The 141,488-nt window shown below is 38.1% G+C and overlaps 14 protein-coding genes, 2 long non-coding RNA genes and 1 other non-coding gene across 23 annotated transcripts in view; 8 read left to right on the top strand and 9 right to left on the bottom strand.

The window, feature by feature from the left end:
- Positions 1-9,092: 9,092 nt before the first annotated feature.
- Positions 9,093-12,344, bottom strand: LOC133722119 (uncharacterized). Its single transcript, XM_062148938.1, has 3 exons — positions 11,585-12,344; positions 11,361-11,506; positions 9,093-9,609 (listed from the first exon to the last, which is right to left on the bottom strand). Exons 1-3 carry the CDS (start codon positions 11,835-11,837, stop codon positions 9,469-9,471), a joined length of 540 nt encoding a protein of 179 aa, XP_062004922.1. The 5' UTR covers positions 11,838-12,344; the 3' UTR covers positions 9,093-9,468.
- A 2,761-nt stretch (positions 12,345-15,105) lies between these two features.
- On the top strand, positions 15,106-18,700 carry LOC133722125 (heptahelical transmembrane protein 4-like). Of its 2 annotated transcripts, XM_062148949.1 has the most exons (4): positions 15,106-15,486; positions 15,977-16,239; positions 16,715-17,030; positions 17,729-18,700. In XM_062148949.1, the coding sequence occupies exons 2-4, from the start codon at positions 15,980-15,982 to the stop codon at positions 18,380-18,382; spliced, it is 1,230 nt and encodes a 409-aa protein (XP_062004933.1). In that variant the 5' UTR covers positions 15,106-15,486; positions 15,977-15,979; the 3' UTR covers positions 18,383-18,700. The 2 variants fall into 2 exon arrangements, with proteins under 2 accessions (XP_062004933.1, XP_062004940.1); XM_062148956.1 differs by lacking the exon at positions 15,106-15,486 and having other exon boundaries at positions 16,100-16,239; positions 16,770-17,030.
- Positions 18,701-19,025: 325 nt separating this feature from the next.
- Positions 19,026-19,099, bottom strand: TRNAT-AGU (transfer RNA threonine (anticodon AGU)). The gene has a single exon. It is a non-coding gene; the product is annotated as a tRNA-Thr (tRNA).
- A 2,799-nt stretch (positions 19,100-21,898) lies between these two features.
- Positions 21,899-23,471, top strand: LOC133722137 (galactomannan galactosyltransferase 1-like). The gene has a single exon (XM_062148963.1). It carries the CDS (start codon positions 22,063-22,065, stop codon positions 23,434-23,436), a length of 1,374 nt encoding a protein of 457 aa, XP_062004947.1. The 5' UTR covers positions 21,899-22,062; the 3' UTR covers positions 23,437-23,471.
- A 1,211-nt stretch (positions 23,472-24,682) lies between these two features.
- On the bottom strand, positions 24,683-25,650 carry LOC133722146 (uncharacterized). Of its 2 annotated transcripts, none has more exons than XM_062148972.1 (3): positions 25,319-25,650; positions 24,968-25,235; positions 24,683-24,885 (listed from the first exon to the last, which is right to left on the bottom strand). In XM_062148972.1, the coding sequence occupies exons 1-3, from the start codon at positions 25,400-25,402 to the stop codon at positions 24,773-24,775; spliced, it is 465 nt and encodes a 154-aa protein (XP_062004956.1). In that variant the 5' UTR covers positions 25,403-25,650; the 3' UTR covers positions 24,683-24,772. The 2 variants fall into 2 exon arrangements, with proteins under 2 accessions (XP_062004956.1, XP_062004961.1); XM_062148977.1 differs by having other exon boundaries at positions 24,683-24,870; positions 25,319-25,643.
- A 558-nt stretch (positions 25,651-26,208) lies between these two features.
- On the bottom strand, positions 26,209-27,231 carry LOC133727451 (NDR1/HIN1-like protein 3). Its single transcript, XM_062155031.1, has one exon. It carries the CDS (start codon positions 27,175-27,177, stop codon positions 26,458-26,460), a length of 720 nt encoding a protein of 239 aa, XP_062011015.1. The 5' UTR covers positions 27,178-27,231; the 3' UTR covers positions 26,209-26,457.
- Positions 27,232-29,537: 2,306 nt separating this feature from the next.
- LOC133717210 (uncharacterized) lies at positions 29,538-33,968 on the top strand. Its single transcript, XM_062143919.1, has 4 exons — positions 29,538-31,846; positions 32,785-33,060; positions 33,153-33,255; positions 33,342-33,968. The coding sequence occupies exons 1-4, from the start codon at positions 29,538-29,540 to the stop codon at positions 33,966-33,968; spliced, it is 3,315 nt and encodes a 1,104-aa protein (XP_061999903.1).
- Positions 33,969-35,780: 1,812 nt separating this feature from the next.
- Positions 35,781-39,561, top strand: LOC133722162 (uncharacterized). Of its 3 annotated transcripts, XM_062148986.1 has the most exons (8): positions 35,781-36,005; positions 36,144-36,513; positions 36,900-37,307; positions 37,394-37,624; positions 37,703-37,795; positions 38,443-38,547; positions 38,634-39,165; positions 39,299-39,561. In XM_062148986.1, exons 3-7 carry the CDS (start codon positions 36,900-36,902, stop codon positions 39,159-39,161), a joined length of 1,365 nt encoding a protein of 454 aa, XP_062004970.1. In that variant the 5' UTR covers positions 35,781-36,005; positions 36,144-36,513; the 3' UTR covers positions 39,162-39,165; positions 39,299-39,561. The 3 variants fall into 3 exon arrangements, with proteins under 3 accessions (XP_062004970.1, XP_062004982.1, XP_062004974.1); XM_062148998.1 differs by lacking the exons at positions 35,781-36,005; positions 36,144-36,513 and adding an exon at positions 36,576-36,821; XM_062148990.1 differs by lacking the exons at positions 35,781-36,005; positions 36,144-36,513 and adding an exon at positions 36,577-36,765.
- A 530-nt stretch (positions 39,562-40,091) lies between these two features.
- LOC133727452 (serine carboxypeptidase-like 1) lies at positions 40,092-43,421 on the bottom strand. Its single transcript, XM_062155032.1, has 14 exons — positions 43,247-43,421; positions 42,961-43,106; positions 42,561-42,637; positions 42,341-42,457; positions 42,078-42,180; positions 41,940-41,977; positions 41,742-41,843; positions 41,535-41,621; positions 41,254-41,442; positions 41,097-41,168; positions 40,827-40,939; positions 40,612-40,725; positions 40,492-40,537; positions 40,092-40,406 (listed from the first exon to the last, which is right to left on the bottom strand). Exons 1-14 carry the CDS (start codon positions 43,414-43,416, stop codon positions 40,296-40,298), a joined length of 1,485 nt encoding a protein of 494 aa, XP_062011016.1. The 5' UTR covers positions 43,417-43,421; the 3' UTR covers positions 40,092-40,295.
- Positions 43,422-52,836: 9,415 nt separating this feature from the next.
- Positions 52,837-53,911, bottom strand: LOC133727453 (uncharacterized). Its single transcript, XM_062155033.1, has one exon. It carries the CDS (start codon positions 53,559-53,561, stop codon positions 53,049-53,051), a length of 513 nt encoding a protein of 170 aa, XP_062011017.1. The 5' UTR covers positions 53,562-53,911; the 3' UTR covers positions 52,837-53,048.
- A 15,401-nt stretch (positions 53,912-69,312) lies between these two features.
- Positions 69,313-71,812, top strand: LOC133727454 (uncharacterized). 2 transcript variants are annotated; one of them, XR_009855189.1, is made up of 4 exons: positions 69,318-69,818; positions 70,353-70,478; positions 70,912-71,050; positions 71,378-71,812. It is a non-coding gene; the product is annotated as an uncharacterized LOC133727454 (long non-coding RNA). The 2 variants fall into 2 exon arrangements; XR_009855188.1 differs by having other exon boundaries at positions 69,313-69,818; positions 70,353-71,050.
- Positions 71,813-78,699: 6,887 nt separating this feature from the next.
- Positions 78,700-82,185, bottom strand: LOC133722182 (uncharacterized). 2 transcript variants are annotated; one of them, XR_009852532.1, is made up of 4 exons: positions 81,959-82,185; positions 81,693-81,852; positions 81,078-81,199; positions 78,700-79,611 (listed from the first exon to the last, which is right to left on the bottom strand). It is a non-coding gene; the product is annotated as an uncharacterized LOC133722182 (long non-coding RNA). The 2 variants fall into 2 exon arrangements; XR_009852530.1 differs by having other exon boundaries at positions 78,701-79,589.
- A 1,243-nt stretch (positions 82,186-83,428) lies between these two features.
- On the bottom strand, positions 83,429-84,463 carry LOC133717440 (CBL-interacting serine/threonine-protein kinase 1-like). Its single transcript, XM_062144188.1, has one exon. It carries the CDS (start codon positions 84,461-84,463, stop codon positions 83,429-83,431), a length of 1,035 nt encoding a protein of 344 aa, XP_062000172.1.
- Positions 84,464-90,285: 5,822 nt separating this feature from the next.
- Positions 90,286-94,673, top strand: LOC133717523 (heterogeneous nuclear ribonucleoprotein 1-like). Its single transcript, XM_062144269.1, has 5 exons — positions 90,286-90,411; positions 90,968-91,017; positions 91,110-91,212; positions 93,698-93,943; positions 94,026-94,673. The coding sequence occupies exons 1-5, from the start codon at positions 90,286-90,288 to the stop codon at positions 94,671-94,673; spliced, it is 1,173 nt and encodes a 390-aa protein (XP_062000253.1).
- Positions 94,674-117,379: 22,706 nt separating this feature from the next.
- Positions 117,380-119,952, top strand: LOC133722191 (U-box domain-containing protein 30-like). The gene has a single exon (XM_062149014.1). It carries the CDS (start codon positions 117,981-117,983, stop codon positions 119,340-119,342), a length of 1,362 nt encoding a protein of 453 aa, XP_062004998.1. The 5' UTR covers positions 117,380-117,980; the 3' UTR covers positions 119,343-119,952.
- Positions 119,953-128,600: 8,648 nt separating this feature from the next.
- Positions 128,601-129,449, top strand: LOC133727455 (uncharacterized). The gene has a single exon (XM_062155034.1). It carries the CDS (start codon positions 128,644-128,646, stop codon positions 129,256-129,258), a length of 615 nt encoding a protein of 204 aa, XP_062011018.1. The 5' UTR covers positions 128,601-128,643; the 3' UTR covers positions 129,259-129,449.
- A 9,301-nt stretch (positions 129,450-138,750) lies between these two features.
- Positions 138,751-141,488, bottom strand: part of LOC133727456 (GTP-binding protein At2g22870) — a 2,906-nt gene continuing 168 nt past the window's right edge. Inside the window, exons 1-4 of the mRNA XM_062155035.1 lie at positions 141,176-141,488; positions 141,002-141,071; positions 139,312-139,474; positions 138,751-139,222 (exon numbers count right to left, since the gene is read on the bottom strand). The exon at positions 141,176-141,488 is cut by the window's right edge and continues 168 nt beyond it. Of these exons, the coding sequence (XP_062011019.1) occupies positions 139,013-139,222; positions 139,312-139,474; positions 141,002-141,071; positions 141,176-141,488 (756 nt within the window). The 3' untranslated portion in view covers positions 138,751-139,012. The remainder of the gene's footprint in view (positions 139,223-139,311; positions 139,475-141,001; positions 141,072-141,175) is intronic.

A 141,488-nucleotide genomic window follows, 5' to 3' on the forward strand; every position in this document is an offset into this window, starting at 1 on the left:
CCTCCCACGCGACGTTGTCTTCGATCTTCCCGGCCACCAACTTAGAGGCCCGCCACCTCCCTGAAACATCTCCACTAGCCCTAGTGGTAGGAGACTAACGCCACCCATCCCCATAGCTATGAGCGACGCCAGCAGTCCCGAAATTGAAGCCAAGAACCGGCCGATCCAAAACAAACTCACCAGAAATCGAGGACGCCGCCGAAGACGCCCACGCTCAGGCCTTGGCCAGAAGTCACCCAGCCCAATCATCACCATCAACCACTGCAGCAGAAAGTCCCCACATAGGAGAACAAGTTGATTAAGGCTTAAAACGGCTTGAAACAGGTAGGCGAGGTAGCGGCCAAGCACGAGCGACCGCTGGTGGGAAGGCATTGAGGAATCCCATTGGTGACGCCTGGTGTCGGCGGCGCTTAGACGTCGAGAGTTTTTGCTCTCGTTAGGGTTTGTCATATGTTTCCGTAGTAGTATAGGGGTAGAGTTGTCTATAAAGGACCCTAATATTAATGAAGAAACACACAATTCTCTCTCAAATTCTCTTATTCTACAAAAAGTTATCAGCATGAGCCGTAACCGGAGCACCAAAAAGCCAAAAAAAATTCAAAGCCCAAAACCACCACCATGAGCACCCTCCTCCTTGCTCCCTAGCATTTTCTGGGTGAAACTCTGCGTCCCCGCACATCCTTTTGCTCTCCTTACTCGTGCTAGCTCCTTCACTCATCGTCTCATCAAGCTACAAGACTTCTCCAAATTACTTCACACAAGAAATTAAGAGTCAAGAAGAAAAAGCGAGTAAGTTTTATAAAAGTTCTTGCTTTTTTTTTTTTTTGGTACTCAGGGATTCTAATATCCCTTGTCTACACCCACCGTTCTCTGACTTCTCTCACGTGGGATTCAAGGCAAACTGTGGGGGTTCGCGGTGCTTTGAACTTCGGTTCGTTGAAGCCTTGAATGATTTTCATTCCCGACTATTAAAAACATTAATTTTACGGTCTAATCAAAGTTTTTGAAATTTATGTTTCTTTGTAGCACTTTTTTGCTCAGAAACGTATTTTATTAGTTATTATTGTCGAAGCCTCTTTAGCTCTGAAATACTAATAATGTTCTTGTTTACCCTTTTTAAGGATTTGTCAAACTTGAACCAACTTGACTTCTCCCCATTGAAAACTATTGGTCGTGGATACCACAAGTGGATCCGTGATGTTAAAAGTCACCTCACCTCTAAAGGGATTCTAAGAACAATCTAGCCTGCCAATGATGATTCGATTAAGCAGACCTCCAGTGCGAACAATACCAAGGCTCTCATCTTGATGACGCACCACATGGATGATTTGCTTCTACTCGAGTATATATATGGTTGAAAATAAGAGATCTACAGATTTCAATTGAAGAGCATTTTTGGAAATCTCCAAGAATCTCACCTCCTGAATTATGCGAGTGATGAAATAATCTCCGCTTCGCGGACTATAAGTCCGTAGTAGAGTACAATTCGGAGGCCCTCAGCATTAGGTCAATAATGCAATTCTGCAATTAAACTATTACAAATGAGGACCTGATTAAGAAAACTCTCTCTATCTTCTCTGTCTCTGCTATAATGCTAGCCAAGCAATATTGAATTGATATTCAAGCAAGACGAATCACAAGATTTCAGCGATGGTTGTTGCTGAAACGTACGACACTATACTTGTGAAAAATTACAATTCCCGACCTATCGAAACAAAAATCGTTCTAGAGTCGAATTATAGTAACGCCTCCAAATGAGGCCTCGCGAGCAAAACCCTAAACCTAGGGGAAAACAATCTAGATGATCTGGCTTGTACGATCGCTTTAGGCAGGAAGGAAACTATCGGAACAACCAACGTAAAACCCGCTGCGACCATAGAGGACGTCGTGGACAGAGAGAGATTGTCGTTGGCCAAAAGAACCAAAGCAGTCATGGGAATTCCACGCCTCAATCAAAGAAGGAAAACCAGAACCAATAAATAAGAATATGTGTTTTCGAGACTGATCATTCAATCATTACGTAAACATATGTAGAGCACCAAATGAAGTAGCTGAAGCATACAAGACTGTGAAAAACGAAAGAGAAACTTATCCCATCAAACATGATCATGATGTCAAGCTCAAGGTTGCAGACTTTACTTCTGCTAAAGTCGCGAACAAGGATACCACTGAATATGATGACTAGAAACCTCTATTATTTTCAATGTAATGGCATAAGCCGTATTATTTTTAAATGTCGTTGGTGATAACTCTTCTTTAACTGGGCTCATCCGGTTGGAAACGATATCTAGATAACATTTGAATGAGGCTGTGTACTTAAATGAGCCTTGCTCCACCTAAACCTCATTCTCCGATACTTGGTCGTTTTCGATTGAAGTTACCAAAAGAGTTTAGTGATAACCAATGACTATTGTTTGGATTAGATTTTTTCGAGACTTTTCGATGTAATAGTTGGCTTATATTATTAATGAATAAATTTTGGACCCAACGAATATGAAGCGAAAGCACATTGTGAGAATGGGAACGAATTCCTTTGCATCACCTCTAATGATTGCGGTCGTAAATGGATCTTAGAGAAGTTTATGTGTCTCTATACTATTCAAGCCATTGAATAAAATAATGTTATAAGAGGTACCTCTTGAATTCTGACACATACTGAATTTGGCACAACAGGTCAGGTCATCCTAGTAGTGATATGATGATCTGTATACTTAAGACTTCACACAGACATCCCTTCTTTCGAGCTATACAAAGCAAGAATCATATGACATTCCTAAAATCACAAAATGTACTCCCATGCTTCGGTTGACTACAACCAGCCACCAACCGGCTGCAGCCCTCCAGGTAGCCGCCGCTGGGCCCTTGTTGTTGCCACCACCGCTCCCTCTCCGCCAGCAGCTGTTGGACCACCCATGGTGCCCTGACAATTAGTTCTGCCTCTTCGGCCCAACCGGCTTCCTCATCAGTTATCGCTAAGGCCATTGTTCATTTTGCAAAGTTTGTTCCTTAGGAAAATTAGGATCGAGACCGTTCAACGCAAAGGATTCCAAAGACTTCATCCCATTCTTACAAAAGACCAAAGTTTCCCACAAACCTACTCTGAACATGCTGAAAATCTCATGGAAATGAGCTATCCACTACCGATTTTTATTTGTTTTAAACTCTCTTAATTACACACTCCAAATCCTAAATATATACAACCAAATAATAGAAATTGCAATTAATGAAGTTTTTCATTGATGGAGTTATAGATTCCATCATTTCTAACTTCCTACGAATTTCACAAGTACTTGCACCTTCTCAGGTTAGAGCCATGATCTAGTTAGTAAGCCGATGACCCTATACCACTTGTATTGGCACTTTGTCGGTTTCTGAGTCTCCATGGTTGGATTAACCTTTTTCTAACCTCATGGTGTGGTAGAGAGTATGTAGCTGTTTTTCGTCTCCTTGAACGATGGAAGTTAGGTTACGAGGTGGTTCATGTTCTGTAATATTCTTTCCACTTGTAACAATTTCTTCTATATGAATGAAATGTCTTCATTGGATCAAAATGTGAAAACAGAAAACTTGACCAACACACCGAAAGTTTTTTGTTTAAGCTCATCTTCCATCCACTGACTATTTTATCCCAAGTAGTACCTTCCATGTTCTAGTTATACAAGCCAGCCAGCACCAACTTTGGAGCTTAACTAAAGAAAAAGTCTTCTTCATCAGATCTCCAGACCATCCGGAAAACCAAGGAAACACAGACCAAAGTCCTGATCACCTTAAATCTCTTCTGCTTCTGCGTTTCTTTGCAACATCAACCATCTTCTGCTGGGTTGGAGAGTCTTTATGAAGCGAGGTATTGTTTTCTCACACAAACTATTTTTTTCTTGATCATTCTCTAGCAGAATTTTTTGCGGTTGATACCAAGGATCTAATCAACTAGTTTTAATATAAAGCTTTGCTTTTTTTTTTGAGAAGAAATAAAATCCATTAATAACCGAAAATATTACAACGCATTGGAATGACCGGTTATGGTACTACACCACGACACACATTCCTACAAAGATCCATAGTTATGGGTCCGTCGCTAATAGCAACATCCATGAGCCAAATGAGCCCAACCCCTAACCAAATTTTACGCCCGAAACCACGAGCTACTTCCCGAGAGTACCGATACAACCTTGCCACCAACATTAGACCGAGCCAATTTACCCTCTTCAACACCGTGTCCAAGTACCGCCAGACCACGTGCAAAGGCAATCCACCCTCACGTTGACAACCAGAAAGCACCGAAATTAAAACCCATAATTCCTCGGAGTAACGCCACAATAATGGCACGCCAAACAGAACACGACTCCCAAACCCTAGCTCGTGAGCATTGATAAGCTTGTAGGTGTGGGCCAATGATTACCAGCGGTCGTGCATCCCTAACCTTACCTCATATTTTGTCAAAAAACCAAATATTTTGTCCAAAAAGATCAATGTTCTTCTTCGGTCTCTAATTCTAATCAAATTTTTTCGTCATTTTCAGATTGGGAAAATTTGGTGACTTGGTGTGCAGGCCTTGCGTCAATTGGGATCTGCATTGATCCATATAAATGCCCAATGACATAACAAACCAAAACCCAGAGGTGGATACAATAAAAGGTCAAGTCACTGTCTAAGGCGTTGGAGTGAAAATAAAATTAAACAACAAAACTGTAATATATATAAGGCCCTTTCACTAAGGGATCCCTTTTTTTGGTCTTTTCTAAGGATAGGGTATTAAACCAACTTGTCGATCACATTTTGCAATCTCAACCGTTCATTTTTAAAGTCCTAATGTGTAGATCACCTCTGCAAATTTTCAGCCAAATCGGTGATCGTTAAGGTATCGAACTAAATTAAATCAATGGAGGAAACAAATCTGTCAAACTTGAACCGTTCATACTTATAATCTTAAATCGTCATTTTGAATGCCTTAACTATAATCAATTTGGCTGAAAATTTACAGAAATGATTTACACATTAGGACCTAAAAACTAAACTGTTGAGATATATATATATAGAGGCCCGTTCTGAAGCGAACGTCCGCACTTCGCTAAAGTGAGGACGGCGACGCAGCGGAGGCGTTCCAGGCGGTGGCGGCGGCGCGCGGCTTGCAGGAGGGAGGCCGGAGGCATCTAGGACTGTTCTGGGCAGCGTTCGAGGTCGGAGAAGGTCAGGGTTGCAGGTTCTGGGCAGCAACCCGACCTGCAACTGCAGGTTTTCTGGGCAGCCCTCCAACGACGTCGCCGGCGACTCCACCGACTGCAGACGGCTCCGCCCGACCCCTGGCGTCCTTCCGGCAACCCCCGCCGCTCCGTCGCGCCCCGAGCCGAGCAGCAGCAGCGCCGTCCGCACTTTAGCGAAAGTGCGGACGTCCTCTTTGGAACGCCTCCGTATATATATATATATATATATATATATATATATATATATATATATATACAGGGCCCTTCTAGTGAGGGATCCCTTTTTTATCTTTTCTAGGGACAGGGCATTTGACCAACTTTTCGATCACATTTCGTCATCTAAACCGTTTAGTTTTTAAGTCCTAATGTGTAGATCATTTCTGTAAATTTTCAGCAAAATCGGTGATCGTTAAGGTATCAAACTAGATTAAATCGATGGACGAACCAAATCTGTCAAACTTGAACTGTTCATACTTATAATCTTAAATCGCCATTTTGAATACCTTAACGATAATCAATTTGGCCGAAAATTTGTAGAAGTGATCTACACATTAGGACCTAAAAATTGAACGGTTGAGATGCTAAAATATGATCGAAAAGTTGGTCTAATGCCCTATCCGTATAAAAGACCAAAAAAATGATCACTCACTAGAAGGGCCCTATATATATATATAATCAAGAAAATGCACATGAACATGCATGCACCCTAATTTTAACTTTTGAAAGTAAGTGAGTGTATTGAGCACTTATAGCCATCGGTTAATCTATTTTAAAGTGCACTGTAAATAGTTTAAAACTTTTAATCCACTAATATTGTGACTACAACGTTACATGAGTTATTCTCATTTTTTTGTTTTTAATCGTTTTAGAAATTTTAATTGTATTTTCAGCCAAATCGGTGATCGTTAAGGTATCAAACTAGATTAAATCAATGGACGAACCAAATCTGTCAAACTTGAACTGTTCATACTTATAATCTTAAATCGCCATTTTGAATACCTTAACGATAATCAATTTGGCCGAAAATTTGCATAAGTGATCTACACATTAGAACCTAAAAATTGAACGGTTGAGATGCTAAAATATGATCGAAAAGTTGGTCTAATGCCCTATCCGTATAAAAGACCAAAAAATGATCACTCACTAGAAGGGCCCTATATATATATATATATATATATATATATATATATATGTTGTCAATTTTAATTTAGTACTCGCAAGTGCACGAATCAATTGTAGAATAAATGTGCAAGCACGAGGTCATTCCCTCAAGGACTGATTGAAACAATTTTGTTATGACAAATGTGCTATACTTAAGTGAAACAAACTTATTTTTATGATGATTGAGTTGTAAACAGAAAATTAAAGAAAGAAAAACTAAAATTAAAGACAAGAATGAGCAATGAGATTCTTTAGAGTTTAAGAACAGATTATAAAGATGCTAAAGCATTGAATCCACCACCTAATACTTCTATCCAATTCTCTAGTTGATAACAATTGAATTCTTAGATATCATGCTAAAGATTTCCGTACATAAACCTTATTGATCCCAGACATATGCCAAAGTTCTTCTAACCTATGAATTCCAACTTATTGATCCTGTATAGAACTCAAGTAGCCAAACTATAATTTACTCCACTTAATGATCAAGTTCAAGCAAACATGTTCAACTCCATTAAGCACAAAAGAACTAGAAAATCATGCAAACAAGAATATCGACTATGATCAAGCACTTGTATTCTTAATTCACAACTCTTTAATCACAAGATTGAATTATCTTTTGGCACCCTAGAAAACATCTACTCATTGATCAAGCATCATGTTCTCCAACCAAATAACCGATAAACAAAACCTAGGTCTTATTGATCCCGAGCAAAGATTTTGAATAAAAGTTCTATTGAAACAGTGATTAAGAGTTTAACATAGAAATCCAGAAATTCAATAGCAAACCAACTAAATAAATAGAATAGTCATACTAGGGGCTTCATCTCAGCCCTAGCTTAGAAGTTTAGCAATCCATAACTATGAAAAGCATGACTAGAATCAAAGAAATCATGAAACAGACAATGGAAGAATTGAGGAACTTGGAACCAGCGTTGGTGAGAGCTTCTCTTCTCCTTGTTCTCTGCGGAATCTGCTGCCTCTTGTGTCTCTAGACGTTCTAGGTTTTCTGCCTTGTATGTCTCCCCCAATTCCTACTTGAATTGGGCTTCTTAGGTCTTCTAGTCCAACTTGGAATAGCTTTTTTTTCTCTCCAAAGAAACGCAGGGTTATTAAAGTCAATGCAAGAAATTACTCCAAGTATACCAGATACGTTCAGTCTTATCCCATTCAAGTACTAAGAGCAATGGATTTGGGCTTCACAAACCAGATTCTCAAAAGATATGCAAAATCCGTCAGAATCTGCCTTCCCGAACTAGGTTCACTTAAATTATCATAACTTGCTCCACAAGAATGCGAATCCACTTCCGTAAAATTCCTCAGAAAGCTAACATCCGTATCTTTCCAATGGTATAAGGCTCGCCTGCTAATTCCTTGTGAGAAGGTACAGTTTAATCCGCGAAGTTGACGCACAGCAGAGACAATTCTGGACACTCAGGATAGCAAGCACCCTTTCAATCCTGCGTTTGACTTTAAGCTCCAAATCTTTCTTTTCTCCAATTTAACCTACAAAACACAAACACAAAGTAAATGACTCAAAAATGATAAGAACTAAGCCTAGAATCCTACATTTAAGGGTATAAAAATGTATGAAATTATGAACCTATCAATATATATATAATCAAGAAAACGCACATGAACATGCATGCACCCTAATTTTAACTTTTGAAAGTAAGTGAGTGTATTGAGCACTTATAGCCATCGGTTAATCTATTTTAAAGTGCACGGTAAATAGTTTAAAATTTTTAATCCACTACTATTGTCAGTATTGTGACTACAATGGTACATAAGTTATTCTCCTTTTCTTGTTTTTAATCGTTTTAGAAATTTTAATTGTTTTTAAGATCCAAAACATAAACCGTTCAATCCAATTTATATAATGCAATACATTTTGATCAACTTTTACGAATTTTTCATGTGAAATAAGATATTCAACATCAAAAAATAATGTGATAGGATTCAATATATAGCATATTCGTTTGACATATTATATCCAGTCCACTTCAAGTTGGTTCATGCACTTCATGGTAAAAACTGTATCCAAACTTCTTTGTTTTTTTTTTTTTTTTTTTTTTTTTATGCTGGTATAGGATTATGTGAAGGTGTGAAACAGTGCATGATCCCGATTTATTGGACCCAATGACCGGAGTTACCATAAGGCATGTAAACGGAGTTATTGAACCAGCTTTTACATTATGAATAAAAGTTAAAGCTGCTTCTCGCATTTGTTACATACAGGGGACATCTCCCTCACCTACGCTACTAGCTATAGCTAGTAAATGCCAGTGCAAGTTCATGAAGCCAAGACTTTAAAAGTACTTAATTGCTTAATAAACCAAGTGCAGATCGTAAGTACTGCAATCTCATCCCACCTAATTCAGATTGGTAACTTGTACGGTGAGGATTGACAGGTTCACTGCAGCGACAGACATAAATATAAAGCTGTTGAACTTCTTGGGTTCAATTCAAGATACAAATTACTATAAGCCCCAAGAGTCGGCCTTTAGAATTGTTGAAAGCGTTTAAGTACTTTGAAGTGTTTTTGATAGCGTTTGGCGAAAAGTCAAAAACAAACAATATTGTTGTTTTGTTCTTAGTTTGTAGAAGCGGATTCGGGTGCTTTCCTTGAAATTAAGTGCTTTCAAATCCAGTTACATGAAGCACTATCCGTTTAACAAAAATCTACATGCTTGTTTGAAAAATAATTTCCTTTTTATACAAGAACAGCCATAAAAGTTCAAATTAATTAGTTAAGTAAGAGAAGGCATCACTTGGGCAAGATAGATAGCTAGGTTGCAGCTGATCACAATTAAAAGAAGAGGGGTTAGAAGTATACATACGTGTCCAAGTTCAGTGACGTTCATACCTAGCTACGGAGGTCTATCTAATAACATGCACCAATCCAAGAAGGAAAGAAAGAAAGAAAGAAGAGATCGATTAAGAAACGCGCGTATGGAAAAGAGTGAAAGGAGCTGAAGCTGCATGCTAGCTGCTTGTTTTTATTCGCGGGAGAATGACAGAAAGCTAGGGATCTCTGAGACTCTGAGCTGTGGTGGGAATGGTGACTGGTGTGCCCGAGTACTAGTAGTGCACCATGTACATATGTTCAAGTCCCAAGTTCTGCAATGCTCTGCAAAGCTGGCCTCCACTGCCCCCCACCACCATGATTCCTCGCCATACCTCTGCTGCTGCCACCACCACAACCACCACTACTGCTGCTTCCGACACGGTGAGCCTCATGCTCCATCTGCAACCCAAGAAAAGATAACAAAATCTAAGATAAAGGAAATTCATGGTGGTAAGCATGCATGTATATCACACTTTACACGTACACACTCACCATGAGACAATGACAATTCATGCATGCTTAATTAATATTCAAAATGGAAAGCAATCAATAGGGTAAGTACTCTGTCTTTGTTAAAGACAGAGATCTTTCTATATCTCATTAATTTGTATATGGATTTAAGCAAGCTATAGCTTAATGAATTGAAGCACTAACCCAACCAAGCTGTTTATCGGACACGTCTAGCGCAAGTATTAAAGACATGTCTTTTAAGAAAAGCATACTCACTTACTCAGATCATAGTGTTTTTTTTTTTTTTTTTTTTTTTGAACAAAACTCTATGTTAGGAGTTCAAGATAATATTGGTAAAAGCAAAGTGAACTCTAATCCACCAGTAATATATCATAAGTAGACATCTTGGAAGGCTTCAATTCACTAATGTACCCTTACGATAAGGACGACATACTTATAACTCTAATGCTTGCGTAATTAAGAACATTTATCTCTAAAGCTGAGACTATGCAATCAGATTCTTCTTATTGACTAATCTACCAACAGTACATCGCCTACATGGTTAATTAGTCATCATCCATAGTGGCCACCATTGCTTTTTGGGTCAAATATGGCAACAATGGCAAATTTGGATAAGGAATAACTTTTCTCATCCATAAGAAAATTTACTTTTCATAACATGTGTTTGTAAGGCTCATATATAATAGTGCCTCATATTTTTCTTAAATAATTTTGGTTGCAGAAACTCACTTAAGCTTCCAAATTTAAAAGGCCTACAAGCCAATGCTGTGAAGCTACAAGCCAAATGCCGAAAGGCCGACAGTTTTTCATACTGGAAACTTCTGACTAGGGTGAAGATTCTTACATAAGAAAGCCAAATGCCCAAAGCCCTACAGTCTTTTAACCTAAGAAATTTGCTGACAAAACTAAACGTGTAAACTTTAAAAAACCCAGATGCCTCGAGATCTGTGGGTTAAAGTAAAGTTCTGATTCTTCGGAATCACAGGCAGATATGTTATTCAATTCACCATCACTCGGGGGAAAAATCATCCATCTCTGACCTCTGCACATACATATCTACCCCCTTTTACTTTATGAAACATTTCATCTACATTTGTCTTAAATTCTGAATAATCCAAATGAACTTTATGATTACGGAATATATTTGTCTTCAAGAGGCTTCAATCAGTTGAAGGGACAAATCAAAATAAGATACCCTGTCCCTTATCTCTATGGTCTATAGGCTCCTATGCTCTTAGGAAATGAAATGACACCAATATAGATTAATGTATGCATACCCCCACTACCAAAGAACAAAACCAAAGTCTTACAAAGTGCTTGGTATCCGAGCTCCATATTCAAGCAATCACATCCATTTGAAGGACAAAACTAACCCACAACTTATACAATGATTAATGGAAAGATGACCATCAAATTTACCATGATTAATGGAGAGATATGGTTTAAGTGATGATAATGATTATACAAGAATAGTGCTACACATTATGTGGGTCGAATGATATGAAAATTTTCATCCAAAGCTCTACTAGAATCCTCTGATCTACAAAAAGCTTCGAGGAATATAATGTTTTATTTTATTCACCTAGGTGACCAAATTATTAAACATATTTTTGTGACTATCAGTATAAATTTGTAAAAGTAGTATCATGATTGGGATAGGGTTGTGATCATCATATTACCTTGGTAGAATTGCGGTCGGCGGACTTCGAATTCGGATTCGGACCATCCAAGTCTTTTTTCTTCAGTTCCAGGCCAAGACCACCGCTATCCCTCAGCAACCTCCCCAGCTTCACAGACTTTTTAGCAGCAAACTCCTTCAACACATCTGCATATCCCACAAAATCCGTCGTTAAAAACCAAAACTCCAACGTAAAATGAGAAACCGACGATCCAATGAATTTACCTTCGAAACTGATGAGCCGGTAAACCTGTCCGATAAGCAAAGTGTCGTCCGGCCTGAGAAGCTTGAGCTGCTTAACCGGCGCGCCATTCTCGGTCTTCAACGTCGGCGACGTCACCACAAGCGCCACGTAGTTCCCCGGATTCGACGTCATGATCTCGTGAGCGCTCACCGACCAGTAAATCCTCTCGACCTTGTTGTTGGCCGGGTGGTGAATGATCACCGTCGCCGCCTCCGCCGCCTGACAGTTGCCCATTTCGCCACAAACACGACCCGTCCGAGATCCCAAGCTAGCTAGTGAAACGGATTTGGAACCGTTTTTCGTTGGGGGTTTATGGTTTTATTAATGAGAGATGGGGTTTGGGTTGATCTCAGAAGTGACGTGGTGAATAGGGTTTTGGGTGGGAGAGCGGTCCCTAGTTTTAGGGAAGGTCCTTTACTTGGCTCTCAATAAATAAGGAGCTCTGAGGGTTTTCACGTTCACCGACCGACGCACGTCAAGAATCGGAAGAGAGCAGTGGGATGTGACAAACTGAACCAGACCTCGCCCAATGGCGACTGACCCAGAAACCAAAGTGATCGAATAATACAAGGGTGTGAGAAGCTAGAGTGGAAAAAAATGAAGACGGAGATGGGGAAGGTTGGAGGGGGTTATATATAGTGTTGGAAGAGGGATTGCGTATAAGGTGGTGGTGTACGAACTGAACTGAGAGAGCGAATTATTATGGAGTGTGTCTATTTTTGCAGACGTGTGAGATCTGCAAGAGCAGGGTGGTTGCGTCTATAGAGGAGAGAAGATGCGGGGAGGGGGACCCAACGGGAATCAAAGTTCATATCTACAATTCTGCATCGTGTGATATTATGGAAAAAAATGTGCAAATTATACGACCACTTTAACAAACAGATTATTAGGTTACAAAAGTCTTCGGAGTTTGTCAAAGTGATGATGAGGAAATGTGAAGAATTATGTTAGAATTATGCTAGACCAAAGATTTAACGTTTTAGTCTACCGAAATGTAATTACATTACCGTTTATGAAGAGAATTTAATTTTATCCTTATCCTCTAATCTGGTATTATAAGGTTACAGTTATTAGTGATTGTCTCAATCATTAATGAGTATTAACTTAGGTGAAGGTCCAACCAACGATTTGAATTTTGCTCTATCACGTTTATATGCATCAAACAAAAACGTCAAATTTTCATTTTAATCCAAGCAATTTCATTTTCACCCAAATGAACGTTTTCCTCTTTTGGTCGTGAATGTAGACGGATTCCCAATTCATTAATTATTCAAGATTCATTTTGATATCCATTTCCCATAGAAGCATACCAACATGCTTATTATGTTTTCCATTGAATTCAACTTATACCATACCAGGGATTGGTTAGTGATATTGTAACTGATTTCTCTCTTCACTTTTTCTTCCCAAACATGTCAAAGCCCTTACCAAACAATTTGAGGAGTTAGGCTGACTCATAATAAAGGCTCGTGTTGTCAAACGTGTTTTGGATGGTGAAATAACACTTCCCTATTGAGGTTTCACCAACTTCTGTTATAGCAAACGTGTTTGGATGGTGAAATAACCTTTTCTATTAACAAAGGTAGACCAATGACCAGATAAAGATTATAGACATGAAATATAATATTTGGTCCAACATGGGTCTCATAGGGGGATCCAACCTACTCAGGGTCAACAATTGAATGACCAGATTCTATCAAAACGTGGGAATGTAAATAGATAAAGAGTTCAAGATACAGAGTACATGCTGTAATTCAATAGGGTCTGTTCATATATAAATCCCAAAAGAGCATGATACCAATTCCACAAAGTTTGGTACTGTTCTATACAACCGCATTTTGGGTAGTATAAGCTGCAGCTGCTACAGAATGATGCAGAGTGAGCATGTTAGACTGGCCCAAATTCAAAAGAAAAAGAAAAATGAAATTCTAACTTCCAAGAAACCCAAAGCTGAGAAACCCAATTCTTCTTGGGTAGCAGTTGTTTAGAATTTGGGCCTAGGTTTTAGGGCCACTTCAGATTTGTTTTCTTTCATATTTTAGATGTCATAATTACTTTTTTTCCCCAAGAAAAGAACGACACTCATGACAGTACCGGTAGGCGGTAGTTGTAGGAACTAAATCAAAATCAAAATTGAGGAGAATAATATTAGGAATAACAAGACACCGGAAAATAAATTTAGTAATTAAGAATTTAACTAGGTGTAAGAGCACATCGAGAAGAACATCATATGTAAGCTGAATATTAAAAAAAAAAAAATCGACAATATGACTAGATTATGGATATTCCACGCAAAATAGTGTGTTGAGCATAATGTAATCTTCCATCAATATAATCATTAATACCACTAATCATACATATTGAACGCAAAAGCATACTTTAAAAGAGAGGCAATCTTCCACCAAAACAAAAGAACCAAACAACCATGAGGCCATGTTAATCCCAAAATGACCAAAATTTAAACTCGAGCCCATATGCGGTCCAGATTTTCAGGTGCGCCGCTGTCTAAACGTCATATTTACTTAGTGAAGATAATTTGAGTTTTTTAAATGAGGTTCGCGGCTCAAACTTTGAACTTCGATCAACCTTTATATAGGATACTAGACTTTGCTCCAAATTTATTGAAATCATATTACGTGTGCGTGCATGTGTGTGTATATATAAATGCGAATTGAATGATGAAATATTCATCTTTAAACTTTGCAGAACTAAAATGATGTGGATAAGTATTGACTATTTTTATATGAGGAGAAATTAGCAATACCTTAATTGCATCGATACATTAGATTAACTAACTTTATGCAGTGATAAATGAATTTATCGTTATAGCAAAGTAGAGTAGGTAGGCAAGAATATTTTATTTTAACACACACACACACAAACATTATCAACTCATAACTCCACATAGTAGTAATGCATCGACTATAGTTGTAGTTCAACTCTATGTATGTAAAGTTAAGTTGTCATTGGATTGAGCTAATTTGTTCTTAGGAAGTTGAAAGTTGATTTGTCATTGTATGAGGCTAAGATGTTTGAGTTTTAACTCCATGCTTAAATCCTTCTTGTTGCTAGTGGAGAACAGCATATGAAACATCATTTGGTTGAGCAACCTGTTATCAATAAAACATCTTATTATTCTATTTACGTTGAAAGGAGTCTCACTATGTTCAATCCACGATTTTCACATAATTTTATCAAATTAGAATGAATTATAAAATGACAATACAATCAGTAACTTGAACAGATTAAGAGATCATGTTAATAAAAATGACGATGAAGTTTCAATAATTTAATGTCCGATCGATAAGTTCCGTTCGAGACTTCGAAATTACATCAGCCAAAAGAAAAAGACTTTAAACGATACAAGAATTTAAAGTGTTTAAACGTACCTACACGTATCCTTTATGTAAAACTCATTGGCGTGCTCTTTTCCTTGCACAATGTCGACATGACATTGTCACGTAGTTCACAGACCGCCACCGCTTGAAAAATATCTCCCCAAATCTTTTAGGCCACAAAACGTGCCAAACTTGCGAACCCCATCAACGTCCATTGGCATCTCCGCATCTCCCCTACGAATAATCTCACATTCTCACCACGTCAAAGCTCCAATCTTTCTTTCTTTCTTTCTCTCTCCGATTCACCAACTGTACCCCTGACTTTGTCGTCGTCTTGTCCGTTAAATTTTTCCCATTTGGCTTCTTTTTGTGTTCTTATAATCCAACATTTGGTTTCAGATTTACTCCTAAGGACAATTCTCTCGTTTCTGAACTCACCGCCGCATTATTGGTATAAAACGTGCTAAAAGCGATCTGGGGGGGGAAGAAGATTCTCCTTCTGGGGGCTTGGCTTTGTTCTCAGCTGTTGATTCTTCAGAATTGAGGTTGGTTTTCTCATCTGGGTTCTACTTGTTAAGCTTAAATTTCCCGTCATTATTGTTATTAGTTTCCGTTATAGTTTACATGAAAATGTAGCAGAGAATAAGGACAGAGAATATGTTCTTTTTGTTGTTGGGTTCTCTGCAATACTTGAAAGATCGAATCTTGATATTCTTAGGCTAATTTGGTTGGATTTTGGATTTTTTAAAGTTGCATACATTAAAAGATCAATGCTTTAAGATCTGGTTTGCTTTCTTGGTTTCTTAGTTCAATATGGCAACTGAAGATTGCATTTTGATTTGTATAGTATCGCATGGTGTGAGATTTGGTTTGAACAGAAAATGGGGCAATTTAAGATTTTCTTAAGTTGCTTGCAATGAAAGATCAGTGATTTTTAAAGATGGATTCGATTCTTGGTCTATTAATTAGTTTATTAATTAGTTGAGTTTCATTTGTTTGATTTGAGCTGAACATTGTGTGATTTGGGTTGAACAGAGAATGGGCAGTGAAGAACAAAGCTTTGAGGATGCGAAACTGGTTGCTGATGCAATGGATAATACTCAGGCATGTGCATCAAAGGAAGGTAAAGGAAAGCGTCTGTGGAAGAAGGTGAAGTATCAGCTGGTTGAGTACCACTCTTTGCCCCACTATTTAAGGGACAATGAGTATATCGTGGGTCATTACCGCTGTGAGTGGCCATTGAAGCAGGTCTTGCTCAGTATGTTCACCATCCACAATGAGACGCTGAACGTTTGGACGTAAGGCTCAATCATGTATATGGTTATTAATTTCAATATATAGTAGTAGGAAATGTTTGGCATACATGAGTTTACGTGATTTTTTAAACTGGTTAGTCTGTTGATATCAGATGAAGTTATAGCTTTGGTGCTTATTTGAAACTGTTTCTAAACTTTTTCCAATTCTGGTAAAGAAAGTTTTGTGACTGTTTTGAAAGAGAAATAATTTCTGCAAATCAGAAATGGACACTGTTTACAGTATTTTCATCACTTCTGAATTTTCTTCAAGAACCTTGAACTAAGAAGTATATTATTTTGGGTTAATAGAGTTTAGCTGAAGCTATGTGATGCGGAAGCTTGTCTCTTATCTGAAGTTAGGTTCAGTTCATCTTTATTTTTGTATGTGTTTCGCTGCTGTATGAAATTCAGGACTCAAAGGACATGAACTTCAATTTTTGGAAAATCTTTTCTTTATAACAGACTATTATATCTCCAGGCATTTGATCGGGTTCTTCCTTTTTCTTGCCCTGACCATATACACTGCAATGAAGGTTCCAGAGGTCGTTGATCTTCATGTCCTACCAGATGTGCTGAAAAATGCTGATCTTCACAAGTTGCGTGAAGAACTCATGACATGCCTCCCGTCATTACCCAACATGCCTGATCTGAACAAACTCAGGGAGGAGTTAAGGACTTCATTGCCTTCAATGGATCTTCTTCCCTCACTCTCTGGTTGGCATGTTATGGAACTTCTGAATAATTGTTTGCCTCAGAGGTTCTCCCACGGCAACCACACTGATGTTTGTGTTCTGGTAAATGCTCTGTCTCTAAAGCCTTAGAGAAAATGAAAATTTTGTATTATATGAATATTACCAGTGTGGCTTGGTAGTGTCATTGGAATTACTCTAAAGTCGAAGTAATGGAATCACTTGAAGTTGAAATACTTGTTTAGGGGAGAAAATTGAATTTTATGAAGAAAAGAGTTAGACCATTTATTGTCATTCAATATCCTTTTGTTAGAAATGGGATGATTTTGTTTTGAGTAGCTTATCATAAATAGTGTCTTGCATCCTTCATGAACATTTTACTATTACATTTTCTTCTGCAAGTCAATATGAGTATTTCAATTCTTATTTTGTACTCTTATGGTATTTATATATTTACCCCCTTGATGTCCATATATACACATATCCTGGTGTGCTCTTCATGAAGGCTCATATGTGCTTGAAAAGCCACAATATGCTTAGAGTTGTTATTTTTATCTCTCCAGTGGTTCTTAATAAGGGTAGCGAAAAATGATTTTTCTTAACAGTTTGGCTATTTAAGTTTATATTTTAGTTTTCCTTTTAAGAGGGTGGGCTCGAACTTACAGCATATATCACTTTGTAGTTGAGACAAATGTCAGTTATATCTTGTTCTGGATGTGTTCCTATTATTTTCTTATTTGACTAAGGTACTTAATGCAATGAATTAATAGCCCTTGTTTATTATTGTTTTGTGCTTAATGCAGCATAGCATGAAGGAAGATTTAGCAAACATAATAGCACCATTGGTGTTGAGACCAATCACACGGTGGCCATTTTTTGCTTTCTTGGGAGGAGCAATGTTTTGCTTGCTGGCCAGTAGCGCTTGCCATCTTCTCTCTTGTCACTCTGAGCGAATGTCATATATCATGCTCAGGCTGGACTATGCTGGAATTGCAGCCCTCATATCCACCTCATTTTACCCTCTTGTCTACTACTCCTTCATGTGCAACCCTTTCTTCTGCACCCTTTACTTGGGGTTCATAACCATCTTGGGAATTGCCTCAGTCTTGGTTTCCCTCTTACCCGTCTTTCAAACTCCTCAGTACCGTAGTGTTCGTGCATCTCTTTTCTTCGGCATGGGCTTGTCAGGCATTCTACCTATCCTCCACAAGGTTATCTTGTTTTCGGACCAACCCGAGGCACTCCACACAACTGGCTATGAGATTCTCATGGGGCTCTTCTATGGGGTTGGGGCACTGGTTTATGCAACGAGGATTCCAGAACGATGGATGCCTGGGAAATTCGACATTGCAGGGCACAGCCACCAACTGTTTCACGTACTGGTAGTCGCAGGCGCATACACTCATTACCGTGCAGGGCTTGTTTACTTGAAGTGGCGCGATTTAGAAGGTTGCTGAACTAGTGAACTAGGAAGATAGCAATCTAGTGTTTGTGGTCTTTGTTTGTCATTTCATGGATAGGTGGTGGTGTAGATATGTTTTTCCTTTTCGCCATTGTGACTGTAAAATCAAGCCCAGCACTACTGGGCTTGGTTCAGGGGGGTAAAAAGAACAAAAAAGAAAAGTAAAAAGGTTAGTCAGAGACTCAAGTGTGAAAAATTGTCTTGCAATATTTAGCTGGAGTTTCTGGACATCGTAGAGAAGCTCATGCTGTTTGTGTAAATAAGGATTTTGTGTTGGTATCAAAATCCAGTGTTTCAATTCTTTCCAACAAAATGCAGTTTTTCACTTTGACAAACTTCTGGCCCAGTGAATAGAGGAATGGAAGGAAATATATCTAAGTAGACTCAAAAAAAAAAAAAAAAAAAAAAAAAAAAAAACAAGAGTAATGGAAGGAAATTTTGATTAGGCTCACATCTCTTCTGTCCAAGTGAATAGAGTAATGGAAGGAAATATATCAATTAGGCTATTTAAAAGGAGGAATGGAGGAAATGTATCCGATTAGGCTCAGAAAAAAACAGGAGGAACACTGATTAGGCTTAGAAGAATGTAAGAAAAATGTATCTCATTAGGTTTAGGACAAAAAAAGGGGGAAAAAAAATGCTTTCACTGAGAGTTGAACTCAGGACCTCCCGCTTACTAAACGGGTGCTCTAACCAACTGAGCTATGAAAGCTTGCTGTTCAATTATGCCGCATTTAATAATATATTAATGACAGACACTTCGAGATTTCCATTTCATTTAATAATTAGTATATAATTCTACTTTATTGACCCGACTCCATTTCATTTAATTTAATAATTATTATATAATTCTATTTTTTTTTTTAATTGATCGGATACTTTGAAATTTCAATTAATAATTATTTGTTCACTGATTCGGCCGGGTTTGTCAACAAAACCCAAAATCCAGATTGAAAACCCAATTCACTGTCCCCTTCTACCGTTTCTAAAGAGTAATAAACACCCCCAGATCATCAAAATCACTACAATAATTACACCACCATATTTATCTTCCCTGCTTTTAGAAACAAATCTCAGTTTTTCCTTAATATCTGCTTTCAATACCAATTTCAGACGACTTTCACTGCCTTAAAACACAGCTAATCTTATCGCATATCCCAAACTGAAACCACTCCTCCTCAGACACCTAATACCACTACTCCTCCAAGTCGTTGAAGCAAAGCCTGCCAACGCATTGTTGATGGGCTTGAAGAACTTTGTGCCCTACTATTCTTCGCTTTTATCATGATCGCTGGCACAATAGGCAACATATACAAACCCACCCGTCCCACCTTCTACGATAGGCCGAAACTCAGCTATTCAATCGGATTTGAACTCCTCAGATATTTCCGATTTGCCTAAATGGTGGGACTTCTAATTACGAGTAATTTCTTACATGTGTTCGTTGGATTGCTACTGATCTCTCACATCTAGTGCAACATGTGACTAGCATATGATCAAAATATTCGAGAGATTCGTATACTCGGTACATGTGAGTATTTCTTATTCGACTGAGACGTGATTTAGAGAACTAAGTACGTACAAGTTTGTGTAATGTTGTTTAGTTGCTACATTTCCCTTTTCACCCTCACTCAAAAATGTTAGCAATTGCATTCTCTTGATCTATATGAACTTATGAGTATGCATAAATATTCTAACTAAACGTCATCATTTTCAGTGAACATGTTTTTGATCATATGGTAAAAAACTAAAAATTGACAATGACACATTCATGAGTAAAAGGAAAAAAAAATAAAAGTAGAATATTATTGTGACTATTTTTTTCAGTCGTAAATTACATTGTTTCACAATCTGACGAAGAAAATCACATTATTGATGAAATTCAGCTTTAGGATCTGAACAGATGTTGTAGTGGATTGAGCAAAAGGATCTTATCTGTTTGGATTTTTGTAAAGCAAGGAATGCTTGGTAGCAGCTTTGTATCCCTAATCAAGCTATCATACAAGTTCAAAATCCTGAACTTGTATTAAAATGATGCTTAGATTCTTAAGAGTGGACCAACAGAGCCTACAATATATTATGAATTGGAAATGCTGCTAAATTAGAAAACTCCTGACAATAGGAAAACACACATGAATACTGTCTCAAGTTGAATATCTATGTCATTGTTGAAGTCTAGACTAGGGCTCATTGGTTCTTGATAAAAATATACCATAAAACTGGATTAATCTATGTATGGGTGCAATTTAAGAAACCATATGCGGCAAGTCATTATCTTCTGAATCTTCTGATGGTAGTGGTATCTCTGTGCTCTTCTGTTTTTATCTGCAACATTGTATACTTGTAATAAGAATATTGGTAACACCCATTATTGTTTAGTAGCGCCTTGCTGTTTTTCCTTACTAAAATACTAATGCATTTTAAAACATTACAGAAGGATGACAATGCTTTAGTACCATCTAACAAAATTACTATAAGAGTTACAGTAACCCTAGTAAGCAAATAGAACAACACTCCTACGACTGACTAACCATCATCGGTTTATGATGAAATCCTAATTGTTCGGAAAATTGTCTGTGTTCAATGCGGTTGGTTGACTAAACATTCCCAATTAGTAGTAATGTTTTAGAGAATTGAATTATATAAAACCGACTACGACAATACATGTAATGAAAAGATGATCGATATCAAATGATGTCGAAAATAGATTTTACATGCATCCGACAAAGGTATCATGGAACAAACCATACTCATACAACTGTGGCTGCATCCATGTGCATGGTCATTGATCTGTCCTTATATTTGAAGAAGATATGCAGTTTATTGTCATTTTTTGCACAAATAGTAAGGAAGAACAAATTTCTTACCGTTCAGGATAGCATAGCCATTTAACCCTTATTGCCCCTTTGAAATAACCGTAATGCCCTTACACCCATCTCCTACAGCTCTACTGTAGCTTTCCATTAAGGCCACGTTTGGTTCGCGGAAATGAAATTTGTTCTTTTCTTGCGTTTGGGATGCAAAATGAAAGGAAATCATTTTCTGAAGGAAAGAAAAATAAGGGGGAAAATGGTTCATTTGAAATCGCAAAGGAATCACTTCCCCCCTTATTTCCTTACACTTATTACTCACAACATATTATTTTATTACATTATTTACAAAATTTTTAACGACTTTCCTGATAACATTCCTTACGTTACCAAACATCGGAATGGAAAGTTGTTGGAAAATTTCATTTCCCTTCTCATAAGAAAGAAAAAAGAATCACTTTTATTTCCGTGAACCAAACGAAGTCTAAGGTAAAATAAATTTAATTTCCATGACTCGGAAAAATCCCATTACCCTAACTTAATGTCGGTTTTACTGTCGATTCATAATCTCACACCCACGTGTCTCTTCGGTAAGAAGCCAGACATCGTAGGACCCTTCCCTGCCGTCGATCACGCGCTTCGCACAGACACCGCAGTGCAACTCAGCATCCCCTACCCCTTTAATCGCACCAGTACTGTTGTCTCCTCGCTCCCTCTTCACTAGTCTCTAGTCTCTACTTAAATTCTCTGCTAAAATATCTACCAGACCAAAAACTGAGAACCTCCAAGAACATTTCCATCCATGACCGCCAAACATCGCTGTTAGCCTTATCTGTCACAGACCCTCCACCACTACTATTTAACCATGGTCTCCCCCGAGCCCTCCTCTCACCCCCAACCAATGTCGAAGCCCTCTTTACGAGCCAAAGCCTCCTCATGGCTCACCGACGGCCTTCTCTTCCTCGGCGGCGCATTTCTCGCTCTTTTACTCCTCATCACTATATGGTCCTTCATACACCCCAACTCCACTTCCGCCCCCAATTTCGGGCGTACCGTCACTCCGCCCCGGTCCAATTCGGTTCGTCATTACGACCCGGGTCCGAATCTACAGTCCGACCCGCCCGACCGGACCTTCTACGACGACCCGGAGCTGACCTACTCTATTGGCAACCCGGTTAAAAACTGGGACGAGAAGCGGAGCCAGTGGCTACTGCATCATCCTTCATTCGGCGCCGGAGCAGCCGAACGGATTCTCATGGTGACGGGATCGCAGCCGTCCCCGTGTAAGAATCCTATCGGCGATCATTTGCTGCTGAGATTCTTCAAGAACAAAGTGGACTACTGCAGAATACACGGCCACGACTTGTTCTACAACAACGCGTTCCTTCACCCGGAAATGAAGAGCTACTGGGCCAAGATTCCGGTCATCCGGGCCGCCATGGTGGCCCACCCGGAGGCCGAGTGGATCTGGTGGGTCGACTCGGACGCGTTGTTCACCGACATGGAGTTCAAGCTACCGTTAGAGAAGTACAGGAGCCACAACCTCATCGTTCACGGCTGGGCCCACTTGATTCTGGACACCCACAGCTGGACGGGGTTAAACGCCGGCGTGTTTCTGATCAGGAACTGCCAGTGGTCCATGGACTTCCTCGAGGCCTGGGCCGGAATGGGCCCGCAGACGCCGGACTACGAGAAGTGGGGGGAGACGCTCCGGGCGACGTTCAAGGACAAGGCGTTCCCGGAGTCGGACGATCAGACGGGCCTGGCGTACCTGATTTACAAAGAGAACGAGAAATGGGCGGACAGGATTTACTTAGAGAGCGATTACTATTTCGAAGGGTATTGGACCGAAATAGTCGGCACCCTGGATAACATCACCGAGAAGTACACGGAGATAGAGAAGCGGGAAGGGGACGAGGACGTGGCGCGGCTGAGGAGGCGACACGCGGAGAAGGTGAGCGAGCAATACGGTGCGTTTAGGGAGAAGTTTTTGAAGGACGCGGGGTCTGGGTACGGGGTGGGCAGCTGGAGGAGACCGTTCGTCACGCACTTCACCGGATGCCAGCCCTGCAGTGGGGACCACAATCAGATGTATTCCGGGGAGTCTTGCTGGGACGGCATGCAAAAGGCGTTGAACTTCGCCGATAATCAGGTGCTTCGTAAATATGGGTTCGTGCACCCGAGCGCAGTGGATTCGTCACTCCAGCCATTGCCGTTTAACTATCCGGTGGTGTCGTAAGAGTCGTTTGATTTTATCATGGTCACATAGAAAGGTACATTACATGAAAAAGTTTGGTTTGGCCTTTATGCTTTGGACATGTGCTTTTTTGCTTTTGCTTTAATTCCCTCTTTTGGGCTTTTGTAGTGCAAGTACTTGTTTAATTTAATATCTTGTAGCTTTCTTAGGGGCATAAATCTTAAATCTTGTTTATGATTGGAGGATGATATCCAACTTTATAATAAGCACTTGATGATGGGAGCATTATGTGCTTCACCATTATTTTGGAATAGTATCTAACAATTAGTCACTGTCCCCTCTTGACTGATATTTGACTAAATCATGGTCCTTGGTGCCTTTTGAAAGGGACTAAAATATGGGGACTTCTTAGGGGTTAGATAGCGGACTTTGTGAGTTGTGATAGATCTGGATGAACCATAATGTCATTTAAATCATTAAATACAATGACTAGAGATTTATACCATCTACTTGAACTGTTGAACACCATTTTTTAATTTCTGATCACGGCTTCATGAGAGTTGTTACTGTCACATGACTCTCAGAGCTACCTTACCTAACTTCTCTTTAATTTGCTTGGATTATCATAACCTTTTTTTTTGGTTACATTGGATTATCATAACTTCCTATATTGCTGTGACCATCTTCCTCACCTGTAAACTAGCCTGGAATAGATGTTAGGTTAACTTGATGGTTCATCTGAGACAATGCAATAATAAATGACTTGATTTTCAGGCTGATAGGTAATAGGCAGCTTTAATCTTCTGCTTTATTCTGAGATTTTTGTATGATAGAAAATATGCAGAGGATTTAACTTATTTTTCTTTCTGTATTCTTGATCTAGGAAAACCGGATCCTCAGGGTCCAAGTTACAATATGCACGAGGCTCCTGACGATTCTGAACCACTATTGCTTTGAGTAGCAGGAGGACGCTTATGGCAATATGCAGAGGGATATTGATTCTTTATTTAATATCAAGAAATTATCTTATCCATTTACCCTATCCATTTTATAGTGCACTGTTAAAACTTTCATGTAAGTAAAATGTATGATATTTACCCCGGTGTGCACTTAATTAGGCCGAGTAACATTGGCAGCTCCTACAAAACCAACTGAAGCAAGTATGTTCATACCATATACACAGTAGTAATGTGTTCATCTGTATATTTTCACCCCGCATTATTCATTGTAATGATGTGTTTTGGTGAGCAAAGATGGAAGCAATGCTAAAAAATTTGTGCTCAATATAGAAAATAAAATGGAACCCTCGATGTAAATTAACCCTAACCATTCAACAAGCCAAATCACAGCCTTTACCGGTTAGTCAAATCGAAATACATCAATGTTGCTCTCCTTCCTTGGCTAGCTTCTTCGCCTTCCTCCTTTGCTTCACCTTGTTCTTCTGATTACTGCAACCAGATTGAGGTGGCTGATCACCTACACAAATGCATTCTAAACTCTTAAATTTTTCAAACCCAGAAACCAAAATCTAATAAACACAGCTAACAGTGTAAAGACAAGATGATCATCTCACTTGGTTCCTCAGAGGCATTTCGTCGAACATCTGGAGTGCAATTTTCACCTTCACCGACTGTCGAAGGCAAAAGAGGCCCTATGATTTGCCTGCGTCGAGAAGCGTCTTCCTTAAGCTTCTTCTTCCGGAGTCTCTTCCGCTGAGCCCTCGTAAGCTTCTGAGTCTCACTTTCGCCATTACCATCCTCATCACCGCTAGTAGCTGAAGACCCACTTTCTAGTTCAAAGTCTTGACGTAAAATGTTCAAGTCTACGTCCTCATCTTTGGGCTGTAAGCAATTGTTTTCAGAATTAGAAGTTGAGAGAAGTTAGGAGTCGGAGAAACCGAGAGAGAGAGAGAGAGAGAGAGTACTGGTGGTGATGGAGGAGAAGGAGGAGGATAAAGCGTGTTGAGGACAGCCTCATTGAACTTGCGTCGCTTCTCTTCTCGGCGCATTGTTGATTGCAAAAGGGACCCAAATCACCCAATTCTGTACCTTTGTTGGTTTGGGATTAATGGGTTCCTCTCAAGCTCTCTAATTGCTTAGTTCTAGCTTTTGTAGAAGAAATGAGACCGAAAATAAACTTTATGCAGTGAAGTTTGCCTTGGTGTCATTTTCTTGCAGCAATATTGGCGGGTGATTTAGGCTGATGAGCTGATTTCAATACGCTCTAGAGGTTGGTTAGTAACTTGGTTCGGCTGTAATTGTGACTTGGTTCGGCTGTAATTGTGACTAGCTAACTTCGGGTTGGTTTTCACCGGCTCTAAAAGGGTCCGCTTTCTTGACGTTGGTAGGACAATTGTGGGATGAGTTGTAAACTCAGACATTAGCTCATCGAATCACCATCGGATTTGCGAGCCTTGTTTTACGTGTTGCACTCGTGTATACCGACTTCGGACTTATTTGAATGTGCAGAATTTGAAGGGAGAACCAAAAAAATAAAAAAAAACATAGGCAGGTGAAAAATATTAATTTGAAACTTTAAGCTTAGGGATAAATGCTTTTTGACATTAAAAAACATGATCCTTTTACTCATCTTCTTAGGTGCGGTCTTATACTTTGTGTTAGGACAATGTACACTTTTGAGGATCATGCATCTTCAGTTAATGGTTTTAGTATTTCATCATATGATAGAAGTCTAAAATGAAGTCATTTAAACACGACTATAACACTAACGCCAACAAGAAACTCTTTAAAATAGAAAGTCATTGTTAATATAAGCTTGCTCATATATAGTTAACACCAATGTGTCCATGCTTTGCTCAGTCATAAGACTTTGTATATATGTTGTTAAACTAAACAATGTATATTTTTCATCATGCATCATGAGAAACAGCTGGAAAAATTCAAGGTAGAAGCTGAAATAGAAGAAACTCAAAAAAGACATACTTAATGACCCAAATCCACAGTAAATAAAAAGAAATTAAATTACCGGTGCCATACAAGAATCTAAAACCTAAAAAGAAATTAAACATCCGTTGATGCATTGGTGGTCAGAACCGACCTCAAGCTATATAGCATTTGCCAACTCATCCTTACTGATAGTACTACCCAAGGGAAGTATTGGGTAGTAGTCAATATCGCACTGCCCAGACCGACTCGTCATTTCGCCGGTCCCATTCTTCCCGGAAAAATCAAAATCAACCCTATCGCAGGAGACCAGCAGCCAACCTCGTTCCGCCGGCAATATCCTAGAGTACTCAAACCACACCTTAGCCAGGAGTTTGACTCCGAAACTCACCAACTCACTCTTCCTCTCGCCGGAGATTCCCTGCGCCACTTGCCTCCCCGGTTGCCTCCACACTCCGAGTCTCAAACCGACACGTGTCTGGTTCCTCCGGCTCAGAACAAACGAAGGGAACGGCTTTTTCACGAGGGTGTAAACATCGCGGTACCCATCCTGGTAGCGGACCCCGGCCTGGACACGGCTGTAGTAGGGTTCGAGTTTGCGGCTAGGGTTGGTGGCAAGGAGAGTGAAGTCCCACGTGGCGGTTAACTTGGAGCCTTCTATGTTGAGTTGGGTCACGGTGGCCGATTCGACCTTGAACTTGGGGAGTGTGGGATCCCTGGTGATCATAAAATAGATGACCAAAACCAGGAAGCTGACGAAGCCGATGAGGAAGACGAGGCTGCAGAGAGGGACGAGGATGGTGGGGCGCTTTGTGGGCCTAATGATGTGGGGGTTGTCGCCTGGAGTTAGGCCGGCTCCGAGTGGAGTCACTTGAGCCATGGAGACGTTATCAGAGTGCTAAATGTGGTATGTACATAGTTCATTTATGCATGGGATTTATATACACGCCGGGTGACCTTTTATTAGTAGAATCCTATAACGAGGAGGTTTGGTATAGGCTTTTTCCAATTTATATACTGAATCGGAAAACATACAACGGTGAGGCATGGGGTCTAACCCCAACACGATTACAGACACCATGGGCCTTAAGGATCCAAACTCTAACCATACATATCGCCTCTTTCCATAGGCCAACTCTTGTACCCAACTAGAACTAGTAAATTGACCTGTTTGAGTGGGAAAAATATTTTAAAGAATTATGCTCCAACCTTTTCTTTTAAGAACATGACATAGTTACAACTTGTAGTATTTGTAAATCTCTCACGCACACTACTAGAAAAATCTCTAGTAGCCACCCCCTTTGGATACACTTTTCTAACCATATCATTTGAGTAGAGCAAATGGCACTCTTTTATATTTTTAGTGTTATTTGTTTTATGGGTACTGATAACAGTGACAAAATAAAAAATATAATCAACAAAATAAGTTAATACATTTATTAAAGACAAAAATCCGTATTCATTGCTAAATAAAATACTAAATTAATATATTATATTAAATATTCGGATAAGTATCTGATATAGGTTCGGTTAAGAGTGTGAAGTAATAATATCTAATTATTTATTTGTATTTAATTTATTCAAATTTACAAATTAATCATCTTTCCTTGCAATCCGTATTTCAAAAAGTATCTGTGTCATTATTTTCTAGTGTTTTTATATTTAAAATGTTATTAGAGTTTTTGTATAATTAGTTAATGGGCATAATTGCAAAATAAACTATGCATATCTGTATCCATTAAATTGTCATACGTTTCATAAAAATTGATGGTTGTTTAAATATAATTATTAACCAGATTTACTTTGCCAGCATAATTATGAGTTTTAGTTTGCCGTATATCTATTATTTCTAATATATTAGGTGTAGATTGAGAATAAGTTTTCAAAAAAAAAAAAAAAAGTTTTAATTGAAGTGGGTAAAAGTCAAAATACAAATAAGATCCCAAATTCTTCTCTAACATACAGATAATCGTATTTAATTTTTATTAGCCACGTTCCTTGTTTTCGTATCCAATATGGTAACTAATAGCTACAATTTCAGTTTCCATATCCAATGCTAATTGTGCACCTTTTCCCGTATCCAATGTTAGTTACGCATTGACTTTCCAAATCCAATTCTAATTGTGCATTGGTGCACTTCCATATTCAATCGTATTGCAAAAAATATATGTTTCATTATTTTCTTATGTTTTTAGATTTAATATGTTATTAGAGTTTTAGTATTATAAGTTAATGGGCATAATTGCAAAATAAATTATGTAATCTGTATCCATTAAATTGTCATACGTTTCGCAAAAATTGGTGGTATTTCAAGTATAATTATTAACCAGGTTTAATTCGCCGACATAATTATCCGTTTTAATTTGCCGCATATCTATTATCTATACTATTATTAAGAGAAGAGGCTTTGTTAGCCAAAATCTAAAATTTTGACAGAATTAACCCTAGAAGATTAATAAACTTTGAAAATTAATTAAATCACAAGGATAATTAAGACATTTACAAAATATATTTTTATTAAAAAAATTTGAAAAAAAAATATCCACAACCCACTTTTCTCTCTCCCATTTTCTTTTCTCTGCAATAACCAACTTTTTTCTTTTTTATTTTCTGAAAAAAAAAATTTAATAACTTGCACATGCAGAGCATGTGTGGAAAAATGCTAGTTTCTAATATATTAGGTGCAGATTGAGAATGAGTTTCAAAAAAAAAAAAGAGTTTTAATTGAATTTACTTACAAATAAGATTCCAAATTTTTCTCTAACATACGGATAATCATATTTAGTTTTTATTAGCCACGTTCCTTGTTTTTGTATCCAATATGGTAACCAATAGCTACAATTTCAGTTTCCATATCCAATGCAAATTGTGCACCCTTTTCCATATCCAATGTTAATTATGCATTCACTTTCCAAATCCAATTCTAATTGTGCACTGTGCACTTCCATATTCAACAACTATGCACGTTGTGCACATCCAATGCAAACCACTCAATGATATTGATGTTGAGGAGCTATAAATTGCGGTTCAGGAAACAAAATTTAATCAAACAAACTTTCAGTTGAAAAAGAGATAGCATCGATCATCAAAAGGTATTAATTTTTATTCCAATTATTATTAATATTTGTTTATAGATCCTTTTTTAGTATCAGTTTTTTTATTTTCACCAAAAACTAAATACTCTTTCCTTTTTTTTTTTTTTTTTCTATGCAGCTTGATAACAAATCTTTGATCAACGATATGGACAAGGAATGGATATTTTTAGATAAGCACACTGATGAATATAATGCTGGATTGGATGCATTCCTCAATTATGCCTTAGAGCATGCTTTTTTTGAAGGTACAATCAAGTGTCCGTGTAAAAGGTGTCATAATGGCTACAATAGACTGCCTGCTGTTGTTGAGCAGCATCTTAGGGTGGATGGCATGGATCCTAAATATGTTAACATCCCCTGGACCGAGCATGGTGAGCATTTACCAGCTGCAGTTGATCATAATATGGTAGGGCCTTCATCATATCAACCAGATTTTAATTTGCCGGGACCGTCGTCACATCAACCAGATTCTGATGTGCAAGATATGTTGCACGATGCATTTGGCATGTATGAAGGTGAAGATGATTTACAAGAACCATCAGAGCCTACTGAAGGTCCATCCTTGCCTAACGGCCCTACCCCTGATGCACAAAGATTTTACCAGCTTTTAGAAAAAGCTGACACTGAATTATACCCTGGTGCAGGAAAAAAGATGTTCGATTTTTTGATAAAGCTATATCAAATAAAAGCATTGAACAGTTGGAGTGATGTATCGTTCACACAGTTGCTTGAATTGTTAAAGGCTTATTTGCCCCCAGGGGAAACTCTTCCTGCTTCCTTCTATTTAACAAAAAAGTTCATCAAAAGTCTTGGGTTGACATACCAGAAAATCGATGCGTGTCCTAATGATTGCATGTTATATTGGAAGGAATATGCTTCAAACACAGTTTGTCATGTATATGGTACTAGTCGGTACAAAGAGAACACCTCCCCCATGAAGAAGGTACCAGCCAAAGTTTTGCGTTACTTTCCATTAGGGCCAAGACTTCAAAGGTTGTACATGTCTCGCCACACCTCTGAATTTATGGTTTGGCATTCTGAAAAGAGACCACGAGATGGGGTTCTACGTCATCCAGCCGATTCTCTTGCTTGGAAAGAATTAGACAAAATTGACAATAATTTTGGCTCTGATGGTCGAAATGTTCGTTTGGGTCTAGCCAGTGACGGATTCAACCCTTTCGGTATGATGAGCTTGTCCCACAGTACTTGGCCTGTTATCGTTACTGTCTACAATCTCCCTCCTTGGTTATGCATGAAAAAGTCATACATGATGCTATCGTTGCTCATCCCAGGCCCTAAAAGTCCCGGAAATGACATAGATGTGTATCTACAGCCTTTGATAGATGAATTGAAAATGCTATGGGCAGAAGGGGTTCCTACATATGACGCGTTTAAAAAAGAGGTTTTTCAGATGAGAGCTGCATTATTGTGGACTATAAATGACTTCCCTGCATATGCCATGTTGTCTGGGTATAGCACAAAGGGATCTAAGGCTTGCCCAACTTGTGGTGAAGAGACTGATTCTTTTAGGTTGCATCATGGTAAGAAAGAAATCTACATGGGACATCGAAAGTGGCTGCCAGACAACCATATTTTTCGCACATGGTATAATAACTTCAATGGATCAACTGAGCATCGTAAACCGCCTAAACCAATGACAGGTTTAGATTGTTTGAGAGCGTTAAGTACATTGAGCTTTCAATTCGGAAAGGGAAAGGAAACAAGTTCTGGTCGTAAAAGGAAACGAGTTCAGAATAATGATAGCACAAAATACACAGGACCGTGGAGGAAGCAAAGTATTTTTTTTCAACTACCTTATTGGAAGGACTTATTATTGCGTCATAATATAGATGTCATGCATGTTGAGAAGAATGTTACAGAGAGTGTCATTGGGACTTTGCTAGGAATTGATGGAAAAAATAAAGATAGCTTAAAGGCACGCCTTGACATGGTCTTAATGGGTGTTAAGCGTTCACTCCATCCTGAGGCACGCGGTAACCGAACATGGCTGCCCCCAGCAAAATACACTTTATCCAATGATGAGAAGACACTAATGTGCAAAGTACTTGATTCGGTTCGGGTGTCTGATGGATTTTCATCGAACATTCGTAGATGTGTAAGAGTTGATGAAAGAAAATTGGTTGGTCTTAAAAGTCATGATTGTCACATAATCATGCAGTATCTACTTCCAGTGGCCATCCGTCGTTCACTAAAACCAGACATAACCAAGGTGCTATTGGAACTCAGCGCATTTTTCAGACAATTATGTACCAAAGTTGGTACTGTGGACCATTTTCGTGATCTGTCAAATCGGATTGCTGAAACACTTTGCAAATTAGAGATGATAATGCCACCATCTTTTTTTGACATCATGGTACACCTTCTAATACACTTGGCAGACGAGGCAGCAATTGCAGGACCTGTGCAATTTCGATGGATATACCCAATCGAAAGGTATGTCAAATAAATTTTTTTTTTTTTAGATAGCTATTTTTTTTTGAAACATTTATACGGTTTATATTTCTGATTTATATATGAAAAAAGAAAACTAGCTGTCGACATATATTATAGTTATATAGATATATTGACAACATGATATATATGCGTATATGCACTGTTTACCGGCTCCATTCAATTTAATTCATAGTTACTTTACTTACTTATTTTGTTTTAATTACTAACGCTTGTGAATATATATATATATGGATTAAATACTGTTTAGTCCTTGAGCTTTTGACCATAAAACACTTCAGTCCCTAACCTTCTAATTTCACACGTTTAGTCCTTGTACTTCAAAATTTCAGACCAATAGGTCCTTGCCGTCTAAAAGTCGCGGCGAAATGTCTATTATGCCCTCGATTCTTTTTTTTTTAATAAATTTATTCCTTTCTATTTTTTATTATTTATTCTTTGTTCTTTATTTTATTTATATATATATATATATATTTTTTTTCAAACAGAAAGAAAGAAAGGAAAAAAAAAACAGAAAAAAAGAAAGGGGAAAAAAATTCCTTTTAGAAAAAAAATAAAATAATTAATTAATTTTAAAAAAAATAACTGAGGGCATAATAGACATTTCGCAGTGACTTTTAGACAGCAAGGACCTATTGGTCTGAAATTTTGAAGTACAGGGACTAAACGTGTGAAATTAGAAGGTCGGGGACTGAAGTGTTTTATGGTTAAAAGCTCAAGGACTAAACAGTATTTAGTCCTATATATATATAGCTAGCCCTATATATATCATATATATTTTGTTTATGATCGAGCTACAATTAATTTCATCATAAGGAGTGAATGATATATATCATAGCTAACAATTAACTTTTTTTTTTTTTTCCTTTTTTCTTTTGAGCCAGATACTTACATGACTTAAAAAAGTATGTACGCAATAGGAGTAGGCCTGAGGCAAGCATTGCAGAGGGTTATATAATTGAAGAATGTCTATCATTTTGCACAATGTATTTGTCAGATGGAGTTGAGTCAAAAAGAACAAGAATTGGTCGTAATGCTGATGACCCTGGGATTGTTCCTCGTGAAGGATTACCATTATTTGTCGGGATGGGACGGTCTATAGAACCAGGACACGAGTTTACACTAACTGACCTTGAGTGGGAACGCGCACATACACATGTGTTGATAAATTTCCCTCAGATTCAGCAACATCTAGAGTAAGTTATTTAATATTAATTGTTCATTATTGTGCTACCATTGATTAAACATAATTCATGTATCACTAACCAATCATTGTTGACATTGTTAGCGACCATGTGGCAAACACACAGCGGACTAAGAATAGACGCACAACTTTGATGGAGGCTGAAAGACAAGCAAATAATACATTTTCGACATATTTTCGGGAATTGGTAAGATTTTTTTTCCATATAAAGCATATCTTTTTATAACACTTGTGTCATATATACAAATGAAGCATCATATTTTAATAATACAGATTGAGAGAAGAGTACAACGAAAAGAATTCGTTGACCCAGACATTCGAGCCTTGGCTATAGGACAAGATAAAAAGGCAAGGCAATTCAACAAGTACATCATGAATGGGTTTCGCTTTTTTGTTAAATCTATTGATGCTCAATCAAATACTCAAAACTGCGGTGTGTTTGTTAAAGCTGGGGTGAGTAGCTATGCTACTGCGGGAGATCGTAGACCAAGGGATGGTGTAAAAGACTACTATGGTGTACTAACAGACATCATTGAGCTAGATTATCACCATGGTCGGAAAGTCTTATTATTCGATTGTGATTGGGCAGATAATAGAGTTCGCAATAGAGCCGTCAAAATGGATGAGTATGGCTTCATTTTGGTAAATTTTGATCATCTACTTCCTAAACCAGACACTCTCATTCTTGCATCACAATCAGTGCAATTTTTCTATGTACAAGACCCAACTGAACCGAATTGGCACACAGTGATCCGAACCCGACCCAGAGATTTATTTGATATGGGCACAGACATAGAACCGGAGCCCTATGATGCCCAAAATTTGATTGTAGGGATTAACGATGACGGAATAGCAAGAACAAACATGGACGGTGTTCTAGTGAATGATGTCATAGAATGAAATTGAAGTAGTTTTTTTTTGGGCTAAATACTGTTTACCACCCTGTGGTATGGACCTCACATCAATTCAGTCCCTCGACTTTCAATTTCATCAAAAACACCCCCGAACTATCATTTTCTCGTCCAATAGGTCCCTCCGACTCAATTCCGTCTAAATTGGACGTTAAGTTTGACTTTTGAGGGCTAAAATGGTCATTTCAACATAAAAAAATTTAAAAATTAATTTTTTTTTTTTTTTTTTTTTCTGTTTTTTAGTTTTTTTTTTTTTTTTTTTAGTTTTTTTTTTTAATTTTGTCTTCAACCTATACACCACAAGTTATAATAGGTTTATAAAAACAAAAAAAAAAACTCTAAGTGGTTGAAAGCCGCTCGCTAATCTACGATATTTGTGATATATCTCTGATAAAGTGAAGAATTTTAGGATATATCCCCAATAAAGTGAAGAAAATAAATATCTAGAAATAAAAAACCATGTACTAAAATATTTTATTTAGACTTTATATAGTTTTATTTTTATTTTTTTTTTAATATAGTAAAATATCAAAAAACATTATTAAAAAATAGTAAAGGAAATATTAAATATGGAATAGTTAAAAAAATATTCGTCTCTAATTAAACAAATTAAGATATTTAGTTATTTAGTATTGATAAACATATATTTGAGAAATAGTCCTCTTATCCATTCTCATTCGATCACAGCGGGGAAGCAAATAAAAATGGAAAAACTCATATTTGTAAAAAATAATTTTACACTTTATCTGTAAATAAATATCTGTATATCCCCAATAAAGTGAAGAAATATCTGTGTAAAATCATTTTTGATCTATGATATTTGTGATATATCTCCAATAAATTGAAGAATTTTATGATATATCCCCAATAAAGTGTAGAAATATCTGTAAAAAATGATTTTACACTTTATCTGTAAATATCTTTATATCCCCAATAAAGTGAAGAAATATTTGTGTAAAATCATTTTTTACAGATATTTATTTACAGATAAAGTGTAAAATTATTTTTTACAGATATTTCTTCACTTTATTGGGGATATATCCTAAATTCTTCACTTTATTGGAGATATGTCACAAATATCGTAGACCAGCTGGCGGCTTTCAACTACCTAGAGTATTTTTTTTGTTTTTATAAACCTATTATAACTTGTGGTATATAGGTTGAAGACAAAATAAATAAATAAATGAATAAATAAAACGAAGAAACAGGAAAAAAAAAAAAAAAAAAAAAAACTAAAAAACAGAAAAAAAAAATTATTTTTTTAATTTTTAAATTTTTTTTTAATTTTTTATGTTGAAATGACCATTTTAGCCCTCAAAAGTCAAACTTAACGTCCAATTTAGACGGAATTGAGTCGGAGGGACCTATTGGACGAGAAAATGATAGTTCGGGGGTGTTTTTGATGAAATTGAAAGTCGAGGGACTGAATTGATGTGAGGTCCATACCACAGGGTGGTAAACAGTATTTAGCCCTTTTTTTTTTTAACAATTTTTTTTTCTGGTAATTATTTTGTTGCAACTTTGGTACTGTTTTTGTTTTTCAATATATTAACAATTTTTGTTTTTTAATATATTTACACTATGCCACTTTTATCTATTTGTTATAATATCTTTCCTTTTATTAACGCTTGATGACAACGTACTCTTTTATGGGTCACTGTGGTGCCCTAATTATATACATCTACTGCTTAAAGAGAAAGAAACAAAAGAAAAAAAGAAAAAAAAACAAAAACAAAAGAACTCAGGCCTGCTATTTACGTAATTACCCCCTCTACCTGTTTGGGTCATGTGCTGCCAGCTGCCGTGTGGTTTTGATAGAGCTCTGCGTGTTTGCTCCACACAGAGACAGCAAGGGTGATGGAGGGAGAGAGACGGTAAAATCGCTTCTATTTGAGATCGGTCGGAGAGAGAGAGTGTACAGCTTCGAAGCTAAAGAGTACAACGAATTCCTTGGACATGATGAGCAGGTCTGGAGCTTTTGGGAGTTAAAGGAGGAAGAACGCAGTACTACAACGAATTGATTGAGGTACGAAGCTGTGTTTTTGTTTGCATTTTACAACTGGGTATTTTACAGAAGAACTTCAATTTCATTTTATTATCAACATTTGGTTTGGATTCAATTTGATTATAATCCGTATTGTTATGGATCTTGTGGCAATTTTAGATCGAACAAGGCATCAATTTGCAGAACTGCTCATGTTGTTATCTTCACTTGCAAATACCCCATTTCCTCTGCCCTCATCTGAAATTGGGCCTTTTCTAGTTGGCATTCTAGCGTCAGATTCGAGCAATGTCGAAACCAAACAGTCATGTTTGGGTGCACTTCACAACCTATCCACCATGTTGGACAATGCAGGAGATTTAGTCTCCAATGGGGTAGTGGACACACTCTTGAAATTGTCCTCCGATAAACAAATCTCCGAGAAAGCTCTTGCAACATTGGGGAACTTGGTTGTGACCTTAATGGGGAAGAAGGCTATGGAAGCATCTTTTGTGCTTTATCAAGCAGAGCGGAAAAAAAAGAACCTGATGAGGTAGAAACTATATTCCTTTTATTTTATTCAGAAATCAACTAAATTGAATTATATAAAGAGGCTGTTTAGAGTATGTAGTCAATTAGAAAACCACCACAATGGAAAAGAGAAATTGAGCGGGACAAAAGATTGTGTTGCCGCCAATTGTGTATTAAAATCCCTTCGAACTTTCAAATGGATAAGACGTGGTTCTGCTATGATACGCATATAAAACAACCACGTCTGTAGAAGTGGAGGTCAATTCCCTATCAGGTTTAACAATCAATTCTCCTCCATCTCTCTCATCTCTTTGGTCTCAGTTGGAGGAGGTTTGCTTATCTCTGTTAATTACTATTCATTTGGAGAATGGGTATGATTGTTTTTATTGATTTTTGTGGTTTTGACAGATGAGTCACCTATATGAGGATGAAGAGGATTACGAAGAAAATGGATATGACGATAGTGACACACAAGATGTTGGTGGCGACTTTAATATTCAACAAGACGACGACAGCGAGACACAAGATGTTGGTGGCATATTTCATCAGCAAGATGACGTCAATGTTTCATCAGAGGCTCCTGGGGGAATAAAGAAGCACCGTGGTCCAAACCAGAAGAATTGGGCAATGGAGGGTCGGGAAAAGCTCTTGTGGAATCGTTTTGGACTTCCTAAGGGTCCACGATTGAAGGTGGCAAGATTCTCAAGATTCTTGGGTATTTTGGCAAAAGACTTTACACTTTTTCCAATTAGTACACCTGACTACCGGCATTTCAATGCTAGTGACAATCTTGAAAGGGCTTGGAATCGTGTTAAGGTATATGTTGAATGTTTCAATCCTTTGTTAACATTGTCTTATATGTGACTTTCCATTATATTGATGCGTGTAAACAATCTGTGCAGGAAACTATTGATTGGTCTAATCCTTGGGTTGCAAGTTTGGAAGGTAAAATCAAGAAAAGGGTGAAGAGCAAGTTAAATGAACGGTGGAAGCACTGGAAGTCTCAGTTGCGCAAAAAATGGTATAAACCATTCATGAACACACCACGTAGGTTTCAAAAGCCTAATGATGATCGTGTTAATGAGCGTCAATGGAAAATTTTTGTTGCAAACATGGACAAGAAGAAGCATCAGGTACATGAACAATTATTTCATCTTCTTCATGAAACTTAATTTAAAATTACTTACCGTTGTTTACATGTTGGAATATAGAGAATAGCGAGCATCAACAAAAGGAATCGGTCTCAAAAGAAGATGAATCAATCAACAGGAACTCGTACCTATGCAAATGTGGCTCATGAATATGTAAGTGAAAATTATTTCCTTTTATTTTTATTTTTTTTATAAGCTGGAGAACCTAATCAATTTGTTCCAAGAATCCATTTCTGTTTTTTTTTGTCTATTTTTTTTCAATTAAGTAGAAACTTCAATGCAGACCTTAAATGTTATGTTAGTCCACCAATTGTTAAAAATGTCTCCATATATATACATTTCTTTTTGTGTAAATTGGAGGTCCTTCAGTACTGAAGTCAGTAATCACTTCTCATGTATTAGCTTTTGAGCCTTTGAGCCAATACTTTTGGATCCTATTAGCAGAGTATTCAACTATTCATAGACTAGTACAAGTAAGCCATCGTGGCTAACCGCAATCCCATATGGCAGATAAAGTCCTCCTCCTTTCAACGGTGTCATTTCTTTAGTCTTGTGATTATATTTCATTAACCTTCCCGTTGCATCCTTGCTACCCTCTGCCTTGAGCAAATCCCTATAACAAGTATACATAACAACAACTAGGGTTTAGTACTGTTTTACATATATTGAACTGTTATTCAGGTCCATATTGCCTACATTAATATCTTTCTAACTCTTTGTATCTTTGTTACTTCTCTGTTTTACCTGCCCACCTTCTTGTGTATCTACTACATATTTTAAATATACAATCTGTTGCACAGGAAATTTCTCATGGTAAAGAGCCAGATAGGTGGGAGCTATTTAAATTAACACATCAAAGGAAAGGGTCCCAAGAACCGATCGATGTGGCATCTGCAAAGGCAATTGTAAGCTAATTTATCTGTAGCTTTATTATATTTGTAGATATTTCATGTCTCCTTTGCTTATGGTCTATCCATTATATTTATTGTAGGCGGATTTTGAAGAGGCTGAACAAAAGAGGCTAAGCATGAATGTTGACATCACTGCTCCAGAAATCCGTGAAGAAATGTATGCTGAAGTTCTTGGTAAGGAGAAGGGGAACAGAGTGAGGGGTGTTGGAGCAGGCGTTACTTGGGATGAAGTCCCCGGAATCCATGTTGAAGAGCGAGGAGTATCAAGAGAAGTGAAACAGTTGCGAGAGCAATTGGAAGAGCAAGTGAAAAAGGCACAAGAGAGAGAAGCACACATGATGGAGGAACTACAAAGCAAAATGGCTGAGCAAACAAAACGGATGGAACAAATGTTTGAAGTGAGGTGCGTAGAGATGACACTCCAAAAAATGGGAGAGATGTTTAAACAATGCGGAATATCAGTGGATACACAAGAAGATGTCATGCAAACGATGTCTCAGTTTGCTCGTGACACGTCTCAAAGGCCATCGAATGTTGCTTTTTCACCAGATGATGATGTCTACCGTCCCACAATGCCATTTGATTGCCCCAATATGCAAATTGATTAATCAAGTAAGTATATATTTATCTTTGCGTTTTGACTATACTTATTGGATGTGGAACTTTACAGTTCATATTATGATTTTGTACATATGCTATATATTTCTGATTAGTAACTCGTCTTTAACTTGGTCCATATCTTTAGGAATCATGCCTCTATCATCCATTATGCAACTAGAACGGGAGCTAATCGTGTGGAGATGGTGGTCATTGCTTCAAGACTATTAGGATTTCAATTCAATGCCATGTTAGGATTTCAATTCAGTGCTAGATTAGGATTTGAATTCGGCATTTATTTCAAATGATGTAGACCTTATAAATAACAAAACTATTTATGTACTTCTGGTCAAATTTAAATGTTAGTGGATTTGATTTTAAATGTTAGTGAATATTTAATTGAGGTTCTTCTTTACCGGTGTTATAATTGTTGTAATCATGAAACAATTGATAATGAGATGTTAGATTATTGCAGCAATATGAATTTTCATAATAGCAGATTTTTTTAAAAAATAAAATAAAATTGCTCTGAATATTAATGGTAGGTTTCAATAATTTTTTTTTTTAATATAAAAATTCAAATGATACCTTTGTCATAGGGTATCCAACGAATAATAGATACTGAAGAAGATTCGTAGCTTTGCTTAATTAACATTATATAAAAATTTATAATATTAAATGAAATCTCTAAAAAAAAAAATATTAAATGAAATATTAAGGTATTTAGTATCTTATACGTATAAAACAAGTATTTTTATATTTTGATTAATATATAAATAGGAATTAAAAGAAAACGAAGAGAGAGAAAGAAAAACATTAATATAACATTTAAAATAAAATAAAAAATAGAGACACCAAAGTCAAAAGCGTGACTTTTGGTTATTGGAGCCTGCAAAGTTTCAATCCGCACCGTACCTAATAACTTTTTGATACGGTTATCCATATTCTCTAGAGCAAAAGATACAGAAAAATTAAAGTGTTCTATAAGGCATATGCTAGTAGTGGCAGTTATTGGCTTAGTATAGAAGTTCAATTCTAAAATCTTAAATTTCAATATCAAACAGGATGCAACATGGTGGCATGGTCTCTTTGACAAACGAAAGGTGCGAGCATTGTAAATACATTTTAGCACAACTATATATAGTCTAGAGATAGCGCTCTGAAGTGGGAGTTAAGAGTGGCTCTTCAGAGATCCACCTTTTAAACATGGCAAAGCATTCCTTTGGCTGATACTCTGGAGCTGTGTGACCTCCTCCCTGCACCACAACAACTAATGCAAGCTCATATTAGGCGATCATTTTCAATGTTATACTGTTGTACAAAGCACTTTCGCATTCTTGCCTTAACAGTTGCAAATGTAAAGTTGTTTGAGTATTCGATGGAGTATCTGCACACAGCAAACAACAACAGTAAGTGAATAAGCTACATTGTAAAAGCATACTTGGTGTAGACAAAGCCTACCCAGCAACTTGACCATCAACCAGCCACGGTCTCCAGCGATCAACAATAGTAAAGTTGAGGGACTTAATCCATGCTAGGGTTCCCAAGTACGGTATCACCATGTCATGATCCCCACTGCATGAAACCAGACACTTCTCAAAGATAAAAAAAAGTTCACCGTCACAACTGTAGGGTTTTGAGCACCAATTGGGAAACTGGGCATACTGCAACTCAACCTGTATACAAGGGCTCGATAACCTCTGGTATTGAGATATCGATGATAGCTAAGCACACTGCGGAAATATCTTTCATAAGGCAAGCTGCTGTTGCACCTGATCCAGAACATCCTCTGCACACATAAGGGGATAGAGGAATTTTCACTGGCAGAACGCTCATGATGTTGCAAAGCATCAACAATGTCTTAAACATTTGTGTTCGTGATCTGTGTGTTAGTGTAGCTAACAATTCCATGCTTTGAATCTTACAGTTGGTTAACACTGTCTTACTTTTTGAACCCCAAGTGCTTTCTGGACATTAGCATCATTTGCCCAAACATGCATCAGAAAATTTTGGTAATTCTGCAAGTGTAACGAGGGTCATTGTTTTCCCTTAAGACATTGTCCACTGGAACATTGATTGGTTCAAGAGAAGTGAAGAACATACCCTGCAACCAAATATAGGAAAGCCGATATGTTTGGGATTGAGGTCGAGGTGAATTGGGTTGACAGCCAATGATGGCTCTTCCGACCTTTCAATGCAATTTTTCTGGTGATCATTCATCATACTAATTATAGGAAAGCTCGGAAGACACCGAGGCTCTAAGATATGTGCGTGGTTCACTTTTTCGGTGCACTACAATGGCAAGTAGTATTTAATAAACAGAGTAAAGAAATGTAGGAATGATTTATAAATCTAGTTTGAATAAGGGAAAAAAATCTTCTTACTGCTGAGATTGCCTGGAGATACTTTGCACATTGTTTATTGCTTTGAACAATTCCTGTATATTGTCCTCTGCAATTCTTCTTTGCTGACTGACAAACATGTGCAGCCACCACTTAACATTCAGAAACTAAAACAACTTCACTCTAGGACTGAAGGAGGCACCTAGACAACAATACATGTTAAAAAAAAATGTGCATAAAACTAACTACCTTGTAGAGTTCATCAGGTATAAGTGCCATGCGATGGGCGTATGAGACCTTTGAATTCTCATCAAAATTTAAATCTGTACATGGGTTCCCAAGCAGATAACCCTGAAAAGCATCTTAAATCATTAGAGGCCTTATAGAAATATGAAAATCCAAAATCCTGGTGAAGTGATAACAATTTGGTCCTATCTGAACACATACTTTAAGATTAATTGCTGGTATATCCCCAACTTCGATACCTGCAACATCGTAGCAAGCCAGGTAATATACCCCTCTGTAGTTGATTACATGAGCCATATATGTTATTGCAGTTGAATAAGTTTTGGCTGTCACCACTACCTTTTACTATTTCTTGAGCTACAACTGGGACTATCATGCCGGAGTACGAGTCACCAGCAATATAGATTGGATTTGAAATGAACTTAGGATGATAGAGTAGCCACTGCATTTCAAGAAAAAAAGGCATATAGATCAAGTTTATGAACACGAAACAAAAATGCCTCGAACAGGAAACAAACAATAAGAAACACAGATCTTATTGTGCATATTGTTGGGTGCTTGTGTTTGTGTTTCATTTGAATGCAATCGTTGTGCTAATTTACCTTCATGAGGAAACTATAAATATGATTTACAAATAATGTATCACTGGACCACTGCAAGCTCCTTGGATATGAAAACCCGGTGCCAACAGGTGAATCTACAAATATTATGCTGGAAACCTAATACATTAGGCAATCCGATCATTCAGAAAAGAACATCAGGAAATAGTACCAGTAGCAGTTGAATAACAAGATAAGTCAGGATGCATATCTTATTGGTTACCTTTGTCCATGAGTAGGGATTAAGAACAAAGGTCGGCAAGCTACCATTATACTCAACCATGTTGAACTTTATGGGGCCTAAACAAAACCATCAATTTGTCAAAAGCTTCTTGAAAATTGAGAAGGAAGGTCATTTAACAGGGAAACTTGAAAAAAATATCAGTGGGTTGAAATTTTAACAAGAAATTTTAGGTGTGTTTTGTTGGGGCCAAGTTTGAAAAAAAAAAAATTGTTGATGATCAAGAAAGCTTGAAAATTTTTTTTTTATTCAGCAACAGGAAGTTATGTTAACAAGAAATTTTAGGTGTGTTTTGTTGGGGCCAAGTTTTCTATGTTTACATTGATCAAATGACGGTTCCCAAGATAATCAATTTGTAGTTACAGTTGGTAACGTAATCTACCTATCTCAAAAGCAAGTCCACTTAGAGCAGAGCAAGAAGGACCACCAGTGAGCCAGAGCAAAAGAGGATCATCCCTGGGATTTCTTTCAGATTCAACAAAGTAATAGAAGAACTGCACATCATCTTTCTCATCAACCCCAATGTACCTAATAAAAGTATAAAACCCAAACAACTTAGTGCAATGACATGAATGCATCATTTGATATATAAATCTACTAATTGAAGTAGTATCAATTGATGATCTTAGAAGTTCATGGCTTATTCCAAATTCTTACAAATCACTCACCCAGTTTCAAGTTGGAAAGGAAGAGAACCAGGAAATCCAGGAATAGACCTGACAATTGAGCAAGTAACCAGCTTTGGCTTTGATAAAAGCAGCAGAAATATCACAAGGAAGAAATTTTTGGCACCAAACTGTCCTAACAGTATTGTCCTCTCAAAGTTTGTTGCTTCCATTTTTCTTATTTTTCATGGTGTCAACGGGTGAGAGAATTTGGGTGTGTTGGACTAATTGCATGGTGGACTGATGACATGTGTCCATTCTTTGTGTCAGTTCTTTGTTTATGTGTCGGCTTAAAGTTCATATGGATGCTGTAGGTGTCAAAATAGAAAGAGTTCAGTCAGTTTTATAGAATTAAGGGAAAACATCCATGCACCAATTATTTGCATTTCTACACTTTCGTATACCAACTTTCATATATATCATAATGGTATACCAAGTTTGCTCAAATCTTCCACTTTAGTATACACCGTTAACTTTTCCGTTAAATATCCCCTAGAATAGTTAATTTTTTTTTAAAAAAACTTTTCCGTTAACTTTTGCATGATATCTTTTATTTTATTGTCCGACTTACCAGCAAAAACTTAACGGTGTTAACCTGATATACCAAAATGATGTTGAAATGCAAAGTTCATACACCAATCTGATAGTTTTCAAAGTTCATACACCAAAGTGTAGAATCATCTATACTTCATACACTGTTTGTGAAAATATCCCTAGAATTAAAGAGTAAGTTTTTTGTCACAATATATAATTCAAAATTCTCAGAATATTGATGTTTTTTTTTTTTTGGCAACATCAGAATATTGATGTTGCATTAACCATCTCACAATACATTTGGGTAATAAACTAGTCTCACGGTAAATATAAGAAAGATGCACCACTTCTTTTCTTCAAAACACTAGGCCAGTGGCGGACGCTGCCAAGGCCCAGCAGCTGCACCCACTCATTTTCTTGGTTTTGTTTGATTTGCTTTATAGTATCTACCATAATGAAATCGTTTCAGCAATATTGCCCCTGTTGAAGAGCAATAAAAGTCCCTACTCTAGAGTCTAGAATAATACAAAACTTTTACATGTAGTATTAGCAAAAAACTATGTTTGTTGGCCCACAAATATAAAAGAAATGACTAAAAAACTCTACTTCTTGTGTCTTTTACATGTATTGTTAATTACATGCATGTGCTTTGCAGATTGTTGATTGCCGATTCTCTTCTTCTTCTTCTTTTTTTGAAAATTCATTTTCTTTTTTTTTCCTTCTATATAATTAGAGTTATATTGATTGATAGTTGTTATGTTTTTACTGTGAAGTTGTGAAACTATTAAAAGCAAATATTAACCCAACTCTTTTGTCAAGGTTCATTCTATTTCTTTCAAAAAAAAATTTGCCCCCACATAAAAATAATCATGCTTCCATCACTGACACTAGCAATATCCATAAACATCTATACGGCGCTTCCTGGAACATTAGCAATATCTAGGAGCATCTAAACGGTGCTTCCGACTAGGAAAACTAAAATTTGGAGCTAGGACTTCAGTCCACTTAAAACAACAGCAATCATTATCGGAAGTGGGAGGGGTATTACCATCACCATCAAGTAATTTACAAACCCAAGCAAAACCAGATGAGTCCTCAATGGCACCATTGGACTTCTCATTGAGATCAAGACGATCTAAAGAAGGCACAGCAACCTCATGGGGAGAAGTGGCATTATTTGGTTCTACCGCCTTGGTGCCAAGAGGTGCACGGGCTTCATAGGGTGTGTAGATATACCAATTTCCGTAAACCTTGTAGGAAGATGGTTCCTCTACCTTGGTGCTATTTGGTCCTTTCTTGAAGGAAGATGGTTCCTCCGACTTGGTGCTATTTGGTGCTTCCTCGTGGGGAAGGGAAGTAGCAATCCTTTGTTCTTCCGACTTGGTGCCTGTTTTGCGTGACTTATCTTGTAAAGGTAAATTCTTTGCTCTCCATACCTTGCTACCTTGAAGCTTAATTATCTTTTCTATGGATGAATTGAGGCCCATTGGCCTTGAGCAATTTGATTTCATGATTCCTTAGACCCCTGGTTGTGGAACTCATGCCTGCTAAATTGCAGATTTAGGGTTTTCTTTTTCTTATGTGAAATTGGGGATTTAGGGTTTGGGGACGAGTTAGGCTTGATATCTAATCACAGAGTAGAGAGATTCTTACATAGGGAAGACGTACCACGTGTCTGGTAGGACTGACCAATCAGTGTACATGCATGAGATGTTTTGGGTCTTCACTTTAATAAAGTAAAGATAGTTTTAGAACACACCTTAAAGTTTCTGGGTTTTTATTGTGCAGCCACACAGCCATGTGATGCGTTTGCCCTATGTAAGAATTTCTCTATAGAGTAAGTTGAAAACTAATTTTTTGGAAAAGGAGTTGGAAACCAATTTACTAGGAAAAATCATACAAACAGTACCTGAACTTTTCCCGATTATTAATTTTCATACCTCAATTTTGGAAAATATCAAAATGGCACTGAGAATTTAAGCCCGACCCACCATTCATACATGAAAACAGTAAAAACGTTAAAGTCGTTATCTTTTGAAGGGTAAATTAAGTTGTTCTTTCCCTAGCTGTCTTCAACCCTATCTATTTTCACCCCAATTTGGGTCAATCTCTCTTACAATTTTCAGAAGAAGAAAAAAAAAATCTCTCTGCTTCACTTAACCTTATCTTCACTCAGAGAGATTCGATTATTTCACTGAAAGAATAGAAGAAATCAGAGCCATCCAAAAGATTCGATATTGTAATCAAATTCATGGAAGCCAATTTTTGGAGAATCGAATTTCTCTGGATGGGAAGCAACAACAATTGCTTCAATTCAAATTTGATTTGTTCCTCTTGTTCTTCTTCCTTTAATAGGTTTTCTAAAAAATTGTCTGCCAGAACAGTGTAATCATACAACAAGGTCTATAATTACTAATACAAGCAAACAATTACAACAATAGCAACAACGAAACCAGAGATACAACCAAAATGAAGGACGAAACCGGTTCCCCTCTCTCCCCCAGCCCCCATTTCTCTCACCATTTCTGTCTCCCTCTCCACTGGTCCGGCCTTGGAAACCAAACCATGTCGAAACCAAACTCTAAATCCCCTTACAATTCTAGCATAACTCAGAACCAACTTATCGACTCCCTCCAGTGGCGAACACAACTATTTATGTAGGTGGGAGTGAAAAGAAAAAAGTTGACGGCTTTTTGTCCATTATCTCTCCCTCTCTCTTGATTTGCATCTCATCAGCTAGCTCCATTAATCTATATACAATTCTGATATATTTACCCCAATTGATTCTGAAATGTGTTGAAGTCTTTCCCACCAAGTCAAATTCAACCAGACTTCCCCTGGATCAATGCAACAAAGATGTTAGATCCGAAGAGAACTCGAATCAATATTATTCACCAAATTTGCAACGGGAGAGGATCCTCTCCTGAGCTATATTTTTGCCTGAGCTTCCTGAGCTTTGCAGCAGATGAAGACACGTGGCTCATATTACATCCAACGGCTTAATATCACTTTTGAGTTACGGATTTGCAATAATACCCATTCAAATTTTTGTCCCTACTCTCTCTTCCCTTCTCTTTCTTATCGTTTTCTTCCCTGTTGTTGTCAGCTGCAAGTTGATAATTCAACCCCATTCTCCTCATCACAAAAACTACAGATCATGCCAAGCTCGTCATCTCCATCACAATTGACAATCCCAAATCCAGTTATCCTAGAAGGAACCAAATCACCTCTGATCTGATGAAATTAATCCATGCCGACCTCTCTAGTCATCCTAGACGAAACCAAATCACCTCCGATCTGATGAAATCCAAGCCAACCTCGCCAGCCAGAGATCCCCGCCAAACCTCACTACGTCACCTTCATCGTCAAATTCTCCGCCATCATCTGTGGTTGCATCAACTAAATCAAGTGGGAAATTTGATATGGGTTATTTTGATTTTCTTAAATTTTGATGGATGGTGCCAGGTTTAGTAGGTTGACTGGGTTTAGAAGGATTGTAGAAATGGAATTGATTCATCGGAACAAGGAGTTGGAAGTGTTAGTTAAAGACTTGAGAATTGTAATGAAATTAGTCAACATGATTCTTGACAATTTAATTAAGTGCAGAAGAGATTGATAATGAGAGAGAGAAAATTCCATCTGATAGTGAAGGAAGAACAAAAGGAAAAAGAAGAGAGAGAAAGAGAAGGTAAAGAAGAACATCGAAGTAAAAGAGAGAGAGGAAAGAAACAAAGTAGTTGGGAAGGTAAGGAGAAATGATAGACTATTGGATCTGATATGAGTCATGTGTCTCCATCTGCTGCAAAGCTCAGGAAGCTCAGGCAAAAACATAGCTCAGGAGAGGATCCTCTCTCATTTGCAACAGACCCATTATGTTCTTTTATAGAACATAGTAGGATTCCAAATTCACCATTCATTAATCCCTTATTGAAATCCAGCAGCAAAGAAAATCTAGATAAGAAAAAATCAGCAAAACCGATCAAGGATCACCCAAAGATAGAAAATCCAGAATGTGGTTGAGCATCCACAAGTTCTTAAATCATTCAAGTACAGATTACATGAATGAATATGTTGGGAAATAATATGCCGCAGAAAATAAGAAGAAGACACACAAATCTGCACTTAACCTCTTATTTATGGGAACCTTCAACCTCTTCCTTTGTTTAATTGTTGGAGGGGGAGGGGGGGTAGATTCTTTTTCTTGGTTAAGATTACACAACCGAAGTTGTATAGTTATGGACTCATGGATTTCTGGAGGCAAAAATGAAGCTGCTTAGCAAAAAAAAAAAATCATTGGGGGCCACTGCCCCACTTGTCCTCACCTACGTCCGCCATTGACTCCCTCACCTCCCACATCTCCCTTTACAATTCCCACTCTCATTTCTCAGACCCCAAGCCCAACCTTAACCCCAGGTCCTCCATCCTCAAATGATTCTCCTCTCTCACCCTCCACCATCGCCAAGCTCACCTCACCGCCTCAATCCCAAATTCATATGCGTCCTCCTCCAAATGCTCCGCAAGCTTCGTACACAAGGCCACGGCTCCTTCATCATCCTCCCTGACCTACCCTCCGACGGGCTTCCGACACTTTGCTTCAAAAGGTTGAGTGAGCTGTTGTCTAGGCCTTTGGAACCAAACCCAGAAGAAAGAATAAAGCGTGAAGTTGTAGAGAGATAGGAGAGAAGTCAGTGAACTTTGGAGAAGATGAATACTGAAAGGACGAAAATACTCTTAAAAAGATAACAGACTTAACGTCGTTAGCGATTCCAAGTATGAATATTGGGTCGGGCTTAAATCCTCATATACCATTTTGATATTTCCTAAAACTGAGGTATGAAAATTAGTAGTCAGAAAAATTTCAAGTACTGGTTGTACGATTTTCCCAGACAGGAATAGTTAAAGCAGGACAAGAGTAGTGATAGTGGGCCACACTGATAGGAACAAAATAATAAACAAATTGTATAGACGCGATTATAATTGGAAAAGTGGGACTTTTGCACCATCCGAGCAAATTGAGCCAACATCTCCACAATTAACTTATTCGTGGCTAAGAGAGTGTGGCCTTTGCCCAAATTTGTAGTAGTGCCTTAACCATGAATGAACTAGGTTTAGAACAGTTTTCAAGATTATATATTGGCCTAGCTAATAGTGAATTTGGTGAGTTACTCACTTTCACCAGTGAAGAATGGAATTTGGTGAGTTACTAGGTCTCACCATTACTGTAGATTGTAATAATGTATTATTATATTTGATAATATAATTCTTAGTTGGAAATATGCTTTTTTTATAATGTTTTTTACCTTCATGTCCTAGTGGGAAGGAGGGGGGTGGTGGGCTGTGGGCCTTGTCGGGTTGGGCTGCTGCCTAGCTGGGCTCACCCTTTCTCTTTCCCTTCTCTTTTGGGCCTGATTTGGTTTGGGCTGATGGTGTGGCAGGTTCTGTTGGTTTGCATTTGGTTACCAGACCAACCGTTTCGGATCAAGACTGCTACGGGAGTTGGTAATTGTCTGGAATAAGATTGGTGTTCATTTTCAAGCGGCTTATGGATAAGGAATTGCTCCTATTTGTTTGCTAGGAAGTGGCTTCTCTATTGGTACCGCAATTGCGCGCCTGGCTAATGGGGATGCTAGTCAATGATTTTGCCCTAGAAGACACTGGGTTGTTCTTTGTCTATGAGTTCGCTTACAAAGCGGGCTCAAAATTGACTTGTAATGAGTTTACATTGCTTAGATAGGAGCGTGAATGTTATCCCGCCATTTTTCTGTCTTTAAGTGTACGTTAGACTCTGGCTTGTTGACTGGTCATCTAATGATATCGACCCTTTATTTCAAAAAAAAAAAAAAAAACAATTGGTTTTTTTTTTCTACAAGTGCGTATAGGTTTCGTATGTTGATTTAGTATATTAATTTTTTTTTTACTGCAGTACGTACAATAGAGTACACTGGCGGTTGAAGATTCACTAGTACAGAGACATACAATTGTTATAGTATATCCTGAGTGACATTTGTTCGTAGTTTGCTTAACATTTGTATAATTATGGACTTAGTGGTGGATCCATAAATTTTTCTCAAGTAAGGCAAGATTATTAATAGACTTCTTTTTAATTTGTTTTCAAAGAAAATTTTCTTATATTTTAATTGGAGTTATAAACTCTTAAATATGTAGCAATTACATACATGAAAATTGAAGCACAAATAGATATCACTTACTAAAGCAAAATTATGAAAAAAAAAAAATTATCAAGGGGCGAAGAGAGAAGTATAGTTTGTAGTTTATAAAAGTAGAAATATTTTTTTTTTTTGAAAGGAAGACGACAAACTATATTAAGTGAAAACTGAGGAGTACATGGAGCGATGCACAAAACATCGAAAGAACGCAATAAACATAACGAGATGCACAAACGCATCTGTAATGAAGAAAAAACAATAAAACATAATTAGATGCACAATCGCATCAAGAATAAAAGGTAACCAGGTAACCATGTGACTTAACGCCGTAAGGCATTGATGCACTGCATATGTCACTGAAGCAGTGTAATTAGGAGAGTAACCGTAACTGTAACGGATGATAGGACCACCTAGGAGAGGCGATTCGCTCATCAAGCGATCGAAAGCGACCAAGGGTACCAATACCAGAACCTTGGATTTAGGCAGACGAACTCTTAAGAACCAGAACCAATACCAGAACAATATGAGCAGCTGTTTCGGATCCAAAATCCGAATTAGGGAAACACCCGGGTCCCAAATGCGGATCCAAATCCGACCTGAATCCAAAATCAAGTCTGCCAAAGCAAACATGACCAACATCCAGGCCCAATTGAAACAGCCACAAAACCAAGCCCATACGAAAACACTCTAGGCACCCGAGCGGCTGGGCACCCTTCCTGAGCCACTCCTCCACGCCGCCGAGCCGCACAGCCGGGCCGCCGAGACAGACCGCCGCGCCTTCAGGGTAGCATGGCAGCGACTAACCCGAGAACACTGCAACCAGATGGCCTGATCGAGATGCCTCTCGTCGAACGAACCTGCCTTTATCCACCAGAGGTCAAATCGCCGCCGCCGGAGATGGTCTGATTGCCGTGACTCCAACCAACGTCGAAACCACACGGCATCAACCCTACTAGCCAGAGAGCATACCGGAAAAAGAGAGCCTGGATCCCAAATGCGATTTGGATCCACAGATCAGCAAAGGATTCTCCTTCTCGAACCTGCCGGAGGACGAGCAATATCACGCCAACCAGAAGGCGACCACAAAGCCCAGATCGAATCAATCTAAGGAGGAGTGAACGACCTCGCTTCAACACGGGTCGAGGACCTCGACTTCTGGAGAAGAGCAGAGAAAAAGGGGGAGACGGCCTGGACCGTGCTCGATAGCTGCGACACCAGGGGAAGTGCCGGAATTTTGCTCCATCGGAGATGGAGGAAGTTGCAGAGACGCATACCCATGGCGGCCCGGTTTATAAAAGTAGAAATATTATGTTATCTTAAAATGAAAAAATGTTTAAACAAAATTTTTTAAAGAAATACACAATTCTCTAAACCTAGTGTAGAATAGTGATGCTAATGTCACATGTGCTTTGTTATATCTTTGACAAGTATTATTTATACTATATTTAAGAAAAGAGTGCTTACTCACCATAACTGATTTTTTTAACTTTTATACCCCTAAAATATTAAATAGCTTTATATATCTTTCTAATTGTCAGAGGTAAAAAAGTCAAAACTTAAATAAATAATTAATAAGAAAATTTATTATTTTTAGAAACTAACTACTTATTTCTAGACGGGTGACCATCCACTTTTCCACACTCCATAGGGTGTGAACAGTTCCTAGTGTTATTTATATTTAATTGTATTTAAATCTATTCTAAAAAAAATGTATTTAAATCTAATTATGACTTTTATCCCTAATTAAAGATTTCAAACTACCAGGCGGCGTCTTTATTGAAGAGAAGAAACAGAAAGGATGTGCAGGGTATCGTCCCCAACCCTCTTGCCCTCCTTCATAAAAGAATTCTGCAGAACCCTAAGACCAAAGAGACTTCCATAACTTATCTTAAGTTTCAAGGTTAGGCAGATGCCTAGGCTCGACTCCCCTTAAATTCGCCTCTGGACTAGACTAATATACGATCAATAAATTGTCTTTTTTCTCTAAGGAAAAGAGAAAAAATGGTAACTAGTCTGATTGGTGGAGGAGAAGTATTTTGAACTTCATAAATATGGTGATTTGTTGAAGAATATTAAACTCTATGAATTGAAACTCAATTTGAATCTCAAGTCTACTAATGTATATATGAAATCATGAACACACACTCATGATCCACAAAGGAGTATTTGACTTGAATGGCACTAAAGTCCCTCATTTGGTAGATTAATTGAGACGGATACAGATACCAGATCCCTGTATATCTTCTTATTCTTATGAATTGCTTGTTTTGTACGGCATCGATTTGTCATCATCCAAACTTTGCTAGCTCCACCTGTCCACCATGCAAAATATTGTCGTAGTGCGACGCGTGATTGAAAAGATATATCCAATTTCACATTGATAGGGACAATATATAGTGCCGACCATCTATCTATATATGTTTTAGTGGCTCCTCCATTACTATATCAACTTGGTTATAATTAGCATATCATTATATAGTGACGACTTTAGTGAGATCACCCCACCAATCCAATCTAACATACTTTTGTGAAGAATTAATTGGAATAAAGATGTTGCACCAACCACATGCATTTGGTTTTTGCTTTCCTATTTTCATGGTTCCAAAAGAATGAAGGCTTTGGCTAATTCAACTGATGAGTTGGTAAACAATAGCTATGGAGTATATAGGGGGTAATCAAGACATGATCTGACCTGCATTTTGAACATATAGTGGATAATTTTTTAAATGAATAGTTGATTTTAGAGAAATCACATTTCTAACTACAAAATGGGTCAGCACGAAAGAACTTAAGTAAATATTGGAATTCTATATAGGTATATATCACAATGTCAGGTACCATAAATCAAAACTCCAATTTTAACAAATAAAAATTATGAGACAATAGTTACGGTACACCTAAAGCTTTTAAATCTTCATTCCCTTTCGACCGAACATTTCCATTCATACAACTTCACGTAGCATATATTGAATTTACTTCAAAATCTTTTGAACTAAATAACTGACCAACTTCCATTCAATCGACCTAAAAATGACTTGAAAAAAGAAAAGGATAAATTAAACAAAGAGACAATTGACTTCTAGATATATAATAATACCATATGATTAGAACGTTGTTCTCCTAGCAACAGCAGAGCTTCTGCTTCTTGGATACATATTCTTGTTGACATCTTCTTCACCAAATTCGCAAGCCTTGTCTTCATCAATCCTTCCAATTCCAACGCTGCGACTACGATTCATCATCGCACTATTGGCTCCGGTACTATTGATCTGCTGCTTTCTCCCAAGATCCTCCATATTTTTGTTATAGGCGAAAGTGCTTCTAGCAGAAGCAGCCCTCATGAGCTCTCTGTAATCATCATTGTTGCTGCTGCTTGACGACTTGACGGAGCTGGTGCTGAAGCTTCTTGGCAAAGCACTTGGGACTTGGGCAGTAGGGCAGCCCATGGCCATGCCACCATAGTCGAATCGAGTGGAGCACTCGGTCATGCTCTTGATGTAGAAATCCCTCGCCTTAATCAAAACTCTTATAGGCGCCTTCATGAACCTGCTGAATCTGCTTCCTTTGCTACTCTTGATCGCGTTGCTCATCGTGTAATTGTAACAACAAAACCTCATAAATTTTCGGTTCCGTCCACCAGGATCATCCAATTTGCCGGGAAATAGTTCAAACGTATATCAAGCTTCCATAAAACAGAAAAATTAATGATTGGAACCCTTAATAAGGGGATATAGTATATGATTGTGGAGGAGATTTGTAGATGGCATGGGTTTACACAACGAGCATATAAGGGAATCTCTAATGGTATTGGGTATTATGTGGTTAGGGGTTCATATATATAAAGGCTAATAGCTAGATTGGTAAGTATTGAAAGTGTTGGCTGAGGAAGAGTGACTCGGTCTGGTTATTTTAAATTATTTATTTATTTAGTTGCTGGTATATATAATAAGGGACAGGAGGTAGCTTCTGTAAGGTGATTAATTAGGAGGGACTGAAAAAAATTTGAGGGCAGAGACCTTTTCAAAGATTCAGTTTAAGTCAGGCCGGGTCAGAATTAATTTACAAAGAGTAAAGCAAGTGTGATAAGAACAAGACTGCAAGAAATACTGGAATTACTGGATGGCTGAGGTTTCGATGCTTTAATTTCACAATAAGAAAAAGCCAACACGCAAACTATATATATCCAATTAATTTAGGGCAATGATATAAGGCCTCAATGAGGCCTAAGATTTGTGGCCTCAAATCATATGTGTCATGCCATGTAAGTAAATACAAATTTTATTTTCAATTCCACATAATATATCTTGCAATATCATACTATTGCAACACCAACTCTACACTTTTATACTTCCTTTTAGATGTTAGGGGGTGAATTAATTACAATAATGAATTTAATTAGAAGACGAAAAAAAAAGATATATTAATTATGTATTAATTTAAGAGATATGTCTACAAATTCTTTGACCATTATTTTTCTTAATTTAATTAAATTCTTTCCTATAATTTTTCTTTCCAAATAGTATTAATATATTGAATTAGGTGTCAAGAAATAGGCATTAACTTTTATTTCCAAACATTGATTAATTTCATCCAAAAAACCAGCATTAATAAATTGATTTTGGAAAATACGTATGTCTAAATTAAGAGGTAAGAAAAAATTTCATGTTAGTAGCAGCTATTAATTATCATCTACAATATAAATATATGGGGGAAAAAATAAAAAAATAAATAAATAAATAAAAAAATAAATAAAAAAAAAATAAAAAAATAAAAAAATAATAAACTCAAATATAACGTTTAAACCCTAGTGAAAAAAAAACATACAGAAAAACTCTCTGACCTAGCGCTCTGCTAGGGTTTACTTTCTAGGGTTCTAGAAAGCAAGTTTCCGGTCTATCTTCGACATGGATATACTTAGTTGGAATTGCAGAGGAATCTGTAATGACACAACAAGGAGGGCGTTGAAGGATTTAATCGTTCAGAATCGTCCTCAGATCGTCTTTCTCTGTGAGACAAAAATCAGTAGCGTTTCTGGCTTCCGTGATCTGCATCATGCGCTAGGATTTCCACACTCAAATGAGGTGTTGAGTGTTGGGCAATCAGGAGGGTTAGGGATGTTCTGGAATGATGAAGTTAATGTGCAGGTTCGTACTTTTTCTGCCCACCATATTGATCTGGAGATTGGTGGTGGTCCGGGAGATCCGAGGTGGAGGCTAACTGGGTTTTATGGGTATCCTACAACGGCGGAGCGAGATAAGTCTTGGCAATTGCTCAGAGACCTCCGTGATCTGGATTCCTTGCCTTGGGTTGTTATTGGGGATTTCAATGAAATTCTTAATAATAGCGAGAAGTTGGATGGACCTCCAAGAGCAGAGCGACAAATGCGTGGGTTTCGTGAAGCTCTAGGATATGGGGACCTTCTTGATCTAGGGTTTCAAGGAGTGATGTCTACGTGGTGGAATTCTGAGACAAGACTCAGACTGGATCGTGCGGTCTGCACCCCTTGTTGGTACGATATCTTTGGTTGTGCTCGAGTCCGCCATTTACCGCCGAGTGATTCAGATCACGTCCCAATATTGCTGCAGGCTAGTGCAGTTCAGTTGCCCCAGCAGTCACGTCGGCATCGCTTCAAATTCGAAGCGTTTTGGCTTCAGCATGGTGAGTGTGATGGGGTAGTGAAGAGTGCATGGGCTACTGACGTTGTTGGTAGCCCTATGTATTCTGTTGTTAAGAAAATTGAGCACACCCGCCTGCGACTCAATGTCTGGCAGAGGCAAACTTTTAAGGCTCGTCAGCAGGAGATGCTAGGCATAAGGGAACGTCTAGAGGAGTTGTTAGGGGTACCGTTTACGATGGGTGCTCAAAATGAGAAGAAAGATTTGATGGGTCGTCTACAGTCACTTCTGTCACAGGAAGAGTTGTTTTGGCGACAAAGATCGAAGGTTTCTTGGTTAAAGGAGGGGGATAGGAATACTAGCTATTTCCACCGAAAAGCTGCAAATCGAAGGAGGAAGAATTCGATTCCGGGTTTGTATGATGAACAAGGTCAATGGTGTGATGACGATGATGGAATGGAAAAGGTTGTCACTGACTACTTCACAAAAATGTTTACTGCATCAAACATTGATCTGGACGCTGTAGCGACTACTCTTGCAGCTATACAGCCTTGTGTCACGCATGGTATGAATGAGAAGCTTTGTGCGTCGTATTCTCAAGAGGAAGTGAAGGATGCATTATTCCAGATGTATCCTACTAAATCTCCGGGACCAGATGGCATGCCTCCCATTTTTTTCCAACACTATTGGGAAACTATTGGAGCAGATGTTACAGAGGCAGTTCAGGATTTTCTGCATTCAGGTCAACTACTTCCTCAAATCAATTTTACTCATATTTGCTTGATTCCCAAAGTAAATAATCCGGAACACATGTCGGATTTGAGGCCAATTGCTCTCTGTAATGTGATTTACAAAATTTGTTCAAAGGTAATTGCTAACAGGTTGAAGCAGGTTCTACCATCTCTGATTTCCCCTTATCAGAGTGCTTTTGTTCCTGGGAGGTTGATCACTGATAACATTCTGGTAGCTAATGAGATTGCCCACTTTGTTCATAATAAGAGAGAGGGAGGGGAAGGTTTTATGGCATTGAAGCTCGATCTCAGTAAAGCATATGATCGAATCGAATGGACTTTTCTAAGAAAGGTTCTGGACCGGTTTGGTTTTAATCATGGTTGGATTGAGATGGTGATGCAGTGCATTAGTTCAGTGAGATACTCTTTTTTGGTGCGTGGAAAACCCCGAGGTTTAGTTATTCCAAGTAGAGGATTGAGACAAGGGGATCCACTATCCCCTTATCTATTTCTGCTTGGCGTTGAAGGTTTTTCTGCTTTGCTAAGACAGAAACAGGAGATGGGTTTTCTTCCAGGTATTGAGGTATGTCATGATGCTCCAGCCGTAAATCATCTTTTATTTGCGGATGATAGTATGTTATATGCTCATGCTTCATTGGAGGACTGTTACCAGATTCAGGATGTTATTGAAACTTATGGGAGAGCTTCTGGACAACTTGTTAATTTCGATAAGAGTTCAGTGGTTTTCAGTAAGAATGTGTCAGACTTTATGCAAGATGAAGTGTCGAGTCTATTAGGTGTTGAGGTGGTTGAATCTCATGAACGATATCTAGGGCTACCTACTTATGTGGGGAGGAAGAAAACAGCTACCTTTCAGTTTATTAAGGACAATCTAGCTAAGAAGCTTTCTTGTTGGCAAGGGAAGATAAGCGGAGCAGGAAAAGATATATTGATCAGAGTAGTGGCGCAAGCTTTACCTACCTATGCAATGAGTGTGTTTCAGTTAACAAAGAACTTTTGTCTGGATCTTGAGCAGATGTGTGCCCGATTTTGGTGGGGAAGCACTAATGACAAGAGGAAAATACATTGGAAAACATGGAATGCCTTGTGTAATCCGAAGGAAGAGGGGGGTCTTGGCTTTCGTAGCCTTTCAAACTTCAATTCAGCAATGCTTGCTAAGCAGGCGTGGAGGGTGATTTCTAACCCCAACTCTCTTATTGCTCGTCTGTATAAAGCAAAGTACTACCCTACAGAGTCCTTTTGGACAGCAGAATTACATACCTCTCCTTCTTATTCATGGAGAAGTATTTTCTCTACCAGGGAACTTTTACAAGAAAGTGTTTATTGGCAGATTGGTAATGGGACGCAGGTAAACATTTGGTCGGACTCGTGGGTGCCTAGCTTACCAAGTGGGAAACCCAATGTGAATGCAACGGCCTTGGAGGAGGTGGCCGGGGTACAGGATCTGATCTCCAATACTGGAAGTTGGAATGTTGAGCTAATTAATAGGCTTTTTTCTGTGGAGGAAGCAGAAGCGATATTGAGCATACCACTAAGCTCAAGGACTGTAGAAGATAGATTGGTATGGAAGTTGGAGAGGGACGGTAAGTATTCGGTAAAAACTGCTTATCGATTCTCTTTTTCTCATTCTAATTCTAGAAGTCCATTTGAACTCTTTGTTGGTGTCGATTTTTGGAAGAAATTATGGAAGGTTGTGATGCCTAGTTCAGCGAAGATTCATATTTGGAGGGTTTGTCATAACATTCTCCCTTCAAAGGACAGGTTACTGTCTAGAAGAGTGCCTTTGGAAACACAGGTTTGTGTTCTTTGTGAAAGTGCAACTGAGACATCTTTGCACATTTGTCGTGATTGTCCTTTTACAAAACAGGTTTTACAGGGTAATGGTGTGTTGGTTCACACTTGTTTCAGTCCACAAGCTTTGAATTGTGACTTGCTAGGGTGGTTGAGCATCTGTGTTCAGGCTTTATCGTTAAAGGATTTGGGGGATCTTCTGTTTCTTTTGTGGAGTGTGTGGAAGGAAAGAAATAGTAGAGTATGGGATGATAAGAAAGGTCAACCTTGGGATGTTCTGCTTAAGGCTACTACAAGATTACAAGATTTTCGTTTTCATAATACTAGGCAGACATTGAGGGAGACTAGCAGCTCAAGATTGGCTCGGTGGCGGGCTCCATCAGTGGGGATCTATAAAATTAATGTGGATGGCAGTTTTGATCATGTTTCAAGAAAAGGTAGCGCTGGTTTTGTGGTGCGTGATTGCAATGGCACCATGATAGCAGGTGGAGGGAAACCGCTGTGTGGTTTGCTTTCAGCTGAACATGCCGAAGCATTGGCATGTAAACTAGCTTTTGATTTTGTCTTGGATCAGGTTTTGGTACCGGCCATAGTGGAGACTGACTCTCAGCTTGTGCAGCAGCAATTGTGCAGGTCTGAGGGGAGTAATTTCTCACAGCTTGGGCGGGTTTATGATGATTTGGGCTCCACCTTGAGAGCTCACTCTAATTTGAAGGTAGTTTATACCAGAAGAGGTGCTAATAAAGCAGCGCATCTGATGGCTGCATCTGCTAGTTCGTTATCTCGAGAATGTTTTTATTTTTCTCCTCCTCCCTTTCTGCTTGCTGTTATTGCAGCTGAGCAAGACCATATGTAATTCTTCTTATTCTTAATAAAAGTTGACCTCTTCTTTTCAAAAAAAACGTTTAAACCCTAGCTAATAAAGAGAAAAAAATGAACAAAAGAATATATATATATATATATATAATCGTATGAATATGTATTTTTCACACTATATTTTCAAAATTTACAAGAACCCAACAAATGTTGAATTCATATACATGTGTTAAGCAAATCTATTGTGATCGAATGTATGTGCAAATCCATTGACTGATTTACATGAAAATTTTCTATTCTTGATTGGAGAAAAAAATTGTTATTTAAATCTAAGCATGAGTGTAATGAAAAGAAAAAATGAAAAAAAAAAACTAAAATAATTTTTTTTAGAAAACCAAAATAACATAGTCATTAGATTTTGGAAAGATAAAATGATATTTTTCTCAAGAGTTACATAGCATGATTTGACAAATAGTTGATGTGTGTAGGTGACATGACATGACACCTAAGATTGAGGCCGCAAATCTTAGGCCTCATTGAGGCCACAAATCATTTTCCATTAATTTACGTTATAGTTTTTACATTCAGCACTTGCTGCTGAAATTATATTATCTTGTTAATCTGCTTGTAGGTTTTTTTTTTTTTTTTTTGTCATAATGAGATTTCATTAAACACTCAAAAGGGCAAGAAATACAAGAGAACTAGCCCAAAAAAAACTAATCTGCTTGATGAAGTTTTAAGAGCTACTGCATAAGCATATAGGTAACATGGTAACTTCATTCATTCAAATGACTATAACGTACGTCTCTTCTCTCTCTCGTCTCTCTGTGGCGACGGAAGGGAGTTAGGGTTCCTTTTGCTTCGTTGACTTACGGGCAAAGGTTACAGTTGATCCTTGTCTTGCGTTGGGTCTCAACGCATGCCAGATCTGGTGTCTTCGGTGTGGAAAGGGTTGGTATCGGTGGGGTCGGGGATCTGCAGGATGGAGGACGAGTTGGGGGGTCTGATTAAGCGGTTAGTCTTAACGGAGGAGGAGGCGAAGGAAATTATTCTTCCTGAGGGCCCGGAGAAATGGAGATCTAGGAAGTTTTTGCTGGTTGGACGTTTGTTGACAAATAAGAAGTATAGCATGGAGGCATTGATTGGGACGATGAAGGCGCTTTGGACGCCAAAGAAACATCTAGGGGAACAAAGTAGGGTTACGGCGGTGGCTCTTGAGGGGAGTGACAGGGTGGTGTTTTCGTTCTCCCATGAATATGACCGGAACCGGGTGTTATGGGGTTGTCCTTGGCATTTCAACAAGTCTCTTTTTGCGATTGCGGCTAGCGATGGGTTGGATGATCTGCGGCAGATTTCATTAAAGTGGCAGTTCTTCTGGATTCGGGCTTGGGGTATCCCACCTCTTTACATGGAGAAGGAGACAGGGGTCAGGATTGGCAATGAGGTGGGGCGTTTTGTGCGGATGGAGGAATCTGAACATGGGGTGTACCTGGGTACGAGTCTGAAGGTTCGGGTTCTCATTGATACGGACCTACCTTTGAGGAGGGTGGCGCATGTTAGACTCCCGGGGCAGAAGAAGGGTTCCTGTTTCGAGCTTGACTATTTGAAGCTTCCTATGTTTTGTTATTACTGTGGTGTGCTCCACCATGACTCGAACAGTTGTGAGCTTCATAAAAGTGGTGTGATTCGCGAGAAACAATTTGATTTCCTGCTTTGTGCGGAGAAGAAGGATCGGTGGTTGGCGGAGAAGGAAGCTCGGGAGCGAGAGGCTGCGCTCGAAAATTTGGTTCGGAATGGACGTCGTTTTGGTATCCTGGAAAAAGGTAAGGGCGGATGGTCGATGCAGGTGCCAGAGTTCCCGCTTTCTGGGATGGTTCGGAATAGGGAGGAATGGGAGGAGATGGTTGGCGGGACAGCCTCTGAAAACGGGATGGACCTCGATAAGGATTCGCCGGAGGAGGACGGCGGTCGACAGATCAAACGACGGCGTCAAAGGACGGATTTGGTGGCTGAGTCATCTTCGGGGTTGTTTCCTTCCCGGGCTCGTAGAATTAATGGTGATAGGGATTCTACGGAGACATTTAATGGCGTTGGTGGTAATAAGGAATTGTTTTTGGGTAATAAGGCGGTGATGGAGGATCTCCAGCTGGGGTCCGTGATTTTGGGTAATATGGAGGTGAGGGAGGATAACCCGCTGGGGTCCAAGATTTTTGGTAGAGAGATCATTATCCCACCTTCTTCGGGATTAGTTGAGCGGGTTCCGGTGGATTCGGGGGAGTCTAGGGAGACTGGGCCATCTGGGTTTGACTTAAATTGGCCCAATGAGGTTAGGGAACAGGTGGACCCCGTGCATGTTGAGGAGATTAATGGGTTGGGGGCTTTGGGGCAGCAACAAAGTCACGCTCCTTCTGATGGAGTGGAAAGTGGGCAAGGGGGGTTTGCTGGGGCTGGGCTGACCTCCAAGTCTACGAAGCCAGGAATAAGGAAGAAGGGTGTGAAGAGAGGTTTTGTAGTGGGGGGTCGTAGAGGGAAAGGTATGGCAAGGGCTGGGGACGTGCTGAAGTCTACTTTATGGAGCTGTGAACGTGCTTCCGAACGTTCGTCCGTGATGGGTCCGGTTTCGACCCATCACGAGCCATGAATGTTTTGTGTTGGAACTGCCAAGGGATTGGGAACCCTTGGACAGTTACAGGGCTTAAAGGGATAATTTCTCTCAACATTCCCAAGTTAATTTTCCTTAGCGAAACTCGGTGTACAGAGGATGACATCTCGGGGCTTCGGAAACGGATCGGTTGGAAGAATGCTTTGGTGGTTAGTTGCAGGTTTGTTCAGAAAAGGAAAGGAAAAGGAGTTAGCCGAGCGGGGGGTCTGTGTCTTTTGTGGAATGAGGATATCAAGGTGTCGCTACAGTCCTTTTCAGAGAATCATATTGATGTGGTTATAGGTGAGGCCGGGGATCCAAAACGGTGGAGGTTTACTGGGGTTTATGGTCACCCTAAGGTGGAGGACCGGATTAGGACGTGGAATCTTTTGAGGCATTTGAGTCTTCAAGGAAATCTTCCATGGGTGGTGGGTGGTGACTATAATGAAATCTGCTCTCGAACGGATAAATTAGGTGGTGCTTTGAGGAATTTCAGACAAATGAATGACATGCAGGAAGCTTTGAATTTTTGTGAGTTGGGGGACATTAACTTTGTGGGTCCTCAGTTCACGTGGAGTGGGATTCGTGGTGGTCAATTGGTGAAAGTTAGACTAGATCGTTTTACGTGTTCGTCTGCATGGAGGGAGTGCTTTCCAGCGTCTAGGGTCCGCCACCTGGACCCAAATTCTTCTGATCATCTCCCCATTCTTCTTGAGGTCAGAGAACAAAAGAAAAAGAGGAAAAAGAGGAAAAAGAGGTTTCGGTTCGAGGAAGCTTGGTTGGTGGAGGACAAGTGTAAGGAGGTGGTGGAGAGATGTTGGGTAAGTACTACTGGAGTGGGTCCCTTTCAAAAGTTATGGAATAGATTAGACAAAACAAGGGAGACGTTGGAGTCTTGGAGTGTAGAAAGCTTTGGGAATATTAAAAAGGACATTGATAGGGTGAAAAGTCAATTAGCTTCCTTTTATGATGGGTCCTTGTCGATGGCTTTTGACTGCAATAAAGCAGCCCTTCAGTCTAAGTTGAATGACTTATTGCACAAGGAGCATGTCTTCTGGCGTCAGAGGGCGAAGATTTTCTGGTTAAAGGATGGGGACTTAAATACACGGTTTTTTCATCAGCGCGCAAAGAACAGGAAAAAGAAGAATGCTATTACAGGGCTCTTCAATAATGATGGGGTTTGGTGCTCAAGGGACGACGAACTGGAAGCTATCGTCCTGGATTATTTTCGGGATATTTTTTCGTCGACTCAGCCTGGAGAGTTCTGGAATATTCTAGAAGCAGTAACGGAGGGGGTGATGGAGGACGCTAATTTGGCCCTTACGAAACCATTTGAAAAGGAGGAGGTGTGGTCAGCACTTAAATGCATGCATCCCTCGAAGGCTCCGGGGCCAGATGGTTTTGCTCCGTGTTTCTATCAGTCGTTTTGGGGGTTGATTGGGGATGACGTGGTTGAGGCGGTCAGGGAGTTCTTTGTCTCGGATCGGTGCATGAGGTTGGTGAACAGGACTTATGTGGCTTTAATCCCGAAAGTAGACGTTCCTCAGTTTATGTCACAGCTTCGGCCCATTAGCCTGTGTAACGTGGTGTATAAGATCGGCTCAAAAGTCCTCGCTAACAGATTGAAACCGTTTCTGGATGCATTGATCTCACCGTATCAGAGTGCTTTCGTGCCTGGTCGGCTAATTTCTGATAATTCATTAATGGCGTTTGAAATTTCACATTGTTTGAAGAGGAGGAGGTGTGGTAAGGTCGGGCTTTGTGCTTTGAAGCTTGACATGAGTAAGGCTTATGATCGAGTAGAGTGGACGTTTTTGGAGGCAGTGATGGTGAGGATGGGTTTCGGGCCAGTTTGGGTGAAATGGATCATGAGTTGTGTTTCCACGGTTTCGTATTCTTTTATCATCAATGGGGATCCTAGAGGCTTGGTCTTACCGTCGAGGGGATTGCGGCAAGGTGATTCATTATCCCCATATCTTTTCTTACTGTGTGCAGAGGTCCTCTCTCGTTGTATTTTGCATGCAGAAAGAAGGCAGGTTCTGCAGGGGGTCAAAATCTGTAAGGAGGCTCCTAGCATAAGCCATTTATTTTTTGCGGATGATTCTTTCATTTTTTTCAAGGCTGGGAGAGAGCAATGTGAGGCTCTGAAGGGTATCCTGGTAGACTATGAGAGGGCTTCTGGTCAACAGGTAAATTACTTGAAGAGTTGTATCTCTTTTAGCAAGAATGTACACATGCTTATGCAGGAGGGAATTGCGGCGATTTTAGGAGTGAACAGAGTGGAGAAACATGATAAGTATTTGGGGTTGCCTACTGAGCTGAGTTATTCTAAGGAGGAGGCTTTTGGTTTTTTAAATGAAAAAATTAGAAACCGCACTCAAGGTTGGAGAGAGAAGACACTAAGCACAGCGGGTAAAGAAATCTTGATTAAAGCAGTTGCTCAGGCAATTCCATCTTACGTGATGAGCTGTTTCGAGCTCCCTAAACATCTTTGTTCGGAAATGCATAGATTAATGGCTCAGTTCTGGTGGGGGGATGAGGGTGATACTAGAAAGATTCATTGGATGGCTTGGGAGAAGATGTGTTGTTCGAAGAAGGACGGCGGCTTGGGATTTCGAAACATGGTGAATTTTAATCTGGCACTTTTGGCAAAGCAGGGTTGGCGCCTTATCCAGAATCCCGATTCAATTGTTACTAAGTTACTAAAGGCTAAGTATTTTCCTCACTGTTCCTTCATGCATGCTGAGCTTAAAGGGGGGGAGTCTTATACGTGGAGGAGTATTCTTAAAGGGAGAGCAGTTTTAAAATTGGGGTTGCGGTATCAGGTGGGCAATGGCCAGGATATCTCGGTGTGGGATGACCCGTGGGTTCCACAGCCTTGTCAATTTAGGCCATATTCGCCTAAGTTGGAGGGTACTGAGGAGCTAAGGGTGATGGATTTGATTGATGCTGATACAAATGAATGGGATGTAGAGTTTATGAGGGAGCTTTTCACGGAGGGGGAGGTGGAGAAAATTGCATGCATCCCTCTAAGCTTGCGTGGGAGGGTTGATCGTCTTATATGGCATTATGATAGGAAAGGCCTTTATAGTGTGCGTAGTGGGTACCATGTGCTTAACAATTTCATGTGCAGCAAGGACAAGGCCTCCACGTCTCTGAATGGGTGTGGAAGAGTGGAACATAATTATTGGGTGGCTTTGTGGGGGGCCCGGGTGCCTCCAAAAGTGAAATCCTTTGTCTGGAGATTATTGCATGGTATCCTGCCAACAAAGTCATCACTTGTGAGAAGGAAGATTAGGGTGGAGGACCCACAGTGCCTTTTTTGCATGGGAGAATTGGAAACAGGTACGCATGTTTTCAAATCATGTCCTGCTCTTCTTTGCTTTTGGCTTTTTGGGCCTTTGAAGTTAGATGCTAGGCTCCACCCAGCGGGTAATGTGGTGGACTGGATAATGGAGATGATGGACTTTCTCACGGTGGATCAACGGGAATATTTTTTCATGGGGCTTTGGGCAATCTGGACCGAACGTAATAATATATTGTGGAAGGGGGTTTCATTTCAACCCATGAATTTGGTGCAGTGGACGTCGAGTTTGTTGGAAGATTATCAGAAATATCATCCCAAAGCAGTTAAGAAAAAGGGCAGGCCAAAGGTTAAGTGGCAGTGTCCACCGAGTGGAAGACTTAAAATTAATGTTGATGGGGCTTTTTGCTTGGAGGATGGTCGTGGGGGTATTGGAGTAGTGGTAAGAGATGATTCTGGCACGGGTATTGCTGCTTTAGCTAGACCTTTTGTACATGCACACTCGATTCTGAATATGGAAGCGGAGGCGTGTAGAGCTGGTCTACTTCTTGGTATTTACCAAGGTTGGGCTGACGTTGACATTGAAAGCGATTCTGCCATCTTGATTGCTGCTCTCAAGAGTGAGGAGAAGAATTTCTCGGAGGTAAGTCGGGTCTTGGATGACTGTAAAGAGTACTTTAATGCTTTCCAGTCTATTCGAGTCCGTCATATTTACCGTGAAGCAAATGGTGTTGCAAATAGGCTTGCACATCTTGCTAGTAGTGGTTCTTTTGATGATGTTTGGTTAGGGGAGACACCTGCTATTATTCAGGATGTTCTCTATGAGGATTATTGTCATTGTTTATCTGTAGCTCGGGGTTTAGGTGATACGTCCCCCCCGATGCAAAATTTTACTATTAATATAATAAATGGAACCGGGCGTGGGGCTGAGCCTCCCAGCTAGGCTGGGTTCCAAACCCCTTTCAAAAAAAAAAAAAAAATGACTATAACGTACATACGTAATTTGTTTTCTTGATTTCTTCATGAGTAAGGCAATTATTAGTTTATCTTTTGAAAATATATCATAAGGTAAACTGGAATTTGATACGACGAAGTTCAAAATTAAGTTTATGATGGTATTAAAAGACTGATACTTCAACCAATTATGAAAATAATAAGGTTATGAGATAATTTTCAAACACGTTATACAACAATCATACTAGAATCCCAATGAACAATGTTGGAATGTTTTCTCACATCCCGGATTAAGGTTATGTATCTTCAGTTTACTAATTAAGATGAAGAATCTTGTATACGTAATTAATGTTAAATCATTTCAAAGTTATAGTCTATACTCTGTTTGGACCCAAAATGAGCATTTTGGCCTGACAATGCGTGTCTTAGAGAAATTGAGCCAATGTCAGTGGCTCAAGCTATATATTGTCGACAAGTTCGAAATATATTATTTAGAGGCTAAATAAAGCCTACTATGGAAGAATATGCAAGCTGCAAGAAAAGGAAATGATGGAAGCATGGAAATGAAAAGACAACTTTAGCACATTTTCCTACTTCGGCTAAGAGAAACCGAGCTAAACAAGGAAGGAGGGACGGAAGACTAACCAAATGAAATTCAAATGAGCTAAAACTGTCCAGATTAAATCTAGACATCCCAAGGATCATTTCTTATGCAGAGTGCCAGAGCTAGTTTTGAGTGGAAAGCCTTCAAACAATCAGTCCAATCTTTTGCAGAAGCAAAACTGGACCTGTAAGAGGTCCAGCAGCGTTTCCGGCCCAACCATTATATCAAAAGCTCTAAAATTTTACCAAGATGATCTACACTCATAGTGGAACATTTGTTATGAAAAAGTCACGGTCAAAATCTGAATTCTTGATGGAGATATAATTGAAGGAATAAAGGAGCCGAAAGTGCTTCCTTATCTCCAAAATTCATCATTCCTTATCTCCAATTATGCTTCCTTATCTCCAAAATTCATCATTTCTTAACTCCAATTAATGCTCCACTATCATTTGTTTAAGGCCAACTACTTTTGCATGGTAGTCTATAAATAGAGGTTACAATGAAACACTTCAACAGACAATTCACTACAACAATCTCTAAGATTATCCAAGCCTCTCTAGAGCAACTCCTCTCTTTCTCTTACCGGTGATCACACTCTAGTCCTAGTCTTCTCAAGAGCCGACTGTCAGTGCCACCAAACCCTCTGTCAACGTGCTTCGATCCTAGTCTCCTCGGGAGCCGACTATAGTACCGCGACCACAACGGTTACGGAACCAGCCAAGCAAGGGTAACGCCCTCGCAAACCAACCAAGCCAAAGTCACGCTTTAGCAAGTTCTCTCTACTTCCCGGTGATTTCGCTCTGCTTAACCTACAATGTTGAGTATCGACTTGGTGACACAAGACAAAGTCCTCCAGCACGAGGCACAAAGAATCCTGCGACGAGGTTGGTGCTCTCCTCGTATACAGTCGCTCAAAAGAAGTTAGGTCAAGGGACACCCCCAACGACCGCACCCGAACGGTGCTGGTACGCTCCCGCAGAAAAGAGACTGTTGACCAGCTGCAGCAAAATTGGAGCCAAACATACTCTATGATCAGTACAACCTCTATTTTGAACAGTAATACTAAGTAGCTCTAATTACATGTATAAATATTATACTAAGTAGCTCTATCTCTATTTTTCTTTTTCTTCTTTTCCTTTTTTTATATACATGAAACTCTACGGTATGTAAGATCCAAAAGATAATGTTACAAACAAAAGAAGCCAATTCTTTTCCAAGGAATTTGTATCTTTGACGAAAAAGAAACAGAAAAAAAAAATTGCAAGATACAATATATATATATATATATATATATATATATATATATAGTGAATTATTTATAGGCCGAACGACCACCAACTAATGACCACGTAACTATGATGATTGTCGCACATAGAAATTCTAGTACCCTATGATTTTTCGATTCTACTACATGATCATCTCTATAGTGCATGGCACGTTCATGTTCAATTATATGAAAATATTCAATTAATTGACTAATTTTATACATTGTTAGAAAACTAGTACATTACTTATAATTTACTTGGTTACTTTAATACAACCAAATCATCCAAATTAAAGAAAGACCAGTCGGGGGCTCGATTCTGGTTGGAGCCCACTTCATTCCAATATTCATGTACTCATATCTTAGTTAATTAAATGAAATGGTGATGATTTCTTGTTGATACAAACAAGTAAAACAAACCCCTAACCTTCTCGCTTTTTTTCTTTCAATAGATTCTTTCTTTGCATAACGTAGTTAATAAATTCACACTCCTAAATTTGCAATTCACACACTCAAAAGTTTTATCTTTACATAAACACAAAATTTAAGATATCAAAAAAAAAAAAAAACGTAGAGTGAATTATTTTCATTTTCACTCCTCATTTTCAATTCAGTTAGTTATATAACTACAAATATTCAAGTGTACGTTACACGTAGTATCACACATCTGAACCTAGCTCATTGTATAATATCGTGATGATCGAGACCATTAAAATTTTCAAGCCCTGCTTTTTCAATCTAGGTGAGTGACACGGCATGCCGAGGGGATGCGTAAGGAGATGGCGATAGTCAGTTGGACTAATTAAAACTGATACTTGCAGTAGAGCTAAGGCTATCTAGCAGAATCATAGCCTCATATACATAAGATTTATGATGAATAGGTAAATGTGACTATGGCAATCCAAACTAAGATTCTCAAGTCTCAAAAAAAGATTCAATAACTATTCTATGCACTAATATCTGAATAGCACGAGATTTATTTTGAACAAATTATCACAAAAAAAAAACCAAAAAAAAAAAAAAGATCACTGGACAATATAACATGTTTTCAGACTTTTTAAACGTAATGTTGGCACATGAATGCTAGCAACTGTTATTTGCCAAAGAGCTGTGCTACAGACCCTAAAAAATTATACCAAAAATCAATATCCAATGATATGGCATCTGAATTGGCGGCTTACATGTTATGACATTGAATTTAATAATTTCCAGCAAATTACATTGATTTTATTTAGAATATAACTAATCAGCAAAAAAACAAAAACAAAAGAAAGAATGTGGTTCACCAAACAACCAAATTTACTGCCGCCCTTCCTCAAACAAAAAAAAAAAAAAAACCAAATTTGCAGCAAATTTGGCTACAACCACCCTCCTATTAGACACACTTTTGTAATAGTATCATTTTGATAGAGCAAATGACACCCTTTGTTTTTTTCTATTTCACTTGTTTAACATATACACATAATCGTGACAAATGAGAGGGTAAAATTGATTTATCAGAATATAAGGGCCAATGATAAAAGAGGTCATTTTGAAGTGTCTTATTATAATCCAGGTAACACAAATGTCTCTATGATAATTAAGGTCACCTCTTTACGACCTACCACTAGAGTTGAACTTAATTACAAAAACTGCCACTGCGCTCTTCCCCCTCACATCGTCGCCTTTACCTCTTAAAATCTTAGCTCAGGGCTCCGACCTCTCAAACCCTAAATCGAAGCTCGTCTGGACCGTCTCGACATCTGCGGTACGGCCTTGTCGTCGGACCTAAGCTTCGATCTCGCTGGAACAACACCGATGGCGAGCCGGAGGTGATGCAGAGGCGTTTGAGGAGAGAAGCGTGGAGCCCAAATAGAGCAGAGTCGTCGAGAGAAGCCAATTTAATTTCGGTTTCCGACCGATGGAGAATCGGATAATTCTCGGCGGCAGCAGTGGACGTGCCATCGGTCGCGGCGGCGGAGAGTGGGTGATTGTCGTCGGAATTGAGTCCTCCCGGGCGGTGAAGTCAGTACGGATTTGATGAGAGTTTTGGTGGAAGTGAGTATCAGAGGCTTCCTCCTCCCCACAATTGGAAATAGTTGAGCTCTCTCTCTCTCTCAAGTTGGCTTCAACGTCGTCTTTGACTATCTCAAAGTAAATTTCATCACTTTCTGGAATTTAGTATTTGATTAACTGATTCAATTCAAGTATGTATTTGAGCTCTGGTAGGTATTAATGGAGTATTGACAGTTCAGATACTTGAATTAGAGGAGCCATTTGCACATATGAAAATCATTCATAGTATTGATCGTTCTTGTTGCGCATATATGATTAACAACAATTTAAGATAGAAATATATATGCATGTATACCTAAATGTATGTTTCTGATTTTATGATTTTTATGATTTTTATCTTAGCTCATTCCATGCTTAACCTACTGATTTTCATCTGTTTATGCGAATGAAATCCCTAAAAACTAAGAATTTAAAATCGATCTGAATTTAATTCTAGACGGAGCTAAATGGAAGTGCAGATGATGACGTTAAACCGTAGGATCTGATCTATAAGGACTTTGATCCACGTAGTATTAATATCCTAATCAGCATTTACACTACTTTGAGTTTCGACATGATTATTGATAATGCATTGCACTAAGACGTGGTTATTGATTAATTTATTGATTGCAGTGATGTTGATGCAACAATGCTGGAGTGCATTGCATTTTCGTGCCCAAATCTTGAATCTATGGAGATCTATATTTCTGAGAAGGCAACCAATCTAATTATTGGGTGTGGTTTTACATTTCTGTTGAGGTAGTTAAGAGTGAAGGTGAAAACAAATCGAGTAATGACTGATAATTGGACGCATTCTGTGATTTACAAAAATGCAGTGATGAACTGAGTATACAGATTTTGATTGTTAATGTATGAATAGCTCATGGTGGTGTGTACGGCATCATCACATTATAATCATAGTCGTCTCACAGCGTTCTGCTTCCTAAAATTATTGTTATGTTGTTAGCCTAGCATATGAAAATGCATTGTGGTCGTGTTCGATTTTATATGCTTTTTAGCTTTGTAATTCTGTAAAGTAGATCATAGTTATATATACATGCCTGATATGAAGCATGCATCCACTGTTAGTAGACTCTATAATCAACTATCGTCTTGTCAAAGATTATTTGTTGTTTTGTTTTAGTTTTAGTTTTTATGATTCACTGTGTTTGAACCTAAAGTGGGGCTATAGGTATTGAAAGACTGCCTTTCAAACCAGAGGGGTACAATTTTTGGACTTGGAGAGGTCATAAAATTCATTATGTCGTGCAAGGAGAAGGGCATGCTGTTCTTCTTATTCATGGTTTTGGTGCTTCTTCATTTCACTGGAGGTTTGTTTGCTTCTTTAAACCCATCTGCTCCAGTCTTTCCTTTTAGTCTTCATGGTTTATTGCAAGTGCATTGGCATGGTTGCTTGTATATTCCTTTAGCTTCAGTTTATGTGTTTATAGTTGCTTGCATAGTCCTTTAGCTTCGTCCACCGTTTGGTTTTTCTTGCTTCTGCAATTGAAAACCAATTGTTGTCAATAAGCATTGAGTTGCAAGAAGTTGAGTTTTTTCTTTTCTTAACCTTATTACTATTTATATGGTTATTCTAATGGTGGCTGTATGTCTAGTATCTTTCATGCTGATATTTTGTCCGATCTCCCATATAACAGGTATAACATACCAGAGTTGGCTAAAAAATACAAGGTTTATGCTATAGACTTGCTGGGCTTCGGTTGGAGTGAAAAAGCACTGGTTGAATATGATGCCATGATTTGGAAAGATCAAGTAGTGGACTTCTTGAAGGAGATAGTGAAAGAACCAACAGTTTTGGGTTCTGTGTTGGGTTTTTGCAGGGGACGATTACAAGATTAAAGTTTGGAACTACAAGATGCATAGATGTCTTTTTACTCTTCTCGGGCATCTAGATTATATTCGTCCCGTGCAATCTCACTTTTTTTTATGCTTGAAGCTTTGTTGAAAGATTTGTACAATGATGTAAGTTTTATAATGGTCTATGCTACATGTGCTCTATGCACTATAGTCATTCTCATTAAGGTTTATGAACCATTCGTTTGAAGGCAATGATTTCTTATTCTTGGTCCCCATACAGAGGATTTCTTGCCAAATCATTGTTAACCTCAAGTCACTGTCAGTGACTTGGCTACTGATAGTTACTTGGTTAGTGACATGGTCAGTTACTTAGTGACATGTGATTAACAGTGGCTTGACTATTAACTTGTGACTTGGCTACTGACAGTTACTTGGTCAGTGACATGGTCAGTTACTTAGTTAGTGACATGTGATTAACAGTGACTTGGCTACTGACTGTTACTTGGTCAGTGACATGGTCAGTTACTTAGTTAGTGACATGTGATTAACAGTGACTTGGCTATTAACTTGTGACTGTCAATGACATCACTACAAGAAAAAACAAAAAATGTGATGAATGAAATTCCTCACAAAAAGTCTAAATTCCTCACTGATAATCATCAGCGAGGAAATTGAGTCGTCGCAAATTTTCCTCACTTAAACCCCCTCACAGATTACTATATGCGAGGACTTTTGATTTCCTCACAAATGAAAAATTGCGAGGAATGCATATTCCTCGTAAATTAAAAATTGTGAGGAATGCATATTCCTTGCAAATTGAAAATTACGAGGAATGTATATTCCTCTCAAACTAATATTTATGAGGCTCTTGTATCCTCACATTTAATTTAAGAATATGCAAGGCCATTGTTGCTCATTTCACAAATATTTTGTTTTTGTCTTTTAAATTTCACTTGTTTGAAGATAAACCACTGATATAAGACAACTAAACAATTGATCAATAACACTTTCGGACTTATATTAAATAAAGAGTAGTTATTACATACATGGTTCCTCAATTGCAAAAACAAAATATCTTAGAAGATATTTAGTTGCTTAATTACATGTGCAAAAGATACCTCCCAAGTGGTGGTGCATGAAAATCAAGGTATCAATGTCTTCAATATCATTAATCCTACTACAAAGCATACCATTATTGTTGCTACTTGCTAGTAAAATACGCCCATGTAATTTGTTAAAGATCACCTTTAACTTTGCATACTACTTGGCTATTATTGGAAGCTTGTCATTCAAAGTCACTTGTATGCCTCTTGAGCTTTGCCCTAACATATCTCCTCTTCTTCATTTTCTCCTACAGCAAAATGAAAGGAGATGACTATATAGCCAACAAACATCCAAAAAATTTATATCACTAGTCAGTTTAACAATAATCTGACATTGATCAACCCACAACACTTGTTATACACCAGCAAAGACGTATAAAAAATTAGTACTGTAAGGATGATATTAATTTGAAAACTGAAGGAACAATCATCAGTGCATGACCATAGCTAGGAAAAAGTAGGATAACAATACTAGATCACAATATGATCTAGTAAATGGTTTCTGAGAACAGAGGAAGTGAACAACCTTTTGCCCTTTCCACTTGTGACTTGGACCCAGAAAAGAAACAAGCGTCTTTCCATAACATTTGAGACAGGGCCACATGCAAAGCTACTGATCGATATGAAATTTAAAATATTTGTACCTGAACTCTTAATGTGTGTTGCCGAGGTGCTAACCTTTGATGGGATTAGGGGCTCGTGCATGAGAAGCTCGAGATGGCTGAGGAACTGTGTGTGCAGGTCAAGATTCTGGTGTTGGTTGAGGAGCTAGAATTGTATCTGAGTGTGGAGACAATATGAACTTAGACTTTTTCCCACTGAGGCTTCATCTGCACTGTAAAATCACAAAATGTAAGAATACAATTAAACATCATGACCAACCAAAATGTTTTTGTGTGTGTGTGTGTGTTACTTAACAGACAAAAAAATATATATAAATAAAGTTAGTTTTACAGAGAGTTTAGGAGCTAGAATTGTATCTGAGTTTGGAGACAATCTGAACCTAGTCTTTTTCCCATTGAGGTTTCATTTGCTCTATAAAATCACGAAAAGTAAGAATACAATTAAACATCATTACCAACCAAAATGTTTTTGTGTGTGTGTATTACTTAAGATACCAAAAAAACAAAAATTATGTTAGTTTTACAGAGAAACACCTAAGCATAGAACATTAGCTACATAACTAACTCACTCAAGCTTAATGACTCAATGACTATCAAGCAGAAGATTGCAGAGCAACATTAAATGTTGATTGTAGATAAGTTAAAAATAATCCAAGTAGCTACAAATCTACAACTAAACCCATACCTTGTTCATCAATTCAGAAACATAATCATTTTTTTCTCTTGTCTCTGTATTCATCTACTTAACTCCAATTTCCTTTGCAAGAGAACTTATCAAACTGCTTCAACTTGCAAAGAAATCACAAAACTCCTCGCAATGGAACCAATTCCAATTAAAAGCTTGTGAATTCAAGTTTAACTAAGTTTACCTTGACAGGACTTTTAGATTGGCATTGATGTCCTCTGGCTTTTCCTTTGCACAAAAAAGAAAAAAGGTATAAAGTTTAAAAAGCAAAGGCAGAAACGCCAATAAAAGAAGAGCAAGAGAATTATACATATATGGTGTATCATACATATATTTCGAGAGGAACAAGGGGATGAATTCAATCAAACCACTTTTATATACACAAAGATACACAATATAGTTTCACACAGGGACGGAACTAGAGGGGGCTGGATTGTGCTGCAGCCCACCCCAGTTTTTTGGAAAAGAATTTCAAGCTAGACAAGAAATGATGAGATCAGAAATTTTCAGCATTGACCATTCCCTCTTCAAATGCTCACAGCCCGAGATAAAAAAGTCCGAATGGAGTGATTCCACTTAAACTAGAAAATACACTCATCAAGCTTTCCATCCATATAAAGTAGGTCACCCAATTTCCACTCAAGTGAAAATGGTAGCTTGTCAAAGTTGATAAACTGTTCTGCAAACTGCTGCAGACCTATAGTCACTCAAACTGCTATTTCTCCAAATCCAGAAGATTGAAAAGGATGAAACCATCTGGAACAGAAACTAGACACATTTCCCCTTCTTCCCATAAAAATTCACACTCCAATTAAATCTGAATAGAAAACTATAGGCCTGCAAGTTCACCGTTCTATTATGCAGATTCTCCTGTAAGCTGATTCTGATATTGGTGTACTTGGTTGGCTATTGTGTAAGCTAAAGGGCACAAAATTAAAAACTGTTTCTCAGGCATATGTGAGACATGCAGGTCTAACTTCCTGCAAATTTTAAGCTCCTTATTCCCACTGGTTTAGGAACTATAGCCTTCCAAAGTCAATCTACAATAACTTTTTCTGTTCTGACTCTCCAGTATTCCAATCAATATTCCATAAGTTTTACGATTCCAAATGAAAAATCCTTTTACAGGAAAATACTAGACATAGAGAAATACAATCCCACAAAATTTCAGAGCTTATGCTCCCCTGAGGTGAGAAATATAAGCCTCCAAAGTCGATTGATATTTCTGACATAAAACTGCTTAGCATGAAATAAAAAAAATAAAAACTTGAGGAAGAATTTGGCAACCTAAGATTTATCCCCCCTCAATTTAATTTTGTGGTTCTGTCCCTGGTTTCACATAATCAATCAACCATTACCCAAACAGAATTATCATATTCAGACTCGTAACAGCCAAAATCCAATTCAATCATAACCAAAACTATAAAAGACGAAGATGATATTCAAAAGGGCAAATTACTGGTCACTCCCTCAACTTTTGGGGAGTCGACAGTTCAGTCCCGCGTATCATAATTTTAACAAATAACTCCCTATACATTCAAATCTCACACAATTTGGTCCAAAATGACCATTTTACCCTCACTTCTTTTTTTTCTTTTCTTTTTTTTCTATCCTCTCTCTCACTTCCTCTTTTTTTTTTTTTTTTCCTATCCTCTCTTTCTCTCTCTCTCATTCTGCGAGGCATCCAGCCTTCCCGACCCAAAGCAGCGAGGCATCCACCACCTGCACCTAGGAATTCAATGGCCTCACCATCATTAATATTGGCAGCCGTCTTGAGCTTCTCAAACCTGGAGTCCACAATCACCTTCATCCTCCCAACAAATCCACTTTCAAAGATACTGTCCCAGAGGTCTGAATCATCTCCCAGAACAAGTTCACTCATTCTACTCCATGGCAGGTCAATTTGGGATCCGAAAACTTTCTTAAGCCACTCCAAGCTTCCTTCCAAGACCTCTTTGCTATTCATAGTCTCCCTTATCAACCTCTCAGCGGAGGCAAGCTCTTTGCCGCTGCCAATAGCATCAATGAGATACCTGCCATTGATCTTATCCACCATCTGAGCTCCACAGTCGGCAAGCCATGAAGAAGAAGCTTTCGCAATATAGTCTTTGTCCAGCATTACCATGGCAGACTCCAACTTGTCCCTGAAGGAATTCCAACACCGCCTTCCCACCGGCGTGGAGCCACCCTCACGCCTCCGACGTCGTCCAAGCAACGGCGGACAACTTCAGGCCACCCAACACCCGCCGGCACATGGAATCTCTGCAAAAGGAGCCGGAACCATCGTCTCCGCAAGCCACCGATCCCAACCGGCCTTCGATCTGCACCAGATAGCCTTCGAATCCGGCCGGCCAACCATCGACCCCCAACAGACGCCGCTCCGACCCAAGAGAATCCAATTCCTCTTCCAATCCCAGCCCGCTTCCCCGACTCATCCACTCCCTTCGACCCAGAAAGACACCGAACACCCACTGATCCAAAACTTCGAGCTTGAGACACAAACCTGAAACAAACCACCCGTCCGGCCTCACCGGGTTCTGAGTCGAAGAGGAAGTGAGAGAGAGGATAGGAAAAAAAAAAAAAAAAGAGGAAGTGAGAGAGAGGATAGAAAAAAAAAGAAAAGAAAAAAAAGAAGTGAGGGTAAAATGGTCATTTTGGACCAAATTGTGTGAGATTTGAATGTATAGGGAGTTATTTGTTAAAATTATGATACGAGGGACTGAACTGTCGACTCCCCAAAAGTTGAGGGAGTGACCAGTAATTTGCCCTATTCAAAATTATACCTGGATATGAGGGAGTATTTCAATTGGCAGCACAAGAAAACCACCTATAAACACCCAAAGACAAAAATGTAATCAGCAACTGCACCATACCAAACCAGTAACTTCATCCATACATAAAAGTTTTCTTACAGTGAAATGACCCGACTTACCATAATATGCACCTTCTTTACACATGCTCTTCAACTACAGAAACGGTATTCTAGATTAGCAATATCGAAAACTCATATTGTATAAAACCAATTGAGATACTGAAACCATAATTTAAAGTATCCACTAGACACTAGTTTCAATAAAATCATAAAATTCGGAAAACAATAAAATTCTGAATCCATTGAATCAAACACTGAAATGCTGAAATTATGTTCTGGTTTGCTCACAGTGTACTCAAAGTCCTGACTTGAAACGCTCCCTGCAAGAGTATCATTTGGCATTGGTATCCTAGTCAACAATTTTCAGTGTCAAATTTTTCTGGGTATTTCTAAAATCAAAAGTAATGAGAATACCCCTTTTGACGGCATAGTAAGAATCCTCTGCAGCAACTTTGGCAGCTCCAATCTGAACAAAACAACACAAATGAAAACCCAGAAAAACAAAAAGCGACATTTACATTGGGTGGAAAAGAAGAAAGAGAAAACATACGGTTGCGCTCTTCAAGAAAGCATCGGCGATGTCATTCAGCAATGGACTACCCAGTCATTCAGAAAAGTGCGAATGAAATTTCAGATGAGTGGAAGAAAAAATTAAACCAAAGCATGTAGTTTATGCGGGGTTTTGGGGAGGATGAGAAGATCGAATTAGGAGGGATAGCTAGTCGCACGAGGTTGGCCAGCCGTCCGCCGTAGTTATCTGTGACGAGAGATACCCTAAGTCGGGAGACGAAGGGACGAGCCGAGAGAGAGAACAGGTGTAGAGAGTGCTCATATATTGGTAGGTACTTTAATGTGTTTAGGGTGTGAGGAGTTCTTAAATTTCCTCACTGATAAATTTGGGATGGCGCCATCTTGTCCCGCCCAATAGATTGGGACAAATTTCCAAATTATTTGCAAGGATATTTTTGGCATAACCAAGGAATCATAACATTCCTCGCAAACTATGATTATTTGTGAGGAATTTTTCCTCGCAGATCTTTAACTAAGCGACGACCATTTATTCCTCGCAACTTGTCATTTTGGGCGAGGAATTATCAATCCTCGCAAATACTTTCCTCGCTAATTTCCTGATTTCTTGTAGTGCATGTAATGTGACATGGTCAGTTACTTAGTTAGTGACATGTGATTAACAGTGACTTGACTATCAACTTGTGACTTGGCTAGTGACATTGTCAGTGACATGTAATGTGACATGGTCAGTTACTTAGTTAGTGACATGTGATTAACAGTGACTTGGCTATTAACTTGTGACTTAGCTACTGACAGTTACTTGGTCAGTGACATGATCAGTTACTTAGTTAGTGACATGTGATTAACAGTGACTTGGCTATTAACTTGTGACTTATCTACTGACAGTTACTTGGTCAGTGACATGGTCAGTTACTTAGTTAGTGACATGTGATTAACAGTGACTTGGCTATTAACTTGTGACTTGGCTACTGACAGTTACTTGGTTAGTGACATATAATGTGACATGGTCAGTTACTTAGTTAGTGACATGTGATTAACAATGACTTGGCTATTAACTTGTGACTTGGCTACTGACAGTTACTTGGTCAGTGACATAGTCAGTTACTTAGTTAGTGACATGTGATTAACAGTGACTTGGCTATCAACTTGTGACTTCGCTACTGACAGTTACTTTGTTAGTGACATGGTCAGTTACTTAGTTAGTGACATGTGATTAACAGTGACTTGGCTATTAACTTGTGACTCATCATATAATTAGCCACTGCAAAAGCATGAATTCCATAAAATGATCAATAACTAAATTTTACAGATGTTAAAATGAAAGCTCATCTACTCATCAGATATCAAGTTGCTAAGAACTCCGGGAAAAAAAAATGTCATTTTAACCAAAAATAGCTTAAAAGAGACCAAACGAAAAAGGCACCGAGGGCTTTTTCTTATGAGACCATAGCATGATTTGTTCTCACTAAATGCATAGCTCAGTCTGCACAGGCTTCACGTCATACAAAAAGCGGGATATTGTGCCTCAAACTCCTTCAGGAGTCAATGCCACATTCTCATAGTAAAAATAAGGAGGTCTTGTGGCTGCCTCTGGAAGACTTCTGTGGATTTGACAGAGATCAGCTGGAGTCCCAAACCCATTAATTGGATTCGGGAGATGAATTGTACCAGCATCTTCCCCTAGATCTGGTTTCCATGTCCCATAATCCTTTTCCTTTTCAGCAATGAAGATTCACAAAGTTTCCTTTTATTCTTCTCAGGATACTCACTCCGCAGATGGTAGCCAAGAAGCAACTATATATAAGTACCCCTGGTTCTTAGCTCATTACATTAGGTCAATAGCACAAGGGAAAAATTAACGCCAAAGCTTAAAAACCTCAGCATACAACTTAAAAACAAAAAAAGAAAAGAAATTGAACATCTGAAACTTAGACAACAAACTCTTTCAGCCTCACTTTTTATGCATAACCAATTTCACCTAATCACTTCCTATCACCTACCAAATTTAGCTTCCCATAAATTTTAGCTGTAACCAAGTTGCAACTCTTGAGAAAAATATCTGCAATTCAGAGAAATCCCAAATCTATCTACACAAAAAATCAGGGATGTGAATTACCTGTTGATAATCGAGTTTGCAGAGAAGGAACGGAAAGAGCTAAATTTCTCGACACGGAGGGTTCTTTCTCCAACTTCGCAGGGCGGTTTGGTTTACAAAACCCACGCTAGCTGCATCTGTATCTGTATATATAAAGCGAAGCGCCTGTTATTGTTGTTCATAACTTGGTCAAATTTTTAACCAACTCCGGATATTCATCTTTCTTTATCATTAGACAAATATTGATAATAACCAGCATAAAATCAAAGAAAAGTACCAGAACACTAAACAAATAACCATAAAAAGCAGTAATGACAAAGAAACTCAACTACATTTGAGAAATTATTCATGAAATCACAATCGATCTAACCCACTTCTATCCTCCTATTATTTGACAAAGATTTCCATACACCAAAAGGGGGAAAATTAAGAATTTCAGAGAGAAGGCATAGCACTCTGACCCAAGACAATCACAAGAAAAGTAGCAGAAAACTAAAGAAAGAACCATAAATAGCAGTAAATGAAAGCAAAGAAACACAACCTTATCTAAGAAATTTATCCACAAAATCACCATCGATCTAACCCTCTTCTAATCCTTCTATAAAAAGAGTTACATATACCCAACAATACAAGACAAATCAGAAATAAATTAAAAAATCAAGAATTGCATAGCAACCCGACCCAAATGAAATGAAAGACAAACATGTTACAGAAAGGTTGCCAATTCTTTGAGTTTGTGCAGACTGAACTAAACAAAATGAGAATTATATTGCAAATTAGAGAGAAAGATTGGAAATAAACCCTAGGACTTTGGAGAAAGGAGCAGAATGGAATGGTAAGCAAACAAACTCTAGTTTAACATACCACAGTCCCTGAACTAACTACTCAATGAAAGAAGAATTGAAGAGACTTTAAATGCCTATACTCGAAGAAGAGGAGGAGGAGGAGGAAGAGAGACGAGAAGAAAGCGTTGTAGACAGAATAGACACAAGGTGTAAACTGAAAATTTCAATAAGGGTGTTTTCAATTTATTAAACTGTAGTCGGTTCCCTATTTGCAATAAGAAAACATGGATATGGAAAAGCAAGTTTCAGCTGCTTCTCAATTCCACTGCCACAGGCCACCGATAAAAAAAAAAAAAAAAAAAAAAACGCAAACTTTGCAAATTAACATCAGTAGCCCTAACTTTGGCCTCAGTGCCAACCTGAGCCTATTCATTATAAACTTGCAAAGGGATTCCCAAACTCAGCAGAAAGTAACCAGAGTCTTCTTCTTCACAACCAAGTTAACCATGGTAGCCAAGAAGCAACTACATATAAGTACCCCTGGTTCTTAGCTCATTACATTAGGTCAATAGCACAAGGGAAAAATTAACGCCAAAGCTTAAAAACCTCAGCATACAACTTAAAAACAAAAAAAGAAAAGAAATTGAACATCTGAAACTTAGACAACAAACTCTTTCAGCCTCACTTTTTATGCATAACCAATTTCACCTAATCACTTCCTATCACCTACCAAATTTAGCTTCCCATAAATTTTAGCTGTAACCAAGTTGCAACTCTTGAGAAAAATATCTGCAATTCAGAGAAATCCCAAATCTATCTACACAAAAAATCAGGGATGTGAATTACCTGTTGATAATCGAGTTTGCAGAGAAGGAACGGAAAGAGCTAAATTTCTCGACACGGAGGGTTCTTTCTCCAACTTCGCAGGGCGGTTTGGTTTACAAAACCCACGCTAGCTGCATCTGTATCTGTATATATAAAGCGAAGCGCCTGTTATTGTTGTTCCAAGACGTTCAATAGCAACATCAACGCCTAAATAGAGAGACCACAAAAACATTCTTTTAGTAGTCTAACATTTAGCACCACTACAGCCTACAAGTTTCCACAAATAGAGAGAGCACAACAACGGAGCACCAGATCAATCTCAGCTCAAATACAAACAGTGATTGAAAATCAAAGAGTTCAACCTCAACCGAACCCTAGAAATAGTAAGAAATTAAAAACCAATACTACAAAAACTAAAAGCTTGATCAATACAAAGCATACACAACTCCAGCAATGAAATTGCTTCCACAGAGATCATTTTGATACTTCTATCACAAATAGAATTGAGCAAAATCAAATTGTACCAGTAGAACTACTGAGATAACGAAGAACTAGCTATTGATAAATCGCATTAGAACCAAACAGATCTATGGCTATTGTAAACCAAATGACCTAAAAAAAAAAAAAAATACGAACCTCCTGTTCATGTCGACATCGGCCTTCTTGCAGACGATGTTGGCTAAACGGCGACCGATACCCTTGATGGAGGTCAGAGCGAACATGATCTTCTGATTTCCATCCACATTGGTGTTCAGAACACGCAAAATGTGCTGCAACTCTCGTTCGCGACGAGAGACTTCAAAACCAGAAAACTAAAATCAAAATCAAAATTGAGATTTCACGATTAGAAAAGAATCAGAGGAATCGAGATACTTCTCGAAATAGACCGACGCGTGCATCACCTCCATCACCTGCTCGACGGCGTTCATTACGAGCGGTCCGATTCCGTCGCCGGGGATTATGTTTTGGCACTCAGAGCTCCGTCGTTGGGTCGGGGCATGTAGGTGACCGATCGGGTTTGGGCAATGACGCCAGGTGAAGTTTGAGATTCGTCTTCTACCTTTTGGATTTCTAATCGAAGCTCTGGGATTTCTGATCAAAATGGAGAGAAGATTTGCGCTCTGATATTTTTGACTATAAAGCTATAAACATATATTTGGCTTTAAGGGCAGAATCGGAATAAAAAAATTAAAAACTGACCTGTTTTAACATCATCTCATTATTAATAAGGACCAAATTAATATTATTAACAATTCATAATGGATCTTTTTATCAAGTGGGAAACTAGGTGACATTTTTATCATTTCATACTCTAATGTGACATTTTCCATCATTTCCCTAAAAAGGAATTAAAAGAACTAATTTATTTCTGCTGGCACATAGCACGTGGCACTATGTTGTTAGACCCATATGGAGAGTACGTGTGTATCTAGTATTCCCCAACATAAAAATAAAAGTTTTCATGAGCGTTCCTTACTTGGGTCTGCCAGTCTGCCACAGGCCCACAACATTAAACTATGTAAATGATTTGGGTTCTTATATTTATCTCCCACAGTTACCCGCAGACAGGCATGGAACGAGGGTGGGGCTGGGTTGTGCTGCAGCCCACCCCAGTTTTTCTGAAAAGAAAAAGTATATATGTATGGAGAACAAAGCCTGAGGCCATACGTATCAAAAAAAAAAAAGCCCGAGGCCATAAGAGATTTTCTTCAAATCTCTCCTGCTTTTCTTTTTGTAAAACCTTTTTATGTTTATAAAACTCGGGTGAATAAGCATAAGCATATCTTCTCCATTGATATGCTAACCTAACTATCTTGAAGAAATAATTTCGCAACCTAAAGTAAATTTTGCCCCCTCAATGTAATATTCTAGTTCCGTCCCTGCTCGCACAATAGAGTTAAGGATGGGTGTGGCACCTCGTAAACTTTCTAAGTAAATCAGTAAAAGAAGTATTGTAACTCTTTATCTCTTCGTTGAAACTTGAGGATCAACCTAGACCCCATCTTTCAGGACTATTGTATGTTTGACCAGAAGAAGCCAGAGAGATCTAGACATGAGAAGAATCCAATAAACTCATAGGCATTGAGTAAGGGTGGGGGCGTTAGGATCTGTCCCCTTCAATTAGGTTTTCTAAAGAAATGAAACAGAAAATTACAGAGAGAGATGAAGAAGAAAATTGCAGACCCACGTACAGCTAGCTATATATATATCATTCTCAAAAAAAAAAAAAAAGCTATATATATATATCACTCGATAACTTACGCACCCAGCTCGTACCTGCAATCGTTGTGGCCTGACACGTGTCATAGAAGTAATGAGATTGACCGACCATGACAACCTGATTGCCCGGACGATATCTAGAAGAAACAGACTCAAACTTCCTTTTTTTGGTCAATAAACTCACTGCACTGGAAGTCTGAAACACAAAGCCCAAAACAACATAATAGAGCCCGAAGAAAACTCGGGACCTTAACAGTCGAGCAATGCAAATCTGGAATCTTTAAAGCTTCTTCATCATCGACATGTATATGTCCTTCTTCTTCGTCTTCATCGGGTTTTGCAGGAGTGTAGTCCTGGTTGAACCATTCATCTGACTTTATGCCTCTCATGTTTATTCTGGTGACAGGATTCGGATCCAGAATCCTTCTTATCAAGGATTTTGCACCAGGTGATAACCAATCGGGTATTTTGAAATTCCCTTTATATATCTTGTGATAAAGAACTGCAAGATTTTTATCGTCAAAAGGACAGAACCCCGAAAGAATGGCAAACAAGATCACACCGCAAGACCATGTATCGGCGGTGGCGCCATTGTACCCCCGATTAATGAGAATCTCAGGAGCAACATAGTTAGGGGTTCCACAAATTGTATGCAGTAACCCATCTTTTTTTAAATGCTGGGGCAAGGCGCTAAGGCCAAAGTCACATATCTTTATGTTTCCTTCCTCGTCTAGGAGAATGTTCTCCAGCTTAAGATCCCGATGGTAAACGCCTTTGTTGTGGCAGTAGCTAACGCCATCAATTAACTGTTGGAAAAGCTTCCTGCCTTCGGCTTCTGTGACCCTTCCGTTATGACGGATTTTGTCGAACAAATCTCCCCCTTCAACGTATTCTAGGACCATACAAATCTGGGTTTTACTCGCCACAATCTCGTGTAATCTGACGACGTTTGGATGTTTGAGAAGCTTCAAAGTTTCAATCTCCCTTGTTATCTTGTTGGCCATGTTTAGGTCACTGATTCTCTTCCTCTCCAGAATCTTAACTGCAAAGGGTTGGCCTGACTCCACGTTCGTAGCAAACTTGACTTTGCCGAAGCTGCCCTCTCCCAGAGTCTCTCCCAACTCGTATTTTCCCACTTGTATTCTCTTTTTACTATAATCTCTATTACCTTTCTGTGTGATCACCATATGCATCTTAATTCAATCACCCACCACTCCCAATTTCACAGTCGATCGACTCTCTAAGAAGCTCTCTGCTTTGCTCTGAAAGAAAGGCTTCAATAGTAGAGTCCGATGAAATAGCAGTACGATATTTGCTCTGATGTGTGTGTGTGTGTGTATATAGGGTTGGACTAATGTATGAACTAATCAAAATGTAACCCAAATCCAACACAAAAGCAGAGTTCAAGTCCAGATGGGCAAAGGGGAGACTTCAGATCAATTTTGAAAAGAATAGGATTTCGTTTTTTCGGATTAATAAACCATGCATATTAGAAATCGAACCCCGTAATATTCGAACAATGATGCCTGTTAATGTTTAGCTGTAAATTATATGGTACAAATATTGTTGATTGCTGCTACCTCCATTTCCATTTTACTGTATAATGTGAGATCTAAAAGAGAATAAATTTCTCTTGTAAGGGTTAATTTCATTTTACTTCCTTAACATCTATATCTTAAATCAGTTGTGGCCATACACTTTTAATTTCATCACATGTATCCATGTGTTGTCTAATTTAATCAATTACATTCAAACATTAGTTTTTCCATCAAATATTTCGTAAATTGAAAACGTGGCTTTAATGGGTTCCCTTGTATGATAATAATTTTTTAACATGACATGCAAAATTATATTGTAAGTGACTTCAATTTTAAAATATATCACACAATAGTTGGCAAAAAAGCTAAGGGTTAGAATGATTTGAAATGCAAATGCCAAGGAAGTAAAATGAATATTGTAACAAACAAATAGGGTGGTGCTATTCACATATCATTTTTCTCTATTCACACACCCCCTCTATTTTTCTATTACTTTAATTTATTTATTTTTACAAATTACCCTAACTACCCTCCCTTGCAATTAAATTTTATTTGGGTGATGCTATTGTCAGCCTATAATTTTCTTTGTTCACCCTACTTGCTCATTACACCCAACATTTTAATTTCAATTATTAGATTTACTTATCCAACCCATTTTTCTTTTCAGGATATCCTCCATCATATGACATATCAAATTAAAAAAGAAATTTTGTTTAATGAAAATTTCTCATTTAATTTATATCAATTAAAAATACGTCCTAAAATATATTAAAGTTTCCTAATAAAATCATAATTTGATTTACTTCCATTTTTTTATTTTTTCCATTCATTTTCAATGTTCGTTTATTTCAATCCATATTAAAAAAATTAGTAAGTGCTACTATGAGCAATGAAAAAAAGATTGATTTTTTTTCTTCGTGTTTTAAATTTTTTACTTTCAGTGTTTATAAAGGTATTATAAAGATTTTGATGAAGTTAACACTAATGGTTTTGTGAATTGAATAACGAATTAACGATGAGGACGCAACAAAAAATAAAAAAGAAAATTGTAATAAATTGAAATTTGGATGGAGAATATGAAGATTAATGTTATCAAAAGAGAAATTAAGGAGTTTTGTATTTAATTAGTTATGTATTTAGTTTTCCTTGAAGATTTAAATTTTAGAAAATTAGTGTACTTATTAGTCATTTTGCATTTGGGTAATATAGTCTTTCAATAATTCAAATATTTGTAGGGTGAACAAAGAAAATGGTAGGGTAGCAATAGCCGCACCCTTAAATTTTTTCTTTTTCTATTTGGAAATTCAATCATCCCCAAATCTTAAACCCTTATTTTCCCGCAGGCACAGAGGACTTCAAAACTCTTTTTTATTCCTTTTTTTTTTATCAAAAACTTCTCTAGCATAGTCATTCTATCTCTCTAATGTGATGCTTTGAAGTTCAATCAAAGCAGAATAAGCAACTTTAGACCCATCTCTGGAGAAAATTTTACACTTGATTTGCAATGGAGACATGGAAGAAAAATATGAGGTCAGTGATCATTCGAGCCCCTTTGAATCCATCATTCCTGATAAAATTCTAACTGAAATTATTTGGTGTATTTGAATCCATTAAGCAACTATAAAACTTTACAACAGCCTAATAATGATAGCCTTATGATTATAGACATGATTTGTTCTACTATTTTATGCTAGAATACAAAAGATTTTGCCATAGGAAAATTATAATATGAGAGGGGTTTCAGAGATAAGGAGTGGTTGTTTGTGGGGGTGGGTTTCAGCAAGGGTTGGTGTTTTTTATTGAGGGTTGATTGGTTCTTATGCTTCTAGTTACTCTTGTTTATTAGCTTTTATTTTTATGAAGCAATGTTGTGGACTGGTACATTGGTTTTTGTTATTTTTGTGCTAAATTATTTAGGTAATTCATGCTCCAATATACATTATTGAAGTATTTGTGCTGACAGTTTTATCATTGCTTATAGTTGAAAGGAATTAAATGTGTTGAAATAAGGATAGCTTGCTCTTTGCTACTGTAAGATCATGTGCAACTTTTTACTCTCTGCTTTTGCAGCCCCAACTATGGTTTATGCATTTCACTTTTATATGCGTACAAACTTTTTACCATCTATACATTTCAGTTCAATAACTGTAACTGCTACTCTAAATAACCAACTAGTTATTGTATTGGCATTTTCTTCACAATGTTGAATTAGGTCTGATACTTTTTTACCTAACAATCAGAGTGTGAAGAGCAATATCATATTTATTGCTGAAAATTAGTGTTACTTGGAAGATCTTCGTGTCATAATATCTTAGTAGCAAAAAAATTGATTTATTGTATAATGATGTTTGATTCATGATTGACTTGCCAAATATAAAAAAGAAAAAAAAAAAACATAATTGCAAGGGAGGGTAGTTAGGGTAATTTGTAAAAAAAAAATTGAATTAAAGTAATAGAAAAATAGAGGGGGTATGTGAATAGAGAAAATAGGTGTGTTGAATAGCACCACCCAACAAATAAATTGAAACTATAACTAACTAAAGAATTTTGAATGGTTGGCAAAATACGTATATGCATGGGACGGAGCCATGGATAGTGATGAACACTATTTGGGCTTATATTTCTCTGAATGTCTGGACATGCACATCGAAATTTAAGTAGCCCTATGATTATACCATTGGCTAGCTAGGTTTGGTCCTGAGTTGGATACTTTCTATATATATATATATATATATATATTTAGTTAAAAAATATTATATTCATCACAAGCCAGAATAGGCTGTTACATACCCTTCCGCTGTCATTTAAGGGCATAGACAGTCAAGAAGCTAGTGGTACGTACATATAGTCCTACTCATTATACATTCAAATACGTAGAGATAGCGGATATCCTCCTTCAGTACTACTCTAGAGACGCTAAAGAGACATTGGGTGCACATCAGTGCTTAGGTTCCTAAATACAAGGAATTTATTGTAAAAGACAAAGCTAAAACATAGTAAAGACCTAGGGCAACAAACCCCAGCCCAAAATAGTAGCCCCAAGAGCATCCAAAGGAATAGTCCAACTTCAGAGCCCATTAAGCTGGCCTGGCCCCAGCCTATCTTCCCCGACGACATGTCGTACTCCACAAATCCAGCGCTCCTGACCACCCGCTCTGCCACGACCCGTGTCGCTCCGATCTACGCCGCCACGACCTCTCATCGCTTCGACCCAAATCGCCGCGCCCTATGCCGCCACAGCGCACTCCAGAATCAAGCCGACACAGCTTACGCCGCCCGGAAACCCGCCGGTCTTGATCAGTACAACTACACCGCCAGTTGAGATGTGGCCAGAAAACCGAAGGCCGAGCCATCTGGAAACTCTCCGGAGGGCAAAAACCCATGGATGTTCCTCGGACTCAGATTGAATGTCCGTCTAGCAGCAAACCCCAGACAAAGGCGAGGCCGGAGGCCAGCACCAATCGGGGCGCCGCCGAACGAGATCTATTGATGCGGAAAAGACCGGCCTTTAGGGTTTCTCAAGGGAGAGAGAAAATTAGCTCATATTAGTCTATTGTTACAAAATACTTTCTATATATGAATGAAAGAAAACAAAAATAAAAGCTAATACCCATTAAAATTCATGATCATGAACCTCATGGCTACGCAAATTATGTAAGTTGATTCATGGAATTAGGGTTAAATGAGAAACATGTCTCGTCAAAATCCACATTAAACCTAGATCATAGTGCAATTCTTGTGACTTGACTCTTGCCACAAGAGGATACTAACAAGAGTGGTGGAGCCAAAACTTGATCTCAGTTAGGGTTTTTAGAAATTAAAAAAAAAAAAAAACTCAAAGTACATACCAAAATTTTAATAAAAAATAATAATCTATACTATTATTAAGAGAAGAGGTTTTGTTAGCCAAAATGGGTGTGAAAATACAATAAAATCCTTAGACCTTATATTAATTTTAAATAATTTTTAATAACTTAGTGGTAGTACAGTAATTAGCAAAATTAAAATTCCTATAAAAAATAAGTTAAATAATTAATTTTCAGAAAGTTAACCACCCATGACTGCAATAACCACCCACAATTCAGATAATATCTCCTTTTCTTTTTTCTCAAATAACTTTTTCTTTTCTCAATATAATAATAAAATTTTTAACACATGCAGAGCATGTGAGCAGAAAACTAGTTTAGAATAAGATTAAGTTAAGATAAGAACATCTTTAAAATTATATATTTCATATGTCAGATTTATAATAGCAAGCCACATGGAAAAAAAATTAAATAAATAGGTATGCAAGCCAAAATAAAAAATAAAAATAATGCTACAAGGTAATCAAACCTTGGACCAAGGGCATGAACACAAGCATTCTTAACCACTGCACAACAAATTGACAGTTCATGCTATTGAGTAAAAATTCAAAGAAATATCTTTTTTACTCGTAGAGATTTAAAAAAAAAAAAAAAAGATGTGTCACGGGATCCACATGATCTCAATGTGGCTCTGCCATTGCCTAACAACCCAAACGATATTAGTTTCGTCGAAAGTGAGTGAAGTATGAACATAGGATCAGGTGGGTCCTGTGCTCCACCTCATTTTTTTTTCTTTCAAAAATTTACTTTCCAAATTTTTTTTTCTTATTAATTATTTCTTTTACGTTTTCTTTTCCTAAAATAAGCATAATAAATACTTTATTTAGGCTTATAGAATTACTTTCTCATTGAATTACTTCTATAAAAGAAATTATTATAACTAATGCTTAGAACATCTTTAGCAGACTCTCTATTTTATTTTTGGAGAGCATGTTTAGTTTTTTATCTATTTTAGCAGCTACACCAGACTCCTAAGTGGCTCTCTATTATAACTTTTAGCTATCTCGCTCCTAAATATAGAGAGTGGGATGAGACTCTCTATAATTTAAAACATTCATTTTAAGTTATTTTATGTAATTTATAAATATATTTAAACTATTTAATCTTCATTTAAAAAATAATATAAATTCAAAACTAGCTAAAATAGAGAGCATTGATGCAGACATAATTCTAAAGTGGCTAGCTAAAATAACTTTTTAGCTACTTTAGCTAAAATTTGACTAAAAAATAGCTAGCATTGCTAAAGATGCTCTTAAAATAAGAAATGATGAACTCATTTCCTTGGCGTTCTTAATATTTGATTTCCTTTTTAGGCTATATTTTCTATTTTAAACTCTTTTTCATTTAGTTTCTAGATATTTACTAATGAACCGATTTGAATACTTAATGCAAAGAAAAAATATAGTTAAGAGATGCGATATTTTTTTCTTTTCTCTATTGATTATTCTACACTTCTTAGCAACGAAACATTAAAAAAAATTCACGTTACTGTTATTGTACGTGATTGAAGTTGAAAAATGGGATGGCGAGTGAAACTCATATAAGAGGAGAGTGAGGGCTCTCTGACTGCTAGCGCCGCCACAGATGGGCGTTGAGCCAGGCGTTATGGCGCCTCTGCTACAACGTTCACCAATGCGTACAAGCACTGCAAGGTCGGTCTCAATCTCACGAAGCGGATTCAAGCCGTGCACCTTCCAAAAGGGATGGGTTTCAAAGACGGCAACTGCTTTTGTAGGATAGGCGTCTGTGGTTTTAAGTCTAATGTTTTGGAGAATCCCACTATGGAGTTTGGTGTGGGATCCAGACCAGGTTCTATTGATGGGGAGGCCGGTGTTATGATGGGTTAGGCGCGAGCTGTCGAGCTTTGGTTTGCTGCAGACGATGTTGTAGATCCTGATGGTAGCGGCCTTGATCCAGATGTGGCTAGGGCTGGTGGCAGTCAACCGTGTTTGGGTCTGGGTTTCGCTAATCCGACCTAAGATTGGCCTACTACTGCTGGGCAGCCATCGGTGTTCTAAGGAGGCGGGTGGCTTCTGTTTTGGTGGCTAGATTGGATACAGATGCCAACTGGCAGCAGTTGACAGACGCGAATGGGTGCCCTGCTTTGCGTGTCCAGCTCAAAATGGGGCACCAATAGTTTGGGCTGTTTTTGGGCCCACTCCACCCCTTTGTTAGACCCAATTTCATGGGTCTGGATTTAGGACCCAGGAGGTATTTTGGGTTTTTTTTTTTTTTTTGCTCAATTGTGTTATTCTTATTATTTCGAGTGTGCTGTGCTTCTGTGCAGGTAAATTGCTCATTGCTACATTCTATAAAAGATCCCAATATAAACACGCTGTGAGTACCACAATTGTGTGTCTTGGCGAGTAGTGTTCTTTATGCTGGGACAAATTTAATTTTGATTGGTCTGCCGATCTCTTGCATGCCAGGATTACAGATTCTGATGGTTTGGTCTCCAAATCTCAAGATCATGACAATGATTCCATTATTGGTAATTATCTTGAGAAGGCTGGAAAGTTACCTTCAGTTTTTGTTAGTTTCTTTAAAAGTGTTTCAGAGCAATGTTCTATTGTACATGAGCAACTTGTTGGTGTAGTACACATTCTGATTTGTTCTATCTAAGCTCTAGCTTCAAGCCATTTTTGGCTTGTGTCTGCTCCTGTTTGCTCAAAAATCATCACGGCCACGTGTCACTAGGCCGAGGATTTCTTTAGCTTACACGTATCCTTCTGGTATGGTAACTAGTGCGAGGGCGTGCGGTCGAGAGGCCAAGCGAGGTTTTGTTCTTTTAATTTTTAGATCTTGCGCCAATCTGACTTTTGATCAATTGATTGTGGGCCGAGGAATGATTGATCTCGGGCGCAGGGTTCTCTCTGCCTTGGATGCAAGAACTTTAGCACAGATCTGCCTTACCTAACCACAGTCTTCGTGCTGTGAAACTCGGTGATTGATGTGAAAGTGAGGTGACGATGATTGTTTTTATGATTTTCTTAATATTTAAAAAGTAAATGACAAAAGTAAACAATAGCAAATAAATAGCATAAAAGAAAGTGTAGGAATGTAAAAGTGCAGCAAAAAAAAGGGAAAATTTCGCAAACAGTACACCAAGTAAAGGCCACTAATAATTCTTATACATAAAGTTCCAAACTAAACATTTCGGTACACGAAATCTGAAACTCGACCCACTATCAGTACATGACATCAATTTTTGACACCAAAATGTCCATTATGCCCTCAGTTCTTTTTTGTTTTTAATAATTTTTTTTTCTGTTATTTTTTTTTCCTTCGTTTTTTCTGTTATTTTTTTTTTCTTCCTTCGTTTTTATCTCTTTCTTTCTTTTCACATGACTAAATATTGGCTGAGTTACAAATATAAGCTGTAGGACCATAAATCTCACCAATTGGAGGGCAAGGGCGGCGTTGGAAGCGAGGGAGTGAGCTCGGAAGAAGGAAGAAGAAAGAGATAAAAACGAAAGAAACAAAAATAACAGAAAAAATGAAGGAAAAAAAAATAACAGAAAAACAAATTTATTAAAAAAAAAAAAGAACTGAGGGCATAATGAACATTTTGGTGTCAAAAATTGAAGTCGTGTACTGATAGTGGGTCGAGTTTCAGATTTCGTGTACCGAAATGTTTGGCTTGGAACTTTATGTATAAGAATTATTAGTGGCCTTTACTTGGTGTACTGTTTGCGAAATTTTCCCCCAAAAAAAATGCAGGAAGATAAAGAGCAAGAATGTAAACCGCAGGAAATAAAGTGCAACAAAGTAAAAAGTGAAAAGTTAAATTGCTGAAATGTAAAGAACTGTAATGTAAAGTGCAGGAAAGATAAATATCAGTAAAGAAAAGCAATAAGATAAAACACTACTTTACGTTTCTGGTCTCTTTGACGCCATCTATGCTTAATTTCATGGGTAATCAAATTCAGTAACTGATGATTCCAGCAACAAAACCCCTTAATGCACATTCAAGTTGATTGTTCCAAGCTTTAGTAACGGCCTTCTTAACTTGTTATATTTTGTCATGAAACTGACAGTCAACTTTTATAGATTTGTAATAAGCCTCCTTTGATTTCTTCAAATTTAGTAATGGTTCTCTAAACTAGTTATCTTCTGCAATAAAGTTGACAGCTAAATTTGTAAATCTTCAATGTGTCGCGGCTGATCATCAATCATCGCGCCTTGTTCGTCAGACCCACATGTCTACTACGTGGGCCTTGCCAAATTTAGGTGCAAATAGTTCCAAATGTTATTTGGGATGTCATTCTAAACGATTGTAATCATTAAAAACTTCAATAAATTATTATTTTAAAAAAAAAACTTTAAAAAAAATTCAGCCAGGTATTTGGTACGGGCGTACGGCTGCCCAATTAAAACTTAGAAACTAGCTTGTAAATTTTTTTAAGTGAAATACCCAAAACATCATGTGCATGTATAATGATTTTTTTTTTTTTTTTTTTTGACTTTGTCAAGGGGAACCCAAAGGCTTCCTAGGTCCAAGATAAACCCATTCGGCGCATGTGAAATGATTGTTCAACCCTATCGTGGGGTATTCCCGCTTTTAGTCTTCTGCATAATTACAAGGGTGAGGTTTTATATAAAAGCAAATCATGGTTTTAAGCATCCAAGTATGTATATAAATACTTCTCAGCGACGTTATTTAATTACTTATGCATGTTCTCACCATTATTGAAATAATCTGCACTAAATATTCAGATTTTTTTCCCCCATAAATATTGAGATTGCTAGACCAAGAAAAGAACTTTTCTGAAAATAGGAAGTAAATCTATAAAGCGGATTTTAGTCATCGTTGCCCTTTTCTGAATGGAATCCTAATATTACTAGAGTAAATCTCTATATTCCTTCTTATTTAGGGTTTAGTTTATGTAGTATATAAACTCCACTTACTCCATAAACTCTGTTTCATATAGTTACAAACATTGACCGTCTCTCACAAGTCACAAGCGGCTCCATACATCAATTATTTCTTGCCTTATTTACTTTGCAAATTTTTCAGGGTTTGTTAATATTAGGTGCTATGGAAGCAGAGCAAGAGAGAAAGTTGTTTGTGGGAGGAATACCATGGCAGGTTGACAAAACTATTTTGGAAGAACACTTCAGCCAATATGGTGAAGTAGAAGAATGCGTGATCGTGCTAGATAGAATCACTCGTCAACCTAGAGGGTTTGGTTTTGTTACCTTCACCGACCAATTGGTGGCTGAGAAAGTCTTGGAAGAAAACCACTGCATCTTTGACAAAAAGGTTAGTTCAACTGTAATTGTAGAAAGTTTGTATAAGTGTTTTATGCTCTTAATTTTGTGATAATTTTGTGTTGGATAATTAGTCATTCTTTTTCGGGGATGAATTTAATTTGGTTATACAGCTTGTTGTAAATCCCTCAGAACCAAGGCGCGGAACGAACCAGAATAACCAAAGCGATCAACATGCTCAACGTCGAGGATCTTATCACCCCAAAAAGATATTTGTGGGGGGTTTACCGCATCATCTTACAGAAGAAGAATTTATCAACTACTTTGCGAAGTTTGGCGCAATTGATGAGGGGGTGATTATGTATGAAAAGGAAACCAACACGTCGAGGGGATTTGGTTTCATCACTTTTGAATCAGATGAGACTGTTAAAGATGTAATGCAGAAAAGTTTTCACGAACTGAAAAATGAGATAGTGGAGGTCCGGCAGGCTCGTCTCGAAGTAAGGAGGAATCACAGACGTTTGGTGAACTGGTATGACCCTGAGAATGTAGGGTCGGAACTTGTAGGAGGGCTTCGATACGATGATCTTGCTTTTGGGATTGATCGTCTTTTCTGCTACAATTGTGGAGGTCCTTATGGTTATGGACATTATCCAGGGTGCTTGTATGGGGAGGATCCTTATAGGGGGACTTGGAATACTGTGAGGGTTCTCCATACCAATTGGGTTGGTGGTGGTGAAGTGGACCCGTGGGCGTGGAATGGTTATCTACAATTAATATAACGAAGACCTACTGACTTACGTAAACCCATAAGCTGCTCGATCATCTTATTCATGCACATGCATGAACTATGATGTTTCTATCTAAACCCTATTGATTATAAATTCTGTGAGTATGGTTAATAAATAATGTTTGAGTTTTAAACCTAAGTAATCCGATCTAGACGTGGGTCAATGAATTAATTAGCAATATTTATCTATAACACAATCACATAATTTTGCTAGGTTACTTGTACGCATTTAATATTTCGGATGTTAGTTAAAACTAGTTGAACCTAACTATTTTCCTCACTCATTCTGCTCAAGATTGTCAAGATTCATATTGTCAAGTTATTATCATGTAATTTTAGTGATCGTATTAATATATCTGGTTATTTACAATTGTTTGAACAATTTTATGGTGGAATTCTCGATTTAGTTTGTTATTGATTTTGCAATATTGTATCTGAGTCATCAGTTCTAATTAATTTTATAAGTTGAACTACTGCTTAATTTATCTGTCTAAGACAAAAGGTTGTGCATAAAATTTACCATTCTTAATTTATGTAGTTGAACTACATATGTGTTCTTCACGTACTTCTTCTTCCATATATATGGAAATTATTATATTTCACAAGAATTGAAACTATCAATAGTATTGCTACATGTGAAGGTACGTACAAATTGTCAAATCAAGACCTTTGATCAAACGGAAGCTGTAGGTTTGGTTTGGAAATTAGGGAGCTAACCAACTTTAGGACCTTTGATCAATGCATAATCCAATTTCCGACTGCTAGAAAAAATGCCCACTGCACACAGTAGCGTTCACATGGAATTTCACTCAGAGTGAAATCTATATGAGTAAATCTGTATTCACATACATCTGCATCAGACTATTATGCACACTATGAAATAGTGTACATATGAATATATTCAACTGGCTAATGTTTAGTCTGACCTTCTAATTTCACACGTTTAGTCCTTGCACTTCAAAATTTTTAATCAATAGGTCCTTTCCGTCCGAAAACTCTGTTAAGTCGCTGATGTGGCACTCTTTTCACTGCGAAATGTTTATTGTACCCTCACTTTTTTTAATTAATTAATTATTTTATTTTTTTTGGAAAATGATTTTTTTTTCTTTCTTTCTTTCTGTTTGTTTCTTCATCTATTCGATTCCTCCTTCCTCATATCCCTCCCTCTCTCTCTGTCTCTGTCTCTGTCTCTCTCTTCCTGGTTCTCAAAAAAGGGAAAAGCAGCTTCCCTTCTCCATCTTCCAACCCAACACGGCTAAGAAATCTCAATCCCCAATCTCCAAATTTCCCTCAAAATTAACCTAAAGCGACGAAAGCCCAATTCATTTCAGGGATGAGGCTGAATTGGGGTGAGTTGATTTGGTGGAGTCGGGTGATTCAAAGCCTCAAACAATCAAACTCATCTCGATCTCGATTCAAAACCCATAAACTCACCTCAAATTCCCAAACTTTATTAGTGCCCGCCTTCATCCTCCGCACTCTCTCACAGTCTCACTCTCGGCCTCCAGCTTGATAGTTTGCATCAGCGTGTTCTCGTCCAACGACAATCCATTCTTGCACAAATCAGTAAATCGAGCTATCTTTCTTTCTCTTTCTCTCAATTTTTTTTTTCTCTGCGGGTTGCTTTTTATGCTTTGGAGTTGGTTTCTTTGGGTAATGATGCTCTATGTTTCTGGAGGAGAGAAAGAGAAGAAGAGATAAGCCATACCAAGAGTTGCTCTGGAACAGAGATGAAGAAGGGCCGAAACAGGTTGTCGGAGTTGAATTCAATTCGATCTTTCGTGGCTTTGATGATAGACAATTGCGGTGAAGGCATGGAGGGTGGGTCGGTGACAATTGCGGCGACGGAGGAACAGGATTTGATCTTGTTTTTGGGGAGCTGGGTTTTGGGCGGCGGAGCAGTGGCATTGGTGATGGCGGTGGGGATTGGGGCATGGACTTGGAGCGGCGGCAATGAGGAAGGTGAGTAGTAAATTTCTGGGTTTGGTTCAAGAGCATGAAAATGCTCATATTGATGATGGCAGGTGCCACCGTTTCGGACAGCATGGTCTCCTATTCCTCCAACCCAAGCCCGCCGCATCTTCCACCCCTGGTCATGAACGCCATCTGGTAAGAGATTGGGGAGGAGATGCCGGATTGAGTTCGAAGTTGTGGAACTTGACGGCGGAGATTTCGTGGAGCTGGAAGAAGGAAGAAGAAGAGATAAAAAGGAAAAACAAAAAGAAGAATTAATAGAAAAAAGAGAAAAAAATTATATATATATATATATATATATATATATATATATATATATATATAAAGAACTGAGGGCATAATAGACATTTTGATGTCAAAAAATTGCCACGTCAGCTATTTAACGGAGGTTTCAGACGGAGAGTAACGGAAAGGACCTATTGGTCTGAAATTTTGAAGTACAAGGACTAAACGTGTGAAATTAGAAGGCCAGGGACTAAAGTATTTTTTGGTCAAAAACTCAAGGACTAAACATTATTTAATCCTTTAAATGTTGCTCGGAGTGAAAGACAACTTCAAACTTAAAAACTAAATTGAATTGAGCAGCTAGCATGTCGTACTAGGGGTGTGTTTGGTATGGCTGTGCTTTTAAGAAAAGCTAGTTTTTGCTTATTTATGAGAATAAATGGCTGAAAAGCAAAGCAGCTGAGTGTTTGGTAAACTGACTTTTTGTAAGTGCTGTCAGTGGCAAAGTTGAAACTCAAAACTGGTTTGTGCTTTATGTTTGTAAAATGACCAATTTAGACATGAAATATTATTTTACCTTGATTGTTTAGTAATACAATGTAGTTCAAATGCTCTTGTTATCGTTTGTTTAATCTTTATTATGTCCTTATAAATTTTTCTTAACTTTCAATTTTTATAAATCATGGTGACCATATGATTAATAGTGGACAATTTTAAAAATAACTTGTACAAATATGTTAGTAACATTAATAACAATTGATTTCTGATTGGCATCAAGTAACCACAAAAAATATCATAACACCTTCAAATATCCACATTATTGTTTCCATATATTTCTTATTGTTTCCATTTCTTGTGCACCATGACCATGATATTCTTTTTGTGCATCATCATCCATCTCTATCCAGAAGTTTAATAAACCCATATGATAAGAGTATAACTCTACGATACAAATTGCTTTATTTTTTCTACTTGCAGTGCTTGAAATAGTAAGGGTGATAGCAGTTGTGAATCATCTAGCATGTTAAAGAATGCTTTCATAAGAGATGCATTTAAAAGAATTTCTCTAAAAATACGATGCAGTCCTCTTAGTTACAGTTCTTCTTTGCTACGATACAAGAGAAGCAAACAGAACATAATCAAAATCTCCTGCAAATTGCAGCTTCTTAATACTATCTGTAAAACTAGACATCTCCAACTTAAAGAACAAAGCTAAACCATATCAGCATTCCAGTTAGCTGAAATTCCAGCTTCTTAACACTATCTGTAAAACTAGACATCTCCAACTTAAAGAACAAAGCGAAACCATATCAGCATTCCAGTTAGCTGAAAATCTTGGAGCTAACTAGTGAACATCAATTATAGACATGCAATCGCTATGCTGTAAAAAGAACATGAGATTTGGTTGAACCAAGATATGCACTTTCATGTTGAACACTAGAGAACATCAAAGAGCACCTCCAATTTCTCTGTATTAGAACCCACAATCCCCAATAGAAGAATTGAACAATCTCTAGGTATCAAATTCAGCAGTTCGAACTATAACTCTTTTTTTTTTTTTTTGTTATCATCTAATTGATCTAATTGGAATCCATAAACTCTATAAGACAATTGAATGTAAAAAATTGTAGGAGAATGAAAAATGGGAAAAGCGTCTCTAACAACATAGCAGCATTGAGAAGCGCACTCTTGTGCTGGATATCAAACTTCAACATAAAAGGAAATCCATGATCACTTTGAGTCTTGCAAATCAAGGGCTGCACAACAATTTAACATGGAATCAAATTAATAAACATTACAAGGAGTTGACACTAATATTGCTAGCAGAAGATGACAATGGATACATGTAATTCTGCTTATACTTTGCTAGCTTCAATCTTTGGACATTGCCTTATCTACCTTTATCAATCAAGCATGTGGTGACCCGAGAGAGGGGTCCCACAGGGCCGCGACCTCGAGCCAATGAGAAACTGACATGTCACGAATGACATCCCGATAACTCATCAACCAGAAATCGCAAGGCCTTTTGGGTTTAGGTTGTTGGTTTACAAGACATTTTCTTGGACAAATCATTCTAGCAACCGAACAACATATTTTCAAAAGTGGAATTTAAAGTGGGCTAAAGGATTTGGGCTTACAATCGGAGCCCAATTTGGAAAACAAATCACTAAGTAACAACCCGTATGAGAGACGCGCCCCAGGGTTACGGGCCTCTCGAAGTTTTGTAAATAAGCAAGTGGGAAACAAATAAAAAGTAAATAAATAAGTGACTTCAAATTCCGACAAAGAACCAAAACCTTCTTTTGATAAAGTCAAAGAAGAATACGCCAAGCCGAGCCATGTACCTCCTCTGTACGCTCCCCGACCACGTGCTCGAAACCTGCACATTGTTGTAGGGGTGAGCTTTCGTCCTCGTATGCCCAGTAAGGGCCCACCCAACCATGCTAGGTTTGAAAAATAATATACTTGAAAATATTTACTACATAATATTGTACACGTTTATCGAAAATACTTTAAAAAAGAGGCAACCACAAACATTTGTTCTCTTTTATAAAACATATGCAGCATGCTTCATACAACTTGGAGCTCCGAGATACTTACATGCCGGCTACTCTAAATCAATCGGTGACCGGCTCGGTTCGTCATCATTCGAGAACCGGCCAACTACTCTGTAGTGCTTGTGACTACAAGTAGCGAAAGTGTCCATTTCCTGGCCCTAAGTGCCCTATAACTGGTTCACCGTCGGTACTTACCTTTTTCCTCGACTAACATAGGAGAACAGCCCCCTCCGGAGGTTCATGGTTATCGACACCGTAGGATCCCTAGGAATCAACGCGTCTAGGTCCCATTCACTTTCAGGTCACATGTACAAACATACAATGGGTACAGTATCTCAACATGCAAGTCTAGCCTCGGTTTTCGCAATCAGTAATTATCAGTTATGAAAACACAGGTATCACGAGGCATCGACTAATGAACAACCAAAAACGTACTTGCAGGCAACATACTATTATACTAGAGCATTCCACGCATATCAAAAAGCCTCTAACAAGGAAAGGACAGCTCACCCTACCTGGATATGGAGTGCTCGTCCATAATGAGATTCTTTCTCAACTTTCAATACTTCGTCAGGTTCCAAATGCACACGCACGAGTCCTTTATAATAAAATTAACCAATGAGTAACTTGACGTCATTAACCTAATTAACCGAGTAACTAAAGCATTCACTTAATTCTCTTAAAGCCCATCGAATTATTCTTTAATCGAACAGTGATCTAGAACTTATGTTTGTAGAGATCTTCCTTTAATAGATAAAACCTATTATCCATTCCCAAATAATCCAAATGATCGACGTAGCATTTGAATCATTCGGGATATGGCAATTATACTTGGCACTTTCACCTTCATTCTTTTAGCATTTTTACTTTAAGAAACAATTCACAATTATCATTCCCAATGGATTACGATTTTGGGATATGGTAGCTTTAAAGTACTTCACTTGTAATTTACTTCATTTATCGAGATCGAATGTCCTAATTTCACTTAACTGCATAAAGGTCACCAAATTAACCATTCTTTGCCTACCTTGTATTTATGACAAATCCACAATTATAACAATTTCATCTCCTTAATTAAACACAGACATATCACAAGCATCTTTAGTAATCACGAAGTCACCACAGATGCTATACCAAACGTTTAAACCACCATATCACCATTTTCACTTTTTCCATTCATGAGGCAACAAACAATTTTTTGCTGATTTTAACAACTTCAATTTCTAAAATAACTTCAACAAACCCATTTACAACAATCAGAAACAGAACACCATCAATTTCACAATTCAGAATAATTGGCCCTTACTATTCTTCTTTTCCAGTTCAGAGACCAATTCGTCGATGCAGCAATTCACCACCACAATCGTTTTAACACCTAAGGCACCAAAGGATTAACAACCAACCACTGACCAATCTTGTAATCAAATCAGAGTCTGTTTTTAAACCTTACCATTTCTGATTCAAATCGAAACTGACCCAACAATTCATTCTTCTCCAAATTCTTCAAAAATGCAGATTCCACAAAACCTCACACAATCCCAATTAAATGACAGAGTTAGGGATTTCATTTCACGTCAAACCAGAAGCTCCAATCAAAGGGAAACATATGAAGATTACCTAATAGAGGCGGTCTGAAGCTCCAATAACTGTGAGCGGCAGAGCTAGAAATTTCTCACGCGCGTGCGGTGGCGCGTGCGGCGGACGAGGTGGCTCTGGTCGGAGTTAGAGGTCGGGGCCCTAGGGTTTTGGTGTTTGACAAGGCACTGATTCTATTCTTGAAGGTGGTTTCGCTCGATTTGGACTGGAGGCCGGAAAACGAAGACATGCAGAGCCGAGAGCTCCGGAGATGCTCGAATGGAGTCTTCAGGCGTCCGCAGGCAGAGGGGTTTCTGGGTTTTGCTCCGCTTTGCTTGCTTTGTAGAATGACGGTGGCAGAAGGAAGGAGAAGAGAGAGGTAGCGAGAGGTCGGGGAGAGAGAGAGAGAAGGATGCGGCTGAGGGAGAAATGAGAGAGTTTAGGTTTTAGGGTTTCCAATTTCCTATTTATACTTATGTGCGTGAAATACCCATCTTGCCCTTGCGACAAATTACGGAACTCTCCTAGTTGATTTCTTTCGGGTTTTGGGCTCGTAACTTTCCTTTTTCTCGTCCTTAGTAATTTCTCGACTTCGCCTAGAGTCCAAACTCGATTTTGTTAAAAGTAAAATTCAAATCTTCACTACAACTCAGTTTGCCTTCCTTTCAAATTTGCTTCGACGACCTTTTGCTTTAATGAACTTTAGTAACCTTCTAGGCCCAAAACAAAGGACTCTGGCCCAAACTTAAATTATAAGGCCCAAATCATGATCTCGATACCAAAATAATTTCCAAAATCAATTCCTTCACTTAAATCACCTTGCGAAAATCTTATTGGAGAAAAATTACTTTCTAAAAATTAAACAAAATTTTCGGGGGCTCACAAAGCATATATTAATTCAATAAGAGTTCAAAACGAAGACTAAGAAACTATCAAATATGACCCTGAAAGCATAATGACAGGGACGCAGCCACGTGATGGGTTGGCCCAACCCAAAATTCTTCCAATCTTTTACATAGTATAAGTGTGCTTCTTGAACAAGACTCTGACTTTGGTTTAGTTGGTAGAGTGACAAGCATTTTTTTTAAAAAAGAGGTGGGGTGGTAAGGCTTTGGTCTCATATATAAGAGGTCAATAGTTCGAGCCCCATCAAGGGTGGGAATGGGGTGGGGTTTAAAAAAAAAAAAAAAAAAAAAAAAAAAAAAACATTTTAACTCTTTCTAAAGTGCAGACCTGGGTTTGAGTCTCCTAGGGTTGTTTTCTTTGTTATTAGCCCATATCTTTCTTCCTTTTTAGCATTATTTTCTTCTCTTCAGTTTCTGTTCTTTGTTTTTTTGGTCTCTTTCCCCTTTTTCTTCCCCGCCCTCCTTCTTTTGTTGCAACTTTTCTATTAATTTTTCCTACTAGTATTTTTTTAAATTTCTTCTCTTAAAGGCAAATTTTGTCTGTTTTTCTTTGCTCTTTCCACATTTTGTTCTCCCTTTTTTTCTTTACTTACAACATTTTCCATTAGTTTTTCTTCTAAAATTTAGTGTCAAAATCTATCGAATTATTATCGACAAAGAAAAAAAAAATCTTGTAAGCAAGCCTTAAATTAGCCTACCCCAAATCTAGATCCTAGCTATGTCCCTGCATAATGATCCACCAAAATTAAAGAAATGATCACGCCACAATTCCAATGCCAGGAAGAAATACATCATATTTTCTACAAAACAAGTTCTTTTCTGTTCTTTTTTCTGGGTTCATATTTTTCGTACTCATCTGATCGTTCTATATATATACCCAGACATTGAAACTGAAATTTGAAAATCAAAGATGGGTTTTATATTGAAGGAAGAGAAGTCAAAGAAGGTTAGAGCCAGTGAAAATTAGGAGCTTGTGTTGAGGACCACAAAATTTGAAATATACATGGATTGAAGAATGGTCGAATTTACTTGGTGTTTTTCCTAGTTATGATGATGGTTAGTTAAGGATATCATGGTTGCATATGGTATGTAGGAGTTAATTGGGGATTTGTGGGAACTTGATGTAAATTCAATATTCCTCACAGTAAAATCTCAAGAATTTATTTCATGAGACAACAGTAAGTATGTCTTGGTGTTATGGCCGGGGAAGAAATTCTAGAACATACGTATCTAGCGTATGGTCACAGGTAGCCCATGAATCACCTATCTTGAAAATTTTACAAATTGAAGATGGGCATGAATAATTGGAGAGTTGAATTGGTGGGAATGGTATTTGATTTTTTAGGGTTTGTGTACGGTTTCCCTCTTTTACATGTGAAATCCATGAAAGCGTCGTGAAGATTACGAATGAAACAGGGCAAGGTAAATATTTAATGGGATAGTTGTCATGGATTCTTCGATTTTCAGTGTGCTAGTTACTCGGAACAGTCCAAGATGGATTTTATAAAAGATAAAGAGTTTGTGAACTATACAAGAACATGACATTAATTAACCTAGGATTGGGTACTAATCAAAGATGATGAGGTGTGTATGATGTCTGCTGAAGTGGTGATTTTGATTGAGTGAAAAATTCATGACAAAAAAAAATTAAAATGGCATGAACCCAGAAAAGAGAACACAGAAGATAAAACAAACTCTATGGGAAAAAAATGATTAAAGAACTCAAATTTGAAAAAAAAAAAGGGGCTGTGACTAGTTACCCATTTTTAGCCCAAAAAATGCCCACTTACTCCACCAAGAGTTTTTTAACCCCATTTACCCAATCTTACATCTATTGACATTTTAGCCCCTATTAATTAAATTAAAACCCATCCATCTCTTATCAGTCTCTCTCTCCTTCCCAAACTCTCTCTCTCTCCCCCCGATCTCCACCTCCACTCTCTCTCTCTCTCTCTCTCTCTCCTCCCCATGATCTCCACCTCCGGTCTGTCTCTCTCTCTCTGATCGCCGCGCAGGAGATGCAGTCCAAATCTGAACACGACGATGAAGCTCCAGTCGGCGATCCAACGTTCTCGTCGCCGTTCGATTGATCGGCGATCCAGCCACTCCAACGTCCTCGTCGCAGTTCATCGGCAATGTGTCTACTGCCCCTAACGCTGCCCCTAAACCCTAAACTTAACACGAAGACATTATTTGGGGGCAGTAATGTGTCTACTGCCCCCCACTAAACCATTATTACTGCCCCCCACTAAACCATTAAAACTTGCCCCAGTTTTGTGAAGGGTTCTGACTTCGTATGAAGACATTATTTGGGGGCAGTAATGTGTCTACTGCCCCCCACTAAACCATTAAAACTTGCACCAGTTAAGTGAAGGGTTCTGACTTCGTATGAAGACATTATTTGGGGGCAGTAATGTGTCTACTGCCCCCCACTAAACCATTAAAACTTGCACCAGTTTCAAGGATTCACAGTGTATTGCACTTTATCACAAACAAATCAACAAGAGATGATTACTGTCTCCTAAGAAAGACATTATTGGGTGGCACTAATGTGTCTACTGCCCCCCAATAGACCATCAAACATTACACCGCTTCCTATGTTTCGCAGATTATACAAGTTATTCACACTCAAAACAACAGATAATGTCTAAAAACCCACATTATGAGGGTCAATATTCTGTCTACTGCCCCCCACTAGACTGACACAAACAACTCAATTTTTTTCATTTATCAACTACTGCAATTTAACACTACATTTACTTTGGAATAGCAGTTTTCAGTCCGTCAATAAATAAAGCAGTCATCATTGGCCCCCAATACAAAGTCTACTGGGGGGCACTAATGTTACAACTTTTATGGTTATGACTGCACAATAGCAGATAGCCATTTTCAGTCCGTCGTCGATTCCTTCAGAAGGTCAACCCCGGCCTCGCCGAGCTTCTCAGCGACGAGGACCGTCGGCTTGGCGTCGAGCCTGTCAGCGGAGAGCACGACGACGAGTTTCGGCGCGGCGATGGCTAGAGCAGGCGTCGTGGGCGACCTGCCGGAGGGATGGAGGGAGGGAGAGAGAGATCCGACGTCTTCTGGAGAGAGAGAGAGAGAGAGAGAGAGAGAGAGAGAGAGAGAGAGAGAGAGAGAGAGAGAGAGAGAGAGAGAGAGAGAGAGAGAGAGAGAGATAGAGAAATCGGTGAGGGGGGAGGAGAGAGAAATCGGTGAGGGGGAGAGAGAGAGAGAGAGAGAAACTGAGAGTAGAGAGATTGAAGGAGAGGGCAAAAAAGTCCCAAAAATTAATAAAAAGAATTAATTGGGTAAAGGGGAAATAATCCCTTAGAGTGTTTTGGGTAAATGGGGTTTAAAAACTCTTAGTCGGGCAAGTGGGCACATTTTAAGCTAAAATTGGGTAAATGAGCATTTTCCCAAAAAAAAATATTGGACATTAAATAGAAGGGCAAGCAAGGTAGTAGAATGATTTGTTTTTCAATGCAATAAATTATGAGTTTTATGTCCTAGTTGAATTCATGTGTCACTCAATGAATGGGAAAGGTAGAAAGAGAAAGGTTGGAGGGGAAAGTCGCTCGCATTCCTCTTCGTATGAATACCTGTTTAATGTTTTACTAAATAAATACTTGTTTCTGCTCTGTATTGTTCTTTGGCCAGAACATATATAACAAATAATTAGGCCTTGTTTGGTTTGCTGAAATGAAATCAATTCCTTAGGAAATTTGATGGGAAAGGAAAACAAACTACCCACTAACTTTCTTTTCCGCTATTTGGAAATGTTAGGATAGTAAGGAGAAAATACATGTTTGTTTCCATTCTACTATTTGATTTGTGTAAGTATGAGGGTACTTTTTGAATTAAACATGCACTAGGCCAAAATCTACCCAATAATCCGATTATTGGGAGGGCTTTGTATGTGATTCAGATCATATGAAAAACAAATAAGGCTTGGCAACATAAAGCATGGTGTGGGAGTTAGAAACACATTGCGGTGAGAGAATTGGACTGTTTTTAGATTTGGGATTTCTGGAAGTTGGTTTGAATGAGGGTTTGGGAAAACAACTGAAAGCTAGACTTATGCTTGAAGACTTGAAGGCTTGGTTTGCTATAGGTGTTTCTAAGTTTTCCCGGTTTTGCTCGATTATGCTGGATTGTTGCTCTCTCCCCCAAATCTCCCTTTATATAGACTATTGGGAACACACGGTTTATGGGTAAAGCATTTCTTCTTCAACCCACACACAATTCATGCCTTAAATCCGGGGAAAGAGAAGAGTACTTGAGAGAAGAAGTTTTGGGAGGAAGAAACAGTTGCTGCAGCAGTAGACAACGATTACAGCAGAGTAGATGCGGTGACGTAAATCCTGGAACGAGGTGGACGAGGAAGCTTGGGAACTGTGGGCTCATTGTTTAAAGAAGAAGAGGATAACCCTCTACTGGTCAGAAAGCTTCTTCCTCACTAACTAATAGAACAAATCACTATTCCTCAGGGACTTTGGTTTGATCTGTGTATCCAATTGCTGCGGGGGAGAAAACAAGGCTAGAACGAAATGGAAGAAGGTGTTGGGTTTTTGGGCTTTCTTTCTTTTGGGTTTTAGGCAGTAACAGAAGGTTCATGCTTTCTTTTCTTTTGGGTTTTGAGGGAAATCTTGGCCCAAATTTCATATTCAACATTTCGTTATTGATTTAAGTCATCGGGCTTTATTTCGGGCCCAAGACTGAAATCACCAATGAGACTAAATCAATATACGAGCATTATGTGTTTCCATAACCTTCCACACCACACCCACTTCTGCAAGCCCCAAGAGCATAGTTGTGGCTTGGGTCCACATGCGTGGCATGACGGTTCGAGAAGATATGTAATTTTTTGTATTTCCAAATGAGGTTTGCATGTGTATTTCCTTATCGGGGGTTGAAATGTGTGTACGGCATGCTTTGTGCTTTTTTGGGTATCAACAGTAAGGAAAGGAAACCAAACCATACTAATATTCCATTTTTATCCTTATATATAGTTACACAAACCTCATAAACTTTTTAAATAAAATTGTCAATAATAATTTTCAACAAGGATATAAATGTACTTATACTATGTAATTAATGCAGGGAAAGTGGAAGAGAAAATTTATCCTTTGGAGGATGAGAGGATTCACTTTCCCCCATATTTTTCCTTCTTAAAAGAAAGTTGTTCATTTTCTTGTACACACCAATGTAGAAAAGGAATAACTTTTCTTTCCCAAACTCTCAATTCGGTTCACAAAACGGGGCCTTAGGTATTACATAATGAGTTTTTCTATTGGAACATCCAAATTTACTCACTTGACCTCTATGTTTTTTACACCTCTTATCAAATTTTCAAATACTAAATTTACTCACTAAACCTCACTAAACTTCCTCAAATAACCTCACTCATATAATTTGCAAACAAATTATTATCTTTAAAATAAAAAGTTTAGTCATTTCAATGATTTAATCACTCTATAAATCTTAACTAAATATACATTTCTTAATCAAACTTTAGTTTCAAAAATTAATGTCTAATCAATGAGAAAATGCCATGAACTATTATGTTTTTTTAAATTTTTTTTTTCTATTTTAGCTGTGCAAAAAAAAGATGAAGAAATCATTTATTTTAAAAAAAAATGACGAAATCATTTGTTTTTATTCTCAAAAAAAAAAAATCATTAGTTTTTTTAATGTTTATTTTTTTCTGTATTTTTTGTACAACATGATTAATTATTTAAATATTTTTAGGTTTTTTTTTTTTTTTTTTTGCAAATATAATGGATTGACATGGAATTATTTTATTTTCCCTCACCAATATGCGTTCAACATATATATCATACATTTTTATGTCACATGATCTTAATACATTTTTATATATTTAATTCTTATTAAATATATATGAATGCTTTAATGAGTATGTAGTGAAATTGGAAAATGAAAATAGATAAGGAAAATAATAAGGAATACAATCTAATATTATTGAATTGGAAAGTCTACATAAAATAAATGTAATATTTTTTTGGTATAATTATTGTCCTTAATAGTCATTTTATAGTATGTTATATATATCATTTAATAATTCATAATAGAATGAGGTCAAGTGAGCAGATTTGGAGGTTCCAATAGAAACTCTCTAATCTAATTGGCATAATTAAACCCATTTAAACCCCTAAATATTAATCAAATCATAGAAGATTGGAGTAAAACAGACAGCCACGTCAGCCATGTATACGCGGTGTTGCTTGATTGGGCAGGGGAGTCGTACAGTCAAAGCAAAAGCTGTTGCGGTCAAATGGTAGGGAGGATTTTTAAATAAAAATTAATAATTATGGAAAGGAAAATAGGAAAAGAGTTTTTTTTTTTTTTTTTAGAGAAAAAGTGTCTGTAATATTGGATTTGCTAAATGAGATAAAGGGGGTTTACGTCGTCGGAAATTCGTGGTTGATCCACTAGGTAGTGGCCGTGGGGGTTTGGGTCATGACTCATGGCTTTTGTCCTTTGCCAAAATTGGGTTGGCCTTTTCTACATCCCATTTCTCTCCTAAAATATCATTTTGTCCTCTGGTCAAGATCTCCAAAAAAGCAAAAAATAAAGTAAAGAAAGTAGAGTACCCTTTGACTCAAATTCGGAATCCCTAAGGCGTTATCCGTGTAAATGATTTTTTTTTTATCTAAACCCTAAACGGCCCTAATTTTATCTTTTTTTTTTTTTTTGAAGGAAGGACGACAAACTATATTAATTGATAACCGAATGTTACATGAAACGATGCAAAAGCATCGAAAGAAAAACAATAAGGCATAATGAGATGCACAAGCGCATCTTGAATGAGAGGTAACCAGGATGTGACTTGATGTCGAATGACATCGCTGCACTGCATATGTCACGAAAGCAGTGTAAATAAAATAATAACCGTAACCGGTGTTATGATCACATAGAAGAGGTGATGCACGCACCAGGAGTTCGAAAGTAACCGAGGGTGTCAAAAACTCGAAAATTAGCAAACGAACTCCTAAGAACCAGAACCAGTACCAGATCAATATGAGCAGCTGTCTCGGATCCAAGATCCGGAGTTGTAGGCCACCAGGATCCCAAATACGGATCCAAATTCGGACCATGACCAAAGACAAGTCTGACAAAGCAGCCTTGACAAAAGCCCAAGCCCTGAACCTGATTAGGGCACCCCAACTCATGGTCATCCTAGAATCAATTCCTCTCTGGGCACCCGAACGCTGCCGCACCCAAACACCACAGAGCTGAGTCGCCGCACCGAAATCCCTACCTGAAACCCGGGCCACGACCAAAGCTTGATGGATACGAGGAGGAAGGTAGCCGCGCAACAGACCTGGGAGGCCCATCAAAGCCAATTCAATCTGCAAAAACTGCCAACGTCGGCCCGAACGCAGCCCCTCCACCCCTTGCCGGAGAAGACTCAGTCGCCGTGCCGCCGTCTCACTCCATACAAGGTCAGCTTCCCCCTTTACCCTCTCGGTGATGCAGCCGCATGACACCACCTTCAGTCGTCCACGTTTGGGTCGTAATCGACCCACTTTGAAACTGACTTGAAACTCCTCACGGTGAATCGCGATCGGAAAGCCTCTCCCACCGAAGACCGATTGGAAAGGCAAAACCAAAGCCGCGATACCGGATTGAGCCTGCTGCGGTTGCTCCGAGAAACTCAGAGAATGATGAGAGACGACCATCGCCGTACTCGATTGACACAGCATCGTAGATGATGCCGAAATAGCCTGCCATTGAGAATGGAGGAAGGTGCAGAGTCGCCAGGCCTGGGGGCGGTGCTCACTCAGCCCTAGCAGAGCTCTGCTAGGGTTCATTTACGATACCCTAATTTTATCTTTAACGATTGGTAAAGTTTGTTTCGATTTCTATTTATTCAGGAGTTCCTTTAAGCAGCATATTGGCTCAAAAAAAAAAATTATAGACAATATACAAATTTAAATTCTCACAGATTTTCTTCCTTAATTTGTATTTTCCTCCTTAGGATCATCAAATTTATGAAAACATTTTCATTCCTCAAACATACAATTATATTACTTGAATGTACATAATGCTACTAAAGAGTTTACTTAATGTTATGATTGTTATCTATTATTTTTGTCACAAATCACGATCTGACGACCCGTTCTTCACTTTGAATGCCTACGACCCAAATTCAACTATGACATTCCATCCATTAAGTTACTTTTTTTTGTTGTTGATAAAAATAGACTATTTATTAATCTAAGAGATTATAAAAACGAGGATGACACTGTAAGTCCCAACTACTCTAAAGAGAAGAGGACTCACTCATACCCTAATATAGAACCAACGATTACATACACCATGAGTCGATAGGGGCTCAACTGTAACCTACAGACAAACAACCTACCCCAGGAGTGTTAATACATCCTTACAGCCAACCTCAAGAAGAGAGTAGCTCCTTCTGACACCATATACCAAAACTGCCAGTATGCATGTAGAGGTGTCTCCCCATTACATTGACAATAAGAAAATATCAAAATTAGAAAAACAACTAGTCCCCGGAGATGACACCATAACCATGGCACAACCATTAGACCTAAGTACCTAACCAAACAACCCTAGCTCCAAAGAGTAGGGACATATGAAACCCTGAGCAAAACTTAAAAACCAAAGGGAAAATGGTCTGTACGGTACCTGAACTTTTCTGCCTTATAAACTTTGGTACCTGAACTTCCAAAAATACCACTTTGGTACCTGAGGTTCTTTGCCCGACCGAAGATTGGTACATATTGCCGTTATCCCCGTTACAGAGCAATTCAAAATTCAAACGGGGGAGGGTACTTTGGTCCTTTTGTCTGTGTGAGTTTAACCTAAGTCGTTTTCCCCTTCTTTTTGACTCAGTTTCTACCCCTTTCTCTGTTCTATCTGGAAAGGGAAAGTCAAAACTCTCTCTCTAACTCTCTCTCTCCGAATCTCTGAACTGTCGCTCTCTATTTCACTTTTGTACAGAGATTCGAATCTCTGAAGCGAAACAGAGAAAGCCAAGAAGTGTAAGATGGTGGGTAGATTGTGGAGATACTTTCGACTTGATGGGGATCCACCGAAGTACTCAGGTTAAAAAATTGGTCCCCCCCTCGAAAAAGTTATTCCATTTTACTCGAATCTGGTGGAATCCTATGTATTGTTTAGGGATTGTTTATGGCTTTATATGGTATTGTCTGGACTTAGGGTGTTTGATGTGTTTTGTTTTTTGGGGTTTTTGTCTGGGTCTGCAATTTAAAATTAAGGGTTTTGTCGCTTTGATGTCGGGGATGAAGTGGTTGGGGAGGTTAAATGAAAGAGGAAGTAAAAATGGTGACCGATTTGGGGCTGGTTGGTGAGGTTCTGAAATCCCAGCAAGTCGATTTTGGACATAAATGAAGAGGACTGGGTTTGGTGATTGTTTGGTGACCCTCATAATTGTTAAATGAATGAGGGTGTTGGAAATTCATAAACTTTTTTTTTTTTTGTGCATTGTGTGTAACAGTTTGAACAAGATGAATTTACCATGTTAAATAGGTAGGTTAACTAAAAAAATCTTAGTAAAATAACATGTTGAATTTACCTTTGCAGATCCCAATCTGTTCACTATGAGGATTCATTATGGGGGGAGATTTCATAGTGAGAAGGGAGTGAATAAGGTTTACAGAGGGGGCCAAGTGTGCTATGTTGATGGAGTAGACCCGGACACAATGTCCATGACAAGGATACACTATTGGGCTTATGATTTGGGGTACCAAATGCCCCCAATTCAATTCTGGTTTAGAATTCCTGGAAGTGAGGAGGGGGATGGGTATCTGCCATTATGTACTGATCAAGAGGGTGTGGAGATGTGTCACTATGTATGTCCAAGGTTGAATTATATGGACTTGTACATAGTGTGCACAAGTGAAAGGAGGATTTTTAGTGTTGAAGAGCTTGACCAGTTTGAAGAAAATCTCAACCATGCTATGTTTATTGGCTGGTGGATTGAAGATGTGGAGGAAGGGCCCAATGTTACAGCTGATGATGAGGAGGAAGAAAGGTCTTTGGGGGCAGAGGAAATGGGTTATGTTGAAGAGCCTATTTTTGTGGACTTGGATGAGTTAAGTGATGAGCCCAATGGTGAAACAGTAGCTGCAAATGGAAATGGAAATGGGCCTGACCAAGATGTGGATGGACATTTGCCTCAAGAACAGGATGCACAAGTGCCTGAGCAAAATGAGGATGGACATGGAGTTCCAGAAGATAGAGGACATGCGCCTACTGTTGATGATGTTGAGGCATCCATGACTATGGCAGAAGTGGAAAGAGCAAACAAAATAAGAAAGGAGAAAGGCAAAGATGTGGTTCAAGAAGAAGACAATCCACCTGCAAAGAAGAATAAGGGCAGAAAAAGGCCTGAGGTGCAAAGGAGATATTCTACAAGGTCTGGAGGTGAGAGTTCAAGAGGCCACTCGGTTCCTGATGTGGATGTCTCCTCTGAAAGCACAACAGACTCAGAGGACCCAGATTTTGATGGCATAGTCGATTCAGATTATGAACTGGATAGTGAAGATGTTGATGTGCAGTTTCAACAGAATGTAGATGGTGACAGAAGCAGAGTAAATGAGTTTGAAGAGATGGGGTTCGGGGGGGGGGGGGGGGGATATATCTGAAGAAGGTGGGACTGAATCTGAAGGGTTAGATAGTATGCATGGATCCTCAGGTGAGGATGATGAAGACAGAGGGAAGTTCCCTGTTAAGTGTAGGAGAAGATACAGTTCATGGAGGGAGTTCAAGTATAAGGAGGACATGAAGAGACCTACTTTTGAATTGGGGATGGAGTTTCCAAACTCCAAGGTGTTTAAGAGTGCAATTAGGAAGCATGCAGTTCAAACAAGGAAGGAGATTAGGTTTCCAACAAACACAAGACACAAGGTAATTTTCAAGCTTGTTTATACATTATGAGTTTCAAGTGTTGAAGAGTTATTCCAATTAAACTGACTCTATTGTGTCCACTGTACTTTGACATAGGTTTTGGCAAGGTGCAAGACATCTCCTGATTGCCCTTGGAGGATCTATGCCTCTACAACTGACTTGGATAATCCTACCATTTACATTAGGACTCTGAGGCAAGAGCACAAGTGTGCTTCTTTTGGAAAAAAGGTGTATCATATGCATGCACCTTTTATTGCTGAAGAATACATGGATTTTTTCATGAGTGATCCTAATTGGTCTAGGGAAGGGATGCAGAATGCTATCAACAAGGATTTTGAAATGGAGGTGGATTATCAAATGTGTTATAGAGCAAGAGTGAAGGCACTTAAGCTTGCACAAGGGAGCCATGCAGATCAATATGACTTGTTAGAGAGCTATGCTCATGAGCTCAAGAAGAGGAATCCAGGAACTTCTGTTTGGATTCACACTGAACTTGATGGAGAGCTTGCAAGGTTCAAAAGGATCTACATATGCATCGAGGCATTGAAGAAGGGTTGGAAGGAGGGATGCAGACCCTACATAGGGTTAGATGGGTGTCATTTGAAATCAGTACATAAGGGGCAGTTGCTTTCGGCTGTGGGGATTGATGGGAATAATGGGATTTTTCCCATTGCATGGGCAATTGTGGAAGCAGAAACAAGGGAGACCTGGACATGGTTTTTGAAATTCTTGAAGATTGATTTAGATATACATCACAACACTCATTACACATTCATGAGTGACAAGCAAAAGGGCCTTGAGCAGGCTATAAAGGAGTTATTTCCAGATGCTGCACACAGGCATTGTGTCAGACATCTCCACAATAACTTCAAGTCAGATGGACATCAAGGTTTGCAATCTCTCTTTCATTACTTTGCTGACCTGTTTTATATGCTACTAGGTTTGTAACAGTTTGTTTGTATTTTTTTGGGCTAAATACTAGTTAGTACCCTGTGGTTTAGGTCCAAAATCAATTCAGTCCCTGGACTTCTAATTTCATCAAAAACACCCCTGCACTTTCAATTTTGATCTAATAGGTCCAATTCGTTAATATTCTGTTATGGATTCAAGTTATAGTTGGATTATTTGTTGAAAAACTATTTATTTTTAATAGTATGACTCACTCCTAAATTGACTATGCAGACCACCTCGACACCACATCATAAAACATAGGCCATATATGAGCCACATTAACAAGTTAAATAACTCAATTGTCGGAAAACTAACAAATTGGACCTATTAGATCAAAATTGAAAGTGCAGGGGTGTTTTTGATGAAATTGGAAGTTCAGGGACTGAATTGATTTTGAACCTAAACCACAGGGTAGTAATTTGTATTTAGCCCTATTTTTTTTGTAGGATTGGAACTGAAGAATAAACTATGGGCTATTGCTAGAAGCTGCACAATGAATCAATTCAGGGATGCTTTGGAGGACATGAAGAAGAGCTCAACTACTGGTTGGCAATGGTGCATGGACAGACCTGCACAACATTGGTCAAAGTCACACTTTGATCCTAAATTCAAGTGTGATGTTTTGTTAAACAACCACTGTGAGAGTTTCAACAAAAGCATCCTACCAGCTAGGAAGAAGCCCATACTTGGTTGTTTGGAAGACATAAGAGCTGCCACAATGGTGATGTTAGCTAATAGAAGACAATCTGGCCCTAATTGGAGGTGTAATGTTGGCCCAAGAATTGAGAAGCAAATGAAGAAAAATGCAGAGCTTAGCCATGAATACAAAGTTATCAGTTCAAGTAATAACATTTTTGAGATTCAAGGCAGAGGTGTAGCATGTGCTAGTGGTGTGGTGGCTGCACATTCAGTTTCATTGGAAGCAAGGACGTGCACTTGCAAGAGATGGGACATCTCTGGGGTACCATGTGGGCATGCAGTAGCTGCAATTCACTCTAAAGGGTTGAGGCCTGATAATTTTGTGCATGATTACTTCACCAAGGACACATACAAGAAGGCTTATGACCCAGTAATGTTCCCAATAGCTGGAGTGGCTGAGTGGGACAAGATACATAGGCCAATTGCACCTCCTCTTTATAGGAGGCAACCTGGGAGGCCCAAAATGTCAAGGAACAAAGAAAAAGGTCAGTCATCCTTCCTCTGCACAAATTTTGGTTATCTGTTATGTTTCAACTGTTTTGGTCATTGTTTGTTGTGAAATTATGACATATATCTGACTTTGTTATACCTACTGCAACTGGTTTAAAAGGAGAAGTGCCCCCCCCCCCCCCCCCAGCTGAAGTAGAAAAGCTGCCAAGAGTCTATTACTCACAGGTCAGTTGTGGAATATGTAAGAAGAAGGGCCACAATAGGAGGACATGCAAACAGAGGAACCAAGTATGGTTATCAATTTCATTTCATTTTTGTAGGTTCACAGTTGATATGATTGGGAAATTTAAATTAACTGTTGGATCTATTATGTGTTGTTGGAATGCAGCAAGGTGAGAATGTGGTGCAGCAGCAGGAAAATGAGGGAGAGCAGCAGCAAGAAGATGAGGGAGTGCAGCAGCAAGATCCTCAGGAAGCTGAACCTGTCCAGCATCAGCATAATGAAACTCAGGATGTAGAGCCACAAGTCTCTCAGAATGTGGAAGAGTCCCAACCAACTTATGTGCCTTCCCAGCAATCACATACTACTACAGCTTCAGGAAGCTCCTCCAGACTTGGTTTCACAAACAGAAGGTTCGAACTCCTTGCTCACAGAAAACCTAGACCAGCAACAGCCCCTCCATCGCAAGAAAATGATTCTGAATAAGGTTTTAGTGTCCACTGTACTTTTTTGTATTTTGTTGGGTTTGCTAGACAATGCAGGATGCTAGGGTATAGCTCTGTTGGGTTTGCTGCACAATGGTTTTTTTGGATTTGCTAGACAATGCAGAATGCTAGCCTATGGTTTTGTTGGGTTTAATGCCTCAAACAGATGTAATTGGTATGTTGCATTTGACTGTAGCTCTATCAAAATGCATTCTCTGTTTTAGGTTATATGCATTTCAGATTTTCAGATAGTCATTTGTCGTACGATGAAATTAGCCATCACATGTACTTATGCTCTGTCAGGCCAAAAACATTAGGTACCAAACTGATATATAGTTTCAACAGCCCACCTTTTACTTCAACTTTGGCGCCACATTCTAATTATATGGTTGACTAATTTGGCGGTAAAAGTCACTAGAGTCCAAAAAACCATCAGGAGGGAAAGTATGACTGGAAATTTTGGCGGGAGTGAGTGAAGGGACGAAAGTACCCTTGGAAATTTGCCAGGTGGCAAGCTCCATAACGGGGATAACAGCAATATGTACCAATCTTCGGTCGGGCAAAGAACCTCAGGTACCAAAGTGATATTTTTGGAAGTTCAGGTACCAAAGTTTATAAGGCAGAAAAGTTCAGGTACCGTACGGACCATTTTCCCAAAACCAAAATTAAACCCTAAAAAGAGAGAACAAGTAGCCGCGAACTACCTCTCTTCTTGAAAGAGTCGACATTAGACCGTAACAGTGAGCACAGGAGATTGGGCCAGATCCAAATTAACAACAGTAATCCAATTTGTCCCTGCCATTCCGTCAAACCCACCGAGACCACAAACCAGCCCCCATTACACCACCAAAGGAGCATCACAGTGAGCGGTCACTAACCACCTAATCAACCGCTCTGAACCACCGCCCAGGACTGCCACCGGTCAAAATCAGAAAACTCATGTCAATTGGAAATTGGAATCCCCAAACCCTGCCTCCGAGCAACCCGACGAAGAGCTTGAGAATCCGATTTCGAAAAACTGAAAACCAACACACACGAGCAACCAGATCATGGAACTCTGTCGAAGACTCGAGCAACCCGATCAGTCTGGATTCCGTCGGAGAAACCGAGCAAACAGAGAATCATTGGAATTGCATTAGAGAACCAGCGCCGCTATCAACTGCCATCTGAGAAGTAGAAGAAGATCACGACTTGCAACTAAACTACACAACTACTGGAGAAACAAACCAGCCCGTCCGGCCGCACCGTAGCCACATCGACGAGGCCGGAAGCCAACGGAGGCGTAGAGGCGCCGTGGGACAAGCAGAGAAACCAATTTGTTAACCGCTTGTCCCTGTTTCCTGTTTTTGCGGAGAGAAAGAAAAGAGAATGTGGTTCTAATACAATAGGACGTTAAGAATCAATTAGTCAATAAGTTACTTTTCCTTAACAATTTAGTTAGGGAAAATTGGACTTAAAACCTCAAACTTGAGAACTAGAAAAATAAAGATTTACGGATTTACCCTCTTGTATTAGCAAGCAAGGATGCAAAGGTCATTTTGGGAGAGGTTTGTAAACGTAAAATTAACAAATAAACAAGAGTATAATTAACAAAGAAGCGGGAGATTAAGAAGGCCACGTGAAGTGAGTGCACGTGTGGCGCGGGGGCCGAGGGGCTCTTTCACCGGCTACAGCCCGTGGTTTCCGGTCACCCCTTTTCATAAATATAAGACTAATCTAAATTTACTATTTTCGATGAAGACTGAAGTAAGGCCTCCTCTCTCTCCTTTCAGTATGAGCTATGGCTCTTCTCTCAGTCGCCTCTCCCACTTTGCCTCCGGTGGTACGGCCTCTCTCATAGTCTCTCTCTCTCTCTCTCTTAAGTCTTAACCTCTCCTCATTTCCTCAATTTTTTTTTTCTTTTCTCGTTTTAAGGTTTAGATTTAGTTGTATAGAGAGTCTACACTTTGGGTGGTCTAAATTAATCTTTTGGTCTTTTGCTCCCCTTTGCTTGCTTTATCACTGCACATCTTTTTTCTGTGTTCTGGTGATTGTGTCCTTTTGAAGCTTGAGCATGAAGTGAAGGAAGTTTGATTATTTGTATTGTGACTGTAATGATGCTTTTTGACCATGGAAAGAGATCAGATAAAAAGCAGAGTTGGAAAAAGCAACAGATGCTGTGTCTGTGTGTGCAATAAATAGGGTATTGTTGCTTGGTGATTGTCAATAATAGTCCTTTTGTCCATTTTCACACATTTCATGGGGTACCCAGATGTAATGTGGTCTAAAGTGAGCTAGTCATTTTGAGTTTAGGGGGGTCTTAATAGCTTGGAGGGTTTGGGTTTTTCAGGGTTTTTGAGAATGCCTATGTTTCAGCCCTCAAAGAGGGATGGGGTTGCTGGGTTTGATGGTGGAGGAGATGGGCATGTTCTAGATCTGGACACAGCTGTGAAAGATGGGGTTTTGGGTGGTGGTGGTGGTGTTGATGTTGGTGGGGTTGTGGCAACTGGTGTTGGTGAGAAATTGGATCTGAGGAAGATGATTGAGGAGCTTGACTTGTCTGAGGTTCCTTCTGTGTTTATTTGCCCAATTTCTCTTGAGCCAATGCAAGACCCTGTGACCCTTTGCACTGGGCAAACCTATGAGAAGTCCAACATTCTCAAGTGGTTCAATTTGGGGCACCTCACCTGTCCAACCACAATGCAGGAGCTTTGGGATGATTCCGTGACCCCGAATAGGACCCTTTACCATCTAATCTACACCTGGTTTTCGCAGAAGTATCTGCTCATGAAGAAGAAGTCTGAAGATGTTCAGGGAAGGGCTGCAGAGCTTGTGGAGACGCTGAAGAAGGTGAAGGGTCAAGCTAGGGTGCAAGCCCTCAAGGAGTTGCATCAAGTTGTGGGGGCTCATGCCACTGCTAGGAAGACATTGATTGATAAAGGTGGGATTGCTGTAGTTTCGTCCCTGTTGGGTCCATTTACTTCACATGTTGTAGGTTCGATAGCCATTGCAATTCTTGTGAATTTGTCACTTGATTCGGAGTCCAGAACGAATTTGATGCAACCGGCAAAGATTTCTTTGATGGTGGACATTTTGAACGAGGGGTCAATTGAGACGAAAATCAATTGTACCCGGTTGATCAAAATGTTAATGGAGGAGAAGGATTTTCGATCAGAAATTGTTTCGAGCCATAGCCTCCTGGTTGGAATAATGAGGCTGGTTAAAGATAAGAGACATACTGTTGGAGTCTTGCCAGGACTGAGCCTCCTCAGAACAATATGCTTGCATGAGGAAGCGAGGGGCTTGATAGTGAGCATTGGAGCTGTACCGCAATTGGTTGAATGTTTGCCTTCTCTGGACCACGAATGTTTAGAATTAGCCCTTTTCGTATTGGATGCATTGTCATCTCTACCACAGGGAGTATTAGCGTTGAAGGATTGTTCGAAGACTATACCGAATATGGTGAGGGTTCTGATGAGAATTTCTGAGAGTTGTACTCAATATGCGTTGTCAATCTTATCATCTATATGCAAACTTGCCCCTGAGGAATGTTCATCAATTGCCTTGGATGCCGGTCTAGCAGCAAAGCTCCTCCTCGTGATCCAGAGTTGTAGTGATCCTGTCTTGAAGCAGCAATCCTCAGAGCTGTTGAAGCTGTGTAGTCTAAACTATTCTGATACAATATTCATTTCCAAGTGCAAGCTTACAAGGACAATTCAATGACAGCGAAATTCTACCACGGCATGAAGAACACCCCACCCCTTTGATGTTTAATATGTGGCCGGTCACAGCATGCAAAGAATTTCAGATGGACCCAATATCTGCAATAGGGGTTTGAGGTACTAATCAGCTCCCCTGTAAATACTTCAAAGTAATGTTTGTTCCAACAATTGATTCAACATTCATGAAGAAGAAGACTCATGATGTAGACTTAACACACCATGCTGGTTGTAGTGGAATCAGGTTAAATTGCTGGGCCGATGCCAATGGGTTTCTGAATACATCCCCAGTATAAAGAAGAATGTTTAATTAGTTGTTGGATAAAGATAACTTGTTAGGAGGAAAATTTTGCTCCAAATGCATGGAGCTGGCAGTTGAAATTGTAATTGTCAAGAAATTGCTTTGCTCCATTCTTTCGTTTCTTTGTTCTGCAGTTCTCCTTACGGTCCTGGTAGCTCCCAGTTTTCCTGTTAGCTTTTTTTCTTAGTGGGATTTTTGCTTTTGACCCACTAACTGTAGAGATTATAGAGATACCCTTTGGCCTCAGTCCTTCAAATTATCCATTCTAGGTGTACATTGAAGTTCAGCAAGTTCTTTTTCCATTCATATGCTTCATGGTCTTTGTATATTTGTTCTCTCATTGTGTTTAATCTCCTTCCTCTTCAAACTTAGTTTTTTCAGACCAAACAAAAGAAAAAAAAAACAAAAAAAAAAGGGTTTTTCCTCTTCTTTTTTACCTGTATACACTGACCCCCACAGAGTGAGAGGTCTTTTGCAGGTCCTAGCTTTCACTACATCATCATGTACAGAAGCTTACTATTTAGAGGTGCCTTGTGTACTTGCCTGTATCCTTTAGTGGTAAACAGATAAGATCTGGACCAATTGATAATTGCATGCTTTGTCACCTCATTCACTCACATCTGAATTGAAAAGATTGAAATGAAATCTCATAGCCTGAAACTTGCCATGTGCCATTTGTTTCCAAATTTTGAGTGCAGAAGCAGCAGCAGTAGCCCTACCTCTGCTGCCTGCAACTTAATGCTTCTACAGCAAGGCATGAATAATAGTAGCAGTACTATGCAGAATTCAAAGATGTTATTTTTATACAATAAAATTGGATCCAGTACCCATTATTGTCTATTTAATACTAGATGTTTTAGGGGTTTTTTAGTTCAAAATTATGATAGGTGGACTGTTTGTCTTGTGTTGACTGGAATCCTCTGATCCTTGAGTTCCCTACCATGGAGACCAAGAAACTAGTTGCATTTCTGATATTAGTTTGGCTTTGCACTGCTTTTTCTTTCATGGATAATCTTTGCACTGCTTTTCATCCTTCACTATTTACTTTCTTTCTTTAGTTCAATATTTGTTCCAAGTCTCAACAGGGCAAAAGGCCAAAGCAAACAAAAGATTTCTCTCCATTTTCCTGCTTGGCAAAAAAGCTCCTTTATGTAAAGAAGCCACTATGGTAACTTTGAATGATAGTTGGGACTCATGAGGCTCAAAATTTATAAAAAAGGCTATTCTTGTAGCAAAAAAGAACATAAACTTCCTGTCCTGCAATATTCGTGGCTTTGAAGATCTGCCTTTAAATCCAGTCCTTGAATGATTATCTTAATAAGAAGAACATGTAGAGTTCTCCAAATCTTTCGGGTTTTACTTGATAATCCTTCCTTAAGCTTCTGCTTTCCGAGGGTGTTTTTCCTAGGTCATATAGGATGTTCTCCATGCATATTCTTAACTGTAAGAGCTTATGGTAAATGTTTGAGCGGCCATCATGATAGTACAGGTGAGTTTTTCGACGTCGATACCGCTAGTTGTTTAAAACCTCGTGAAGTTGTAGTTTAAGTTTTTGTTGTTGGGGCTTGTGACCCTCATCGGTACCAAAAGAAAAACAAAATTGACAGTCAAATAAATGAATTCTCATAACATCTCTATCAAACGATTCATATGAAAGTTCTCATTGACATGGCTAATCGGCTATTGAGCATGGATCTGTTACATAGCAGCCCATTTTGATGAGATATGGACCAACAATCCCCACTTTGGTAAACCTCCATTCTGCTACACTGATGCCCTTAATAAGGCTCTGAGCCTCTGACATAAATCAATTGCTACTTCAGCTTCTAATTTGCTGAGATAAAAACCCAGCTACTAGTCAATATTCATTATCACTTATTCACTTACCAGTCAAGTTCTACGGCAATTGATTAACAATCTTTTCCATTTTTCATTGGTGTTGATAGTTTAGTGTTTAGATATTGTGAAACATTCATCTGTATTCAAATTTATAAGGTTGCTCTTGGTTCTGAAACATGTTTAGAGTGGAAATTTAGTCAATATATGTTACCAGAAAAAAAAATGTGTTGCCAGTTTTTCAATCTACTTCAAGAGGAAGAAAAGACTGTAAAAATATATTAGAAAATACATGAAGCTTTATATATAAGAAGTGTGCGTCAATCCTTTAATATATATACACTATTCCTGAGGATTATGCTCGCCGACACCAGCATAGTAGCAAACTTTATATAAATGTTGTAAATTGCATTTTCTAAGTCTTGAAGTTTTATAATTTCCGGTCCGAAAAAGTAAAATAGTTATAATTAGGGTGGCAATGGTTCCAAATCAGAGGTGTGGAGGTGCTTAATTACATGGAACTTATGATGGTTTGTTGTACCGTTGTTCAAAACAAATCTTGGTTCCGTAATCCAAGATTCAAAGGTTTTTTAGTCATCAACACTTCGACAACAACTGCTTCAGTGCTTCCACCTGAATCTGTCATTTATAGATAGCCATTTGGTAAATTGATTGGTTAATTTAATGTTTCCAGAAGTTCCAATTCAAAATTTTCATATCTTCTAGCAAGTTTCAATCACGATCAAAGCTGAAACTAGAATTTAAAGCTTGGACGGTCTTGATTTAAATGAAATAATTTAAAATTAAAATACTTAAAAAAATAACTATAATTATAATCAGTTATAATAAATACTGGCTCTCATGTATGCCAGTATTGCAATAAATAAAGTTGTCGTATGTTGGACATGGATACTCTAACGGTCGAATCAAGTAATAATTCATACAAAAAAGAAGTCCACAATATGAATGCTCTCTCCTCATTCTCAAAGACAATGTAAGAATGATATTCGATCATATTAATATGGGTAATATGTTGGCATTCTAACCATCAAAAACCAGTGAAAACTTCAACAAAGTGATTGAAACTTGCTAGAAGATATGAAAATTTTGAATGGGAACTTCTAGAAATAGTACATCAATCAATCAATTAGCAAAAATGTATTCATATTAGAAATGACAGTTAATTTGAATACAATTGGTGACTTGGTGTCGGATCTTAAGTGTTCATGACACTAGCTAAAAAGACTTTCAATCTTGGATTACATATCTAAAGTCAGAATGGTCATTAACTATCCTCCCTCTGTCGTCTATGGACAGATAATTAGTTTGTGATGGTATCACAGTGGTATATAGAAATAGATCCACTCACTGATTATCCAACGATCAATTATGAAAAACAAACCTATAAACTATGATAACACTAGGACTTAGTGAATAGGCAAAGTAATCAAGACTCATTAACGCTCACTAAAAATTAATACACAAAGCAGGGAATTATTAGAAATAAAAAATAACTGACTAAATTAGCAGCCCAAGGCTCAAAGGACAGCCAAACCCTAGACCCAAACAACAGCCCAACCTCATTCTAGTCTCCATATCATGTGCAAAAATGTCGCACACCTCTGCCACCTCGCCGCGAACCTCCACCACCACGACTCGCCACGAACGTCGCCATCCCGCTTTAAGAATACACCACAGCCATCCCGCATCACCACCTAGAGGACGACCAACGATCTGCAAAGCAGCTAGACCCAAATCCAAACCAGGTAAAATCCCCTGCATCCAAGCTGCCAATTGACCTCATTGATGGTGCGCCTATTGTCACCGCCTCCTGGATCCAAAACCCAGTCGGCGTCACCTCCACCATCTCTAAAAACGATGCAGACAACCAACCTAGACACATAGCTGCTTCGACTAGAACAAATCCGACCACCATTGCCAAAAACCCCAAGTAAAGTAATCTTTAGAGAAAAAACAACCCTATACTTATCATCACCTGTTCGACAACATCACAATGTCAGCAAAGCAACGTCGGAGCGCTATCGGACAAGACGGATTGGCAGAAGTTGTCTTCGATTTTCGACTACTGACATACATTATTCGAAACAATTACATCTTTCTTATAAAGAATGAGGAAAGTAACAATCTAATTAATAAAAGTAATAAGTAAATTAAAGAGCAAACAATAAATTTTCTTTTTTTTGGATTTTTTTTTGTTTTTTTGGAAGAGCAAACAATAAATTAGCAGAGTGTTTCGAGACTTTGAGGGTTCTTGTTTGGGAGGTTTTCGCCACACACTTCCTGCAGCTTCTTCCGCTCGGCATGAGGAACTGGTAGCGCTGCTGGTGGGCGTCCAACTAGCTATCTCTCATCAATTTGTCCCTCTAATAGTGGAGACTGATTGTCAAGACTTGGTACAAGCTGTGGTGCATGCCTCCCTTGATCATTCGGAGCTGGGCTACCTATTAGGTGACCTTCGAGAGGTCTTGCAGCTAGCATCCTTTGCGAAAGTTCATCATGTGCGCCGAGCAGCAAACATAGTGGCTCATACTTTAGCACAAGATGCTAGACATGGGCAGTTTTTTATGCAGTTCTTTACTGTACCTCCTCCAAATGTGGTGGAGCTTATATCTATTGATTGTAATGACTTGTAAGTCAATGAAATCTATTTCATTTCCCTCAAAAAAAAAAAAAAAAAATTAGCAGAGTGATGTAATTAGAAAATAAAATTTACATAAACATAAAGATTCCACGTGATTTACTTCTCATTCTTTTCTATCCAGAAATGCATGTGAAAAACCTCAAAATAAAGGGAATGAAGATTAGAATAATTTTATGTCAAAAAACTAAGACCGCAAGTACCCACAAAATTAGTCTACATCCATATCTCGATCTACACGTTAAAACGAACACTTATTCAGATATTTGTTTCGCCTTAGACATGATTTTGGTCAAAAAAATTTCATTCTTTGATTTTCCATAACCAGAACATGAGATGGAGGAGATCTTCAAAGGTCCTACGCGGCCTTTAAGCTTGTGTGATTCCCCAGATTTGATGAGTAGGAATTTCATTCAAGTTGTATAATAACACAAAAACAAAAATGCTGACTGTTTCTTGGTCACCTTCGTTTAATCGTTTCCCAACTAATTGAAAGAGATAAAGACAACACTACGTTTCCATAATTATAGGAGCACGAGTATGATAGCGTGTGATTGCAACAGTTCTTTATCATCCCTAGGTCACTGCTTACAATAGTAAACACATAAAATAAGATTGCAAAGAGATTTGAGTGGTTGCTGCAACTTGTCAGTTGAATTCAAAGGGACCCCTATATGTTTCATGCTTAAATAATGAGTTAATTAGAAGCTTCTTGCATCTTCTACATGTTGCTTGAGAAAATGACTGATCCCACGCATGCCAGTTTTGCTTATGCATGGGAGTGCTGGTTGATATATATTAAGCATTGAAATGATGGCCGTCACAATCTGCTTGTGTTTTCACTTGTCACATTATTATTCCCATTCAACGTAAGAACCTGTTGATTAATTGGCCTTCAGGTAATAGAGAAACTTTGAAGTAGTCGAGTCGGTTAAATTGTGAATTTGTGATTATGTATTAATGGTAGCTAAATTTAGTCTTTTCAGTTTTTTTAAAAAAAATTTATTACATAATTATTGAAAATATACAATAATTAATTAGTAATAAGTCGAACTCAAGACCTCTCTCCTACAAAGAAAAAATTAATATCACTAAATCAAATAATATTAAATTAATTAGACTAAGTCTATTCCTTAAATATTTTATGTACAAAATAAGATCAATAACTTATATTGACAAGGCAGCCCATAAAGCTATCGCTCCCCAAAATTGTCAAAGATATATTGATGCTGAAAGCTGAGAGTAAATCGATCTCTGTATATGAAGAATTGCCTTGCAATTGAGAGACATCTCCACGACAGTTAGTTTAAAATTATTGAATGCTTTTATCTGAAAAATAAGTACACGGAGTGATTGTGCTGTACATTACGACTAATTAGTTTGTCTATATACTGTTGTTTGAGATGTAATATGTGTATCATTTTTTAGTTTTTACTCTTTTAATCAACGATTTAGAAGTGAACTATTAGCGTTCCAGCTGTGATCTTAACTCCAAGACCAATCCATTCTAAAATAATTAAAACTAACTTAATTTTTCATTACATATCAAGCAATAATTCGTCGATACGATACGTACATATAACATTGGTCTCCTCATATAGATATACTAAATACATAAAACTTACCTCCATCGATCGGTTGCTCCATCTTAATTTAGCAACGTATTCATGTTGTTTGGACATAAAACCCTAGTTCACAGAAAATATCTTCATTAAGAAACCTGGTCTTTCATAAATATTTCGTTTATAGAGAAAATTCCTGGAGGTATGCTGGGCATATGCATATGTATAACAAGACCTCCGATCCTCTGTAGATTTCAAGACTAAAATTGAATGAAAACTTCACACAGTATTATTCCAACGGCAAAAGCTTGGTAATTAAATTGCTAACCATATTTGGCTCTGGTGTACGTGTGCGGAATCATCTGTGAAGGGAACAAAAACTTGCGCCATTGTATACAAGTCATTAATTATTGAAGAGCTTCTCGATTATTAGATGTAGGACAAATACTTCTAAAATTATATATTCTGAAATAATTTGAGGAAGATTTGGATCCTAGTCTTAAAAACAAAACTGTTAAAAGGTGGTGTATGCGTTTTAATATTCTATATATTCTGCAGATGCTTGGGAGATAATTCAAAAGTCACATGCTTGTTTTGTATCCATACTTAATTAACAAAAAAAATTAAAAGCAAAAACACATTGCTAGATCTATATTTGTGAATGCGTTTATTTGAAAACTATTAACTCTTGATGCAAAATATCAACAAGTAATTTGAGATCGTGTTATTGCGATTTGATCATTAGTTACTACTTACTAACTATAGTCATATTAATCGCTTTATGAAAACAAGTCGTTCAATTGTTTGATCAGAGTTAGATTTACTAATTTCATATTTTGAAGAAATGTTTGTAAATACAAAGCGTAGGAAATGATAAACCTAATTGGCCAGTTCAGTGGTTAGGTCAAAAAATTGTTGTACTTTGATATGGCCAGCATAATGGTTCTGCATTTTAGGGCAAACAATATTAGTTATCAAACACATGCATGCCAGCTATGTATGACTTCCATGTTCTACAATAGCGCTAGCAGTGGGAACGTGCCTAGTAGCTAGGCATCTTTCAAGTAATATATATATGTGATAGTTGATGAAATTGATAAACATGCGATTCACGTTCAGGGGCGGAACTAGGATTCGTAACGTGGGGGGGTCGGAACATAAACATAATATGGAGAGTTTAAAAGTCTTATTATTTTTTTACTTAAAAAAATCTGTTAATTAGAGAATTTTTTTTTAATAAGATTAGAGATGTTTTTAAGTTAAAATATTATTGATTTGTTAAGTTAACTCTTTCTTTTTCTCATTTAAATATGTTTGGTAAATGCATCTCACTGTAGTGTATTGTGAGTGGACCAAGGACTTGGGGCGGTCTAGTACTCTAGTTAATTGAATATGTTCATATCCAATTTGATTAGTTACTTTTTGCTCTATGAAATTGAATCTGCAGAAATATCTGTTGGGGGGGGGGGGGGGGGGGGGAGGGGGGGCCCGGGCCCGGACCCCTGCATCCATTAACATGGTTCCGCCCCTGTTCACGTCAGTCACGACTTAGCGATCATACAAAGAATTTGCAGTATATATTACAACAGAAATATTTATATAGTCATTAGGTGATCAAGAATTTCATGCATGATCACTGTCCTATCATTGGATCAAATTTAAAAATTAAGAGTAGATAAAATGATTTTAATTAATATATGCCTGGACATATATCTACTATCATTATCCTTTCAGAGTATACTATTTTTTTTATAAATTAAATAGAAGATTAGACAATATTAACTCTTTTGCATTAAAATGACTAGTTCATATATGTATACTCCAGCAGATTAACGAGTGCAGTTATAACGTTACATATATATATTATCAAACACAACATCATAATCAAATAATGGATTGGTACGAGTCTAAGACTAGATCAATAGCTCTCTTTTCTTTTTCTTTTTCAGGCACTATCACAATCATTAAGCTATTTGCAGATAATTGTTGTTCATTATTTATTTCTGGTCAAAAGATTGAATGAGTGTGCACGTGTATCAATTCAAGGGTCCGTGATGTATAGTAAGGGCGGCTGGTCCACTTCGTTCTACACCTAAACAAGGCAAGTAATTAATCCTCTTTTCTTTCTCCCTCTTAATCCACATCATATTCTAGTAATTTTTTTTTTTGAATAAACATCATATTCTAGTAATTAATCTTACTAACTATCACTATACCAATGATTAACACAGTAATGGAGCACGAGCTCAATCTTGCTGGTATATTTATTCATCATGAAAAAGGATTAAGTTTGAATATCTACTTCTCGTTTGATTTTTAGTTTACTGATCAGATCAATATTAATACTTGATTGTCTCCCTCTTAACGCTCTTATGTTATATTCAATAAGAGATCAGCGAAAGCTTCACTATAACAAACTATTCTTCCGGACTCTTTATCCACAAAACACTTGGATTTTTATCTAGAACCTCTGGATATAGGCAGAAACACAAAATACTAGAGGCACGCAATTTGTATGTATGAAACTATGTACGGAAAATTGTAGAACTCAATAGTTGAAAAACTTAGATAAATTGTTATGATTAGATTCCTCATGTGTTTCGAAAATTAAAGAGTTTCCAATTTCACACCTTATGTTGAGGTCAAACTCATTATAGATGGTAAACACGGTTTCAATTGTTCCCTAGCTAAAAGAGTGCTAGGAATTGACAAAAGCATTTTAGGTATGACCTAATATAAAAATATTTCTGCAATTAATATAAAAATAGTCAAACAAAAAGATTTGACCACATGTATTACTTACCTACATGCGTCATACTAAAACACCGCCGACGGCTCAAGAAAAAACGAGCTTTGAAATCCTTCTTCTTCTCAACGGCTTCGCTTCCAGGTCGTTGCCTTTCTTTACTTCCCACTCATATATTCCCTCACCCAAATTTATATAAATATGCAAACTACTAGCATATTCACAACTCCCACATCTCAAACTTCAACTCAATCCCGCTCACAGAAAACCTCCAAATCCACAACAATGGAAGCTGCTTACACTTCATCCTCTTCAATTACCTCCAAGCAAGCACCACTGCCTTACCACCACTCCTCACTCCACTCCGTCAAGAAAAACTCAGCCAAGCCGTGGCGAAAGCCGGCAGTGGCGCCGCTCCCTCCGACCCCGCCACGAGTGTACAAAGTCGACCCCATCAACTTTCGTGACCTTGTCCAGAAGCTCACCAGTGCACCCGAGTACCTGAACGAGCCGACTCGGTCGACTAACCTCCAAAGCGTGGCCCCTCCACCGATCGAAATCCAACGAGGACCACCACATGTTCCTTCTCCGGTTTCCGCTAAGGTTACTGGCAGCACTTCGCCTTTTTCAGTTATGTACAAGGACTTGGCTGAGACATTAGGGCTGAGTAGTACTCCTCATCATCAGAAGAAGGCAGTGGATCAAAACATCACGGGGGACTCGAGCTATCTGCGGTTGAACTTGTCGCCGGCTTCGCAGCATTGGTTCTCTTTTCCTATGTTGAGCCCTGGAACTCTGACCAGTCTGGAACTCTAGCTAATTAGTACAACTATACTGCCTATACTAGCTAGAGAGAATATGTGAACCCATTTTCTCGAATTTGTGGTTTTTTCTTTACTTATTTTTTGCTTTCAGTTGTAATGCTAGCTCAGTATAGAAGCTGTTTAATATCATCATTGTGGAAATATGAGTTTAATTAAAGTAAATAATTTGAGCATCGATCTATATATGGAGTTCCATTATGCATTGGGGTGAGGAATTTGATGAACTATTAATATAATTACGACTAAGTATATATTTCTCTTGATATAAAATTGCGTCAAGTCCGTTGTCAACAAAATTCAAGCTTTTATAGGCTTAAAGCCGTGCGTTTGAATACCAGCATATTCTTATGTAAGCAGGAAATCCTGTGATAGCCCACCCAATAGCCTTCTATTGTAGTCACATGTCCCAGTTATTGCTAATTATGGTCAATCTAACTCAATCAGTTGCCTATTCGTGGCCTCATTGCTGGATTCATTAACATGTTAATTTTTCCTATTACAAGTGAGGCTATTGAGTTTTGGTTTATCGTTGCTAGTCTTTGAAGTTGTAATAGGTACTGTGATTAATTGTAGTTATTATGTAGTTGCTATTAAAATGAAATTTTAAAAAAGGCGCTTTCATCAGCCAAGTTTAGATCTTGTTGTAAAATGTGCGGTATGCGCTACTATTCCAAGTATGCTTTATGGAGGAGGAGGTTCAAAATTTGCCGCCACCAAAGATTTTAGGAGACAAACAGGCGGCCGAGAAAACGAGTGGTGTATAGTCATGAAATTGGGACAACTCAGTTCTGTCTTTTGTGTTATGAAATATATGCATGATGTTATCAATGATGGAGATATTAATATTTATTTAGTAGATAATTTTAGGGATCGTTATCTGCCTTACCAATCGGGCCCTGTCCCCTATTATTTCTATTTTCAATTCATAATAGTTACATATATATAAGTATTAATTTTGTTATCTTGAAGTATTTCGGTGGTATTTTATAGTTCCACATGCTTATACTAGAATATCATGTGTGAGTTAACTTATAGGTCACTCCTCCTTCCTCTCTTTTGTTTAAAGAGTGGCAACCACTGCAAGTGGCCTAGTAGTTCTTGCCTTGTTGGGTGTGCTCCCCAACCTAGGTTCGAACCCCGAAGCTGTCAAAGTGGCCAGGCACTGTGCTGCAATGCACAGTTGGAGCATTTCACATGCACCGAAGGGGTTTATCTTGGGCCTAGGAAGCCTTTGGGTTCCCCTTGACAAAGTTGAAAAAAAAAAAAAAAAAAAAAAAAAAGTGGCTGCTTGATCAATCAATGCATTTGAGCAATGAAAAGTTCGAAAAGCTAGCTACTCATATTATGGGCAGTGTGAAAGAACAGAAATAACAAGCTGTGATCTGATTCTTCTCAATCTGCTCAATCTATAATGACAAATGAGTAAAAAGCGCTTCCCTTTATTAATAAAGATAAGCTCTTTAACTTGGCATGTAAAGAATCTTTGCAAGATCAAAAGTCCAATGTTCAGACCTCAGAAGCTCAAACTCGAAAGCAATATTGGTCTCCACCCCCACCAAATAAAGCTTAAATTAAATGAAAGGTTTACTGAATTTCCGTATTAACTGATTTTGATGTGCTTGATAGTTTAATGCAAATGTGGTTTCTGCTATATTCATCAGTCTGTAACTATTTTAGCTTAGTGCTCACTTTGAGTACTTTATTTCATTTTGTTTTCAGATAGATTTTGGTTCTTGTCCTCTTCTCTCTTCTTGTGATTTTTTTTCTTTTATTAATAAAATAAAATAGAGGGACGGACGGTGGGTTCCTGATTGCGATGGCCCCCTTTCTTTCGAGATTGTAGGTGGGTGCCAGTCACCCCAAATATGCTGTTGCAGAGGAACTAATATTGTCTAATCCTCTATTTAATTTATATAAAAAAAAAAGGATTAATTTCAATTTACCCCCTGAGGTTTGGAGGTGTCATCATTTCACCCCCTCAATTTTGAATTTTTACCCCCTAAACTTTCCAATTTCAATCAGCCGTGTCCAATTTCTACTATTCCGTCCAAATTGGACGTTAAGTTTGACTTTTGAGGACTAAAATGGTCATTTCAACATAAAAAAATTTAAAAAAAGAAAAAAATTATTTTTTAGGGAAATGATGGAAAAGGTCACATTAGAGTGTGAAATGATAAAAAGATCACCTAGTTTCCCACTTGATAAAAAGGTCCATTATGAATTGTTAGTAATATTAATTTAGTCCTTATTAATAATGAGATGATGTTAAAAAATGTCAATTTTTAATTTTTTTGATTCCGATTCTGCCCTTCAAGCCAATTCACTCTCTATATTCTTCTCCTCCTCCACAGAATCACAGACCTCCTCTCTCGAGTGTCAATGGCGAAGAACGACGCGTCCTTCGGATCAGTGGGTGAGTTCTTGAAGCGGTGCCAGCAATCCGGCGAGCCTTCGATGATCGACATCTCCAGAGATCATAGCCAAACGGGCACATGAGGCTCTACGATAATATCCTTACCAACGGGTTTGATTCTCTTCTCAATTCTCCCTAGTTTTTTTCAGCTCTAGTATTTGTAGTTGTAGTGAATTGAAGGTTCTGGAACTTGGAATTGGAATCAGGTACTACACGACGCGGCTGTGGATTAGGACAACACCTCAGATTGTCGCTCTGATTGTGGATACAAGGAGTACAGTCACTTATGTGCCTTACTCTGACTGTGAACCGTGTGGTAACCATCAGATTCGGCTTCATTTCCATGCTTGACTTAGTCATTAACTGAGTTACTTTCGTGATCTGTTTATTCCTGATTGATTTTCCATCAAATTCAACCTTCTCTGATTTTATTGCTATTGCTTTGTTCTCAACATCTGGATCGCTGTAGGGGTTTTGCTTTTATATGCCTCTGTATTGGTGTTTCCCTTTCTAGGCTTGATTTGTCGTTCTGTACTCCTTGGTCCCCGACCTTGTATCCAAGTTGTTCACCAAATCTACATATACATGAGTATATTCCAATTAGATCGAACCCCCAATGACCTTTCATATATTGCAAAAGGTTATTTAGTTTGGTACAGTTAGATACTTCTTTATCATCAATCCAGCATATAGTTATTCTCGATTAATCATACAAACTTCACTCCTTTGATTAAGTAGTTAATGGAAAATTTCAACAGTAGATGACAAGTTTACAACACAACTAACAGCTAATGATCTTTTGTAATTATATACTTAGATTTTCTTGGTAAAACATAGAACAGCAGGATATAAGTTATAACTCGAAAGAAATCTAAAATTTTAATTACCTGCTTTGGTCATGCTGATACCGCTCTCAATGATAGAGAGGGTATTGTTGGTCTTATCAGGGACGAGCCTGATGAAAAACTCCGGTTGAGCATCAAGCTTGCTATTATCTGTCTAATTTTGTCCAAGGCCTAAAAAGTACAAAACGAGTGCTTTTAGTTGCAACTTTTTGAAGCATAGCGTTTCATTTAACTAAGTATTGGACTGAAATATTGTAACAGAGAAAGAGATTGGAGACTTACATCATTGCAATTGCTGATAATTTGGCCTAGGAATATTTCTTTGTTGCTGTAAAGGTATTGATGATCAAGCGAACAAGCTGGTTGATCTCTACGTGGAATGCGAATGTCTCAGCATCACCAATGTAAACATCAGCCATTGTAGATAGTGCTTGTGAGATTAGAGAGCCAAATTGCAGAGCTTCAAATGTGGCTTATCTAGGGGTGCTGATTGGCATCAATGATAGATGGAGAAATTAGAAATGATAATTTTGACATCAATTGAAGCATTGGAAGTGAACTCTGATGCGACGACATTTATTTCAATGCTTAGTTTATAATTGTGTTGATTCATAATGACTTATGCATAGTGGTGGTAAATTGCAGTTAATCTGAATCATGATGAAGCTGGAAGGAAAGCCAAAAGTGACCAAAGGTATTGATATATTTTTCATGCATATCCACTTCTACAATATACCTCAAGTCACTGTTCTCTGGTGCTAAATTGGCTTGGTTTGGTCATGTGGCTGAGAAATTATAAGCGGAATTGTCATTTAACATGGCCAAGTGAGAACTAAAATAAGAAGAAAAGGCTAAATTTAAGATACATTGTAGAAGTGGATAGGTATTAAATTACTTTGTTATAATAACATGAGCTAATCTTGAGTCTCGAGTCAGGATAAGGAGTAAAGAATTGAAGATATCAGATAAGCCTAAAATTTTCTCTCCTACTTGAAAGATAATGTAAGATTGTTAGGACTTTCAAATTAATTATTATTTTCTTCATTTCAGGGAGTGTTGAACATGAAAAGGGCGTCACAGCATTCCAGTTTCAGGTGAGATATATAGTTGTATATAGTTCTTGTTACATATGTACTAATAAAGATCTGCCACTTGGTATGGATGATTATTGTCCTGAAACTGATTATATACTCTATTTGAATGCTTTGGCAGAGCCATAACCACTTTGCAAACGCATCTGTCGCAAGTGGAATCTGAAGACGCTGAACCAAAAATTTTCTAATTACAATAGCTTGGATCTCTACAAATATAGAGCTCATATAACCAAGACATTTGCGGAATTTAGGGCTTAGGATGCAAGTCACTGGCCAATTGTAAACTCCAGCTTACTGAATCAATTACTTTTTTGTATTTTTTTTATAATGTCACTGTTATGTTTAGTTTTCCTTAATGAAATATTAATTTTATAGATCTTTTGCAGCTCATTCAAGTTTTAGACATCTTCTGAATTCTCTAAGTCACTGTCACTGACCAAGTTACTGACCATGTGTAATGTTGATCACAAGTAAGTAGACAACTCGTTGGTCAGGTATTGTTAACCTTAAGTCATGATCATGACTGTGACATGGCCAGTAACATAACCAGTGACTTGGCAAGTGACATGTGATTAAAAGTGATTTGGCAAGTGACATGTGATTGATAGTGACTTAGTTAATGACTTTGACAGTTACATGATCGGTGACATGGTCATGACTGTGACAGGGCCAGTAACATAGCCAGTGACTTGGTCAGTGACTTTGTGTATAATAGTAACATGACCAGTAACATGCAATGCGACCTGGTCAGTGATATGGATCTAACAGTGACTTGGCAAGTGCCGTGATTGACAATGACTTGGCAAGTGAGATGTGATTGGTGGTGACATGGTCAGTTACTTAGTTAGTGACATGTGATTAACAGTGACTTGGCTATTAACTTGTGACTTGGCTACTGACAGTTACTTGGTCAATGACATGGTCAGTTACTTAGTTAGTGACATGTGATTAACAGTGACTTGGCTATTAACTTGTGACTTGGCTACTGACAGTTACTTGGTCAGTGACATGTTCAGTTACTTAGTTAGTGACATGGTCAGTTGCTTAGTTAGTGACATGTGATTAACAGTGACTTGGCTACTAACAGTTACTTGGTCAGTGACATGGTCAGTCACATACATTGGAAGTGACATGATTAGTTACATAATCAGTTACATGGTCAGTTACATAATCAGTTACATGGTCAGTTACATACATTGTAAGTGACATGATCAGTTACATAATCAGTTACATGGTCAGTTACATACATTGTAAGTGACATGGTTAGTGACGTGTATAACAATGACATGGAAAGTGACATGCAACTTGGCTAGTGACATGGTCAATGACTTTGTCGGTGATTTGAGTCTAATAGTAACTTGACCAATGACATAGCCAGTGACATGTGGCCAGTAACTTGGCTAGGAACGTTTGCTACCAACGTTTTTGCCCTCCTTGCTCGATCCATTGCGCACACAATTAAAGTCCTCTACTGCTTAAACTGCAACCAAATCATCCCACATTATTCGAAAGAAAATCACCTAAAGCACAATAAGAAAAAGACTCATTTGAACATAGAAACCTTGCTATCATTTGTCCAATACTCAAAGAAAAATATATCAAATGCTCTACGTACTTAAGCCAAGTACATATGATCAGCCCACATTTCCTTAGTTTTCGTAATGGAGCAAACTGTACTTCTTGCTCCAATGCAAAAATAGCTCAGTATCAGACAATAAGGTTAGATTTCCTTATTTCCTTTGTTTTCGTAATGTTAGCTTAAAAGTCTGTAGCATTCTACATGAAGCCATGACGGTAAGGAAATTGCCATAATCAGACAATAGCAATTCAAGTACTCAACCATCTCTAATCATTACGTCAACCAAGTAACTTTTACTTCATAAGACATATTCTAATCTATTTGGCTTCATAATCTGTAACAGTAAGCATATCTAAACCATTCTTAATTCACTTCTAGGCCCCATAGGAATGCAAAGCTCCAATTCTCAATAAAATTGCTTGGTTACATATAAATTGAAGGCTCCCAAAATGAACAGAATATTTATCAACCCGGTACCCTGAAAATTTTTCCAACCATTCTTTCCGTCAATCATTGCATTATTCATTACCAAGAAAGCAGGTAATCTAACTCCAATTCAGTTCATGAAACTTGATAAGGCTCTAGGATATATAAACAAGGTAAGGGTACCTTGCTGAAGCTGCTCTTTATGCTGCAGCTGCTGCTCTGGTTCTTTTTCCTAATTATCATGAAGAATAAGCCTCTAACAGCAAGAGTTTCAAGTGAATGCCTAATCAGATCCAAGTTTCACAAAGTTGACACATCCTAATCAAGAGTTTCAAACAGTAATGACCAAACACAAAAGTAATATCAAATTGAAAAGCAATAAACACCATAAAAGAAACACACTGAGTATAATTCCTCATAATTTTCACAGCAACTAAACAGAAATTGATCAGAAGCACAATTTAGAGATCAACCTTTGGAATCAGAAGATGATCCACATTTGGAAGCTACAATCTTCCTCTTCTTCAAGCAAACACCAACTTTTCTCCCACTCTTTTTCTTTCGCTCCTCACCATACCATAAATCTCTCTACTCCCTTCTTCTTCTTCTTCAACCAAGACCTGGTCTTTTCCTTCTTCTTCCCACTCTCACCATTACTTGAAAATGTGATCCTCACAGTCGCTTTCCACCGCAGCACCGGAGACAGAGAAACAGAAGCGACAGAACGCTGCGGCGTCGCATCGTCAGTTGTTTTGTGGATCGGAGTCGGTGATCTCGGCGGCGGCCTTGAAGAGGTGTAGTACCTGATTCCAATCCGAGTTCCAGAACCTTCAATTCACTACAATTACAAATACCAAAGTTAAAAAAAAAACTAGGGATAATTGAGAAGAGAGTCAAACCGGTTGGTAAGAAGATCATTTTGGAGTCTCATGTGCGCGTTTGGCTCCGATCTTTGGTGACGTTGACCGTCAAAGGCTCACTGGTGGTGGCGGGCATCGTTGGGGGACGAGAGATGGAGAGGAAGGATCATCGGACAGCTTTTGATCATCGGCGGTTGAAGCAAACACGCCACAAAAATTGTGTACGACGGAGTGTAGCAAGCTTCGATGTTACCGGCCAGTTCTTGTGGCCTTGAAAGCAAAAGATCCCGGAACGGCTTTGGATAGTACCTGAGTTGCAATAATATATATGAATGGCATGAGTTGTAATTTTTGTTATTTTTAATGGCATATTGTTAATAGGTGACCTTAATTATCATGGGGAGATTTGTGGTGTCTGAATTATCATAAGACACTTTAAAATGACCTCTTTTATCATTGTCCCATATTTTTTTCTTCTGTTTTTTAGTTTTTTTTTTCGGTTTCTTAACTTTTTTATTTTTTTTTGTTTCTTCGTTTTTTTTTGTTTTGTTTTGTTTTTTGTTTTTTGTTTTTTGTTTTTTTTTTTTTTCTGTTTCTTCGTTTTATTTATTTTTTTATTATTTTATTTTGTATTCAACCTATACACCACAAGTTATAATAGGTTTATGAAAACAAAAAAATACTCTAGGTAGTTGAAAGCCGCTCGCTGGTCTACGATATTTGTAACATATCTCCGATAAAGTGAAGAATTTAGGATATATCCCCAATAAAGTGAAGAAATATCTGTAAAAAAATAATTTTACACTTTATCTGTAAATAAATATCTGTAAAAAATGATTTTACACAGATATTTCTTCATTTTATTGGGGATATACAGATATTTATAGATGAAGTGTAAAATCATTTTTTACAGATTTTTCTTCACTTTATTGGGGATATATCATAAAATTCTTCAATTTATTGGAGATATATCACAAATATCGTAGACCAAAAATGATTTTACACATATATTTCTTCACTTTAATGGGGATATACAAATATTTATTTACAGATAAAGTGTAAAATTATTTTTTACAAATATTTCTTCACTTTATTGGGGATATATCCTAAAATTCTTCACTTTATCAGAGATATATCACAAATATCATAGACCAGCGAGCGGCTTTCAACCACTAGAGTATTTTTTTTGTTTTTATAAACCTATTATAACTTGTGGTGTATAGGTTGAAGACAAAATTAAAAAAAAAAATGAAGAAACAGAAAAAATAAAAAAATAAAAAAATAAAAAAATTATTTTTTAAATTTTTTTATGTTGAAATGACCATTTTAGCCCTCAAAAGTCAAACTTAACGTCCAATTTGGACGGAATAGTAGAAATTGGACACGGTTGATTGAAATTGGAAAGTTTAAGGGGTAAAAATTCAAAATTGAAAGTACAGGGGGTGACATGATGACACCCCCAAACCTCAGGGGGGTAAACTGAAATTAATCCAAAAAAAAAATGTGGATAGAGCTTTTTTACAATCACTGCATGACGGTGGAATTGGAGGGGTGATCAGAAGAGCTGATGGCTCCTTTGTACCTGGTTTTGCTCGGCATATAAATCATGTCTCTTCGGCAAAGCAAGTTGAGTTACTAGCTATAAGAACAGGTGTTATCTACTTCAGCAGCTTACACTGCAAAATGTGATCCATGAAAGCGACTGTCGAGTAGCTCTCAAAGATATGCCATCAGATAACCATAATCATGCTCTCATTGAGGAAGGCAACTTAATTGATGATATTCTAGCTGGAAGTGTAACTCTGCAGGGTTTACAATTTGTTCATGCTCCTAGAACGGCAAATGCAGTAGCTCATAGGCTGGCAGCGTTAGCTTTTGAGTCATATATCAAACAGTTCTGGTTTGATCAAGCTCCAGATTTAATGCTGGATGCTTTACAATATCATTGTAACCATATCCCATGATTTTAATAAAAATCATTCCTACTTTTACTCTAAAGAAAAAAAAGTAATTATATGCAATAAGTTGGTAATATTATGGACTGAATGCAGGACGCATTCTTTTTTGCGAAGAAAGAAACCTTTGTTAATAATTAAATATCAGTACACAATCAACAGTTACTGACACCACAAGCTAATGCAGGAGCGTTAGGATGCAAATGAGCTAGGAACTTAAAGGAGTTTAAAGGTATTGGTCTGTCTTTTGGTCGGCAATGGGCTCAATACAAACACAAGACATGGGGGGCAAGGGAAAAGAAGCCTCAGAAACATAAGCCGAATACACAGCACAATGATAATTGATAAGTATTTCTGTGTAAACTACAAACATCGTTTATCTATATATACAGAAAAAATTACAGATCTGAATCACATATGGATTTATAGTAATCAGTACTATAAACTGCTAGCAGAAAGATAAAAAAATCTCACTAAAAAAACTATGGGCAACAGAGTTGGAAGTCCCTAGTTCTAAGAGACCAAGTTTCTCCCTCTGCGGTTGAGGAATCAGCAAGAATTATGATAATACAGACTATTGATCCCAGTAGTTTCTAAGCTGTGACATGTGAAGCAGAAGTTCATCCCTGCCCAAACCAGTTACACTGCTAGTCATGATCCATGGGGGATGCTGCTTGTAGTTTTCTGCGATGAACTGCTTAAAATCCCTGAGGTTCTCATCAGGCCTCTTACCTTTGCCCCCTTTCATTTTGTCACACTTTGTGAAGACAAAAGTCATGGGTATCTAAATGCAGAAAAAAAAAGAAAAAAAGATCATGAGGACATTACCATGAGGTTAAAGTAGAAAGCATTTCATATGAGAGACCAGCATACATTATTTCGTCCAAGCCAATTCGCACAGTCTAGGTCAATCCTCTGAGGTGGAACACTAGCATCAACAAGAAGTAGAACAGCAACGAGATTATCTCTGTTCAAAAAGAAACCTTTAGTGAATGCCGACCAATCCATCCGAGCAGCTTCTGGAGCTTTAGCAAACCTGGAAACAAAGTGAACTACTAGAGATTAAAACTAGAATAAGAGGAGGCTAAAGATAATTTGATCAGTTGTTACATATACTTTCTGTAAAAAAAAAAAAAAAAAGGTTTTTTTTAACAACAACAACAACCAGAGTTCTTCCTTATTGTTTTGCTTGAGATGTTATGAATACGAGTTCAAACAACTTAACAAAATATGGATAACAGGACTCGAGGATAAGTAGTTAGCAATCTTATAAGTAACAGCATCTTCATGTTTACATATGAATACCAAAATTGTGGCTGAAGCTCCAAAAGAATGACAGGTAGGAAAAATTTCATGATTGATCATTCTATGATCAACTCTAAAGCACAATATAAGGTCTAAGACTCTCAGTCATTGATAACATGAAATCCCTCATATTAAATCTTATCCACTATTTCTTCCCCAACCTCCACCGGAACTGTGCATTCAGATCTACTAAAATCACTTGAACACTAGTTTTGCGAGTATGAAGAGAACACTAGGTCATTCAGGGGATCTCATGCCTTCACTGACAGTAACTCACAATCAAAGAAGGTAATGCTGTCACACAGCTTTCTAACAACTAGAACTAACTCTGGAGTCTGGCACATTCAGAAAAATAATCTTAAAAACTTCATAGGTAAGAGAAACAACAATGAACAGAGTAAATCAAAGCTGTTACTATGCGACCAATCTTGTTGAAATCACAAATAACCTGACAGGAAAGAATTCTCTGTCCTCAATCCATCCATCTAGCCAGAGTCAATTCCTTGCCATAAACTAGTGCATGTCAAACAAAACAACTAAAACTTAGAACTTCTAAGGGAAAATGCCATATTTTGGAGAAACGAGTCTGCACGCTAATCAATACTAAATTCAAGTCATTTGTAAAAGTTAACTGTTTCTTATCGAGAGCGAATAGCATGATGGAATTTAGTCGCTTAGATTAAGAACTATTGGAACCACTTAACAATACATAATGCCATCAGTCATAGATAACCATCATCTGATTAAAGTCAATTCACCAAAGCCTCAATCCCAACTAAAGGGAATCCTATAGAGAACTCTATCCTTTAGTCAGATAATAGCAGATAAGTGAAAATAAGTGTTTTGTGCTCGGCTCAAACTAATGCTTACTCTAGATTAACTGCACTTGCTCAGAAAAGTGGCTTGCATCACCCCTTTCATAATACAGAAGAGTGCAATGCAGACCAGTGTACAAAAATTATTCGCATTCCTGGTTTGGAAAAACTGACCCAACGCAAAGTTCAAGACTTTCTTTAGTAGGATTGATCTACAAACAGCTACATAATATAAACAATCCAATTACCATAAAAACACCAGTCAGTGATCAAAATCCCAAGGACGAAATAACTAACAAATCATGCAAAATGTCATTGTTTGAATTTAACCATACACCTAACACTTTCACTTCACAAACTTGAATAAATAAGAAGATTAAAGCTCACAAGCAAAAGTTTTCATTTTTCAAACCATACACTAGTTCTCACTACTCAGTACTCACCCATAACCAGGCAAATCCACAAAGTACCAACTTTTGTTCACCAAGAAATGATTGATCAACTTAGTCTTCCCTACAAAAAAACAAGCAAAACCCACAAACCCAAACACATCAAAACCACCAAAACTCAAAAAAAGAAACCAACTTTGTTCAGTGAAAGAAGAAACAAAACCAAACCTGGCTTCTTAGACGTGAGAGCAACATCCTTCTTCTTAACCAAGGCATTGATAAGCGAGGACTTGCCCACATTGGACCGGCCCAATATAGCGAATTCGGGCCGGTCATGTTTGGGGCAGTCCTTAGCTCTACTACTGCTCTTGACGAACACCACCTCCTTAATCTTGGCGTCGCCGGCGTAGGGTCCGATAACGATGTTGGAGCCGGGTAGGACCATGTCCGGGGTCACCTCATCCGGGTCGACTCCGGGCGGGACGAACAGGACGGACCGGTCCTTCTCCATGATGGGTATGGTTTTCGAGGCTGAGGAGAC

This window comes from Rosa rugosa, chromosome 1, assembly GCF_958449725.1.
Source record: "Rosa rugosa chromosome 1, drRosRugo1.1, whole genome shotgun sequence".
NCBI lineage: Eukaryota > Viridiplantae > Streptophyta > Magnoliopsida > Rosales > Rosaceae > Rosa > Rosa rugosa.

Bases quoted from the DNA above. Each gene is read 5' to 3' on its own strand.
- LOC133722119 (XM_062148938.1), bottom strand. From the start codon at position 11,837: ATGGGCAACTGTCAGGCGGCGGAGGCGGCGACGGTGATCATTCACCAC. The intron at 11,507-11,584 runs GTAAATTCATTG...TGGGATATGCAG, and splicing joins CCGGCTCATCAGTTTCGAAG to ATGTGTTGAAGGAGTTTGCT. The intron at 9,610-11,360 runs GTAATATGATGA...CTTGGGTTGCAG, and splicing joins CCGACCGCAATTCTACCAAG to ATGGAGCATGAGGCTCACCG.
- LOC133722125 (XM_062148949.1), top strand. From the start codon at position 15,980: ATGGGCAGTGAAGAACAAAGCTTTGAGGATGCGAAACTGGTTGCTGAT. The intron at 16,240-16,714 runs GTAAGGCTCAAT...TTATATCTCCAG, and splicing joins GAGACGCTGAACGTTTGGAC to GCATTTGATCGGGTTCTTCC. The intron at 17,031-17,728 runs GTAAATGCTCTG...TGCTTAATGCAG, and splicing joins ACACTGATGTTTGTGTTCTG to CATAGCATGAAGGAAGATTT.
- LOC133722137 (XM_062148963.1), top strand. From the start codon at position 22,063: ATGGTCTCCCCCGAGCCCTCCTCTCACCCCCAACCAATGTCGAAGCCC.
- LOC133722146 (XM_062148972.1), bottom strand. From the start codon at position 25,402: ATGCGCCGAGAAGAGAAGCGACGCAAGTTCAATGAGGCTGTCCTCAAC. The intron at 25,236-25,318 runs GTACTCTCTCTC...AATTGCTTACAG, and splicing joins CTTCTCCTCCATCACCACCA to CCCAAAGATGAGGACGTAGA. The intron at 24,886-24,967 runs GTGAGATGATCA...TTAAGAGTTTAG, and splicing joins AAATGCCTCTGAGGAACCAA to AATGCATTTGTGTAGGTGAT.
- LOC133727451 (XM_062155031.1), bottom strand. From the start codon at position 27,177: ATGGCTCAAGTGACTCCACTCGGAGCCGGCCTAACTCCAGGCGACAAC.
- LOC133717210 (XM_062143919.1), top strand. From the start codon at position 29,538: ATGGACAAGGAATGGATATTTTTAGATAAGCACACTGATGAATATAAT. The intron at 31,847-32,784 runs GTATGTCAAATA...TGTACGCAATAG, and splicing joins TGGATATACCCAATCGAAAG to GAGTAGGCCTGAGGCAAGCA. The intron at 33,256-33,341 runs GTAAGATTTTTT...TTAATAATACAG, and splicing joins CGACATATTTTCGGGAATTG to ATTGAGAGAAGAGTACAACG.
- LOC133722162 (XM_062148986.1), top strand. From the start codon at position 36,900: ATGAGTCACCTATATGAGGATGAAGAGGATTACGAAGAAAATGGATAT. The intron at 37,308-37,393 runs GTATATGTTGAA...CAATCTGTGCAG, and splicing joins GGGCTTGGAATCGTGTTAAG to GAAACTATTGATTGGTCTAA. The intron at 37,625-37,702 runs GTACATGAACAA...GTTGGAATATAG, and splicing joins TGGACAAGAAGAAGCATCAG to AGAATAGCGAGCATCAACAA.
- LOC133727452 (XM_062155032.1), bottom strand. From the start codon at position 43,416: ATGGAAGCAACAAACTTTGAGAGGACAATACTGTTAGGACAGTTTGGT. The intron at 41,844-41,939 runs GTATGTGTTCAG...GATGCTTTTCAG, and splicing joins TACCAGCAATTAATCTTAAA to GGTTATCTGCTTGGGAACCC. The intron at 41,622-41,741 runs GTAGTTAGTTTT...CATGTTTGTCAG, and splicing joins TACCTGATGAACTCTACAAG to TCAGCAAAGAAGAATTGCAG.
- LOC133727453 (XM_062155033.1), bottom strand. From the start codon at position 53,561: ATGAGGTTTTGTTGTTACAATTACACGATGAGCAACGCGATCAAGAGT.
- LOC133717440 (XM_062144188.1), bottom strand. From the start codon at position 84,463: ATGGTGATCACACAGAAAGGTAATAGAGATTATAGTAAAAAGAGAATA.
- LOC133717523 (XM_062144269.1), top strand. From the start codon at position 90,286: ATGGCGCCTCTGCTACAACGTTCACCAATGCGTACAAGCACTGCAAGG. The intron at 90,412-90,967 runs GTAGGATAGGCG...GCTTCTGTGCAG, and splicing joins CAAAGACGGCAACTGCTTTT to GTAAATTGCTCATTGCTACA. The intron at 93,944-94,025 runs GTTAGTTCAACT...TTGGATAATTAG, and splicing joins ACTGCATCTTTGACAAAAAG to TCATTCTTTTTCGGGGATGA.
- LOC133722191 (XM_062149014.1), top strand. From the start codon at position 117,981: ATGCCTATGTTTCAGCCCTCAAAGAGGGATGGGGTTGCTGGGTTTGAT.
- LOC133727455 (XM_062155034.1), top strand. From the start codon at position 128,644: ATGCAAACTACTAGCATATTCACAACTCCCACATCTCAAACTTCAACT.